Source organism: Mus musculus, chromosome 1 (assembly GCF_000001635.26).
Source record: "Mus musculus strain C57BL/6J chromosome 1, GRCm38.p6 C57BL/6J".
NCBI classification, from domain to species: domain Eukaryota; kingdom Metazoa; phylum Chordata; class Mammalia; order Rodentia; family Muridae; genus Mus; species Mus musculus.
The window spans coordinates 31841840-31986018 of NC_000067.6; positions in this window are offsets into that span (position 1 = coordinate 31841840).

Genomic DNA, 144179 nt, shown 5'->3' on the forward strand with positions numbered 1-144179 from the left:
CTACAATGTAGATATCCCTCTCTTTACAAGTGTGGAAAGAAGTTAGGATTTTAATAGTTTATCGAGGTATATTTGATTAGTAAGTGTTATGACTGATATTCTTTTCTGTAGCGTTAACTTCAAATCCCAGTGCCTTCTGCCCATCTCACAGTGTATTTCCAATTCAATTTCTTTGTATGTGAAATAAGGGGCCTGAGTCAGATAATCCTCCAGCTCCTTCTGCTTTGCAAATCTCACCAAGGGACAATGAGTCTTCTTTAAATCATCTATGTGTGACCTTCACACAGGAAGAAATCAGGACAGTTGGATTTCTACCTGCCCGTGTTAGCATCTCACTTCCTGGAATTCCCAACACCAGTATTTTACCAGAGTGTGATTTTCATCAATTGATTAAAACCACTTTTTCTTGTAAAGTAGTTTAATCAGCCAGAAAAAGGTACAGATTTAATTTCTAATGCTAGAGTAGTGCTGCTGGGTAATTTTTCACTAACCAGAAAATATACCTTCATCTCTCACTAGCCTGGCTCATATTTCTTTTATTAATTCAATATGGAGTTCATAGCACAGTGCCTTTTATGACTATTAATTCACAACTAGTCATCTCAAGTTTCAAGTGGAACTTCCTGTTAAGAGTTCCATGCTAAAAATCTGTAAAATATGACTATGATTTTGTGCCTTGAAAATTCATCAGCAAAATTACAACTCTATAATTCATGATTAACTGTTTGGAACTTCCATGTCTGACAGTGTATATTTCAAGTAAATTTCAATAAAGGCAATGCAAATGTTTCTAAATTAACTTTTGGCTTTGTGTTGTAAACTGCTCCCTGTATGTGATATTTTTATTGCAATCTAATGAATTAGAAGCAAATCATTTATTAATAAGTAAAATCCCATTGAAAAATGATGCAAATTAGGAAAATATAATTTATAGAAGACTCAAGTGTCATTTCCTTATATAATTTTTCAAGACAGTTAAGGAAATTATGTATAAATGCTAATTGGGCTACCCCACACGGCCTTTGTGACATCCTCCTCAAATTCTACTATATGTAAAATTCCTGCAAATAATTTTATTTTTAAAAGCTTCTTTTCTTAATCTGAAGATTATAATGATAGATTTATTTATTCATTTACTTATTCAACCATCTGTTTATATATTAGTTTAAATACATTCCATACATTCTAAATACCTTCTGAGAGGTAATATTTAAAGTCTTTATTATTTTTCTTTTTTTTCCTTTTTTTTCTTTTTAAAAATTATCTTTAACTTTTTTTTTTTTTTTTGGTCCAGTCATTATCCTCATCCTATTCTGCCTTTGACAGTTCCTCTTTCCATTCCTCCTCACCTATCTCTAAGAGGATTTCCCCACACCCCCACACACATACCAACACCCACCCACACTATGCTAGGCTTCCTCATTCCCTGGGACTTCAAGTCTCGCAAGGATTAGGTGCATTTTTCTCTCACTGAGGCCAGACCAGGCAGTCCTCTGCTGTATATGTGTCAGGGCCTTGTATCAGCAAGTTTATGCTGCTTGTTTTTGGCTCAATGTCTTGAGAGATCTCAGGGGTACAGGTTTGATGAGACTGTTGGTCTTCCTATGGGGAGCCCTTCTCCTCAACTTCTTCTAGCCTTTTCCTTAAAATATTTATTAATTTAATCAAGCAGTGCTAACTTAGTAACAACTAGATTCCACGCAGTGATTTGAATAACAGCATAGGGCCATAAAGAAGTTTGTGTTTAAAGTAAGAAGTCACAATGGATGGAACCCCTCTAGAGAGATCTAATTGAGACTAAAATTAATTGTTAAGAAGTTTGTAAAATAGAATTCTAGGTGTAAGAGGATAAATGTGATGATGTTGGAGCAAAAGAAACCCAGGTATGCCTAGACGATGGAAAAATAAGAAGTTTAAAAAAAATTATTATATTGACATGCAGGGAGAAAGTGATTAGGGTTTTGTAATTCCTAGATTTTTGTTTCTAAGTATACATGAGAGCTTTTAAGCAAAGAAATAATTTAGCCCAGTTTGTTTTTCAAAATGATACTTTCTAACAAATGTTCATTGTATGTGGTATTTGCTTTCATAAATGCATTTTTTACAAGTATAACGCATACATTGATCGCGTCCTCCCTCTTTTTTCCCCTTCCTACTATCCCCCCTCATTTTCTGAGCTTAGCATGTAGTTTCAAGCTACACACACATACACACAGATACTACTTAATGTCTCATAATTAAACCTAGGAACTACAAGTGAATACAAACATGAGATGTTTGTCTGAGTTGGGCTCATTTCCCTTAAAGTGATTATTTCCAGTTCCATTAATTTTTGTGTGAATGGTATCATTTCATTCCTTGTGATTTATGCCACTCACTGCTTGATGGACACCTAAGCTGATCGAAAAGCTTTACTACTGTGATTGATGCTGCAATAAAGACAAATATATGAATATACAAGTAACTGTGTGAGAGAAACTGTGGGATCCCACAGTTTGGTCTCTCACATCTGTTATGTTTGTTTATAATCTTTAGCATATGTACCCAAAGTGATATAGATGAGTCACATGATTATTTTATTTTCACTGTTTTGGGGGAATCTCCATGTTGATTTCCATAGTAGCTAAACCAGTTTATGATCTGTCCTGCTAATCCCTCCAGCACTGTTGTTTATGCCCAAGACTGTTTTCATTTTCTGTGGTCATTTGTGGATCTACAAGAATTTTGGAATACTTCTCATATTTCTATGAGGAATGATATTGGAATTTTTACTGTTGTTAACTCAGTTTGGTAAAAGGCTCATTTTCTCTTTTTTTTTTTTTCCAACTGGAAAAAGTCATTTTTTTATTTAAGGGCAATAAAACATTAGTTTATATATATTTTGCTTAAAATATTTAAAAATCTTAGATCAACATTATGAACTAACCAGTACCCCGGAGCTCTTGACTCTAGCTGCATATGTATCAAAAGATGGCCTAGTCGGCCATCACTGGAAAGAGAGGCCCATTGGACACACAAACTTTATATGCCCCAGAACAGGGGAACGCCAGGGCCAAAAAGGGGGAGTGGGCGGGTAGGGGAGTGGGGGTGGGTGGGTATGGGGGACTTTTGGTATAGCATTGGAAATGTAAATGAGCTAAATACCTAATAAAAAATGGAAAGAAAAAAAAAAGAAATACATGGCAATGATTTGAACAATTCAATGTATAAGAATATGTTCAAAAGGCTCATTTTCACAAGGTTAATTATAATAATCCATTGTAGAGGTATCTTCACTTCCTTGGCTAAGCATCTTTTTCCTCAAAGGCTATTTTACTGGTGCTGTGCTTATAATAACCTTCTCTGTGTGCTTGTTATTGGTGTATAGAAAGCTCCTGATCTGTGCAAGAGCATTCCATATCATATTGCTGAAACAGTTTATTATTTTTAGAAGTTCTCTGTTAGAATCTTGGGGATCTGTCATGTATAGTTTCATGCCATCTGAAAGTAGAAATCATTTGATTTCTTTTTCTTTAAATTTTTCTTCTTGATTATTGCTCCATGTAAACCTTTGAGTGCAGTAGGAAAAGAAGTAAGGGTAATGGACAACCTTGTCTCATCCAGCCCTTAGTGGGATTCTTTCTAGTTTTTCCTCCATTCAGGAGGATGCTGGGTCTGTTTATTCTAGTTGTTGTCTTATACATTTATGTCTATTATTTTAAATTTTACAAATATAACAAAATAGGATGTTTGCCTTTCTAAGTCTTGCTGCAGCTTTCTTAATATGTAGCAGCACAATGATTGATATATACCCATCCTTAGTAGGTATTAAAAATGTATAGTGAAGTATTATTCATCTATGAAAAAAGTTAATAACATCATTTGCAGAAAATGGAATGGGAAACCATCATGTTAAGCAAATTATGCTGTCTTTTGGATAATAGCTATTCTCACAAGGTTATATATATGTATATTTTTCGTTTGTGTGTATTACACGTTTCTATACATTCATATTCATTGAATGCTTTGATTACTTTGATGTGTACAATGTGCTTCAATTGACTGTCATGAACATTCGTGTTGCTGGGTATTGTTTATTGCCATGGTGATTTTATATTTGTGTCTCCTAATTTGAGAAATGTTCAGGAGTTAGGCATCTTTACTTTATAATGATTTTTTAGAGTTTATATTTTCAATATTAATTCTGAGTTTATTTTGAATATTAATTCCTTATCAGACTCATACTCATATAAATGACACATGTGTTTTAAATGAGATAGGACACTATGTTTTCAATGGTTTTGTCAAGCATACTGAGTGTTATTTATCATTTCTCCTTCCCTCTCCTTTGGTATAACCTGGTCACTCCACTCCCAGTTAAAGTATACCAACCTTTTGTCCATTTCCCCTTCCATAGCATATGCATCCGACTATCTTCCTTTCTCCAGCCCCATCCCCACACCACCATGATCCTTTCCTGGTATCTTCAATTATTCCTGATTACCATATCACATCCAAACATTCAGAACTAAGATACACTTATTGGACAGAACACTGTGATGTTTGTTTTTCTGGGCTGGAATTAATTTTTCCAGAATAATATTTCCTAGGTCTATCAATTTACCTGTAAATTTTGTTTTTCTTTACAACTCAATAGAATTTCATGATGTATTTACAGCACATTTTATTATCTGTTAATCAGTAGGAGATTTAGGTTGTTTTAATTCTCCAGTTATTGTAAATACAATGCCAAGGAATATGTGTGGAGTAGGCACCACAGTTACACAATGGCAGAACTTTTATGTTGGGCATAACTAATAGAAGTCTAATTGGTCTTAGGAGCTCATAATTCGGAGGGAATTTACACCTGATAATGTAAACCTAGCCAACTACTATGGCTGGTGAGTCATGAACCCTGAAGAGAAACATACACCTGTCACTTTATCAAGCCAGTTTAATTGAAAACTGCTTTCTAAATACAGCCACAGATAAGTGTAGCTCTCACCCACCGTCAAAGAAGCCTCATTTCCTGATACATGGAGACCATTGCAGAAGAAGCAAGTAAAGCAGACAACGACTGAGTATGGATTGCCCAATCCTGATTGATATATTGACATCCCAAACACCTAAGGCTCAAAGAACATTGCAGAAGGAGATTTGAAAAGATTTTAAGAACCAGAGGACCATGATGACTGCTCTGAAATAGTGTATTTTGTACAGGAAATGGAAGTGGCATCCATGAAATAAAACAAAACAAAACAAAACAAAACAAATAGTTTCCTAAATAAGATCTTCATATTAACACCAGTTAATGAGGTGTTGATATGGATTAGAGAAATTCCAACCCTTATGTGCCCAACCATTAGAAGAACTAATAGCCAATCAATGGCTGATGAAAGAGAGAGAAACTATCTTCTGTGCTTAGGGACAAAATCACTGATGAGATGTCCAATACCAAGTGGTCAGTCTTAAACACAGATTTGTATGGATAACACCTAACAGACTTAGTAGATTGCATGTATAACCAAAGTAGTTAAAATTCACATTCATAAATTTGGTAGGGACTGGCACAGGCACAGAAGGGGTAGATGGAAGAAGAATACATAGAAATAGTGTGGATAAAATACATATATAGCTAATACTTAAAATAATTAACCTAGAAATTATAATAAATGAAGAAAAGAAAAATGGTTTCAAAATGTTGCAAGTGTCTCTTTCTTCTGTACCCTCCCTGGGTACTAACAAGTTCAAAACTAGTTAAGGGAAGTGAGATAGTGAAGCAGATAAAGGGGCTGTCCACCAAGGCTGGTGATTAACGTTTAATTCAGTTAATACATGGTAGAAGGAGAGAGCTGACTACCATAAGTTATCTTCTCAGCTCACAGCATGTGCTGTAGCACAGTTATCCCTCAGTCCACACGAAAAAATGCATAGATGTCATTTTAAAAATGACAAAAAGCACAGTACAAAATGACACCTGCCTTTAATAGGAGCATTTGGGAGGCAGAGGCAGGTGGATATCTATCAGTTCAAGGTCAGAATGATCTTTAGTATTTCAGGCAAGCTCTGCTAATTAGTGAGACTTTATGTCAAGAAATAAATACAACCTTGAAAGGGGATTAGAGTTCATGTCTACTGATAATTCTGTAGCTGGTAGGTTTTGAAATTGCCATTTAGCAAGCTAGCTATGCCATTTACTATTATTAACTCTCTATAGATCTTCTTGAAAATGCTTTTTAAAAAATCCCTTATAAGACATTGATTGTTATTGGTAGAATCTTTGCTTTGATGCTGAAAATTATTTTTCTGCAATTTATAAGAAGCTTCACACTATAGTTCTCATTCTCATATCCAAATCGTTGTCTGACAAGTACCTTCATTTAAGGATCCCAACTGAACATACATTGAAATTAGTCTAGCTTCTTTCAAAACAAATCAATCGCTAGAGAACAAATCCTGCTTGTTGTAATTAGAATTGGAAATGTCAACTTGTTTGAGAAGAGTTTTCTAGAACATCACATGGCCATTTCCGAAACATCATAGTGTGTTGCTGTATTGACCAGACATCAACAGACCATCTGAATGTTAATGTCTGCTGGAAGGAAATTGGTATTTCCATGTTCACATAGAGAATCAATTATCCAGATTTCAATATGAATGCCAAAGAGCAAATGTGTACCCCAGGTCCCTCACTCCTTGCCCTATAATTGCTCCAGAAATCATTCTGTGATTGTGAACACAGCAACTAAAACAAATCTTGAGAACTTCTGTGTCTTGGATCCAGACATCCCTGTAATTATAAAGTCTCTGCTTTCTAACCACAGTGGCTATTAGATTTATGAGGCTCATCGAGAAAGAGGTTGCATTTTAGAATGCTGCCATACTCTGTCTGAATCAAAAAATTAATGGCACAAGAAACTGTCCAAAGGACAAGAAGTAATGGCAACACTCCAATTTTCAATAATCGCTCTGGTATTTAGTACTCTACGATAAGAGAGATGGTTTCTCCAATGTATCATTCTGCTAAAATAAAAGAGTGCTTGTGAGGAAAGAAGAACCTGTGGGTGTTCTTAACAAGAAGTTGAAAAAAGATCTTAATATTGTGAAAGGAGATGAAAAAGAAGCTGCCACAGTTAGCCCTTAGTTTTTAAGGCTTAATGGATATATTGAGATATATCATAAAAGCAGGAGCCTTCAGTTATCAGTGTTTGAAAAAGAAAATCGTGCAAGGATGTGTGGGACTCTGAAAATCAAATGTAAGTTACTGTTACGATTCTTAAATTATAAAGGTTCCCAGTCTTTTCAGAATAATGTTGGGAGGCCTTTGTCCTGTGAAGGCTAAACGCCCCAATGTAGGGAAATGCTAGGGTGGTGAGGAGGGAGTGGGTGGGCGCCTCTGAGAGATCCCTCATAGAAGCAGGGGGATGCGGAGGGGAATGGAAGGGTGGATAGGGAGTTTGTGTAGGGGAAACCCGGAGAGGAGATAACATTTGAAATGTAAAAGAATAAAATATCCAATAAAAAGAATAATGTCCAGGGGCTTTTAAAATTAGTAACATGATATCCATGCCTCATTTATGCTTTATGCTGTTCTTCAGTAGAGGTTAATTTGCTGCCCAATGCTCAGAGCTCCATATTGACAAAATAAATGTGTTCCTAAATGTTGACTAGTATAGTGGCTCCTGATCAGAGCACTTGGAAGCTTAAGAAGTTACAAAATACTTTCTTAGTATCACTGATAAAGATATATTTTCCCTGAAAGAGATATCTTAAGGAAGGAACATAAACACTTTGGTCTCTGAGATGCAGAAAGGACAAGACACAGGTAATATTTTCTGTAAGACTGGGAGTAGGCCATAAAGGCTCTTAAAAAGATAATATAAAATTGTTCCATGTCTAAACGTTCTACATTTTATTTTATTTTTTAATTACTGAAACACACATTTAACATCAATAACTTGAAAAATGATATGATTTCATTAGCATAATATAACTTAATTTAGTCCTTAAACCTACATTAATGTTACACTGCAGCAGAGGCAGTGGCTTCAGAGAGACCGTCTACACCTATTGTTTCATTTGCCCAGAATCAGCCACTGTCCACACTTTTTAAATATGTTAATATAATTTTAAAGGAAAACTTTGCAGATAGAGCCTATGAAACAGAAAACACATATTCACATTTATTTATTTATTTATTTATTTATTAAATGTATTATTGTAACTTCTATGTTTTATTCCTTTATGTCAATGTATAGAAATTACAAATTAAGTTTTCTTATAGGTGTATGTACAAAAAATGTTCAAACACACACATATACATGCATACATACATATATATGAAAATGATATAAATAATAGAAATAGAAAATGATAAGAAACTCTTTTTTTTATTTCTTTTTTTTAGTTAGGTATTTTCTTCATTTAAATTTCCAATGTTATCCCAAAAGTCCCCCATATCCTCCCTCACACACCCCTACCCACCCGCTCACACTTCTTGGCCCTGGCATTTCCCTGTACTGAGGCTTATAAAGTTTGCAAGACCAATGGGACTCTTTCCACTGATGGCCGACTAGGCCATATTCTGCTACATATGCAGCTAGAGACACGAGCTCTGGGGGGGTACTGGTTAGTTCATACTGTTGTTCCACATATAGGGTTGCAGACACCTTTAGCTGCTTGGGTACTTTCTCTATCTCCTCCATTGGGTGCTCTGTGGTCCATCCAATAGCTGACTGTGAGCATCCACTTCCGTGTTTGCTAGGCCCCAGCATAGCCTCACAAGAGACAGCTATATCTGGGTCCTTTCAGGAAAATCTTGCTAGAGAATGCAATGGTGTCAGCGTTTGGAGGCTGATTATGCGATGGATCCCCCGGTATGGCAGTCTCTAGATGGTCCATCCTTTCGTCTCAGCTCCAAACTTTGTCTCTGTAACTCCTTTCATTGGTGTTTTGTTCCCAATTCTAAGAAGGGGCAAAGTGTCCACACTTTAGTCTTCATTCTTCTTGAGTTTCATGTGTTTTGCAAATTGTATCTTGTATCTGGGGTATTCTAAGTTTCTGGGCTAATATCCACTTATCAGTGAGTACATATCATGTGAGTTCTTTTGGGATAATCTGAGTGGGTTACCTCATTCAGGATGATGCCCTCCAAGTACATCCATTTACCTAGGAATTTCATAAATTCATTTGTTTTAATAGCTGAGTAGTAATCCATTGTGTAAATGTACCACATTTTCTGTATCCACTCCTCTATTGAGAGACATCTGGGTTCTTTCCAGCTTCTGGCTATTATAAATAAGGCTGCTATGAACATAGTGGAGCATGTGTCCTTCTTACCGGTTGGGACATCTTCTGGATATATGCTCAGGAGAGGTATTGCGGGATCCTCCGGTAGTACTATGTCCAATTTTCTGAGGAACCACCAGACTGATTTCCAGAGTGGTTGTACAAGCCTGCACTCCCACCAACAATGGAGGAGTGTTCCTCTTTCTCCACATCCTCGCCAGCATCTGCTGTCACCTGAATTTTTGATCTTAGCCATTCTGACTGGTGTGAGGTAGAATCTCAGGGTTGTCTTGATTTTCATTTCCCTGATGATTAAGGATGTTGAATATTTTTTCAGGTGCTTCTCAGCCATTCGGTATTCCTCAGGTGAGAATTCTTTGTTTATTTCTGAGCCCCATTTTTTAATGGTGTTATTTGTTTTTCTGGAGTCCACCTTCTTGAGTTCTTTATATATATTGGATATTAATCTCCTATCTGATTTATGATAGGTAAAGATCCCTTTCAAATCTGTTGATGACTTTTTTGTTTTACTGGCAGTGTCTTTTGAATTACAGAAACTTTGAAATTTTATGAGGTCCCATTTCTCGATTCTTGAACTTACAGCACAAGCCATTGCTGTTCTATTCAGGATTTTTTCCCTTGTGCCCATATTTTGAGGCTTTCCCCCACTTTCTCCTCTATAAGTTTCAGTGTCTCTGGTTTTATGTGGAGTGCCTTAATCCACTTAGATTTGACCTTAGTACAAGGAGATAAGAATGGATCAATTCACATTCTTCTACATGATAACTGCCAGTTGTGCCAGCACCATTTGTTGAAAATGCTGTCTCATTTCCACTTGATGGTTTTAGCTCCCTTGTCAAAGGATAAGTGACCATAGGTGTGTGGGTTCATTTCTGGGTCTTCAGTTCTATTCCATTGATCTACTTGTCTGCCACTGTACCAGTACCATGCAGTTTTTATCACAATTATTCTGTAGTACAGCGTTAGGTCAGGCATTGTGATTCCACCAGAGGTTCTTTTATCCTTGAGAAGAGTTTTTGCTATCCTAGGTTTTTTGTTATTCCAGATGAATTTGCAGATTGCCCTTTCTAATTCTTTGAAGAATTGAGTTGGAATTTTGATGGGGATTGCATTGAATCTGTAGATTGCTTTTGGCAAGATAGCCATTTTTACTATATTAATCCTGCCCATCCATGAGCATGGGAGGTCTTTCCATCTTCTGAGATCTTCTTTAACATCTTTCTTCAGAGACTTGAAGTTCTTATCATATAGATCTTTCAATTCCTTAGTTAGAATCATGCCAAGGAATTTTATGTTATTTGTGAGAATTGTGAAGGGTGTTGTTTCCATAATTTCTTTCTCAGCCTGTTTATCCTTTGTGTAGAGAAAGGCCATTGACTTGTTTGAGTTAATTTTATATCCAGCTACTTCACTGAATCCATTTATCTGGTTTTGGAGTTCTCTGGTGGAATTTTTAGGGTCACTTATATATACTATCATATCTTCTGTAAAAAGTGATATTTTGACTTCTTCCTTTCCAATTTGTATCCCCTTGATCTCCTTTTGTTGTCGAATTGCTCTGGCTAGGACTTCAAGTACAATGTTGAATAGGTAGGGTGAGAGTAGACAGCCTTGTCTAGTCCCTGATTTTAGTGGGATTGCTTCCAGCTTCTCGCCATTTACTTTGATGTTGGCTACTGGTTTGCTGTAGATTGCTTTTATCATGTTTACTTATGGGCCTTAAATTCCTGATTTTTCCAAGACTTTTTATCATGAATGGGTGTTGGATTTTGTCAAATTCTTTCTCTGCATCTAACAAGATGATCATGTGGTTTTTGTCTTTGAGTTTGTTTATATAGTGCTTTACGTTGATGGATTTCCACATATAAACCATCACTGCATCCCTGGAATGAAACCTATTAGTCAGGATAGATGATTATTTTGATTTGTTCTTGGATTCAGTTCTCGATAATTTTATTGAGTATTTTTGCATCAATATTCATGAGGGAAATTGGTCTGTGGTTCTCATTCTTTGTTGAGTCTTTGTGTGGTTTTAGGTATCAGAGTAATTGTGGCTTCATAGAATGAATCGGGTAGGTTACCTTCTGCTTCTATCTGTGGAATAGTTTGTGAAGAACTGGAATTGGATGTTCTTTGAAGGTCTGATAAAACTCTGCACTAAACCCATCTGGTCCTGGCTTTTTTTGGTTGGGAGACTATTAATGACTGCTTCTATTTTTTTAGGGGATATAGGACTGTTTAGATTATTAACCTGATCCTGATTTAACTTTGGTACCTGGTGTCAGTCTAGAAATTTGTCCATTTCATCCAGGTTTTCCAGTTTTGTTTAGTATAGCCTTTTGTAGAAGGATATGATGTTGTTTTGGATTTCTTCAGTATCTGTTGTTATGTCTCCATTTTCATTTCTGATTTTGTTAATTAGGATGATGTCCCTGTGCCCTCTAGTGAGTCTGGCTAAGGGTTTATCTATCTTGTTGATTTTCTCAAAGAACCAGCTCCTCATTTGGTTGATTCTTTGAATAGTTCTTCTTGTTCCCACTTGGTTGATTTTGCCCCTGAGTTTGATTATTTCCTGCCGTCCACTCCTGTTGGGTGAATTTGCTTCTTTTTATTCTAGAGCTTTTAGGTGTGTTGTCAAATTGCTAGTGTGTACACTCTCTAGTTTCTTTTGGGGGGCACTCAGGGCTATGAGTTTTCCTCTTAGAAATGCTTTCATTGTGTCCCATAAGTTTGGGTATGTTGTGGCTTCATTTTCATTAAACTCTAAAAAGTCTTTAATTTTTTCTTTATTCCTTCCTAGACCAAGGTATCGTTGAGAAGAGTGTTGTTCAGTTTCCACGTGAATATTGGCTTTCTATTTTTTATGATGTTATTGAAGATCAGCCTCAGTTCATGGTGATCTGATAGGATGCACTGGACAATTTCAATATTTTTGTATCTGTTGAGGCCTGTTTTGTGTCCAATTATATGGTCAATTTTGGAGAAGGTACCATGAGTTGCTGAGAAGGTATATCCTTTTGTTTTAGGATAAAATGTTTTGTAGATATCTGTTAAATCCTCTTGTTTCATAACTTCTGTTAGTTTCACTGTATCCCCATTTAGTTTCTGTTTCCACGATCTGTCCATTGATGATAGTGATATGTTGAGTCTCCCACTATTATTGTGTGAAGTACAATGTGTGCTTTGAGATTTACTAAAGTTTCTTTAATGAATGTGGCTGTCCTTGCATTTGGAGCAAAAATATTCAGAATTGAGAGTTCCTCTTGGAAGATTTTACCTTTGATGAATATGAAGTTTCCCTCCTTGTGTGTTTTAATTACTTTGGGTTGAAAGTCGATTTTATTAGATATTAGAATGGCTACTCCAGCTTGTTTCTTCAGACCACTTGCTTGGAAAATTGTTTTCCAGCCTTTCATTCTGAGGCAGTGTCTGTCTGTTTTCCCTGAGATGGGTTTCCTGTAAGCAGCAAAAGGTTGGGTCTTTTTTGTGTAGTCAGTCTGATACTCTATGTCTTTTTATTGGGGAATTGAGTCCATTGATTTTAAGAAAAAGTAATTATTGCTTCCTATTATTTTTGTTGTTTGAGTTGTCATTCTGTTCTTGTGTCTGTCTCCTTTTAGGTTTCTTGAAGGATTATTTTCTTGATTTTTCTAGGGCGTGGTTTCCGTTCTTGTATTGTTTTTTTATTTTTTTTTTTTCTGTTATTATGCTTTGAAGGGCTGGATTCATGGAAAGATAATTTGTGAATTTGGTTTTGTCATGGAATACTTTGGTTTCTCCATCTATGGTAATTGAAAATTTGGCTGGGTATAGTAGCCTGGACTGGCTTTTGTTTTCTCTTAGTGTTTGTATAAATCTGTCCAGGATCTTCTGACTTTCATAGTCTCTGGTGAAAAGTCTGGTATAATTCTGATAGGCCTGCCTTTATATGTTACTTGACCTATTTCCCTTACTGCTTTTAATATTCTATCTTTATTTAGTGCATTTGTTTTTCTGATTTTTATGTGTCGGGAGGAATTTCTTTTCTGAGCCAGTCTATTTGGAGTTCTGTAGGCTTCTTTTATGTTCATGGGCATCTCTTTCTTTAGGTTTGGGAAGTTTTCTTCTATAATTTTGCTGAAGATATTTGCTGGCCCTTTAAGTTGAAAGTCTTCATTCTCATCTATTCCTACTATCCTTAGGTTTGGTCTTCTCATTGTGTCCTGGATCTCCTGGATGTTTTAAGTTAGGATCTTTTTGCGTTTTGCATTTTCTTTGATTTTTGTGCTGATGTTCTGTATGGATTCTTCTGCACCTGAGATTCTCTCTTCCATCTGTTGTATTCTGTTGCTGATGCTCGCAGCATCAGATTTCTTTCCTAGGGTTTCTATCTCCAGCGTTGCCTCTCTTTGGGTTCTCTTTATTGTGTCTACTTCACTTTTTAGGTCTAGTATGGTTTTCTTCATTTCCATTACCTGTTTGGTTGTGTTTTCCTGTTTTTCTTTAAGGACTTGTACCTTGTTTTCAGTGTTCTCCTGTATTTCTTTAAATTGAGTAATTAAAGTCCTTCTTGATGTCCTTTACCATCATCATGAGATATGCTTTCAAATCCTGGTCTAGCTTTTTGGATGCGTTGGGGTACCCAGGACTGGGTGAGGTGGGAGTGCTGTGTTCTGATGATGGTGAGTGGTCTTGGTTTCTGTTAGTAAGATTCTTATATTTGCCTTTCGCCATCTGGTAATCTCTGAAGTTAGTTGTTATAGTTGTCTCTGATTAGAGCTTGTTCCTTAGGTGATTCTGTTAGCCTCTATCAGCAGACCTGGGAGACTAGCTCTCTTCTGTGTTTCAATGGTCAGAGCCCTCTCTGCAGGCAAGCTCTCCTCTTGCAGGGAAGGTACACAAATATCTGGCTTTCAGACCTGCCTTCTGGCAGAAGATGAAGGCCCAAAACGGGGCCTGTCCCAGAATCTGTGTTTCTTCGGCCTGTCCCAGAAGCTGTTAGCTTCTGTAGTCCACATTCTCACCTGCACAGACTAGTCTCGGAGGGATCTAGGAACCAAGTTGTCTCACCCAGGTGCTCAGGCAAAGCCCTCCTTGGCAGGGCAGACACCTCTCCTCTGGCAGGGAAGGTGCCTGGATGTCTGGAGCTGAAATGGGTCTGCCTCAGAAGCTGTCCTCTAGGGACCTTGGGGGTGTCTGTCGACTCCGTGCTCAAGATGACCAGGTGCTGGCACCGACCGGAAGGTACTTGTGACCCTGGTCAGGCCAGGTTTTCTGCTTCCCTAATGCTGTCTCACATCCTGCACAATTGGAATGGAACAGAAGTTGTGTCCCATTCACCCACCAGTGGTCCTAAGATCGCATGGAGAGTCCTCTAGGGACCTTGGGGCTGTCCACTCACTCCATGCCCAAGGTGACCAGGTGCTGGCACCGACTGGAAGGGATTTGTAGAAACTCTTAATATGAATTTTCAAATGATGAAATTTAAAAGACACTTATGATCATGTAGAATATTTTAATAATTATCTAACTATGTCTTATTGAGACAAAAGCTATTATTTCAGAAAAATTGTGAAGGATAGAAAGAGACTATGATGGGAAATTTCCTTTGAAATTTCTTGCATTATGAATGACCATACTCAAAAATCCAAACATGCAACAAACTGAAGGTTATATTCTAGTAAAATTTTATTAAGTATATACACACATTATTTTATTGAAAAAAAAAATTAAACCAATGTCTACATATACTTCAATAGAATCAATAGAATTTAACTTATTTTGTATTCACCTTGTGAAGGCTACAAGTTTCCAAGACAAGTGCTATAATCTCTTATTTATTATTATTATTATTATTATTATTATTATAGTATTAATTTTATATGTATGAGTGTTTTGCCTAAGTGTATGTTTGTGCAACATGCACATGCCTGTACTTGAGCTAACAATAAGAGGATGAGAGATTTAGAGTAATTGATAACTGTAAATCACTGTGTGGGTGCTGGGAATTGAAGCCAGGTCTGTGAGAAAAGCAGTCCGTGCTCTTAACTACTGATTCCTAACATGCTGCTTTAATTAAATCTTATATTAAATCAAACCACATATAGTAAGGATGAAATAAACTACTTAATTTTATCACACTGAGCTACAAAGGTAAATTCACAACATGCGTTCTGTAATGGGAATTTTATTTTAAAGTAGGGATCTTACATTGAGAAGTTAAGACTTCCAGACTTGTTAGAGATTTTAGATATGCTTGTTTATTCCAAATCCCCAGTCCCATGGGGCACCACATGCAGAATTTCTAGACAAAGAAGTCACAGGCACTTGGCAGTACTTGTCCTGTGCAGACAACCATAGCTGGATAGGCAAACCCAAGCTGACTCTAGTTACTCACTGAAGATAAACTGATTTTTAAAAAGACCATATCAGGCCTATAGTCTCCCTCTCTCTCCATCTCCCTCTCCCCCTCTCTAGCAGACTTGCTAGACAACATTTGCTCTAATCTCAATGAAAACATGTCCAGTCTCTGAGTATGTTAGTGAAGACTAAAAACAACAGCATTCCCAGCTGCAGTCTCTAAGTTCAAAGATTCACATCAAGTTCTGACAGTCTTAGTGGAAAAGGTACAAATGGTAACACCATTCTCAAGTCTACATCTGCAAAGACTTCACAAAACTAACCAGGTCTTCATTTCTAACCTCCAACACACCTGTGTCTAACCTAACTATGGAGGATGGGTTGCTTCCCACCCAATCACCTTTCATAGTGCCAGTAATATGAAAGATACCATGTGTTCTAAATAACTGTTAGCAGCTCACAACCCTGGGTGATGTGACCAGAAACGCAGTGTGAAATTTCAGACTGTGGGCATTCATGTGAGTCCTATACCAGGTAATTCAATACTGTTTTTATTTCTTTTTATGGATTAATACTTTTTAATAAAAACAACATTAATGAGACATAACTGCTATACAAAGAACTGTATGTATCCAATCTGTACTGCTTGATGAGCCAGGACACATGTAAAACTTTCCAACTTTATCACTACCACAAAAATAATATACACAAAATCAAATAATGTTTTCTTGTGTTGCTATTGTAATTCTTTAAAAAATGATAACCCATTGCTTACTGAAGATATCAGTAAAAAGCTGGGTTTGTGAATGCATACCCAATAAGCAGAAGATTGAAGCATAAAGATCAAGAGTCCAGCCTGGGCTACATAATGAATTCTAGGCCAGCAAGGGCTACATAGGAATATACTGTTTTAAGAAAAAGTGGCAATACAGTAAATTATTTATTTAAATAATATTAAAATCATTATCCTACAACACATTATCTTTCCTTTAGGAGGTCAAATAAAATCCTTTCGTTTTAATTGCCTGAAATAAGCATTTCTAGATATAATGCAAAACATGGCAGATTGCCATATTTCTAGTGCTTTGTGGATTTAGATGGATTTAGTCTAAGACATCCATATTACTAAATGCTAATGTTCTGTTTTAACATCAGACAAGGTATTCATTAATTGCTGAGTATAAGTTTGTATCTCTAAAAAAATCAGTAACTAAAATCATTATTTTTGTTTTTAGTTAGTTTTTAATTAGCATGAATACAATGGTTTCATATATGTAATTCATATATACTTTGTTCTTATGGATCTGCCTCTACAAGATCCTGTTCTTCAACCCTACTCTCACAATCCTCTTTTACCTTGCTTTCATTTAATAAGTATTCTATTATTCACCTCACTGAAATGTATTCTTTCTAACCTTCTTATTATCACGACTAATACACACACACACACACACACACACACACACCACATACAAAGTCAAATACCCACAGAAATAAAAATATTGGACTTGTATGTAAAAGAAAATATATTTTAGTCATTTGGATGTAGCTTATTTCACTTATCTTAATGAATTCCACTTCTATCCATTACTGTCCAAAAGGATAATTTTACTTTTTGCTTGGGGCAAATTAAATTTTGCTGAAGTATGTACAACTGTTATTTTCATTATTCATTTTTACTAATTGTTGATTTATTATTGAATATATCTTTATTTTATTTGTTGATGAATATGTAGGCAACATCAGTATCTTGACTATTGAGACGAGTACAACAATAAAAGTGAGCAAATATGGGGCTGGAGAGATGGCTCAGGAGTTAAGAGCACTGGGTGCTCTTCCAGAGGTCCTGAGTTCAATTCCCAGCAACCACATGGTGGCTTACAATCACTTATAATGGGATCTGATGCCTTCTTCTGGCATGCAGATAGAGTACTCATAGTAAAATAAATAAATAAGTCTTTTTTAGTGTGCAGATGTATCTGTAATATAACACAGAGACCTTTGGGATATATCCGGAAGTTCCATATCTGCGATATATTTCAGTTTTAACCTCAGTATTTTAAGAAGCATCTGTGCAGGATTCTACAGTAACTGTAACACTCTACATTGCCACCGGTGGTGTATGAGAATCCCTTTTTCTATAAATCCTAGCCCACAATGGTCGTTGTTGTTTCTACTTTTATTGATTTAATTTGTTTTTATTTTCATAATTTTATGTATATCACCCTGATTATTATTACCAAACATCCTCTTGTTTCCCTCTGAACTCTGTCAATCTCTCCTCCTCCCTTAGGTAATGTCTTAGTTAGGGTTTTATTGCTGTGAATAAACACCATGACCAAGGTAACTCTTAAAAGGACAACATTTGATTGGGGCTGGTTTACAGGTTCAGAGGTTCAGTCTAGTATCATCAAGACAAAAGCAAGGCAGCATTCAGGTAGGTGTGGAGCAGGCAGAGCTGAGAGTTCTACATCTCCATCTGACCCTGGTGCCTCTTGTCTTTAGCAATAAAATCTTACCATCAAGTTCTGGTGGATAGCCAAGTGTATAGACAATAGCCTGCTCCATTATCCCAATTAACCCTTTAGACCTCTGCATTCTCCCTTGTTATCCCTCCATTAAACATTACTAAATTCCCATCTGGTCACTCCAAAGAGAACACACAATTTAAAACTTCCTTCCTCAGATAAACGAAAACATGTTGACATTCAATTGTCTGTGTCTGAGTCACCTCATAAGACCACTTATAGTTTGATCCATTTACCTGCAAATTTCATGATTTTACCATTTCAATATATATATATATATATATATTGTTTTATTAAAACACAATTGAATCATCTCCCATTTCTTTTATGTCTTCGACCTCTTCTATGTACCCCTTTACTCATTTCTTGACAAATTAATGACCTTATTCTCTTTATTATTGGTGTGTGTGTGTGTTTGTGTAGAATCTGATTAATTTATTTAGTATTAGTGTATGCATTTTATTTCAGGGCGCACTATTTAGAATTGGATAACCAATGTGAGGGCTCATCCATAAAGATTATTAAATTCAGAAGAAAATTCCATTGTATAAATGTACCTCACTTTCATCTTCTAGCTATATACTTTATCCATTGCTAAGGATGTTTAACATTTTGATGAATATTTATTGGTTATTTGAGTTTCTTATTTTGAGAACAGCTTATTAAGTTAATTAAACTATTCACTGAGTAGAAGATTTTTCATGTTGGTATTTAATTTTTGCTGTTCCCTATGAATTGATCTATTCTTGTAAGAACTAGAATTCCAAGGAAACGTCATTAGTCACTTCGTAGCATGACTGCTAAGTAAACTTATCACTTTCTACCTATACTATAATTACCTGTATTATAGGTGTTATAGTAATGGCTAAATTGCAAAGTTTTGTAAAAAAACATAAAATATATAACCTGAGATTTAGAAAATACTACAGAAAAATTTGTTAGATATGAAACCCAAAGATGTTTTATCTCCATAAAAATAACAAGTTTGAGTCATAAATTTTATTTCTTTACCTTATGTTTCAAAAAAGCACATATTTTGGATTGAATATGAAAGGTACCTCAGTGGTTCACTTTTGGAATATTTGTTCCTCATTTTTGGTGCTATTTGGGGATGTTGTGGAACCTTTAAAATAAAGAATCTTGCTTGAGAAAGTGTGTTCCTTAGTGCATGCTTTGAGAATTTTCAGCCTAGCCAAAATTTCTCTCATCATCCCATGTGCCAATAGACTGTGATCCAACTCTTCCTTTCCTTGGTGCCTCTCAGAGCTCTATCCCTCTGTAATTCTAAAACAGAATAAAGTCTTTTTTTCCAAAATTGCTTTTGGTCATAGTAGTTTATCATATCAACAAAAAAGTGGCTATTGCAGAAATCACAAAGAGGAATAAATTTTTAACTAATACTATTTCCTGATATTACAAATTTACAAATGGTATTATACAATACTTAAGACATACGTAGAACTGAGCACCACTATTTAATTTCTGATAAATGTCATAATGGGGTTATCAGTATATTTGCTGTCAGAGTAACTTGGACAATGTTTCTTTATTATACTTGACATTTTAAAATGATGAGTAAAGTACACATAAATGTTACAGAGAAACTGAATTTTATAAAACCATATTTCAAGACAATACAATGTTTTGTTTTCATTTAATATACACCATGAAAACATATAGAGTTGAACTGCAGATGCCACCACAGAAAGCCACAACAGAAAGTAGAGAGAAACAGAATTTAAAGACATATCCCCATGCTACATAGAGCCTACCCCTCACACTCAGGGAACATTGCAAAAGAAGATGTTGAAAGATTGTAAGGGCCAGAAGTCCAAGATATTTGATGAAAAGTCCTGGCTTCCATAAAGGACAGGGAAACTACCTCGAATCACCCATGGAAGGAGTTACAGAGACAAAGTTTGGAGCTGAGACAAAAGGATGGACCATTTAGAGACTGCCATATCCAGGGATCCATCCCATAATTAGCTTCCAAACAATGACACCATTGCATACACTAGCAAGCATTTGCTGAAAGGACCCTGATATAGCTGTCTCTTGTGAGACTAGACCGAGTCATAGCAAACACATAAGTGGATGCTCACAGTCAGCTATTGGATGAATCACAGGGCCCCCAATGGAGGAGGTAGAGAAAGTAACTAAGGAGCTAAAGAGATCTGCAACCCTGTAGGTGCAACAACATTATGAACTAACCAGTACCCAGGAGCTCTTGACTCTACCTGCATATGTATCAAAAGATAGCCTAGTAAGCCATCACTGAAAAGAGAGCCCCATTGGACACGCAAACTTTATGTGCCCCAGTACAGGGGAACGCCAGGGTCAAAAAGTGGGAATGGGTGGTAGGGAGTGGGGGGGAGGGTATGGGGGGCTTTTGGGATAGCATTGGAAATGTAATTGAGGAAAATACGTAATTAAAATATATATATATATATATGTGTGTGTATATAAAGTATGGTAGGCTAAACAAGATTTGAACAGTGAAAACACATATGGACAGGCCAACATGGTTTTTAAAAATATCATGAGGCATCACCCCTATGTGAAGAGCTAAATTTTAGGGATGAAATCCCTGATTGGTTATCTAGTACCAAGTCATAAGTCCTAAAAACATATACATATTAACAACATTAAATAGACTCAGTACGTTGTACTTACATATTTATAAGCATATATATATATTATATATAAACAATAATTAAGGGAAAAATTTAAATGGGATATGAAGTTAGAGATATATGATATTAATATCAGAGGGATTTGAGGAAGAAGCGGGGGAGAATACATCAAAATATAATTATGCATATACAAAATTCTCACAAAATGAATGTAAATATTATATTGTTAACAAAATATGTAGGCTGGCAAGATATTTCATTGGATAGAAGTGCTTTCATGGAATATGGATGATGTGAGTTTGATCCCTGGATCCCATGAAGTGGTAAGAAATCATCAACTCCTAAATTTTTTCTTTTTGACCTCCATAACAATGGAAATCTTGGATTTGCACATACAAACACATAAGGCAAATACACACACACACACAGAGACACACACACCCACAAACAGACACACAATTTTAAAAGTATGAAATCTGTGGTCATGTGGCCACAGATTTATTCTTCTTTATTATTCTTCCATGACTAGACATATAAAATGTATTCTTAAATATTTGCCTATAAACACCTCTTGATTAATTCATTGATCCTAGATTCCTTACTTCATCTTTACCTGTACAGCTGTTACTTAATTTTAGTTTACTGGAATCCAATATATGTCGAGTTGAATTCCATCTTTGGCACAGAATGTCTTCCGCATAGCTAGGTGACTTAATAGTCCATGTTAAACTGCTACAGCTTCATCATGATTAAATTAAAGAAACATTCTGATTGTCAACAGCACTAAGGAATATGGACAAGGTGATGTTTTTAAAAGCCCCACAATGATAATGGAAAGATTAATATACCTTAGAGAAACACTAGAGACCTATTAAAAAGCAACAAATCAGTGGGCCTATGATTGTGTAGTATAATTAATATGCATAACAATGAGGAGAGTGAAAATTTAACCGGGAATAAACAGAGGTATATTTAAATTTAATTACATTTGGAGATAAGTCTGATCGTGCCCTGGTGATTGCACATGAGTTGTTTGAGGTTATGAGGTTTTGGTTCTCTTGGTATACACTTAGGTTATGAGGACATCCACACATAGGATGACCTTATTTGACAATAAGTACTCTTAGCAGTATTTCTGTCTTTTTAGTGAGAAATGGACAGCATTTTGGTTTAAGGTGAATGGTATTTCCTCATTTCCTAGTTTTAAGTATTAAAATAGCGCAGGTAATGATGTCTGGAGTGTTCCAGGTGAAAATAGTCCATTGTTATTTTGCTACTTTTAACACTGAACTGGAAAAGGAAGATGAAAATGCATCTGTCACATTAAGTGCTACCTGTATAGAAAACTGGAAACTCCTTATTGTACAGATGGCAAATTTAAAATATGTTAAACTTTAGTGAGTACGAAGAGCTGAAAATAAACTAATATGCTGTCCTTGCTCTTTCATTAAAAATAGAACTTCATATGATTTCGATTCTATTTTGGCCAATATTAGCATTCATGTTACAGAGTCACCGGAGCCTATGCAGCAAGAGTTCTGTTAGACACATGTAGACATGTGGTTTAATTTAGGACTTAATTTCCTTAATTTTATGCCTATTTTTCCTTTTTAAAAAATTTGATATTTTCTTTATTTACATTTCAGATGTTATCCCCTTTCCTAGTCCACCCCGCCCCCCAGAAAATCCCCTATCCTCTCTCCCTCCTCCCCCCTGCTCCCCAACCCACCTACACCTGCTTCCTGGCCCAGGCATTCCCCTATACTGGGGCATATAACCTTCACAGGACCTAGGGCCTCACCTTCCATTGATGACAGACTAGGCCATCCTCTGCTACATATGCAGCTAGAGCCACGATTCCCTCCATGTGTTTTCTTTGATTGTGGTTTAGTCCTAGGGAGCTCTGGGGTTACTGGTTAGTTCATATTGTTGTTCCTCCTAGGGGTCTGCAAACCCCTTCAGCTCCTTGGGTTCTTCTCTAGCTCTTTCATTGGGGACCCTGTGCTCCATCTAATGGATGACTGTGAGCATCCACTTCTGTATTAGTCAGGCACTGGCAGAGACTCTCAGGAGACAGCTATATCAGGCTTCTGTCAGCAAGTTCTTCTTGGCATCTGCAATAGTGTCTGGGTTTAGTGGTTGTTGATGGGATGGATCCCCAGGTGGGGCAGTCTCTGGATGGTCGTTCCTTCAGTCTCTGCTCCAACCTTTGTCTCTGTAACTTCAGAATCACAAGATCACATAGAAAGAATTTTATGCCTATTTAATATTATGATACTAGATTTATCAGTGTGTACATGCACCATAATGATCCGATGTAATAAAGTGATATTTTTATAATTATCTCTACTTTTGTATAAATAAAACCAAACAAAGTCACAATTTTTTTTTTACAGTTCTCCATTATATGTATAGAAATTTCCCTAAGTTCTAAGGACGCAGTTCGGGCTTATTATTCATTTGTCTTAAATGTCTTATTTGTTATAACGCTTTCATTAGCAATATGTAAGGTGCTATTTTCAGACTTGTCATTTCTGATTATAACTTAACATGTCGCTTCTGTGGTAATTTTATTTCAAATTACTTGACTTGTAATATGATTACCATCTTTCATGTCCACTGTCCATTTGTAGTCTGTACTGTCCTGCCCATAGGTATACTGGGTTTTTAAACCTAATCAATTTAAGTAACTAATTTTCTTATCACAAGTTGCTTTTGGTCTTTGATTTTATTGTGTTTACTTTATTTAGAAGGATTTAATTTTATATAATCTAATTTGGAAGACAGAACCTTATTCCTGAAGCACCTTGTTTCCATTAAAAATAAACATATCTCCTTCTTCTATTAATATATTACATTAGGTCAAAATTAAAGAAATCATTCCAAAAGCAAATAACTGCTTACATTTATATTTAAAATTTGCCAATAGCCATAAAGCTGTAAGCTTGATGCAGGCTAAAGTTACAGAAGAGCAGGCCAACTTCCCTCAAATGCTAGAGACCTACAAATTAGTGAGATAATGAACAAGCCTACAAATGTGATTACAAATGCACAAGACCAAATAGCAAAACACACTTGAAAAATGTAGTCGGTAACACGTTTCACAGTGCTTCGGGGTAGACTCCTGAATGTCTTCTAACACATTCAGTGAAGGTAGTTTGGTGTAAGTGATAATGAGGTCTCACTCTGGCTGCCAGCTAATGACTTCCTCCTGAGAAATGGGGAGAGACTCTTGGACAGTCAAGGAGAATTATAGGGTTTGCCAGCTAGAGGGATGACACTTTACAGGTTTTACTTAATGGAGAAGTAGTTTCATCTTTTTAGATCATGGTGCAATTTCACGACTCTCTGCTATTTTAAAAGCCTATGGTGACGACTCGGTGTCACTATAACTGTAGATGAAATATTAATGAATGAAATATGCTGAGTTGTAATGACTAAATCTACCTGTGATTTCACAGAAAATGAACTCAAAAGACAGCATTTGCAACTGCAAAAGCTAAAAGGTTATGTATTAAACACCTATTTGGTTTTTCTATTAAATAAAATTGCATCTCTCTTTCTACCTTTAGGATATAAAAGTACTTGTATAATCTTTAATGTAAGGAGGAATTCATAAATAAAATAATTTCATATACAATATTGACCACAATAAACTTTTATAAAAAATTGAAAAAGTTTCACAGTGGACCCCAGGACAGGCACTGTTTCTTGGGTATTTACAGGATTCTAAAAGCTGAAGTTACAAAGCATTCTGTGAGATGATATCTCCTTCCAAACTTGTGAAAATGAATAATATTTATAGAGGAAATTATGACAGAGGCTCTAGAAAAACAGATTAATCAAGTATGGTGCCAGTAGGTTACATATGAGAATTCTGTTCCCATCTGTCCTGTATACTCCATCATACACACATATCTCTAAAATACATTTAATTTTTAATGAAGAGATGGGATGGTTATAAAATAAATTACAAAGTCTATTACACTTTGCAAATTCAACTGTCTCAGATCCTGTTTTCTTTGATAACATGGTTTCTATTTCACTCCTCCTTGCTTCACTCTTCCTTATGCCACCCCTCCTTAAGTCACCCCTCCGTATATCACTTCTTACTATTTTCCATCTTAGTCACTCTGTCCCCATGCATTCCTTCCCTTTCCCTTCTACTTCAGTTTTTACTTTTTTCAGTAAAAAGCACTGACTAGAAACTTGCTGAAAATCAACAGTTCAAAGCTACATATGCGGCTGGAGCCATAGTCCCACCATGTGTTTTCTTTGGTTGGTGGGATGAGAGGCCCATGGTCCTGTGAGGGTTCTATGCCCCAGTATAGGGGAATGCCAGGTCCAGGAAGCAGGATTGGGTGGGTTGGTGATCAGGGGGAAAGAGGAAGGGGTAGGGGGTTTTTGGATGGGAAACCAGGAAAAGGGATAACTTTTGAAATGTAAATAAAAAATATCTAATTAAAACAAAACAAAACAAAAAAAAAGAGTTCAAAGTGATAAAAATACAGGTGAAATCAAAACCCCTTCCCTTCACTTATAGGATACCACCATCCAAAGAAAGAGTGTTATACTTGCAGAGATGGTCCCCTCTCACAGGGACTCTGGAGAGGTCCTTGCTTTGACTCCTGAACGTGCCCACTAGATGATGGACCATGGTGGTCAGAGCTGTGTTTCATTAGCATTTATAACTCCTGCCACTGTTTCTATCTCTTTCTGTCAAGCCATCTTCACTAGGATGATTCATAACCTCATTCAAACAAACAAACAAAAAAAATCCATGGGAAAGAATTTAAGAAATGGAAGAGAATGGTTTCAAATAAATGAGAATTAATTCAAGCATCAATCTTTTAAGCAAACCTTGAACATAAAAATATATTTCCTGTGGAGAATGTTGTGGCTTGGGATGTTTACTTTAGCATAAGAAGTGTCAATCAAATAAAACTGCAAACTTTGATTCCACACTTACAATTTTACTGTTTTGAATGTTTTATTCGTATGTACAGTGTGTTTTTATTACTCTGTCTCCATCAATCCCCCCTCTAATCCTTCCCCTATTATCTCCAACACTACTCCTTCCCAATTTCATATGTGCTTTTGGGTTTTTTGTTTGTTTGTTTGTTTGTTTTTACACACAGAATAATCTCAGCTTTGCCAGTATGTGTCAGACCATCAACTGGAGCATGGGTAGCTTCCCTTTCAGGCACATCATGCTCAAAGAAAACTAACTCTCCTTCTTCTAGCAAAAAACAATTATCAATAACTCTTTAGCTATGGATGGAATCTTGTGGCCACCTCTTCCCTCCTAGCTGGATTTGTTCTGACTTGATGCTATGCAGCCTTCTTCATGCTGTCAAAACCTTTCCGAATTCATATGTGTAACTTACTTACTGTATCCTGAAATTTTTTGTAGTTATCTACTTCTCTGGCTTTTACAATCTTGCCTATCCTTTGTTCTGTGATCATCTCTGAAATTTAGGAGCATCATGTAATGTAGTCCCATCTAGGACTAAGCATATCTCTTATTCACTTCAGTTTGACTAGATGTGGGTTTCTGTATTGTTATACACCTTTAAAAGGTGTTTCTTTGATGAATGTACTTAATACTGTGGTGACTTAGCAAAAAAATAGTGGCTGGTTCTGTAATCTGGTTGATGAAAAAAATGTAATCTCTCCATCTGATTCCCAATAATAGTGCCAGACATGAGTCTAATCTTTTGGATCAGGCCCTAAAGCCAATAAGAAAATGGATGGTTATTCCCCTAATTCCCATGTCATTCTTGCCACTGTTATACCACATGGAATATCCTGACAGGCTGGTTGTTGTAGTTTGCAGTTTAGTAAGAGCAATGATTAATTTTCCTTTCCAGTAATGTGCACCTTATCATCTAGCATTATGAAAAATAGCTAGTAGGGATGAGGCTTCAGGACAAGGAAAAGCTTGATTTCTCCAATTTCAATGGCTCAAATATGTGCTGATTATATATATATGGTTTCACCATCAAATTCTGAAGAACAATGCCATGTTTGGGATTTTTGGATTTTTGATTTCTGAACAATAATTCAAAAAGAATCAAAATATTTTGACTAGGCTTTTTCTTTGATAATGTATGGTCTCCAAAAGGAGTGTTATCACCACATCCCCATTACAGGATAAATCCTTTTTATCCTCTTAAAATGTGTGTGTGTATGTGTGTATACATTTTAAATAATTTAATATCTATTAAAATGTACATATATTTAGCATATATTGAAATGTGTATATGTGTATACACATATATATGTATATCTAAATATACACATTATATATTCTTTATATATACACACATATACATAAACATACATATACTATATATATATAAATATATACATATATTCAGATAGTGTGTGTGTGTGTGTGTGTGTGTGTGTGTGTGTGTGTTTATGGCAGTAGATTGCCTTGTGACTCTCAAAGGTCTTCAGTGTTGGTTATCCCTACCCACACTCTCTCCTGTATCCTGACATCTCCTTGTCCACTCAACACTTCCTCATCCATTCTTCCCCATCTCACCATTTGCACCATCTGTCCTCCATCTCCCCTTTGTTGAAAGTCTGTCCCCATGGTTATGTACCGACCTTCTTATCTCCTTGTCAATGCTAATTAGATACAAATATCCAAATATTGAAAGCCAGCATCCACACCTAACAGAACATTTGTCTTTCTGTGTTTAGGTTACCTCATTCAGAATGATTACTTCCATTTGCCTACAGATTTCAAATTTTCCTATTTCCTTAAGAGCTGAATAGGCTTTCACTGTGTAAACACAGTACAATTGCATTATTCGTTGATCAGTTGATGGACATCTAAGTTTCTCATGTGTGCTGGATATTGTGAGTAAAACTGCAATTAATTAAGATGAGAAAGTATTTTTAGAGTAAAGGGGAGAGTAATTTGGGCATACTATCAAGAGATATAGCAGGATCATGTGGTAGATCTATTTCCAACCTGTTGAGAAACTTCCACATGTGTTTCCATAGTAGCTGCATCAATTTTTACTACCTTTTTCCTATATATTTTGAAACACTGTCAACAATTGTTTCTCTTTTATTTCACCATTTTTATAATGTTTTACCCTTTGGCACAATTCCTACCAACTCCTCTTTCACTGAAGTTCTGTCTGTCTGTCTGTGTGTGTGTGTGTGTGTGTGTGTGTGTGTGTGTGTTTGTGTCTGTCTGTCTCTCTCTTTCTATGCCATCCTTCCTCTCTTTTTCTCTCTAAGAAGAAATATAAAAATTTAAGCAAATAAGAAAAAAAATAAGAAAAAAATACCAAAACAAAGCAAACAGGAAAATGAGAAACAAAATCCCACAAAATTGAAAAAACAAACAAACAAACAAGGAATCCATTTTATTTTATGGCCACCTACTTCTTGCCATGGGGACTTCCTTGTAATGTGGTTGTTTTACATTATGACAGTTCATAGAGAAAACTTCTTCCCCCTGCCAGAAGTTTCGTGGTTATGGATGGGTAATTTTGTCCACTTCTACTTTCTCAGTGTTAGAATTCTATTTGGTGTGTTCTTGTGTAGCTCTTGTGTATGCTAATAAATCACTGTAAGTTGATATGTGCATCATTCCTGTTGTGTTGAAAATATAGTTTCCTTTGAATTACCCACCACCTCATTTATGTCTCTTACATAAATTCTGCCTCATCTTCCACATAGATGCATGAACTACTACTAGGGGAGATGTTTGACGGAGACTTCTCTCTTATTCAATATTACTCTTCATAAAGTGTCTGTGCCTGGTTGTCTGTGTTAGCGGTTATCTCCTGCAAGAAAGGGCTTCTCTGATGAAGATGAAGTAATGCATTGTCATTGAAGCTGATGTTATATTAGCAGAAAAAAAAAATACTAGTAGATTTTCCTCTAGGCCAATGATTTATGTGGTCAGGTTTTTAGTCATTTTAGGAGTGTCATGTGTGAATTACATCTCATGTAGAAGTTTCCTGAAACATATACATATGTAAAACAAGTCTTAATGGAGCCATCATATAATGGTGGCAACAATGCCCCAACTAGACATTTTATATCATCAAGTGAATAAAAGCTCCAGTTTCAGGAATTGTGTATATCTTGTTGAGCCATTGACCAAAGAAGTAGCATGTACCTACCTCAAAATATCATAGTCTATAGACAAAGCTATCAATTGTTCTTGACAACCTGATAGCAAGGCTCTATTGCTAAAAATAATATGTTTCTATTTCACCTAACAAGGAGAAGTTGAACTGCTGCACAACTAGAAGCTTCATTGTTACCGACTAGCATCCCTGATGCTGTAAAATACTCTGCAGACTACTAGAAGGGCAAAGAAATCATCAGTAATTCCCAGATACAAACTATGCAACCTAAAACAAAGACCTACCTGAAAGATATAGTGGTGTAATAGTGTCACAATTGTTATGTGACTATAGTACTACCTAACTATTATTATTATTATTATTATTATTATTATTATTATTATTACTACTATTATATTTAAGGGTCACTCCATGAAATGGAACCCATACCTAACATTGCTAAAAGAACCAAGAATCTAATACCGCATTGGTCATGTGACTATGGAAGAAGCTATTATTATTCTGCTAAAGAACTTAGCAATAAAACGATTCCTAATGACATATTGTTAGAACAGACCCTTCCCCCAACCCTCATCAGAAAAGCTTCCTCTTGCAGTAAATAGGGATTAATGTGGAGATCTACAACTGAACAATATGCATTGAGAGACTTCAGAATCCTCAGTCTTAAATACAATATCTTTTTCATGTCAAGGCTTGGGGATCTATAGTGGGAAAGGAAATGTTAAAACTGTAAGAGCCAGTTGTGATGGGTGACTCCAAACAGTGTATTCCAGTCCCAATAGAACTGATGTACAAATGAACTCACAGGGGCTTTGGCAGTATGCACAAGACATGCATGGGTCCTAGCCAAATGAGGTCCCAGCACTGAGAGAAGAAATGGATGTGGCAGTCTGCCACTACCCAAGAAATTATTGCAATTGATGACTAGTGGGGAAGGGGAAATCACTTTTCCCTAGTAAAATGTCACTGAATTTATCCAACTACACTCCATGCCCAGGAGTAATTGTGCAACATGAAACAAATTCTATGTTGTTTGTCTGTCTGTCTGTTTGTTTGTTTGTTTGTGGGCTTTCTGTTTCATTTGTTTTTAACAATTTTCTATCTTATTGAATCTTCATTTGTTTTGATCTTCAATTTTGTGTTTCCCTCCCTTGGAGAAAGAGAGAAAAAAGAGAGGTTCATGAAAGAGAAGTACATGATCAAAATATATTTTGTGAATAACATTTTAAAAGAAAAGTAATTATGCATCTTTATATCAGAGTTGTGTCTATTTTGAAGATTCCCTTCCCCCAGGTACTTTACTGAGATTTTTATAAGACAGGGAGTTGATCTTATAGGCAATACCACCTCAATCCACTATATAATCATAATTCAAATTACAACTGAGTTTTATAAACTAAACACAGTTATCAATAGAGAGTTTATGGGACAAAACACAACAACTTGCTGTGCTTTTTATATTTCAGGGAAGAAAGAACGAGACCAGGAATGTACATATATTCTAGTATTTATCTAAAGAGACAACACATATAATTCACATATAGGAAAATACAGGTCAGCCGAAGTGTTAGAAACACTTAGACTAAAATAATATAGAAATGAACTCAAATTAAGTTATTTTGAAAATACAATTGCCATTACAATGATTTAACAACTATTTTAAGAAAGTTAATGTGCATTTTCAGCTGTGTCTTTTTAATCAGCAGCCATACATTCATGTTTGCTTATGTAATAAAACTATGCATTCCAGTTTACATGTGTGTAGAATATGGACATCTGTATGTCAGTGTGAATATCATACATCAATATTTATACAATATCACTAATTTCAAGCTGTTCAGACTAAGCATATCAACATTTTGCCAACTTTTGACTATATTCTGAGAGACAGAAGCCTAATTTGACTTTAAAGAAGAATATTTGATAACCCTGAGATGATATTTTCCAGCTGACTAAATGTGCAAATATCATGCCTTAGTTTATTTAACTACAATGAAATATTTAGGCATTGTTTATAATACTCCAACACTCAACTACTCCTTGAAATATCTCTACTGCTTTCAGGAAAGAATAGCCCCGAAGTAAGGAGTTGACTCCTACAGGAGTTCATCAAACCTGTTCGTAATTAACCCCGTGGGGAGGTCGATTTGCTCACCTGCCATGTTAGCACCAAGCATTTGTTGTCTACAACTCTTATTTTCTTATTGATTTTTACTTTTTCTTTCACTTAGAATTATCATTTACTACTCCAGTTCTCGTCTCCTTACTTATGCTTCACACTCATTTAAGATAGTCAGAGGGAGTTCTGTTACCATTTTTTATTATTATTAAATTATTTTATTTATTTATATTCCAAAATTTGGCCCTTCCAGGTCCCCCTCTCTGAGCTCTTCACCTCCCACCCTCCACCCACCTCTTGGAGGATGCTCCCTGCCTGCCCACACATCCCTACCTTACCCATACCAGCATCCCTCTTCCCTAGGGTATCACATTTCCACAGAGTTAAATGTATCTTCTCCCACTGAGGCCAGACAAGGCAATCCTGTGCTACACATGCACCTGGGGCCATGCACCAGCCTATGTATGTTATCAATTTTAAATGTGTCATTAGTGTTCCTTGAGGTGTTTCAAATGTCAGAGTCTGGATTGTGCTTATTAAAATACATCCATTACTAAGAGTAAATCAGGACATTAAAGGCAGTGTTTTCCTAAAAGTTCTAGTGTCTGGTTTTATAATCAGCACAAAGCCATGTACTTCTCAGAGGCAAACAAATAAACCTGAAACCAGCAGTCATATGTAATGACAGCAGCACCACGGAATGACTACTAACTCTGCAACCTACAGTAGTGAACTTCCTAGAAGGTATACATGCACAATAGTAGCACAAATGTTGTGGCAATGACAAACCACCTTTTGATTGTATTTAAGGTCAACTAAATGAAAAGGAACCTGTAATGTCATACTGTTGAGTGGCAAAAATCTGAGATTACATAAGTCAAGGTACAAGGACAAAATGGAGTGGCCTCCACAGATGACACCTGACACCCATTTTATTATGCATCTTTCTATACCTCTTCATTACGAATTAAATTTACCTTAAGATAAATATGTTAAATATATATATATAAAGTGGGGTGGTTCTATATTTCAATCTGTGTGTAGTGTAATATTTGAGTAGTGTTAAACATTTCTTGTTTTCAGCCCTAATCAGTTCTTTTTGGTAACAACATTTAGAATCTTTTTTTTTCTCCAGGCTGTGGAAGTGCATAGTCCTTGCTGTTATCTGTCTTTCTGCTACTTTGCAGTAGCAGGTTAGAGCTCCTTGTTCCTACACAATTATAACTAAGTCGCCATTACTGAACTTTCCGAGTCTTCCCTCACTATTTGTCAAGGGCTTAGGCATCAAGGAGCTCAGTTTCTGTGAGGTCAGCGTTTGAGATTCCACCTATGAGTGAGACCATGCTGCATCCCCTCATCCTGCCTGGCTCATGTCTTTTAACATAATAACATCAAATCCCAAGCGTGTGTCACATGATGCCCCTTCCCCTTTTAAATATGGCGTAATGCCGCTCAGCTTTGGATTCTAACCCATTATCTTTATCTGTTCATCTATGTTTGGGCTCAGTTTGTTTTCCTTCCTGGCTTCTGTGAGCAGTGTTGAGGTGTGCATGAGAGCAAGGAGGGCTCTTTGAGATGGTTATGCCATTCTCAGGGGCAAATAAACAATAATAAAATTTCCAGGTCATAGGGTGCTTCTATTTCTGGGTCTTTGAGGAGCCTCTATGACGTTATTCATCATGGCTACAGTCATTCCCATCCCCATCCTTAGGATGAAAGGCTCTCCTTTCCCCTGATCCCACCCATCTTGGCTACTTTAATTGCTTTGCTGCTGGCCAGCTTTACTGGCATAATGTGATCCGCATTTCTTCAGTGGTCACTGATACCGAGGATGCTTTCATTTACCTGTTGGTCATTTGTGTCATCCATTTAGGAGGGTTAGGTCTAAAGACCATTGTAATGGATTATTACTACTAACCTGCTTTCAGTGTTTGGAGTTCCTTACCCATTCTGAAGAGCAGCATCCTGTTAAGTATATGTATTGCAAACATTCTTTTCTATGCTCTGGGCTGTTTATGAATGACGATAGTTCCTTTTGCTGAGCAAATGCTTTTTTTGGTTTGATGTAATCTCAGTCGTCTGTTTTAGCTTGGGTTTTCTGACTCTGAAGTGTGCAGTGTCTTTACAATCCTGACTGAACCTAACGTTCTGGCAGGCAGCCAAGAGTGATGGCAATAGCTATATTATTTTGAGAGGCTCCTGGAGTCCACACCTCCTACAACAACTGAAAGGGAGTTGCCTGATACTCAGCTCCTTTGAATGACACTCAGCTTTATGTCAGTGTGACTGCAGAGAAAAGTATCATCCTTCCACATAAAACTTCATATTATATATTTTAAAATTTTTAATAAAAATCAAAATTCCCCTATTTAGCAACTGGTAGAAGATGTGGTCTAATTTCATTTCTCTAATATGGGTATACTTTTTCAAATGCTACTTATTTAGAAAAGTATACTTTCTCCATTGTTTGTTCCTGGCACATCGGAGGATAAGCAGTTACCTTTAAATACGTTTATTTCATTATGTTCTATTAGTCTGGTCTGGAAGTCTAGAGAGTAATATTCTAATAAACATGCATTTGTAATATATTATGAAGTCTACTACTATAATGTTTATTTGTTCCTTTTGACAAGATGATTTTAGCTATTCAGGTTTTGCTGTTATTTTATGGAAATTTAAACAGAGGTTTTCCCAATTTGCTAAAGTTTCCAGTGTAACAGCAGAACAGAATGTTTAAACACACTCGCTTCTTGCTTCTTTCATCCTACGAGGGATAATGTCCTTTAGAAAAATGAAAAAGAACATATATAGTGATTTTATATATAAGACTTTATATAACATATGATATAAACATATATTTAAGATTCTATATATATTCACTAATCACAAATTGTTTGCCTTGCATTTTTTTCATAACTGTATCTGACATCTATATTTTTCTCATTGGCTTTTAGCTACATTTAAACACTTATACAAAAACAGTTCAATGTGGCCACTTTTTATTTTCCTTTGTCTGATTTATAGGAGTTTTTTCCTGACTTTAGACTGTGTTGTAGCTTTTCTAGAATGCTACCTCCATCAGTTCAATTACTCTCATTACAATATTTTCTATGTATTAGTAAGGACACAAATCTGCTGTTGCAGGACAATAGATAAACAGAGCTCTAAAGTCAGCTCTCTCTCTGTCTCTCTCTCTGTTTCTCTGTCTGTCTCTCTCTATGAAAATGGAATCTGTAATCACACAATTTTTCTACAGAATCTTCATAGTGTTTTACTCTCCTCTCAAATGGCTCTGATATGCCCCTCTGTGGTACGTGGGCACTCTGTCTACTTTTGAGTTACTAGACAAGGGATAAGGAAAGACATGATGCATACATTCTGTTACATTCTCAATACATCAACCCTGACATTATCCCATGTAACTGCAATGAGAGAACTGTAGTCTGAATGAGAACAAACTCCATGAGCTTTATATATTTGAATGCTTGGTGTCCAGTTAGTAGGAGTGTTCAGGAAGGGTTAGGGAACAGAACATTTTTGGAGGAAGTACATCATTGGCTTTGAGGTTTCAAAGGATTTATTTGGTTCCCAATATTTTCTTCCTCTGTCTCTTATTTGTGAATCAAGAAATAGGCTTGCAGCTGTTTCAGCTGCCATCCCTATGTTCTGCCACCACAGAGTCTAACCCTCTGTGTATCAACCTAAATTAGACACTTTCCATAAGAGTTGTATTGTCTATGATGTCTTATTTCAGCAGCAGCAGCAGCAACAACAACAACAAAAAGAACTGAGACACGTGGAAGCATTGCTCTTTGTTTTCTTGATACATAAGCAATGCTTGGAAGTCTGGATTTCCAAACAGAACCCAGAAACTGAGGAATGTGTAGCAAGTTTTTATTCTTGTCCTTCTTATAGTAAAGCTGCTAAGGTCAGTGATCATGGCTGTCAATCTCTATTTAACACGATCTTTATCCTGCTCTTACAGAATGTCTAGGTAATAACTGTACATTCATTATCTTTTTGAAATGTTCTATTCGCTTGACTTCATACCCCAGGAGTCACATTATTTGCTCTGATTTCTCTGTAAGATCTTTGAAAATTCATTTTCTTCTACCAGTGAAGTGCTAGAGTTCAGCATATGTAACACCAGAGTTGGCTTTATCTTTATGTATTGTTCTGTGTCCATTAAAAATTGTTCTGTCATTGACTTCAAACAGCACATGTAAGGAATATTTTCCCAAAATATTTTCTCCTTTCTCCCCAAATTTATATTACCAGATGAATATTTTAAAGGGCTTCCTATTGCATTCATGAAGCTGAGGTGTTTCTGTTTTGAGTGATGCTGTAGTGTACCTGACATAAATTTTGGTGGAGTTCAGAATTTGAACCATTAAAGTAGCATTGGTGTTGTATAAAAGAAAAGGAAAGACACTGATTTCAATGATTGACAGTATGAGTTTAAAGTACTGGAAATCTAGGTGAATTCTTCAATTGCTAAAAGTTACTCAGAAAGGTGATTCTACATGCACCTCATAGTGATCACTAAAACATGGTATGGGCTAGAATTTGCGACAGAGGGAAAGATATTAAGATAGGAAAGACATATAAAACTTAACAACTAACTGTATTATATCACCATTGTAGGCTATTCAATGTGCTTTTACCATATTTCCTAAAGACCATTTATTTTTTAGGTCACACTGATAATGCTACTTTAGCATGTTCTGGTGTTCCAACCATGAACCTCACTCATACCTGTTATGGAGTACGCTGTGAGAGGATAAAATTGATTTGATAGTCACATTCATAAAGCAAATTACAAATAAAAGAAAGAACACAATAATCCAAGACAAGAGATCATTACTGATACATCTGAGGTTCATGCATAAAGGATGATGAACAACCTGTAGACAATTGATGGCCCAGTGGATATCAACTCACTGGGACTGGGAACATATAGAATGATCAGCATAAGAATGACAGACAAAGAAAATTAAGGGCCTTTTCATTTCTTTTTAATTTTATTATTACTTTATTTATAACTTTATTACTTTATTACTTTATTTGTTTATTTGTTTAGTCAAAGACAGTCATCTGTTGGGACTGAGTGCTACTTTAATGGCTCCAGTCATAACTTGTTCTTCTGATGAATTTGAAGTTGGGTTTGAAGATGGAATTGAATGTCTCTTTTAAGGCAATTAGATTATGCTATTTGGACAATAAATCAACCTTGAAAAAAAAGGCAAGAAAGAAAGGAAAGAAAAATGAAGGGAGGGAGGAAGGGAGGGAGGGAAGGGGGAGAGAAAGAGAGACAGAGACAGAGACAGAGACAGAGAGAAGAAATGAAAAGCAAAGCAAAGAAAAACAAAGAAAAGCAAAGTAAAGCAAAGCAGAGGAAAGCAAAGAAAAATGAAAAGAAAAGACCAAAGCCTTCTGAGATTCTTCTTTGGGGTGTGCTCACCTTGTTGCACTGCCTGGCTGAAGCCACATAGTCCACTCTCTCAGTAAATGGCCATTGATGGAAAACTCCTAGTGCAGACCTTGATGACCTTACACATTTCTCGGGAGCATAACTTTCAGAATATTCACTGTCTTCCTCCTTGTATATTAGGAAAAGTACTTCTCTGTAGTGTGACATTATTCTCTGTACATGGTCAGCTGTTAAAGAAATTTTATTTATTTATTTATTTATTTATTTATTTATTTATACATACATATTCGCCTTACATCCCAGCAAAAATAAAATAGAAGAGGAGAGGAGAGGAGAGGAGAGGAGAGGAGAGGAGAGGAGAGGAGAGGAGGAAAAGAAAGGAAAGCAAAGGAAAGGGAAGGAAGAGAAGGGAAGGGAAGGGAAGGGAAGGGAAGGGAAGGGAAGGGAAGGGAAGGGAAAGGGAAAGGGAAAGGAAAAGGAAAAAGGAAAACGGAAAACGGAAAAAGGAAAAAGGAAAAAGGAAAAAGGAAAAAGGAAAAAGGAAAAAGGAAAAAGGAAAGGAAAGGAAATCGGAAAGGAAAGGAAAGGAAAGGAAAAAGGAAAGGGAAGGAAAGGAAAGGAAAGGAAAGGAAAGGAAAGGAAAGGAAAGGAAAGGAAAGGAAAGGAAAGGAAAGGAAAGGAAAGGAAAGGAAAGGAAGAAATTTGAATTTCATGATTCACTTGATATTTTTTACTGAATATTCAGGATAAAAACCAGATTACAGTTACATATAGTTCCCTCACCTGACTGTACTTGTTACACTCACACATTCTTTCTTTCTTTCCATATTTAGATATGAAATTGTTTCTAAGTATCACTTTATTTTGGCAATTCTGAAGATATATGAGGCTATTTAAAACAAACAAAAAAGTTCATGGAGTCCTTATCAATGAGCATCACTGTTAGAAGAGATGAAGCCAGTGGGTGGTCATCCTAATTTCTCAGCAGGATTCTAACGTATCAGAACTCTAATGTCTCAGAACATGATTTGCTCACTTAGCTTCAACAGTCGTTCATCCATTACCTCAAACTCAGGAGGCACTCAACATTAAGACCTAAGTTTTTGTCTGAAATCAAGGAAGCCAATGTATATTGAGACCAAATTTCCACTAAAACAAAAATACAAAGTACCTCTTATACATTTCTTATAACGTTCATTATATAACTGAACTATCACTTAAAGCTCAGTAAATTATTGCAAGAACTTTTAAAGGACATTGAGTAAAAAGTTTCTGTTATTAGCATTTACAGAATGAAATCCCTGTTCTGGTTTTTGGATAGTTTGTTTGATTTGTTTCAGAAACTGGAAATGCAAAAGTAAAAGGAAAGAACAGATCCCCCTTCTAACAGTATAAAGCTTAGTGGAGTGTTTTACTTTTCAAGAGTGTCACACAGTTTACCATGGTTATGATAGCAACTATGTCTGTGTTTAGGGAAGTCCAAATCAGGACAGGGTTTTAGGTTACTTCAACATGATTCTGCAGCCAGTGCATCACTGTGTGGTACAGTGCCATGCTGAAATAAACCACCCTGGACAAAGTATGAAAAATTATAACTTCTGATCCTGGCAAGATTCATGGCCATGTAACACTAACTGTTTTCCATTCTCTGGCTTTTAAAGCAATTATACTGTAGGCTACAGGGTTCATTGTTAGATGCATTTTTTTCTATCTTTAAATCTTTCTTTCTATTAAAGTCATTTTCAGCATAGAAAGTCTCATAACGTTTATGAAATGTAGCATGAAACACACAATTTCTAGAAGTACCTTTAAGGTATAGGTGTAGAGATAAAACAAGATACCCTATTAATTTGAAAGTCATTTGTGAAAAATTAACATTAGGTTTTATATGTATATATGTATGTATGTATGTATGTATGTATTCCTCTAAAGAGAAATAATAAATGTATTTCAGTGTATATTCCTAATGTTCTTATTTAAAATTGTTATATAAAGACAAATATATAATGGATATTAATAGAATACCTAGTTGAGTGTTCATCTATGTTGTTTGCATTCTTTGACTACTGTGAATATCTTGAAATGAACATAGCTTCCTTGATAAATCCTTGACATAGTGTTTTAATTTGCTCTGGATACAAGCTTAGTTTAGTTATATGATAGTTTTTTAAATTTATTATTTGTTTTATTAAATTTGTATTTAATGTACAAAATAATGACATCTTTATTCAAGATATCATTTGAGCTTCTCATAGTCATATCCATTATCCTTGCTTCCACACTCTCATTATTCCTTGTCTTTTGCCCAAATATCTCCCCTTCTATTTCAAGTCGCACACACACACACACACACACACACACACACACACACACTATAAACCTGGATATCACATACAAGAGAAAATGTATGATTTATATTTCTGAAATTGGTTGATTTCACTTACTATAAATGGCATAACTACTTTCTTCATTATGACTAAACAAAATATAATTTAATTAAAATGGCAAATAGTTGTATGAAAATCTTCAGTATTTATGAAAACAAAGAAATATTGATGAAATTTACATTGAGTTTTCATCTTATTCTGTCATAATGCCTATCAGTGAGAAAAAAAAAACAAGCAATAACTTCTTGGTAAGTAGATTTGCAAGAAAGTATAACCTCATATCCTGCTATAGATATATAGATTGGTATAGCCACTATGAAAATAAATATGGAAGTTCTTCAAAAACATAAATTAAGATATACCATACAGACACACACACACACACACACACACACACACACACACACGATGTGTGTGTGTATATATATATGTATACACACACACACACACACACACACACACACATATATATATATATATATATATATATATATATATATATCAATTACCCTACTATAAAAAGAATCCTGACCACCCATGTTCACTGTGACACTATTTTTGAAAAATAACCATATTGTTTTGGTTAAGGACATGTTTTAGTACAGCTTATAACTTTTGCTTTTGATGCTAAGTTTGATGTCAATGTAGCCCAGGCTGACCTTGAACTTATTATCTTCCTTCCTTACTCTCCAGAGAACTGATGCTACAAGAATTCACTATCCTACATTACTGTCTTATATTTTTAATTAAAATTGGAGATCTTTAGTAAATCAGTGTAATTCATGGAGAATATCCATAAATTGCTTAAGAATTTATAGAATCCTCAATACTACTACAACAAATGATTTTTTTCCATAAACTATAGTAAAAGTAACTGTGGATTACCATTAAATCATTAGTGGTTCTGTTCATAAAATTAATATGACCATATTTGAGTACATTTCCCAGGTAATATTTTTATATAATGGTGCCTACTTTGTGCTATGTTTATGAAGTGGCCAAAAATTGATGAAAATTAATTTTTTTGTGCTGATGAGCCAAACAAACAACAATATTTCACTGTGTTATAAATGGTAGCAATACTCTAGACTACAGCATGAAAGTTTTAAAAACAAGAAATAAAGCAACTTTACCCTATCTTCTTCATGTTTCTCAAACATGATTTGACAATAGTCAAAGGTAAATGCATGCTATGAGTGTTTATGTCTTTTGAAATGAAAAAAAAAAAACAAAAAACAAAAACAAACTTTTTTCCCCAGAAGAAAGCTTAAATTTAGTAAGGTGATCAATTTTGAGTGAAGATTTGGGTCCTTTTTTAGCCTTTGTTCTCTAGTGCTTGGTTCATTTTCCTTCTCTTACATGCTTTCTTTTATTTCTTTCATGCTACCTACAGCTTTGTATCCTTTTGTAGGTATTACAGTATTATGCAAGGCCTCTCAAACTACCCAAAACTGCAAGCATTCCATACTGTGTTAGTAAAAGCATGGAAAAAGGAGACACCAAGAGCATGTAAGTAAGATTCTAAACTCAATACTTTGTTCTCTGAATGAAAATAGAAGACAGCTTTTTTTTAGGAATATACTCTATGTTGCAGAATGACTGTATTGTGCATTCCATCTATCTGACAGATATCTTCAGATGTTCCTCTTAGTAGTCTGAAGTAACTATTTTCACCCACCCATCTCAAAATTTATAACCCAAACTTGTTCCTATCAAAAGAAAAGAAAGGGACACAAAATGGAACAGAGACGGAAGGAAAGGCTATCCAGAGACCAAACCACATCTAGGGAATCCATCCCATTTGCAGACACCAAAGCCCCACATTATTGCTGATGTCAAGATGCACTTGATGACAGGACCCTGGTATAGCTGATTCCCGAGAGGCTCTGCCAACACTTGACTAATACAGATGCAGATGCTCACAGGTAACCATTGCACTGAGCCTGATGACTAGGGGAAAGACTGAAGAAGCTGAAGGGATTGCAACCCCATAGGAAGAAAAACTATCAACTGACCTGACCACACAGAGCTCCCAGGGACTAAAGCACCAACCAAAGAGTATACATGGAGGACTCTATGGTTCCAGCTATATATGTAGCAAAGGATGGCCTTATCTGACATCAATGGGAGGGAAGGACCTTGTTCGTGTGGAGGTTTGATGCTCCAGTGAAGGGGGATGCTAGAGCAGTGAGGAAGGAGTGGGACAGTGGGGTAGAGGAGCACCCTCACAGAGACAAAGGAGAGGGAAAGAGGGGGGATGGGTTAGGGGGGTTGTGGAGGGGTAACTGGGAAGAAGGATATCATTTGAAATGTAAACAAAATTATTAATAAGAAAAGAAGATAGACACTTTCATCTAAACAACAACAACAACTCAAAACAACAGAACAAACAAACAAAACATACATTCTCCAAGTGTTAAAATAAGGTTGTTCACTTTCAGACTGTATAAGTAGACCTTAATTTTGCCACACTAACTTGCTCTGTTATTCAGTAGGAAAACTATATATATGGAGCACAAAGATACATCCTATCAAGCTTACCAAACAGGATCCATGTAATTATTGTCTCCAGTAAGTGGGAAATGGAATGCAAGACAAAAGGAGATAAGTAATAAGCAAGTGTCACGTATCTAATATCTGATAAAATACACTTCAAAAATAAAAAAGCCAGGGATGGAGAGAAGGCTGAGTAGGTAAGAGCACTGGCTGTTCTTCCACAGGGCCTGAGTTCAGTTCTTAGCAACCATATAGTATCTCACAACCATCTATAATGGGATCTGATGTCCTCTTCTGGCATGCAGGTATATATGAAGATAGAGCACTCATACATAAAATAAATAAATTTTTCAAAAAGCCAAGACACATAATAACCCAACATAAAAATTTTAGGATTTCAGGTTACTTAATGCTCATTAATAGACAAGTCATCTCAACAACAACAAATATAGATAGATAGATAGATAGATAGATAGATAGATAGATAGATAGATAGGAGAATATGAGAGAGAGAGAGACATCACAGTTAAATGGCATTGTAGATCAAATGAGCCTAACATTCAACAATAAATAAATAAAGTGCAGAAATATTTTTAAAAAGATTATTTCATCTAATTGTGTTTGATTGTTTTGTTTTGTGTTTTGTGTTTTGTGTTTTGTTTGTCAATTATCAAGCTTTTATAAATAAATTACAAAATAGAGCACATAGAAAACCGTAACAAATGGGGTAAAATTGTAATGATTTCTGGCATTCTAGCTCACCACAAAGGGATATGTTAAGAAGTAATCCTCCATAATGCTTTCTGAACTGTGCAAGCTAGTCAATATGAAGAGTCCTTGCAGGTTAAGTGTGATTTATCTGTTTCCTGTAACCAAAGTATTAAGTGTCTTGCATGATATGGTTTTATCCTCTAGTTCTGCATATAACCAATAGGAGACGCAAATAGTCTATATGTTCTGAGTACTTCAAGGGCAACCCTAGCCAACACATCATAGACTCCTAACCAAAACCAAGCATTTGGATTTTTCACTTAACAGCCTGTGGCATCTTTGGTTACTTTCTTCACCTTTACAGTGTATGCTTTTCAATTTGTTTAACTGCTTTTAAATACACACCTCTTCTTTCAAATAAATCTCTGTGTATTTAGGCAAGTGGAAGAATCATTGGACAAATTTGTTCCCAGCCCTATCCTGGGAAGTCAATATTTGTGAGATGAGTGTCTCTAGTACTGCCAATTCCCTGGGAATGTCCATATATCATGCTGAAAGAATAAGGCCCTACTTGCTTGTAAGTTGCTTAAGGATTACTTATTGCTCAGTTGCATAAAACTGCTTGCAAGAAGATTTTGGGAGCTGGGTGTGGTGGCACATACTTTTAATCCCTACAACAAGGCGGGGGGAGATTAGTGGATCTCTGATAGAATGAGGACAGCCTGGTCTACATAGTGAGCTTTAAGTAAACTTGAGATATGGAGTAAGGCCCTTTATCATTTTTTTACAGGCCTAGAGTGATCTCTGCACAGGTCCAGAGAACATAATATCCCTCATTGACAGGCACAATATTTGTAATGGACTTGCTAACCTTATAAGGACAAAGTTAGTATTTTTATTTTCTTTTTTTTTAATATTTTTTATTACGTATTTTCTTCAATTACATTTCCAATGCTATCCCAAAAGTCCCCCATACCCTCCCCCCCACACTTCCCTACCCACCTATTACCAATTTTTGGCCCTGGCGTTCCCCTGTACTGAGGGCATATGAAGTTTGTGTGTCCAGTGGGCCTCTCTTTCCAGTGATGGCCGACTAGGCCATCTTTTGATACATATGCAGCTAGAGTCAAGAGCTCTGGGGTACTGGTTAGTTCATAATGTTGTTCAACCTATAGGGTTGCAGATCCCTTTAGCTCCTTGGGTACTTTCTCTAGCTCCTCCATTGGGAGCCCTGTGATCCATCCAATAGCTGACTGTGAGCATCCACTTCTGTGTTTGCTAGGTCCCGGCATAGTCTCACATGAGACAGCTATATCTGGGTCCTTTCAGCAAAATCTTGCTAGTGTATGCAATGGTGTCAGCGTTTGGAAGCTAATTATGGGGTGGATCCCTGGATATGGCAGTCTCTAGATGGTCCATCCTTTTGTCACAACTCCAAACTTGGTCTCTATAACACCTTCCATGGGTGTTTTGTTGATAACATCAATCTGTTGTGACATAATTGAGAAGAGTCATCGTATGTTTGGACAGCAGAAATATTAGGATATTTCACAACTCTGAGAGTACTGTTAGCTATTTTCTTTTTCTGTTTTTTTTTTTTTCTTTTTTCATTTTTCTCTTTTTGTTTTCTGAGACAGGATTTCTCTGTGTAACGCTAGCTATCCTGGAACTCACTCTGTAGACCAGGCTGGCCTCGAACTCAGAAATCCACCTGCCTCCCAAGTGTCGTGATTAAAGGCATGTGCCACTACTGCCTGGCATTTGTTGTTGTTGTTGTTGTTGTTAGCTATTTTCTGTCCTATGTTCACTCCTCTGATGTCAGACTTTATGTGAAAGCAATAAGCAGGACCCATAGGGATTTGAGGGCATATGCAATCAATTTTAGTAAAAAAAAAAATTGCTTCTTAATTATTCAGCATGACTCACTGGACTATGAGCTGCCACATGGAAAATTACTAGGATCTCCGACTCCTGTTGAAAATAGTATATATTTCTATCCATATCTCTTTTTCTCACAGTGGTTGACAAGGTACCTACCAGTTCCATGTTTCCATGGACAGAGCCCTCAACTGTCAGTAGGGAAATCAGCCAAATCCTGTTAGTTTATACCATTCAGAGTGCTCTTAATCAGATCACTGGATACTTTCTCTCTTTTTGTCTCTCTGGCAACATGGTGTTTATGTTAATTTGTGTTCCTATGGCCACTTGTTCTTGTGCCCTTATACTTGTATACTAGCACCTATAGTAGTGGACAGCAAGCAGCCTCTCCAATCTGTTGCCTGGGTTAATTATTGATTCGATTCCTGTAGGATGCTCAGTTCCTGGTAAGGACACTGGCTTCTGCACAGCCTACTTGGTGGTACTAACAGGGCTTTTGTAGAGTCTAATGTTATGCCACTATCATGAAGAGGTTTGTCCAAAAGGCCTTCAGTATAACCCTTATTTGGAGAAGTAACTTTGATTGTTACTGAAATGGAGGAGAAGATGTGTTGAACATGTTGCAGTGTATTATGGGCAGCTAGTAATTATTGTTCTAAGAACTTGGCAGTGAACTTCCAACTGCTTTATTATTGGGTCGAAACCCCTATCAAGACAGGGACCATTGCTCAGTTGTTTTGTACCAGATCTTCCCACTGCAGTCCCCTAAGCTTCTTGTTAACTACCAATAAAAAGGGCACTGCACTATTGTAGTGTGTTGCTGGTTTTCTTGTTTGACAAGAACCTTAGCGTGTTCAAGTCTTTTGATAAAGTTGTACAAAGGACAGAAACCTTGGGTAAAATGGGATGAATGTGCAGTAAATAAAAAGACACCAACACACACACACAGAGACACACACACAGATACACATACACAAAAACAAACAAACAAACAAACAAAACCCAAACCTGTAGGTGTCCTACATTTACCCCCAGAGGCTGTTGTGGAATTTTCTCAATAATCTCTTCAGGAATCCCAGCTCTTACTTATACAAATACTTGCAAGAATTTTACAATTATACCATTTTTGAACTTGTATGGGTCATCCTTATATCACTCATTTGAGGGAGCTTATTCATTGTTCAATTCTTTTTTTAGACCTTTAAGACCTTCAGAGATTAGCATCATATAAAGAAATCTTTGCACAAGGACTGTGCAGAGTCTCTGAAGGCACACCACTGCTCACTGCAAATGCCACTTGATCTTGGGATTAAGCAGTCAAGAGAACACTAGGCCAAAAAGAAAATATGACTAGGTTCAAACCATCAGAAAAAGATGCCTTCACTGATCCTATGTCCCCAAACAGTAATATTTTGGTAGGGGCATGGAAAGGAGGCACTATTCTATGTAGCTCTCTGTAATCTCATAAGCACTCTCCATAAGCCTTCCAGCTCCTTCTTTTGTGTCACTGCTGTGGGGCTACTGCATCCCTCCTGTTGCCTGAACAACAGGCCTACTGGTATACTGTGAGAAACTGTCTTCTAATGGCCAGCAAGCCAGGGAACTAGAGCCACAAGATCATAAAGGTGAACAACTGATATGCCATAGAGCACTCTGTTGCTCTACTATTACACCACTTTTTGGACATCCAGTGCATTTGCAAATTAATTGCATTGAAATGCCTCAGGCTAGATGAAAGTATCTAATCCTGAGTGAGAATGTACTGGATCCACTATGGAGGTGATAGGCGGTAAAAACCAATGTCTAGGGCATGGTTAATCTTTTCTACCTTCTTCCATCTCATCTACCTATTGATACCCTTTGCTCCTGATTCCATTAGGGGTGGTAATGAATTAAGCTATCTAGTTCTAGAGTCCACTATAGCCAAACTATTTTTCACAATACTGGGTACCAATATATTCTCAGTGCAACACAGCACCTTTCTTGGAAATAACCTTGGCCATGCTAGCTCCCTAGAGGAGGCTATTTGTACCCCCAGAAGATTTCTTTCCATCATATTGTGGGTGCATGGTGAGCCTCTATAAGTGTCTATTTCTCACTCCTTAAAAGTATTTGGTAAACTGTTATGTTCTAAAGCCAAACCCTCAATTTGACTCCGTGTCAGCCATCCTCTATTAACTCTATTTTGACACAAATTTCACCACATTTGCTTGCTTTTTGTGATTTACATATGCTCCATTATCTACTTTCCCCATTCCAAATCCCTTTAGAGTGCTTCAGAACTTTATAAATTCACATTTTATATGAGCCCAAATAATTCAAATAAGCCAGAGCCTCCAATATCTTACAAAGATCACGACTCACCATAGGTCTCACTAAAGTCACAAATTCACCATAGCATCCCTGAGATCCTTGCTGAACTAATTTCTGTTTCAAGTCCCCTGTGATCATAGTCCTATTTTGTGTCCAGTGAAATGAAGATTACTGCATCTCTCATAAGGTATTCTTCAGAAATGCCTGACTCTCTGCTATTATCTGCCAGTCCTTGAAATTTACAGGGATCGTAGCATTTGAAAATCAAGTACCCCTGGTGATTTTTATGAACCATGCATTAGAGATTGGCCTCTTCTGAATCAGAATTATTCAGCCTTTGTCTCAGAGAAAGGCAAAAGTTATATCATCGGATGTATATCAGTTTCTGTAAAAGAACAGGCTAAAGTTAGTTATTTTTGCTCTGTTACAGCCTCTCTCCATCACATGTGATACGGAAAGTTCCAGAGGCATTCTGTAATACTCCCTTCTCATTTTGTCTATAAACATGTTTTGGGTACAAAATTAGTGTGTAATCAGGAAAAAAAAGGAGAACAGTCTTGAAGGAAAATTTCGAGGAGAAGGATAAAATAATCTCTAGCTTTTCAAAGGACTTACAGGAAAGCAAAGAATCTCCCATATGTGGGAATTTCCCACCTGTTGCCCAGTAGAAATCCTAAACCTATTTCTCCTCTGTAAGTTGTCAAATGTATTTTTGTGAGATGCATGCTATCTATGCAACTCTCAGCAGCCCATACAGGAATAATATTCTTCCCTACCAACTTCTGTCTCCAGTGTTAGACAGAGGCAGAAATGAGACCCATAGGCCTGAATAACACTGCTGATATAGGGAAGGGTAGGGACAATGCAATCCTGAATGAATAGTTTATCTCTCATGGTAGGGCAAAACTCAGCACCTTCCATCTATGATGAATCTGTGGTCATACACCTGGAGTAAAAGGAGAATTTGAAAAGAGCTAGCTTTAGTCACTTTTCATCCCACAAAAACAGAAAAGACCAGATTTTTCTTGATGCAACTTGAAAGAAAAAACTCTCTTTACTATCTCATGTATATGTATAAGGGGGCATACACACAATTAAAATAATTCTGTAAATGTGAAAGTCATACAAAGTTATGTAGCAACTCAACTGTCACCTCCCTTCATTTAATAATATCATAAAAGAAGATCAAGAAAAAAACAAGCAAACAAACAAATTCTCCAGAATTATGGGCTCTCGAAGCCTATTTCCTTAATATGCTTTCTTTCCATTAAAAAAAATATTTTGCTGTTAGCTATTACTGTGTAGGGCTTTCTTTTATTCTATTTGTTTAGTAACATTTGCAAGAAACAGAAATCATGACAGACTGTGGAGACCTCATGGCAAGACTTTCATGATATAATGTGCCACAACCCACAGGATTTGTTTTGGAACCCTGACTTGCAGCAGGGCAGGAGAGTGAAGAAGGAACAGCACATGTAGAGAAAAGATGGTTCATATGGCGTATGCACACTCTGATGGAGTGGTACCTAGTACCACTAGAACCTAGTGTTTATTGTGTATACAGCCCGGGAGGAAGAACTATCTAGTCTCTGAAGGAGGTTCCTGCATGCCTCAGGCTGCAGTCATCCAGGAGAGTTACAGTTGCTAATTTTTCTACACACTGATTAGTCATGTGTTTGATCACTCATACCATACGTGCACCACAGCAAGAAGGCTTTGCTTATTTTAAGCATGGCCCATATGGAGACTGGTTTAGCCAATTTCCTGTGGGTCTGAGGCCTGTTTTAGTCATTGTCATGGTTGTGTTGATGGCAACAATGAACTTCACAAAGGGTGTCACTCATTCGTGATTTTTGTTCTTCCACACAACTATCTATATTTCTGTTCCATAGCTTTGCATTACTGGGCCAATCAATGCTATTTACCTGGAACTAAGTAATTAATAGTGATTCAGAAGCAACCAGTATCACTGAGGTGAAATCTTCTGAGAAGGATTCTGTAAATTGAATCTGTGTTTCAGAGGCAGCCAGGGGATTGTGCCTCACACTAGCAGCCAAACATGGTGCTGTAAGAGACAGCCATGTGATACTAGTTTTGAAGATATAAAGAGAGTATGGGGAGCATCTGAGGCTTGACACTGTGTGGTAGGACTGGGATCCCTGAAGAGAACCCGGGAAAGGCTTTTGGTGAAAGTCCAGTTCAGTTGCAGCAAGAGATACCAGCATTTTGGGGAGGCTAGTACCAGGGGATGTCCACCAAGATCGGTGGCCATGGAATGGAATCAGTCACAATGTCAAAGACAAGCTGTGCATGCTGCAGGGTTTGAAAAAAAAGAGTACTGACCTAAATCCTGTGGAAGATCCCAGAAGGTTGTGCGTAGATAGCAGGCACTGGGAGTTGAGTTGTTATATAGCTAGCGTTTAGTTTTGCTTTGATTTGATTTCAATTGTGCCCTGTTTCCTCTCTCCTGAAATAAAAAAATAATAATAATTTATTTTTAATTCTATAGAAGTCCATAAATGAGAGATATTAGATTTTTAAAAACTTTAGATTTTGTTGAAGACTATATATTTTGGAGACTGAATTTTTAAGCCATTTGAATTTTTAAATACTGTGGGTTTTTTTAAGTTTGTCAAACTTTTTTTATACTGTGATGTCTTTATTAATGTAGGACCTTGGAAATGAAAGGGAATGTTGTGCTTTAACAGTGGTATGTTTGTGTGTCGAGTTGACAAGGGGTCATTTGTTTGGAATAGTTTCATGTCAACTTGAAACAGGCTATAGTCACTGAGGAGGAAGCCTCAGTTAAGAAAGTTCCTCCATGTTTATCAGCATTTTTAGTTTTGAAGGGCTGGGGAGATGATTGAGTGGTAGAGTGCTTGTCTCGTACACACATAGCCCTGGACTCAGTCCCCTGCGCTGAGAAATGATAAAGGCTTGTAATCCCAGCACTCTGAATGTGAAGGCAGGGGGATGAGAAGTGTTAGGTCATCCTCAGTCACAGAGAGAGTGGGAGGCCAGCCTGTGCACATAACATTTTGTCTCAAAAATTTTTAATGTTCAATTTTACTTTATTATATTTTGCTAAAAATGTGCTCAATTTCCATTATTGAATCAATGTATCTTCAAAAACCACCCTCCAAAGATTACAAATTTATATTGCATAGTTAAAATACAAATAATGTTGAATATCAACATTTCAAAGTAAACTTATTCAGACAAAAGTTTTTTTTAGAATAAAGCCTTGCAAATATTTTTTTTTAAAGTTCCTCCATAAGATTAAACTGTAGGGAATTTTCTTAATTAGTGTTCAGTGTGGGAGAGTACAGCTCATATGAGCAGAGTCACCCTTATGTGAGTGGTCCTGGTTTCTATAGGAAATCAGACAGAGCAAACCATGTAGAAGAGTACAGTGGCCAGTACCCTGCCATGGCCTTTTCCATGTTTGATTTCCTGTCCTGACTTTCTCCAGTGATAGATTATAATGTGGAAGTGTAAGCCAAATAAGCTCTATTCCCCTCAAGTTATGTTTGTTTGGTTTCTTTGTTTGTTTGTTTGTTGTTATGGTGCCTCATCAGTGTTAATAACCCTAACCAAGACATATGGTGATAGTAGAAGTCTTTAGGAGTCATTTTCTTGGTGCATAGCAAAGCAGTAGTATATGGTTTCCCCTGGGTCCCTGGCCTATCTCCTCTCAGGTTCTTGGCCACCCAAGTAGCTTCAGGCATAGACTCCATTTCATGGGGTGGGTTGGGAATGAAATAAGTTGGTTACCCCCAGATCTTTCTTTCAAATTATTGAAAATAAAGTACCTTCTTCTCTTATACACTACATCCTGACTGCAGTCTATGCCTTCCTCCTCCTCCCATCTCTCCATCACTGCCTTGCTCCCCCAGATCCACCTTTCCTCTATTTCCCATCATAAAAAAAAAGCAGGCCTCTAAGATACATCAACAAAGGTCTAGTTTTAATTGAGGCCCATGCCACCAGAGGGAGCCCATGCCCTACAATGCCTGGATGGTCAAGAACCAGAGACTAGATAGCCCTAGGGTAGAACAATGCATTACAAAACACAGTAAAATGATTCCTAATGATATTCTGCATTATTCACATAGATCAGTGTCTCATTCAGCAGTCATCAGAGTGGCTTCCTCCAGTAGCAGATGGGAGTAGGTACAGAGATCCACAGCCAGACATTATGTAGAAAGACAATCTACATTGGAGGTTTCCGCCAGGTTCCTCCCCGTGGAGCTTAAGGAACTCCATGGAAAGGGTGTGGTTGGAAAGATGATAGGAGTCAGAAGGGAGGAAGGACACCAGGGGAACATGGTACACTGAATCAACCAACTAAGCCAGGATCAGTTGGTCTCCCAGAGACTGAAGTTCCAAGCATGGAATCTGCATGGGTCTGCACCAGGTCCTTTTCGTATATGTTATGGCTATGGCAGGTAGCTTGCTCTTTATGTGTGAGTCCTGAGAATAGGAGCAGGTGTGTTACTGATTCTTTTGACAGAACTTATGTTTTTAAACTATTATTGCCCCAAGGTATCTTGCAGCCAGGTCACCATTGTAGGTGAAAGGGTTTGTAGCGGTTTTATTATCTTGCAGCTTGCAAAGTTCCTTTCTGTTGCAACATCTGATATTTTCAAGCATAGAATTTCCACAATGAGAGATAGCAGTCTCTTTTGTTATTGGGTAACCTCACTCAGGATGATATTTTCTAGTTCCATCCATTTGCCTAAGAATGAGTGAGGTAACCTAATCACAAAAAAGCACACACATGGTATATACTCACTGATCAGTGGATATTAACCCAGAAGTTAGGAATACCCAAGATACAATTCACAGACCGCATGAAGCTCAAGAAGAAGGAAGACCAAAGTGTGGATATTTCAGTCCTTCTTAGAAGATGGATCAAAATACCCATGGGAGGAGATACAGAGACAAGTATGGAGCAGAAACTGAAGGAAAGGCCACCCAGAGACTATCCTACCTGGGGATCCATCCCATATACAGTTACCAAACCCAGACTATATTGTGGATGCTAACAAGTGCTTGCTGACAGGAGCCTGATATAGCTGTCTCCTGAGAGGCTCTGCCAGTGCCTGACAAATACAGAAGTGAAGGCTCACAACCATCCATTAGACTGAGCATAGGATCTCCAATGGAGGAGGTAGAGAAAGGACCCAAAAAGCTAAAGGGGTTTTCAGCCCCATAGGAGGAACAACAATATGAACCAACCAGTACCCCCAGAGCTCCCAGGGACTAAACCACCAACCAAAGAGTACACATGGTGGGACCCCATGGCTCTAGCTTCATATGTAGCAGACAATGGCCTTGTGAGACATCAATGGGAGGAAAGACCCTTGGTCCTGTGAAGGCTCGATGCCCCAGTGTATGGAAATGCCAGGACAGGGAAGGAGGGGGGTTAGTGAGCAGGGGGAGGGAGGATCGGATGGACGATTTTGGAGGGGAAACAAATAAAGGGGCTAACATTTGAAATGTAAATAATGAAAATATCTAATAAAAAAGAAACTGGCTATGAAATTTAAGAGAGAGAGAGAGAGAGAGCAGTCTCAGTTTTAGCTCATATAACCCATATTAGGAGTAGTGCAAAAGCAGCTAAATAGAGTAGGCATACCATACACACACCACCACTAACACCACCAACCACCACACATATCTCTCCCACCCACACACTTCTTTACCACACATCACTATACACACATACACCATATCTCACACACACACACACACACACACACACACACACACACACTCACACACAAACACACCACCACCACACACCATGTACATACACCACCACCATCACCACCACAGTTCATGTACAAACATCACACAAAACCCAACACATATACCACACACACACACAAACTACATGCACATACACACACATACACACCACACATACACCACAGACACCCACACTCCTATCATCATATACACAACACATACCACCATTCCACCACACCACCATACCATATAAACTACACACCACACACACTGACACACAGACACACAAAGACACACACACACACACACACACACACACACACACACCTCACACTACCACCATGACACATAAATATGTCAAAATAAAACCAAGGAAAGAGAAGACCTCTATAAAGAAAATGTTAAGACACTGAAGAGAAAATTTGAGGAAAACAGCAGATATTGAACAGAGCACCCATGCTCATCAATTTTCAGAATCATTGTAAAAATGATCTTTCTACCAAAAGCAATCTATAGATACAATTAAATTAAATTAAACTAAGTTAAATTAAATTTCCAAGATTTTTCTTCACAGATATAAACAAAAACCAACAAAACAAACAACCAAATAAACAAAACCTATCCAAATTTGTATGTCTGCATAAAAACCCAGGAGGGCCACATCAGTCCAGAACAAAGAGTATTGCAGGGGTTATCAGAGTAACTAATTTCAAGTCATACTACAGAATATTGTCATTTTTATAGCCTATCTTTCCCAATTACTATTCATACCTCCATGCATTTGATTAATGCACATACATTGAAGGGAAAATAACATTTCAAATGCTTACTGTTCAAGCTCACCTGCCGGGAACATTTTTACATTCCCCTATGTTCCCATGAATTCCATTTTTCATCATATGTGATTACTCTAAGCAATTCAAAGCATGCCAGAGATTATGACAATGAGTATCACAGACTTAGAATAAAAATAGTTTATTGTAATTCAGTTCTCCTGAAAATCTAAACTATTGCCTTGATTTATCTGTTCCATAAATCTTCAGAGGAGATGTTTTTGTAAATATATTTTTCATAATCAACATTTAAAGACTTATTGAAAATTTGCACACTATTTTATGACATCTACCTTCAGACATATAACTCTTTTCTCCCTGAACCATGGGCTAGAATTCAGCTACTCTTTAACACTGAGCACTGCTTATTGCTTTGAATTTTAAACTGTTGACTTTAGTCAACACAGAATTTCTATAGTCACTGATTCTTGTGTGGCTTTTCTAGAACATACCATGGTGCCACAATTATCTCTGTTATGGTTTTGAAGTCATTTCTTGGAGAATCTGGAAGGTAGAAATATACTTAAAACATCATACTCCTCTGAAAATTACATGGCTGAGATAGCATTTTCACTTGTTATATCCAGTATTTCCCCATTTTGTCAAATGACCTATAAAAAAGTACAGAGGCAGATATTACTTGCTTTCCACTTAATCACTTTGTATGGCACTGGGCTCCTTGAGACTTGCGAAACAGCCCTGGAGTCATAAAAGCGAGGTGTGTTATATGACTGGGAACCAAAGGCCAAATGCTTATAATATCCGTTATGTACAAGTGTGGAATAATAGCAAGCCTCCAGGTAAGGCTTTTTTGCTGATTCTGAAGAATAGAGTTTTGGAAACAAAATAAACACTGAAAAGGAAACCTGTAAATCCATTTCATTGCCAATGGCCTGACGGTGAAGGTTATAGCAGGATGTTACTGCACCTGCTGCATCATAATTTCATGTCTTCAACTCTCTTCTGACTTTTGCTTTACTTTTCACAATACCTAATATCAAAAAATATAAAAAAATAGCTTTAAAGAATTTAATATAATGATTGTCTTGCCTTAAAAGTACTTGGCTATGTTACTATGTATGCCTCTAAACATAGTAAGGAGTGTAAATAGAAATTTTATTATTTTAAATCTTACATAAGATTAATACCTTATTTTAGATATTTTTGCTTCATTAAACTTAATATTATAATGTAGTACTTGGTTTGAAGCATATCTCTGATGTAACTTTTTAGTGAGTTACAGGGCCTGGGATTAATGGATATGACTTATCTCTAGGGTATTTTGCTAGTATTAATTTATATGTTCTTAATTGATAGTTGGTGGAAATACACACTACTAAACAGTGAAAGATACTTTTCCCCAGACAGTTTACACTATATTTTGTTTAAGAAATTTGATGTCCTTGTGTGAAGATATGTATGTATCGATCTTGAGACAGCCTTATTTATAATAAACCACACTGAGAATTTGTGAGTATATTTTTAGAGTTTTTTGATGATGTTTTGCATTTGTAAAGGGTATCAATATTATGCACAAAGTTTATGGATGTGATACATGATACCCTGGGTGTATATACTACCACCCACGCATACTACATAACATACATAAATAAAACACTGCCCTGTTTTTTATTAACAGGGAAAATGAATTTAACTAAGAAAATAGGTTTTTTTGGATAGCCAGAGGCTAGACATAATGATAAACAATAATTGTCAACTTTCAGGCTATAGTACCAAAATGATTCAAACACTAACCAGTTGGTACTACGAGTTTATAGTATAAATAGAATTGCTATCTACAGAGTCAACATTACAGGATTTCCCTTATCATTTGTGGAGTCCTGTTCTAAACAGTTGGGAATGCTTAAAGAAGAAATTTGACGTGAAAAACTTAGCACTAGATGTAATCCAGGGTGGTTGTTGAGTTGTTGCTTACATTTGAATCAGGCTATAGAATGTGTTATATCAACTCCACAGTAGCCTTCATTTTAGGAACTTTTATATGGTTCTCCAGTCTTTTGATCAATGCTATACTAATTTTATCTATTTTCCCATTTCTCTCAGACCAGATTCCACTAAATATCCATTCTTCTTTATGTACTTTAGATAGTGGATTTGACAAAGAAGATGTTGCTCTGTTTCAATCTACATTCTCCTAGACTACACATTTATAACTGGTTTCAATTGTGCTTATTTGATAATAATCTCCATATATCATCTGTAAAAAAATTGACTTCATACATTTCTAAATTCTATGAGAATAAGTGTGTTAAAAAGCTTTCAACCTAGGGATTTGGTCAAATTTTTTGACATGCCACTTTAGTTATAAGCTGTATATTATAATCCTGGTTGTTATATATATATATATATATATATATATATATATATAGAGAGAGAGAGAGAGAGAGAGAGAGAGAGAGAGAGATTGGGTCACAGGAATAAATCACATTATTTCAGTTTTCTATATCCTGAGATTTTTCTAAATTTTTGAGACTCAGTCATTAAAACTGACCAATATTATTTAAGAAAAAAAGAAGAGAAAAGGAAAAGGGAAGGGAAAGGGAAAGGGAAAGGGAAAAAGGGAAAGGGAAAAGGAAAAGGGGGAAAGGGAAAGAGGGAAAGGGAAAGGGAAAAAGGTAAACGGAAAAAGGGAAAGGGGAATGGAAAGGAAAAAAGGGAAAGGGAAAACGAAAAGGAAAAGGAAAAGGAAAAGGAAAAGGAAAAGGAAAAGGAAAAGGAAAAGGAAAAGGAAAAGGAAAGGACATTTAACCTTATGTACCATGGTCTTCTATGGGCATGTTACATGTCCCTCATTTTTCAGGAGCCCTGAATTCTCAAATCTAATGCACAGTTTTCAATTATACTTTCTTTTAAGTATCACTAAATAACAGTTAGCCAGAAGATTTTAATCATCTTTGGCAATTATTCCTCAACATAATTTTATTTTATGCTGAGCTACTTCTTTCTAAAAAGAGTATGCACTGGTATCCTAAAACGTAATTGTAATTTCATGTATAACTATACACAATACACGTGGTAAGGCATATCTAAATAATGGACACTTCAAATATCATTTTTCTTAATTTTTATAACATTTTAAGAAATAGATAATATTGCCTCTACTTTGTAGCTAAGCCAACACAGTCACAGGAGATAATGTATTTTCTTTATAGCTCTGGGCTGTGCAAAACCCAGATTCACATGTAAATCAGTCTGAAGTCAGTCTCATTCCAACTTGATAAATCTAGTGCCCTAAGTTTGCTTTCCTAGCATGTGGTATCAGTTTGCATGAAACAAAATAACGGAGCAGTTAGTAATTTAAACAATTAAATCAAGAACTTAGTGCATTCCAACATATTGTAACTTCATGCATCTTCTCATATAAAATGGCATGGAAATATGGATTATTTTTTTCAAAATACTATATTCTTTATGGAACCTCTCTCAGGAGACCGCACATCTCCGATGTATGTGTTTAAGGTCTCATGTTTTATGTCTGTTTACCTGTTGTTATTCTCTATTCTTACACCCACAATCAATCCTTATGTTTCGCTTTACTATTTTAGATAAGATTGTAAATTATCTCACATGAAAATATTGTAATCTGACTAAGAACCACTACTTCTATATCACAACCTAACAAAGCATCTCATAGAATAGAAATGAATCTAGCATTTTGCTTTCTGCATCACAGTTTAATAAAGTATCTCATAGAAAAGAAATAAATGTAGCACTTTCCTCTTCTGTACCCAATTGAAAGGAAAAGCAGTTGATATGATTCTCTAACAAAAAGAAAACTTTGCCTCACACATTTTACAAATTATAAACACCTCACTCTGAAAATAAAATAAAATCTTTCATCTCTTTTAGTATAGGATAGGCCATTTATAAGGAGAAAGATTTGAATACTTCCAGTTTTGAAAATATGAGATTTCTCTAGTCAATAAAATGTTTTAGATACAAAACTCATTCATGTAGTATTTACAAAACTAGACTGGTTACAGATTGTATATCTATACATAAATACATATACCGTAGAGTTTCGACACTCAGTTGTTAACTAGCCCTGGCTTATTTTGACTTTATAAAAGCTTTAGTATATGCATCCCCGCTATGAACTTCATCTCCTGGAGTTGCCATTAACTATACTTTTATTGGTGTCATAATATGACATATATTTTATTCTTCAAAAATATTTTGATATAAAATAAAACCTAATTAAATGGCTTATTATAAATGAAGGTAGTCAAACATACCCAGATACATATATAATAATTCTTGTGAAGATGTTTATAAAATTTTAGTTGAAGTTTTACAGGTCACAATTTTCTGACTACTTTTTTTAAGCTACTAGAATTTCAGGAAGAAATAGTTAAGAAAGGAGGAGATGTGGTAGATGGAGAATAGGCTTATCAGTTAAAAGCACTGACTACTCTTCCAGAAGACCTGGAGTTTATTTCTGTCACCTCCAATGTGGCTCACAACCATCTGTATCTCAACGGACCTGACTCCTTTTTACGGTCTCTGTAGAAAGCAGGCATGCACATGATCGATAAACACATGTGTACATAAAGAATTCATACATTCAAGACAAAAATATAATTAAATTTACTTTGCTGAAAGAATCCATAATATGCCTACTAAACCAGATTATTAAAAATTACTTAAATTATATTTAAGGTAGATAATAATGAATGTATGGTAAATATTAAGATTATACATAAAATTAAACTATGTAATGAAAGTCTAAATATTTTTGAACTTCACTTTTACAGTAATTCTATTGTTTTATTTTACTTAGATACACTAAATAGCTACACAGCTAGAATTACCCTCAAATGCATTCTACTGCCTGTTTATGAGTGTTAGGATCATATGCATTCACTTATAGAACCAGCCTCTTTTGTCTATAGTATTCTAAAGTATTTGACTTAAAATGTCCACAGGTTGTAGTAAGTATTGAAAAGTTTCGTTTCCTGTATGTATGTATGGATATATATATATATATGTATGTATATGTATATGTATGTGTATGTGTATGTGTATGTGTATGTGTATGTGTATGTGTATGTGTATGTGTATGTGTATATGTATATGTATATGTATATGTATATGTATATAATGTATATATATATATGTATTACACACGCATATATATACACATATAGACATATACACATACATACATGTACATATACAAATATATCATATACATACAGATATATCATATACATATATACATACACACACATATACACATACATGCGTAATGTTGTGCCAGAAAATGTTCATAAATGCCAAAAGACCTCCAAGAAGCCAATTTCAATGAAATCACATTAGGGTCTCTTTATTCAAGCTCGAGGTTGGGCTCCCACCAACCCTGATACAGCAGGAAGATGGAGCCCTAAGCCTAGTTAGCAAACATGTATACAGGAAAGAAGTGGGTATCTTGCTACACATCTGAGCCATTATAGCATTTAACATAATGACTGGTGTTGGGAGACAAACCACAAACTTCTGCATGTTTCTTGATTGGTGGTTGTTAGGAAGTGAAGCATCAGGAGTGAACTTGTAACATGAAGGCTCAGATTTGTCAGGGAATAACTTCGAAACTGGTGGTAGACGCAGTTCTTATTGCTGGGTAGCCTAGAAGGTGTTACTAGGCATTGGCCTGTTAGTTAATTTGAGTTCAGCCTTAGGTCAGGCTTTCTAAGATGGAGTCTGAATCCAAAGGATCTGATCTCTCAATATCTTTTTTATATTAAAGCAGAGAAAAGTTTTCACAAGCTTACTTGGTTTAGAACTCTCTCTAGAAAGCAACATTGCTAGCATGCTACACCATCTACCCCTGTGGGGGGAAATCTATTTGTCTGACATACAGAATAGCAAGTGCTGAAAGCTAAGCCAGTGTTCAGTTTTTAGAATACCTCAACTATAGAATGGTTCCCTACATAATTCTAGGAAGAAAAGGGTTAGCTTGTGTTAATTTGTTCAGTATCTCTTTGTAATGTTTCAGAATGATTTGTCCCTTTATAGCTGTGAGCAAATTTACTCAATTATCCATTTTGGTTTCTGGTTCAAACATCCAGACCACAATCTGACTGAGCATGTTGAAGTTCTTTTGTGAGAACTTAGGTATGAAGTCCTTTGCATCCAGTACCTACTGCTTACATTCTGAAAAACAGCAAAGTTGCTGAGGTCCTCCAGGGAAGAGATATTTTAATGACTGTCAAATGCTGCCTTGTTTTTAAATGCATATTTACAGGTTTTACATTTGCCTGAAGATCGTAACCACTTAAAAAATGCTTATCTAGTAATCAAAATAAAATAAATTTTTCCTAATAATTGCCTCAGTTACTTTTAGAGTCAAAGATGAACAGATGCATGCTGGGACTAAATAAACTTTTCCCTCAGCTATCTATTAAAATTGTTGCCTAAATTAACTACTTTTGAGTAATTAATATTTTCATAGTGAAGTTAATTTGTGCCATATTTTATTGTGTAAAGCACAGTTTTTCTTTTCTTTCAAGATTTATGACTAGATTATAGGAGGACACTGATCGCTCACAAGGAATTTGTGGCAAATTATTACTCAAAATGTTTACATCTTGGTAAGAAAAGATGGATGATGAACCCTTCTTAAAGATGACCTGAGCAGACTCATAGATGAAAGACCATCTTTAAAGAGGTAAAAGGCTAAATTTTAGGATGGTTCAAGAGAAAGTAATATTAATAATGTGAGAGAACAAACACACTCCTCAGGGGATCTCTTTAATAATCAACTCATCGTGTAGATATTCTCTAGTCTTCAGCCTTATTTAACAGCCCAAGATGATATACCTTCTTTGAAAGAGGACTAGCTGAACCAAGGCTTGGTAAAGTGCATGTGCACACATGTGCACACACACACACACACACACACACACACACACACACACGATACTACTTGGGATCAAGTAGAAAAATATATGAAGCAATATATTGGTATTAGGAGAAAACTGGGAAAGAACAAGGTAAGTGTGTAGAGCGAGCAGTAAAGCAGGCGTTCTGCCTCCATTTTCCTCTGAAAGCGTTGGAAATGGCTGTATTTTAAGAACATACTGAAGAGGAAGGTTTAAACTACTGATGAATAAACAGGACTATCGAGCAACACCAAACCCATCATAGATTCTTTGAGAAATTACATACTGAGTCTCTGACAATGTATCTGTTAAGTGTATCACTTCAGAATACATCAAAATTCAAATTTAACTGTTAGAAAGTCAGTGTTTCCCAGGGAGAAAGAGCAAACTCTGGAACTGTTGAATGTTCTTCACAGCAATATAGACAGGAAACTGTAAAAGAATCAATATAAGAGAGAGAAATCTCCTCTATATCCCTATTACAGTGTCTGACACGTCCAGGCAGGCTTACCCTATGTCCTAAGCAAACATAGAATTAAACATCTCAATAAAGTTTTGGTGGTTTTTTTGTAGACACAATGGGAATTTTAAAATATTGTTCTTTTCTGGAGATTACCACAAATCACAGATGGAGCTGATTAACTCTGCTTTATAAAGTAGAAAGTTAATATATATAGATTGCTTTCTCTAATTGATGAGTTTCTAGAAATTAAATATATATTTTATGGTGGCAAGTTAGTATTTGTTTAAAAAGTAAGAATAAATCAAGCAAATTCATAATTTTGCAGAACAAAATCTGCATTCTCTCCAGAAAGAATAGAAAAATTAAAAAAAAAACTTTAATTTCAGAAAACTTATACTTTGTAAAACCATCATCTCTCTAATATATGAATAAGCTTAGATGGTAGTGAAATTTCTCCCTATTATCTTTTGATATTCATTTAAAATATTTCTGTATAGCCAATACCTATTAGACATTAAACTTAAAGGGATGATCTATAAGATAATGAAAATTCATATACTATGTTTAAATCGATAGTATTTTACCAATGTTGATTTTCTACTTTGATAGGGTGTTGTGGTCATCTTAACTGATATATTCATGAGAAGCTGCATAAACACATTCTATTGATATGTACACCTGCTTGTGAGCAATATTGTTAAGAGTATTATAAACACAATAAGGCAGGCATGGTGGCAAAATACTCAAAATGAGCTAACATTCAAATAATCATGAAATTGCATGGAACCAGTTCTATTTGATATCAGTTCTTTTTTATTAGATATTTTCTTTATTAGATATTTCTTTTATTACATTTCAAATGTTATCCCCTTTCCTGGTTTTCCCTCCAAAAACTCCCTATCCCAACCCTCCCCCTTCTCACCAACACACCCACACCTGCTTCCCTGTCCTGGCATTCCCCTACACTGGGGCAATGAGCCTTCTTGGGCCCAAGGGCCTCTCCTCCCATTGATGTTCAACAAGGCTGTCTTCCACTACATATGCAGCTGGAGACATGCATCCCTCCATGTGTGCTCTTTGGTTGGTGGTTTAGTTCCTAGGAGCTCTCAGGGTACTGCTTAGCTCATATTGTTGTTCTTCCTATGGTGCTGCAAACCCCTTCAGCTTCTTAGGTCCTTTCTCCAGCTCCTCCATTGGGCATCAATTCTTTGAAACACAGAACTGAATATCAAAATCCTTATGGAAGCTTGTACCTGCCGGATATCTATGGTACTTACCATATAAAAACCAGAATGTTAATTGTAACTTAACACTGAGTGGAGAAGAGAAGGCAACAGTAGGAATGTGGAATAGAATAGCTGTGGTGTAGAGATACAGCTAATACAGGAGACTTAAAGAAGTTGGTAATCAGAATAAAAAGCATTCTTCCTTAGAATAGGGAACAAAACACCCACGGAAGGAGTTACAGAGACAGAGTTTGGAGCTAAGACAAAAGGATGGACCATTCAGAGACTACCCAACCCGGTGATCCAACCCATAATCAGCCACCAAACCCAGACACTATTGCATATGCCAGAAAGATTTTGCTGAAAGGACCCTGATACAGCTGTCTCAAGTGAGGCTATGCCAGTGCCTGGCAAATACAGAAGTGGATGCTCACAGTCATCTATAGGATGGAACGCAGGGCCCCCAATGGAGGAGCTAGAGAAAGTAGCCAAGGGTAGATGCCCCTCAACAGAGGAATGGATACAGAAAATGTGGTACATCTACACAATGGAGTACTACTCAGCTATTAAAAAGAATGAATTTATGAAATTCCTAGGCAAATGGATGGACCTGGAGGGCATCATCCTGACTGAGGTAACACATTCACAAAGGAACTCACACAATATGTACTCACTGATAAGTGGATATTAGCCCCAAACATAGGATACCCAAGATATAAGATACAATTTGCTAAACACATGAAACTCAAGAAGAATGAAGACTGAAGTGTGGACACTATGCCCCTCCTTAGATTTGGGAACAAAACACCCATGGAAGGAGTTACAAAGACAAAGTTTGGAGCTGAGATGAAAGGATGGACCATGTAGAGACTGCCATATCCAGGGATCCACCCCATAATCAGCATCCAAACGCTGACACCATTGCATATACTAGCAAGATTTTATCGAAAGGATCCAGATGTAGCTGTCTCTTGTGAGACTATGCCGGGGCCTAGCAAACACAGAAATGGATGCTCACAGTCAGCTAATGGATGGATCACAGGGCTCCCAATGGAGGAGCTAGAGAAAGTACCCAAGGAGCTAAAGGGATCTGCAACCCTATAGGTGGAACAACATTATGAACTAACCAGTACCCCGGAGCTCTTGACTCTAGCTGCATATGTATCAAAAGATGGCCTAGTCGGCCATCACTGGAAAGAGAGGCCCATTGGACATGCAAACTTTATATGCCCCAGTACAGGGGAACGCCAGGGCCAAAAAGGGGGAGTGGGTGGGTAGGGGAGTGGGGGTGGGTGGGTATGGGGGACTTTTAGTATAGCATTGGAAATGTAAATGAGCTAAATACCTAATAAAAATGGAAAAAAAAGAAAAAAAAAAGAAAGTAGCCAAGGAGCTGAAGGGGTCTGCAACCCTATAGGTGGAACAACAATATGAACTAACCAGTACCCCCAGAGCTCACGTCTCTAGCTGCATATGTATCAGAAGATGGCCTAGTCCATTGGGAAGAGAGGCCCCTTAGTCTTGCAAACTTTATATGCCCCAGTAGAGGGGAATGCCAGGGCCAAGAAGTGGGAGTGGGTAGGTAAGAGAGCAGGGCAGGAGGAGGGTATAGGGGACTTTCGGGATAGTATTTGAAATGTAAATAAAGAAAATATCTTTAAAAAAAAAAAGGATGCAAGGCTGGCTGGGCCTGCAGATAGTGACTGATTTGTAAGATGTGATCAAGGTTTTAATGATCAAAAATAATAAGGAGATGCCATTGAAAGCCTCTGAGATTAAACAAAATATAGGTTATATGATAGTGGGTCAACTTTTAAGATATGATATGTGTGTGTGTGTGTGTGTGTGTGTGTGTGTGTGTTTGTGGTATTCTTGCACTGCTTAAGGTAAATAAGGTTTATGGCACATAATTTTGACATCTTTCCAAAACCAACAGAATTAATTTCTTCCATACTTTATAAGGAAGCAAAGTACCACACACCCCTGGTTCTCCCATCCCCAATCTGTTCTTACCCCCAGCCAGCAAGTGATCACCTTCTTAGGATCTTCCTATTTCACTGTAAATGAAAGGAATTAATGTATTCTTTCATTCACATCAGGATCTCTTATAGAGTATTATGTTTTTTATTCATCCACATTATTGGGTACCATTTGTTCATTTCCATTATTTTTATTCACTGTATATGTGGAATATGTATTGATTCATTATTTCACTTCATATTAGAGGTCTGTTATTTCCATCCATCTGATTTAAAGCACAGAGTATGATGATTAATATCTCAAATTTTATGTGATGTATTCTTTTTATTTTTAGCAATTTAAGACACAACACATAAATAAATGGAATTACTGGAATGCATATTTTACAAAAGAATCATAATGATGTAAGGATATTAGAGAAAAATTAAACAAATTCTTATTAATAAAAAAGTTTGAAATAATAATGTAAACAGAACTTATAGCTCATAAAATAATATATAAATTAGCAGTATGAGAATAAAAATTAATATTTTGATATGATAATGGTATTTTATTTCTTAAAGAATTAAAAAGTAAAAATGAATTATAGAACTCAATATAATCTTTCTAAAGGGATGATGACTTAATATCAAAGAAAAATATATTTATATATTTTAGATAATATATTCATTTCTATTATATTTTAATATATAAATTAATACATTTATTTTATTTATAAACATAATTTTATGAGTAAATGCATAAGTATATAAAATGATAGATTTTGAGATATATCTACATGCTTTCTTAAATATTTTACAGAAACTTGAGAATTTGTCAACCTGAACCATATCTGTGCTTTACCACCATAGTCAGTGTTGCAGAAATGTTGTATTTCAGTTCCTTTGATAAGCAGCTGTCAAAATTCTGTAGGTGTACATGAAACACTATAAGGAGCATCTTTGAAGGACAAGGGGCAGTAAGCTGAGAAAGAGGGAAGGAGGCATCAGAACAGAGTGCCTATTGATGCCTGTGAAGAGATGATGTAGCAGGAAGAGTTTGTAAGTTTGCAGGCATGTGTCTGCTTTAACATCACTGCCATGGACAGGGAGCACAGAAGTGATGACATAGGAGAACAATGCTGAATTCTCAAATATACTCTTATATTAGGAAATGTGTAGGGTGCTCTTTTGTGAATGCTTTGGTCCAGCACTAGAACTAAGCATATCAGAGTGGTACATCCTTCGAGTGAATGAATTTACAGTCCCAACCATTGACTATGTATCTTCAAATTCTCTTCTATTCATAATGGTACATTGTAAGAACTTGATTTTCTTCCATATTAAATCACAATTCTCTTAGCAAGATTACACTAATATTAAAAAGTATATCTGTGGTCCAGGAGAAAGTATAGAGATATATATTAGATTGTAAGTCAGAGCTCCAGGGGCAGGGAGATAATTTTACAAACTCAGGGTTAAGGAGATCTTTGGTAAGCATACCCAAGGACGTTCATCTCAAGGTGACTTATTGTCCCTGGGTTTCCTTTTCCTTCCCTTCCCTTCCCTTCCCTTCCCTTCCCTTCCCTTCCCTTCCCTTCCCTTCCCCTTCTTCCCCTTCTTCCCCTTCTTCCCCTTCTTCCCCTTCTTCCCCTTCTTCCCCTTCTTCCCCTTCTTCCCCTTCTTCCCCTTCTTCACCTTCTTCACCTTCTTCACCTTCTTCTTCACCTTCTTCTTCTTCTTCCCCTTCTTCCCCCTTCCCCCTCCCTCTTCCCCTTCTGCCTGCCCTTCCCCTTCCACTTCACCTTCCCCCTTCCCCCTTCCCCCTTCCCCCTTCCCCCTTCCCTTCCCTTCCCTTCCCTTCCCTTCCCTTCCCTTCCCTTCCCTTCCCTTCCCTTTCCTTTCCTTTCCTTTTTTTTCCTTTCCTTTTTCTTCCTTCGTTTCATTCATTCCTCTTTCTTTTTTAATTATTTACTTTTTTGTGTACATGTGTGTTTGTCTGCAAGTGTGTCTGGGTACTTTGTCCATTCCTGGTATCCTCAGAGGAATTGAAATGAATGTCGGATACCCTGGAATTAGGATTTCTGCAGTTTACAGATGGTTGTGAGCTGTCATGTGGTCAAGTAGGTACCAGGTATCAAATCTGGTCTTCAGCTTTTAACAGGTGAGCACATTCTCCAGCATTGTCTCTCATTTTTCTTTTCTTCTTCTTCTTCTTCTTCTTCTTCTTCTTCTTCTTCTTCTTCTTCTTCTTCTTCTTCTTCTTCTTCTTCTTCTTCTTCTTCTTTTTTAAATCATTCCAGGCCTTCATTGATTGGTTGACTGATTGATTGCTTGATTGGTTTATGGTTAATATACTTATTTATGAGAAACCAAGAGCAAACCTAAAGGACTTGACTTGCTGAGAGACAAAAATATTTCCTTCAAGTAGCATAAAGACACTGAAAGGACTCAGAGCCAGTAGGAGTCAGCATGTCTCATGTGGACTCTTTGCAGCATAAATGGTACCTGAAGTGTTACTGATGTCTTGTCAAAGCCTCAGATAGGTCCAGATATAATATGCATGTATAAATAACATGTATTATAATAATATGCTGTTTATCCTCCTATAAGTGCATGTAGTGAAAGAAACTCAACACATTCTCTTCTGGTGCAGACCCATGAAGGCCCTGCTTGTGCTGCTTCAGTCTCTGTAAGTTTGTAAGAGTTTGAATATGTTGATTTACAAGACCTGATTTTCTTGTTGTCTTCCCTCTTCTCTGGTTCATATGCACTTTCCTTTTATGCTTGCACAGGGATACCTAGCCCTAAGGAGTACAATTTGATAGAAACATCCTTTTTGTGGCTGAGTGTTCCAAGGTCTCTTAATCTCCACATACTGTCTAGCTGTGGGTCTCTGTAATTTGTTCCCATCTGCTGTAAATGGCCAATTCTCTGATGATGGCTGAATAAGTGAGGTACCATATTTGTCTTTAGAGTCTGAGATACCTTATTCATGATTACTTTTGCTTAGTTCCATCTACTTATCTGTAAATTTTGTGAAGTCATTTTTAATAGCTAAATAACACTCCATTGAATAAATCTATCTTGTTATCTATTCAGGGGTTGAGGGATATCCAGGTTGTTTCCAGTTCCTAGCTATTAGGAATAAAACTTCAGTGGACATGGTTGAGCATGTTTCCTTGTGGTAGGATGGAGCATCCTTATATACCCAAGAGTGGTAAAGCTTGGTCGTGAAGTAGATCAATTCTCAATTTTCAGAGGAACAGCCATATTGACTTGCACAGTGGCTGTAAAACTTTGTACTCCCACCAGTAACACAAGTGCTTCACTGCTTGCCAGCATGAGCTGTCACTTATGTTATTGATCGGAGTCATTCTAACAGGTGTAAGATGAGATCTCAACATCATTTTGATTTGCAGCTCCCTGATGGTAAAGGATGTTGAAAGTTTCTGTGTACTTCTCAGCCATTTGACTTTCCTCTTTTGAGAATAGTCTGTTTAGGTCTGTAGCTCAGGTTTTGAATATCTAGTTGCTTGAGTTCTTACATACTTTTGATACTAGCTCTTTATTGGATAGGGAGTTGGTAAAATCTTTTTCCATTGTGTAGGCAGGTACCATGTCAAAATAATGCTGCCTTTTGCCATGCAGAAGCTTTTTGACTTATCTGCTTTTATGTTGACTTGTCATTATCCATTTGGAGTTGATTCTGTGAAGGGTGATAGTGTGGATTATGTAGATTTTTCTACATGCAACTAACTAAGCTGAGAAGCACTACTTATTGAAGATTCTGTCTCTTTTGTAGTGATCATTTCTGACTTCTTTATCAATAAAATTCAGGGGTCCACAGGCATTTGGATTTTTATTTGGGTCTTTCATCATGTTTCATTGACTATGGTATCTATTTTTTATTATTATGCATATTATTCTCTTTTTCTTTTTCTTTTAATTGGGTATTTTCTTTATTTACAATTCAAATGTCATCCCCTTTCCAGGTCTCTTTTCTGGAAATCCCCTCTCCCATCACTCTTCTACCTGCCTCTCTGAGGGTGCTCCCCCACCTATCCTACCACTCCCACATTTCAGCCCTGGCATTCCCCTGCACTGGGGCATTGCATCCCTTCAGGCCCAAGGGCCACTTCTCTCACTGATGTCCAACAAGGTCTTTCCCCTCCGCATAAGCAGCTGGAGGCATGGTTCCGTCCATGTTTACTATTTGGTTGGTGGTCCAGTCCCCTGGAGCTCCAGGGAGTCTGGTCCATTGAAGCTGTTGTTCCCCACCATCGGACTGCAAATCTCTTCATCTCCTTCAGTCCATTGTCCAACTCCTTCATTGGGTGAACCCTCACTCATTCCAATGTTTGACTGCAAGCATCTGCCTCTGTATTTTTCAGACTCAAGCAGAGCCTTTCAGGAGACAGCCATATCAAGCTCCAGTCAGTAAACACTTCCCAGCATCCACAATGGCATCCAGGTTTGGTGACTGTATGTGGGATGGATCATCCTTAGTCATTAGGGGAATGCAAATCAAAAAGACCCTGAGATTCCACTTCATGCCAGTCAAAATGGCTAAGATCAAAAACTCAGGTGACAGCAGATGCTGGCAAGGTTGTAGAGAAAGAGGAACACTCCTCCATTGCTGGTAGGACTGCAAGCTGGTACAACCACTCTGGAAATTAGTGTGGTCATTCCTCAGAAAATTGGACATAGTACTACCTGAGGAACCAGTTATACCACTCCTGAGCATATACCCAGAAGATGTTCCAACACATAATAAGGACACATGATCCATTATGTTCATAGAAGCCTTATTTATAATAGGCAGAAAAACAACCCAGATGTTCCTCAACAGAAGAATGGGTACAGAAAATGTGGAACATTTATTCAATGGAAAAATGGAAATCCCCTCTCCTATCACTATTCTACCTGCCTCTCTGAGGGTGCTCCCCCACCTATCCTACCACTCCCACATTTCAGCCCTGGCATTCCCCTACACTGGGGCATTGCATCGCCTCAGGCCCAAGGGCCACTTAGCTCACTGATGTCCAATAAGCTCTTTCCCTTCCACATAAGCAGCTGGAGGCATGGGTCCCTCCATGTGTACTATTTGGTTGGTGGTCCAGTCCCTCGTTGCTCCAGGACCATTGACACTGTTGTTCCTCACCATCAGACTGCAAATCTCTTCATCTCCTTCAGTCCATTCTCCAACTCCTTCAGCTATTAAGAACAAGAACATCCTGAGTTTTTCAGGCAAATAGATGGAACTAGAAAATATCAACCAGAGTGACGTAACCCAGTCACAAAAGAACACACGTGGTATGCGCTCACTGATAAGTGGATATTAGCCCAGAAATTCAGAATACCCAAGATAAAATTCACAGACTATGTGAATCTCAAGAAGAAGGAAGACCAAAATGTGGATGCTTCAGTGCTTCTTAGAAGGGAGAACAAAATACTGGTAGGAGGAAATATGGAAACAAAGTGTGAATCAGAGACTGAAGGAAAGGCCATAGTATCTGTTTTTATATAAATACCATGCTGTTTTATTACCGGAGATTTGTAGTACAAATTTAAATCTAGGATAGTGACATTTCTAGAAGTTCATTAGTTATTCAAGATTGTTGTAGGTATCCTGGGTTTTGTGTTACCATATTATCATAGCATTACCATTGCATTAAATGTCAATGCTTACTTACTGAAGTGATTGGGTCAGTAGGAATAAAAACCAAGCCAAGTTGATGAGGTCTAAGTAAGACTGAGACTGAGACAAGTTTTTTATGTAGGGTGCATTTTACTTTTTCTTGATTTTGCAGTTGGATTTTTTTTTTCAATCAGACTTTTTATGTACTTATCAGAAACAGAATACAATGGAGATTGCTGGGATGAATACAATAATGGTTGCTGGGATACAATACAATGGTAGTTGCAAACTAGACAGAGCATATAAGATTAATGTATAAGACTAATTGTCCTACCTAATTTCTCTATGCTTTGTTCACTTAAGGACACAGAGAAACATCAGTGGTCTGAATGCATCACTGCCTGAGGAAGTGCCTCAATCTCTCAGGAACTGAAAGACTTGCAGAACCGTAGGAGCCATGGACTCTAATCTGAAAGACCTATGATTCATGCCTCTCAAGGCTACTAGACCAGAACAGCTACACAATTCCCTGGATCATATGAAGCTGAAAATTGTTCTTTCAATATCTGCAAAGAATTATGCTGCAATATTGATTGGGATTGCATTGAATCTTTAAATTGATTTTGGTTGCATGGCCATTTTTAACATATTAGTCCTACTGATCTATGAGAATGAAACATCTTTCCTTATCTTCTGAAATCTTCTTCAATTTCTTTTCTTCAATGCCATAAACTATTTATCATACAAGTGTTTCATTTGCTTTGCTAGAGTTGTCCCAAGTTTTGCTATACTATTTGAAGCTATTGTAAAAATTCTTATTTCCTTAATTTATTTATCAGTCCCTTTGTTGGTTTTACATAGAATAGCTACATTTTCTTTATGTTAAAGCTTGTATCTAAAAAAAAAAAAAGCTTGTATCTAGCTACATTGTTGAAAGAGTGTTGTATCACTTATTAGAATTGTGTTTATCAGCTGTGGTAGTTTCCAGGAGGAGTTTTGTAGGTTAGCTTTTATATAGTATATATTTGCAAATAAAGACATTTTGGCTTCGTTTTTCCAATTTCTATCCCCTTGATCTCCGTCCTTAAGATGTCTTATTGCTCTAGCTAAGATTTCGTGTGCTATATTGAGTAATATGTCTTGTTCTTGATTTTAGTGATATTACTTTGAGTTTCTTTCCATATAAATTGATGTTGGCTATGGGATTGCTGTAAACTCAATCATTATGTTGAGGTATGCTCCTTGTATTTCTAATATCTCCAGGACTTTTATACTGAAAGAATGTTGTATTTTGTCAAAGACCTCTTCTGAAACTAATGAGATGATCCTGTTTTTTTTTTTTTTTCTGTCCTTCTACTTTTTATATTGTAGATTACACTTATTGATCGTTACATGTTGAGCAATCTGTGAATCTCTATGAAAAAGCCTGATTAATTATGGTTGGTTATCTTTTTGATATGTTCTTGGATTCTGTTTGAAAGTAATTTTGCATGTGTGTTCATAAGGGAATGTTGTCTATGGTACTTTTTCTTTGTAGGATTTTTATGTGTTTTGGGTATCAGGGTAACTATGGCCTCATAAAACACATTGTTCAAAGGTCCTTCTGTTTTTATTCTGTGGAATAATTTTAGTAGTATTGGCCCACCAGACAGAAAAGAACTGGTAAGGTAGTAGCGAGGTTCAGAGCCCCAGTAATAATCATAATTGAGAACGGCAGGAGTTCAAACCAGCTCCTGACTAGATTCCTGCCCTGGAGCATATGACCACGATACCTCACTAAGAGAACCATGACAACCAGTCACATAGAATAGAGCCTAGAGTTCTCCATACCAATCAGGTATCTAGGAACCTCAAGTTTTTAGCCAGTGAGCATCCTTCCCTGCAAAAGGTATTCAATCTCTACTCCATCCTCAGTAAGTCATATACATCCTTATTTGCCATGAATAAAGCAGTTGGTACAAGCAAGTATTGTCTCCCTCAACAAGGACTGCCATGTGGGGAGGTCTTCATCATACAGAGCTTCACCTACGTCTCTGGTAGAGGACTTTGCTTCCAGACCCTTTTCACTCCTGTCACTCACTCAGAGCTAAGACAGATTCCAAAAATAGTTGGAGTTACCATTTGATTCTCATGATTTGAGACAAGATCAAGAAAAATGAAACTTTTCATTCATTAAGGAGAGTTTCTAGCTTTCTAGTGGTTAGGATGTACTCTTTAAAACCCTGTGTAGATCTTTCTTTTCCCCAAGGATGCCCAGTACACACCTTACTCCAGAGTAAGCTGATGGGTGGTCCCATAACTGATTATATCAAGCTTTCCTGTTTGAAATCCTTAGCGTGGAGAATTGCTTATAAGGAGATCATAGGAATCTTAGATTGCCATTGGCTCTCTGAAGTACACTTGAGCCTTTGTAAATTTTTTTATAATATGGTTTGAGGGTTGAAGAAAGGCTGCTGTCTTGATATTCTCTGAAGTGGATGCCAAAGAACAAGAACCAGCAACACAGTTCTTATTAGCTTCCAAACACTGACACCACTGCATACACTAGCAAGATTTTGCTGAAAGGACCCAGATATGGCTGACTCTTGTGAGACTATGCCGGGGTCTGGCAAACACAGAAGTGGATGCTCACAGTCAGCTATTGGTTGTATCACAGGACCCCCAATGGAGGAGCTAGAGAAAGTACCCAAGGAGCTGAAGGAATCTGCAATCCTATAGGTGGAACAACAATATGAACTAACCAATACCGCCTGGAGCTCGTGTCTCTAGCTGCATATGAATCAGAAGATGGCCTAGTCGGCCATCAGTGGAAAGAGAGGCCCATCGGTTGTGCAAACTTTATATGCCTCAGTACAGTGGAACGCCAGGGCTAAGAAGTGGGAGTGGGTGGGTAAGGTAGTGGGTGGGGGAGTATGTGGGGGACTTTTTGGGATAGCATTGGAAATGTAAATGAAGTAAATACACAATTTTAAAAAAGTCACAATTTGGGTTGTTGTGGTATCTCAGTAGAAAACACTTTCTGTGAAAGTTTGACACACTAAATGTGATCCTAAGTACCCACCCAAATTGCAGCATGGTGGTCAATAGTTGTAATCCTAGCACTCCAGTATTGAAATAGGAGATGTCATTACTTGGAATTTTGTAGACCAGATAGCCTAAAATATACAGATCAGCACAAACATTTCATTAAATAAGAAGCTAACCACCCAGACTTTTCCTCTGACCTCCAGATATGCAGCGGAGTAGGCACAAACATGGACTCATACATGCATAATTATAATAATTTTAAAATCATAATATAATCAATATAAATATTTTAATATAATTACATATCATAATATAATATAAATAATTAAAATTATATACAATTTTAAAAGAAAGGATTGGTTTATATAACTTCATACATATCAAATATGGTTCTGTAAAACAATACTGTAGAAAAAATATTAATTTCCACCAAGCTCAGTTTTTCTATCCATGTCCCTCTTATATTAAAAGAACTCTTCAACACAGATGATGCTGACTATCTAAAATGCAGACACTGAGAGTGCTTCCGAGGGAGACTGGTCAGAATAACTGAGGAAGGAGACTGTCTAGTCAGAATATCAGTGGAGTCCAAGGATGCAGATGAATATATTCCTTACAGCTCACTCTAAATGGCAAGCATGAATCTCTGTGGTAGGTAAATGTGTAGATATATAGTCTATTTAAAAATGCATTAACAATTTTAAATGCACCATTGAATATTTTATTACTTTTACATATCAGCCAGAATGTTCAATATATAGGAAGAAAAACATCCAAATTAATATAAATTTCTATGCATAACATATGTGTATTGATTTAGTTTTCAACCAATTAATAAACTTTTTAAATGCTAAGATCAGCAATATAGAATTGAAATTGTGAGCCTTCAAGTATAAATACTATATAACTATAACAAAAAACCGTGTTCATAGAAGGCAATAACTTGCTCTCTGTTAACTCACATTTTTGTGGATTTTAATATGTTATTTAAAGCATATGTTATAGATAAAAAGATAACCCTAAACTTGATAATACTTTTAATAAATTAAATAAATAATTTAAATAAAATTAGGTCATATTATCAGAAAATAATAAAATGAAGTTTTTGAAAAGCATTTAAAAAGATACTTTAAAAAAACGGAATTTTATGTTATTTGCACTAAGCCTATCATCTGTGGCAAATACAAACAACATCAACACTTATAAACATGAGAAAAGGAATAGAACAGATGAGATATTCAGGTAACAGAAGAAGCTGTGGAACTTTCAGAAATTCTTGCCAGGATGGTCATTGTTGTGTTTCACAGGAATTAGAGTCAGAGAGGACTGGAGAATGCTTCTCTCCTTTAGCAGCTGGCATAGCTCCTTCTCTTACCATAAAAGCTTGACCCATTCTTCATTTGAGGGACATTTAGGTTGTTTCCAGTTTCTGGCTATTACTAATGAAAGTGCTATGAATATAGTTGAGCAAGTGTTTCTCCTGCTCAATCCATAAATTATTTGCATATATATGATTTTTATGCTGACATTTTGATATTGTGTAAAGTCTTGATGCATTCACCCATAGGGAAGACTTTTTCCTGTTCTTATCATTCCTTAGTTGCCTGTAATTATTTGACTAGGTTTGAAGTCTCCTGAGCTTTTCCTTTTCCTTGTTAGCATACCTACTGGTGTCTTCCCAAACTGAGACTCTTAAAAGAGGAACTGACTGTAAATATTCATTAATAGGATAAGAAAAGACAATCAACTCAAATGCAAAGGGATCCTAGAACACATGGAAACCAGATATCTGACTATATTCTGGAATCATTCCTGGTGCTGCCCAGAAATTACTGTGATAATACACATCCCAAGGGTCCCATGAGAAATGGACCCACAAAGAGCTACAAGTTAATGGTAGAGAAACACAAAGATAAGAGTGTAGAGAGATAAAGAGGGGGAGTAAGAAGGATCTGACTTCTCTCAAGGTCTTACTAGTGCTATTCATGGACTTAGTGATTGTGGTGGTTTTAATAGGAATGGTCCCTATAGACTCCTGTGTTTGAATGCTTGACCTACATGGATTCACATTATTAGGAGGTATGGCCTTGTTGGAATAAGTATAGCCTTGTTGGAAGAAGTGTGTCACTGTGGTGGTGGGAGCTATGAGATGTCCTATGCTCAATCTACACGCAGTGTGGCACACAGCCCCTGCTGCTTTCTGTACTGGGTCTGCCTGCATGCTGCCATCCTTCCTGCTCTGATGATAATGTCCTAAACCTCTGAACAGGTAAGTCAGCCCCAATTAAGTGTTTTCCCTCATAAAAGATGCTATGGTCAAAGTTTTTCTTTACAGCAGTAAAATCCACACTATGTCAGTTAGTGTCATTTGAAATTGAGGACAGGAAGATATGTTGGATGGCCTGAAAATGTATGACAGAACCTCTGCTGAGGAAATACAACCAAAAGACTTCTGATGCTTTGTTGCTGGATCTATCTTGTATTCGCAGCACACTTTTGGAGAATGGAAGCATTAATACAGCCCCATTGCTCCATGGCATGTTTCTATTTAGCAAGTAATTGCACCCTGAAGCCCTCTCTGCCAACTTAGTCAATGTTGTCCAATGCTACACTGTACTTTGACACACTTTCTTCTCAACTCCTCATTTTTCCTCCTTCTGTTTCAAAGGAGGCATATAGCACTGCTCCCTGAAATCTCCCCTGTTGCTTGTTCCTGCAATTTTTCTTCACAGGGTTGCTTCGAGACATCTATTTTATTTGACTTTAGAAGCACACAGAAAGCTCTTGTAGTGGGCTGGATGATTCAGCTGAGGAGGACTGAGGTTCTGATAGACAATCACAGAGCTCCAGTGGCATTAAAACATTCAGTCAAGGAAGGTATCTCGTGCTGTGGTCAGGCTCCTGTTTAAGGCCAGACTACAAGGAGAGAGAATATAAAAATGAACAAAATCAGAAATGAAAGAGGGGACTTAACATCAGATATTCAGGAAATCCAGAGAATCATAAGGATGTACTTTAAAAACCTATACCTTTCAAAATTGGAAAAAATCTAAAAGAAATGGATAATTTTTCAACACATACCATTTAACACAATTAAATCAAAATCAGATAAACAAATTAAATGGATTTAAAATCTCTAGTGAAATAGAAGCAGTCATTAAATCTACCAACTAAACCAACCTAGTGTCAGGTGGGTTTAGCACAGAATTCTACCAGACTTTCCAAAAAGACTTAGTGCAGTTTTGCATTTTTTACTGCTGTGGTGTCAGACTTCTGCTGGGGAGGCAAAACTTAGGGGTTTTAAGCTGAGTTTCTTCCTCAGTGGCAGTGAACATACACTCAGGGGAGGCGAAAGGCACGCTAAGATAGGGGACCTACCCCTTGTTTCTCCAGGTGAGAAACAGTGTGGGCTGGGGCAGAGGCTATGGTTCTCAAACTCCTGAGCACCCAGATGCAGTTGGGCACCTCAAAGAGTTGTGAACAAAAGCCTGCAATAAGTCTGGGATGGGTGGAATCTGGCTTAGCTCTGAGTGAGTGACAGGAGTGTGAAGGGTCTGGAAGAGAAGTCTTCTAACAGAGACTTAGGTGAAGTTCTGTATGACAAAGACCTCCTTGTATGGTGGTCTTTAATGAAGGAGACAGTACTTGCTTGTACCAACTGCTTTATTCATGGCAAATAGGGATGTATACAACTTACTCAGGATGAACCCAATACTGAGTAAAACATCTACAGCACAATCTTTACATCTGAGGCTCAAGGAATATTGAGAAAGTAAGATTGTAAAAGCTAGAGATCTGAAAATCTTCTGTGAGACCATGTCTTCTAAATATAATGGGGAAGCTGAACTCATGATACATCAATAATGTGGTTGCCTAAAGAAGACATACACAAGGGACAATACTAATTGAGTTGCAAAATGTATGGAGGAAATCTCAAAAGACCATATATCTATATGAAGTGCTACAAATAATTACTGACTACTGAGGGAGGAAGAATTAGTTCTCTCAAGTGTGAGTGCCCTGGTTGGTATGTGTGTGTGTGTGTGTGTGTGTGTATTGGCCTTATCTCCAACACTCCCTATCAAATTCATCACATCTACTTTCTATACACACACACATGGATATGTGGTATATATGTATTTTATATATGTCATATATTAAAAAAAGAAGAAAAACATCTGGTTCTTATCATGAAAATACTTTCTTATTTTGATGTTTGGTGTAATTTTTTTATTGTGTGCTATCTATGTTGTTATTGATCCATTGACTTTTTTCATCTTTTATCTTACCTTGAGATTTCGAGGCTGTTTCCTACATTTCAGTCTTTGGTTTATACTAAGGACAAATGTTACTTAGATGTCAGAATATAAGCTGCTTCTGTTGCAAATAACCATGCACTCCTCTGGATATTACCTATATACAATATATAATTCATGAAGCACAGCCTCACTACAATACTGCAGCAATATTTCAGAAAACCATATTTCTAATTTTATTTACTACCTTTGTCCCTGAGAATTATAGAAGATTAGCACTCACACGTTGAGGGAAAAAAAATGGTTCTACATTTGGGCATTAATTTATTTGGGCATTATTATTTAATAAATTCTATTAATTTATTCAATAGAATGGAAATTAAAATCACACCAAATATTAAAACTCAAGGCAGTTGGCTGTGAAAATAAAGGAATGTTTAAATGCTACCAAAGCCTGGAGACATGGCTTCCTGTTCATGCAATGTACTGTGGAAACAAGAACTCTAAAGTTTGGATCTCCAGAATCCACATAAATACTTGGTTGGAGAGATAAGAACCTGAAATTCTAGCCTATAAAGAGGATGACTGGGTATTCCTGAAACAAGATGAACACCACAATGTTCATCTTGTCTCAAATAAAGTGTGGTTGAAATTCAGAAATCTTTCTGGGAACTACAAACACACATACAAACACATACACACACACACACACACACATACACACACACACACCCAAACACTTGTACATTCACCTGTTCATGTATGTATATCCTCATACATGTTAACACTGAAAATACCTACATACCAATAACAAACACAAAAATTGAAGATAATAGAGGGCCAGACTGAATGAAAATAGGATCGGAGTGAATGTATTTGGAGAGCTTGACAATGTAAAGAGATTTCTTTAACATTTGACATAGAGGTTTTTACAGAGATGTTATAGATTTATCTTTACACATTTGAGATAATCCCAAGTTAACCAATAACTGGTCACATTTATGTTTGCGATGCCAAGTTCAAGAATAATTTGCTCATTTTAATGCTCTGTTTTTACTAGGTAAAAAATGTAATTGGAGAATTTTTAGTTTTTAGTCTGCTCAGAAAACAACTACATGAGTCTTGTAAGAGTTTCATTTTTATTTGTGAACTTAATTTTTTTAATTTTTTATTTTATTTTAATTAGGTATTTTCTTCATTTACATTTCCAATGCTATCCCAAGGTCCCCCATCCCCTCCCCCCCCCATCCCCTACCCACCCACTCCCACTTTTGGGCCCTGGCGTTCCCCTGTACTGGGGCATATAAAGTTTGCAAGTCCAATGGGCCTCTCTTTCCATCGATGGCCGACTAGGCCATCTTTTGATACATATGCAGCTAGAGTCAGGAGCTCTGGGGTACTGGTTAGTTCATATTGTTTTTCCACCTATAGGGTTGGAGACCCCTTTAGCTCCTTGGGTACTTTCTCTAGCTCCTCCATTGGGAGCCCTGTGATGCATTCAATATCTGACTGTGAGCATCCACTTCTGTGTTTCCTAGGCACCAGCACAGCCCCACAAGAGACATCTATATCAGGGTCCTTTCAGCAAAATCTTGCTACTGTGTGCAATGGCATCAGCTTTTGGAGGCTTATTATGGGATTGATCCCTGGGTATGGAAGTCTCTAGATGGTCCATACTTTTGTCTCAGCACCAAACTTTGTCTCTGTAACTCCTTTCATGGGTGTTTTTTCCCCAATTCTAAGAAGGGGCAAAGTGTCCACACTTTGTTCTTCATTCTTCTTGAGTTTCTTGTGTTTTGCAAATTGTATCCTATATCATGGGTATTCTAAGTTTCTGGGCTAATATCTACTTATCAGTGAGTACATATCATGGGAGTTCTTTTGTAACTGGGTTACCTCACTCAGGATGATGCCCTCCAGGTCCATCCATTTGACTAGGAATTTCATAAATTCATTCTTTTTAATAGCTGAGTAGTACTCCATTGTGAAAATGTACCACATTTTCTGTACCCATTCCTCTGCTGAGGGGAATCTGGGTTCATTCCACCTTCTGGATATTACAAATAAGGCTGCTATGAACATAGTTGAGCATGTGTCCTTTTACCAGTTGGAACATATTTAGGTGTTTTCTCAAGCTGCTAGTGTACACTCTCTCTAGTTTCTTTTTAGAGGCACTCAGAGCTATGAATTTTTGCCTTAGAAATGCTTTCATTGTGTCCCATAAGTTTGGGTATGTTGTGGGTTCATTTTCATTAAACACTAAAAAGTCTTTAATTTCTTTCTTTATTCCTTCCTTGACCAAGGTATCATTGAGAAGAGTGTTGCCCAGTTTCCACGTGATTGTTGGCTTTCTATTATTTATTTTGTTATTGAAGATCAGCCTTAGTCCATATTGATCTGATAGGATGCATGGGACAACTTCAATATTTTTGTATCTGTTGAGGCCTGTTTTATGACCAATTATATGGTCAATTTTGGAGAAGGTACCATGAGGTTCTGAAAAGAAGGTATATCCTTTTGTTTTAGGATAAAATGTTTTGTAGATATCTGTTGAATTCATTTGTTTCATAACTTCTGTTGGTTTCACTGTGCCCCAGTTTAGTTTCTGTTTCCATGATCTGTCCATTGATGAAAGTGATATGTTGAAGTCTCCCACTATTATTGTGTGGGGTTCAATGTGTGCTTTGAGCTTTACTAAAGTTTCTTTAATGAATGTAGCTGCCCTTGCATTTGGAGCATAAATATTCAGAATTGAAAGTTCTTCTTGGAAGATTTTGCTTGTGATGTGTATAAAGTATCCCTCCTTTTTTTTTTTTTTTGATAACTTTGTGTTGGAAGTCGATTTTCTTAGATATTAGAATGACTACTCCAGTTAGTTTCTTCAGACCATTTACTTGGAAAATTGTTTTCTAGCCTTTCATTCTGAGGTAGTGTCTGTCTTTTTTCATGAGACGGGTTTCCTGTAAGCAGCAAAATGTTGAGTACTGTTTGTGTAGCCAGTCTGTTAGTCTATGTCTTTTTATTGGGGAATTGAGTCCATTGATATTAAGAGATATTAAGGAAAAGTAATTGTTGCTTCCTATTATTTTTGTTTTTAGAGTTGGCATTCTGTTCTTGTGGCTGTCTTCTTTTTGGTTTGTTGAAGGATTTGTTTCTTACTTTTTCTACGACGTGGTTTCAGTCCTTGTATTGGTTTTTTTTTTTTCTGTTATTATCCTTTGGAGGCCTGGATTCGTGGAAAGATAATGTGTGAATTTGGTTTTGTCGTGGAATTCTTTGGTTTCTCCATCTAAGGTAATTGAAAGTTTTGCTGGGTATTATAGCCTATGCTGGCATTTGTGTTCTCTTAGTGTCTGAATAACATCTGTCAAGGATCTTCTGGCTTTCATAGTCTCTGGTGAAAAGTCTGGTGTAATTCTGATAGGCCTACCTTTATATTTTACTTGACCTTTTTCACTTACTGCTTTTAATATTCTATCTTTATTTAGTGCATTTGTTGTTGTGATTATTATGTGTTGGGAGGAATTTCTTTTCTGGTCTAGTCTATTTGGAGTTCTGTATGCTTCTTGCATGCTCATGGGCACCTCTTTTTCTTTAGTTTTGGGAAGTTTTCTTCTATAATTTTGTTGAAGATATTTGCTGGCCCTTTAAATTGAAAATCTTCATTCTCATCTATTCCTATTATCCATAGGTTTGGTCATCTCATTGTGTCCTGAATTTCCTGAATGTTTTGAGTTAGGATCTTTTTGCATTTTGTATTTTCTTTGATTGTTGTGCTGATGTTCTGTATGGAATCTTCTGCACCTGATATTCTCTCTTCCATCTCTTGTATTCTGTTGCTGATGCTTGCATCTATGGTTCCAGATTTCTTTCCTAGGGTTTCTATCTCCAGCGCTGCCTCACTTTGAGTTTTCTTTATTGTGTCTACCTGTCTTTTAAGTCTAGTATGGTTTTGTTCATTTCCATCACCTGTTTGGATGTGTTTTCCTGTTTTTCTTTAAGGACTTCTACCTGTTTTGTTGTGTTTTCCTGCTTTTCTTTAAGGACTTGTACCTGGTTAGCAGTGTTCTCCTCTATTTCTTTAAGTGAATTATTAAAGTCCTTCTTGATGTCCTCTACCATCATCATGAGATATGCTTTAAATACGGGTCTAGCTTTTTGGGTGCGTTGGGGTGTCCAGGACTGGCTGAGGTGGGAGACCTGGGTTCTGATGATGGTGAGTGGTTTTGGTTTCTGTTAGTAAGATTCTTTTTTTTTGCCTTTCGCCATCTGGTAGTCTCTGGAGTTAGTTGTTATAGTTGTCTCTGGTTAGAACTTGTTCCTCTTGTTATTCCGTTTGCCTCTATCAGCAGACCTGAAAGACCAGCTCCTGAGTTTCAGTGGTTAGAACACTCTCTGCAGACAAGCTCTCCTCTTGCAGGGAAGGTGGACAAATATCTGGCATTCGTACCTGCCTCCTGGCAGAAGATGAAGGCCTGACAGAGGGCGTGTCCCAGAATCTGTGTAGCTTCTGTAGTCCACACTCTCACCTGTGCAGCCTAGTCTTGGCAGAATCCGGGAACCAAGATGCTCCCCCAGGTGCTGTGGCAAAGCCCTCAGGGCAGGGCAGACACCTCTCCTCTGGCAGGGAAGGTGCCCGGATGTCTGGAACCTGAAACATGATCTGCCTCAGAAGCTCTGTGGCTTCCACCTGTCCCAGAAGCTGTTAGCCTCTGCAGTCCATACTCTCACCTGCGCAGACTAGTCTCAGAGGAATCCAGGAACCAAGATGGCTCCCCCAGATGCTGTGGCAAAGCCTTCCTGGGTGGGGCAGACACCTCATGAACTTATTTTTAATCCACACAATATAGCCACATACTTTGGGATCACAGATTTCGATAATCTTATTATGTGTTCAACCAACACAAAAGTGATCAGCCACACTGAGCTTCAGCCACCTGTTTAGCAAATGTCAGACGGGCCAGGAATTCAGGCTCCTGTTTCATGCCACACTATCACAAGTCAGCAATTTTTTGCCATTTAGATTTAATAATATCCAGCAGTGTATAAACTCATCAAAAGATAAATAATCCCATTAGCTATATATAAGTTCCATGACATTTAGATGTGAGATTCCATTTTACAGAACCCCTTTGGATAGGAATTTTGATAGATGAGACAAGTTTATACTGAAGTATTATTTAGGAGATGGAAAGATTGGTTTCAAGGTTTGCTTTTTGAATTCTTCATTTGTTTTAGGGTAAAATTGTTAAATCTATGCTAACTGTTTTTTTTTTTAATCAATTGTGTTTCAATTGTGCAAATAAACAGGTAATAAATGCTGATGCTTTCAGTACAGTCTTTGAAGAATGATCAGGGACATTTTGTCATTAGAGTATTACTCCTGGCTATACACAGCTTGGTGATCATAAACATCTTGTAAGAGATGAGGTGGAATGTCAACCATTAGCCATTCCAACCTTCTGCCTTCTCTACCTGACATTCTAAAATGCAAAAGGTGTAAAAATGAAAACAAATAGACAAAGCAAAACCTACTTTTCCAACATCCACAGAAACAAAATTACAATGCAAATTAGGGTCAGCCCATTCAAAGCACTCCAAAGAGATTTGGAGACCTAAGTGGAGCAGCTTCTGCTATTGCTGCTGGCTAACTTGCCATCATGTCACAGAGTGCTCCTGACATGCTCTAGTCCCTAGCATTAGAGCTATGGAGAAGCACTGACCTTTACAGCTGCACCACAGCCACTGTCTTATGGCCACCATAGTGTTTAATGGAGCCTGCAGAATAAAAGCAGACCCACACCTTTTATTCTCATTATGATACAGGTAGCTGCTGCTCTTCAGGGAGGCTAAGCAAGCAGCATTATTAATTTCTAAATTTTACTCTACAGTCTTTACAAGAGCTAGTGTTTGACTGTTACTCATGGTTGATAACAAGCCTTGCTAGTTACAGGCACTTATTTTTCTGCTTTATTTTCCTGCATTCTCAGCCGCTTCGTTTGTGGATAGGTGATATAGTCATTTTGTTAGCCTTATTCCCCAAAATCCTTTCACAAAGTGGGTAATATATGAATAGTATTTCTAAAACTCTTTGGGGGGCACATAATGGCTTATAATGAGAGTTCTATTACCTTCTGATATAAAAAGATAGAGACACATTCTTTTTTGCTTACCAAGTTGCCATAACTCTACTCTACTAAAGGATATATATATATATCCTTCCCTAGGATGGTACACAACATCATACCTAAGATGTAGACTTCTTATTTTTTGATTGCTGTATAAAATGCCACGGACACAAGCATCTTAGGTAGGAAAGGATTTCTTCAGCTTACAGCACAGGTCACTCCTCATTGCTGAAAGAAGTCAAGGAAAGAAAGGAACCTGGACTTACAAACTAATGCAGAAGCCATGGATCAGGGGCACATTTATTCTTTGTCTTCAATAGAGAGGATGATTTTGCAACCCATTCAGATGTGATACACAATCACTGCTTTATGCAAAATATTGTTCAAATGTTGTATAAAATTGCCATCAAGACAGGCAAACAAGGTATGTACAATAACATCTTATTATATTTCAGGGACTAAATATCTGATAAAAGTTATCTCATGTAGGTTTATTTGGGTTCATAATGCAAAGGCACAGTGTAGCTTGTTCAGGAAGTCATGACCGTTGGAAGAGAAGGCAGCTGGTCACATAGTATCCTCTGTCAGGAAGCTCAGAGACATGAACATTAGTACTCAGCTTGCTTTTTCCTTTCTACACAATCCAGGATCCCAAGTCATCGTCTTGTGCACTCAAAATTAAAATGAGTCTTCCTAATGAATTAACCTAAGTGAGAAATTTCTTCACAGGTATGCTCAGAGCATCATTTCCAATGTGATTCTTAATTCTATCAATTGATGGTGAAGATTAACCACTAAAATATATATGGGACATACATGAATTTTATCTTTAAATTCAAGTGCAATCAACAAGGTATCTTGATATATATATATATATATATATATATATATATATATACATATACATATAAAACAACTTTGAAAAATACATTTAGATTAGAGTATTTTTGTTAAGGCACATCTATTCTATAACAATAACTACATCAAGATAAGCCACATACATCACCTGTTCTTCCTGCTAAAATTCTAACCCACAAAAATTTACTTCTCTGAAATACAATAAAATATGTCATCACTTATCTATACAATAATTATGCCATAGTTTCCATGTTTTAAAAGGCTGCCTAATTTTAAAACACACCTTCCCACAGACTCACTAGCTGATGTCAAAGTAAATATAATATAAGTATTAAATTTTTAATAATATGTTAACTTTGTTCTTATATTGATTTTATTTATAGGCTGACTAAAACTATAATCATGATAGTACTACATCATATTTTGACTTCCCAAATTGCTGATCATTTAGTTTGTCTGCTTAATATGCTTACTACATATGGCCTTACATTTAATGTTTCAACTGTATAAATATTCTAGCTTTCTTCATATTACTATGATACATATCATGGCCCAAAACAACTTAGGGGATGAGATGTTTATTTGGCTTACAGTTTCAGGCCCTGTGGGCTTCAGAAGAGTAAGTCAAGCAGGAGTCAAAACCATAGAAGAGTGCTGGCTGCTTACTAGCTTGCTAATGGCTTGTACTTAGCCTGCCTTCTTAAATGCCCAGGATCACAAACCTAGGGATGGTGCAGCCTACAGAGATCTGTACTCTCAAACATCAATCACTGATAATGACAATCCCTCATGGATATGTTCACAGAACAATATGACTTGAACAATCCCTCAGCTGAGATATCCCAGCTAACTGCTGTTTCTGTCAATGAACTATGAATTTTGCAACCTTCAGCAAAAAAAGATTCTATTTTCAGTAGTTGGTGACTAACACGGAGACCCACAAATAGCCGGGGAGCAGGGAATAATAGACTTTAGAGATTTCAGTCCTAAGCATCACATCAATATCACACCTCCTCCTCCAAAGGCTATTAAGGAGTCATTCCTGAATATAGGATATAAAGTGTGTACGAGCCATAGCTGGTGGATAAATACAGGTAACTGGGATCTTCCTGATATAGCAGGGCAGATGCATGTATCAAATTCACAATAATTTGGATGTCATATACAAGACCTGTGGGAGGTCAAGACCAACAAAATACTAATAATAGGGAATAGGGGGATGTGGACAGCATCAGCTGTCCTAGCCACAGCTAATGAGTTATTGGCAATTGATAGCTGTTAAGAAATGGAAACCCAGTTTTCTTTAAGAATATACCACATTCTAGGGAAGCCAAATATTTAGGCATATAAGGCAGCCAAGCTGGACATAATGTGTTTCATCTAAATTAATTTTAAAAAACAAGTAATATTGGGCAGGCAGAGAAGGGGGTGATATAAATATGGAAGGTCAATATGATTAAAACACAATGTATTAAATGTTCAAATATCCATTCAAAATGTGAGCTGTGGAGTGACATAAAATATTAGACCAGAAACCCAGCACATCTCCAGTATATTCATACTGGTAAAGTAAGGGTGATTATAAAGTATGCATTACTATTTTCACTCAGTGTCATAGTCTGTAGGGAAGCCTGCATGAGTCAAATTTATTCTTTCTGTGACAATCTGTGAAAACCAGATTAAAAGAAGATTATTTTATTTGGGCAATTAGTTTCTGAAATTTTAGTACAGGCTTATAGAATAGACACAGGGAAAAAAATGAACAGTTAACTTCATGCAAGCCAGAATACAGAAGGATGTCTGCATTGAGCTTGCTGGCTCTTCCTTCTACACCCAGCATCCAGTCTTTCCATTTGAAACTGTATCCCATATGATAGAAAGACCCATATTCTGGCCAGATCTTCAACTTCTACTTAATCTTCTCTAAAAGTGTTCCCTTAGATACTTCCTGGTGTATTTTTTACAAACCTAACCAAATTGACAATCGAAATTAAGCAATACAAACATCATACTCAGCTTGACATCTAAGGCCAACTCATTAAATTATCACATTTCACCCATTGCCTGCAGAAATTCATATCCACCTCTTAATATAAAAGCCATCAATCTATCTATAAGAGTACTCAAGCTCTTAAATGTTACAGTAGCATTCAATAGTTCAAGTTCAATGTTTTTTGAAACCCAAGACAATCTCTGTCTGACCTGTGAATTCATATATATATATATATATAATTTCCAAGGTACAATGATAGAAAGTGTATGTTCTGACTCCAAAAGCAATGCAATGTGTGTAAGGACCAAAACAAGAGTAAAGCTCAGCAGAGGGAACATTGGATCATGTACAATTGCACCTTGTACCTGAGGCATTTGGTATCGCAATAAAAAGGCTTGGGAAGCTCCAGCTTTCAGTCTCTAGCCAACCCCGCATTAATTATATTTCTTACTCTAGCTCTACTTAAAGCCTGCAGATTTTCTCATCTGGTCTCCCCGTTCTGGCATCTCTTACTTCCTGGAGTCTCCTTAGCTTCACTTGTAGTTTTATAGATATCAGCAGAGAACCTGGCCTGTCACCTGTTTCCTGGTCTTCTAGGCCTTTCCTGGATATATGGATTTGCAACTAATTATAACAATACCAGGCTTTCTTGGCTGTAGCTTCAGTGGCCTCTTAGTGGCTGAAAACCATTCCTGTGGCAGGGCGTGGTGGCGCATATCTCCAGCACTAAAGTACATGAAGAAAAATCTGAGGTAAATGAAATCTTCAACTAATTCTGAAATAACATGGAAGGAACGTATAACAAAACTTTTATTCACTTCACCCCCATTAGAGCTCATTCTTAGGACCTTTCTAAATATAACATCACTTTGGGAATGGAGTCTAGCCAGGTGTTCAGAATTCAGAGTAATCAATTTTCTTGAACAGCCAGCAGTCTCCATCACAAGGGTAAAATGAATAGATCTTGACAACTAATTAGATATGAAGTATGACAGGGAAGGTATTCAGGGTAACAACCAAATCTCACTTGAACAATTTAGTCTGTACTCCATCCATTTAATTGGACTAGGAAATACAAAAGAAAATATTACCCACATTTTATAATGTTTGGATGATCTTAACAGCAACCATGAAACTTTTCAACATATCTCTATTCTTTCTTTTTTATCTTTTTCAGAAGAACCATCAGAACCTGAGTGGCTATTTATGTTTTGTTTTGGTTTTGTTTAGTTTTGTTTTGGCCTATGTATGTTCTCTCTGCCATGCAACTACTAATGACAGGTCAGGAATCTACAGTGTGCAATTTCAGAATGTTCATCTTTACCTATAATCACAGTATTCACATTAAAACATTCAGAAAAATGGCTATTCATAGTCATATAAATCTCAAAATCCTGGCTACAATTCTCTGTGCCATGAGATCATAGACCATATGTATTAAGAAGCCAAAGTTTATCTGAGAAGCTATATCATTTATTTTTCAATCCTAGACAGCAAGTTCTACAGTAACCACTTAAAAGAGTGGTTGGGACATGCACAGAAAAGAAGTGCAGGCTCACTCTAATTTATGGAGACATCATAATATAATTTTTCCTAAACTATTGGGATCATGTGACTTAAAAGATTGCCATTCCCCAGGAATGTAGCTTGCTAATCTAAAATCTGGAGAATAAATTATATGTGCTATTGGAGAACCATGATAATTAAAACAAACAAACAAACACCAAAAAACAACCAACTAACAACAACCTTAATAAAACCAAGCATCTCTACCCTGCTCCTTTCCTTCTTGTCTGCCTGAGAACTTTCATTTGCTCATACATCTGTCAGCATTTTTCCTCACACCCGCTATACTACCTGCTGGTGATGTTTGCCTTGTAGACTCCTTCAACTTCTTATATACTGTATATAATATAGTGCTTTCTGTCTATGAAGCCGGTATTTAATACTTCCTGAGCTCCAAATGAAATTGTCTTTCCCATTTGATGAGTCTGAACATGGGAGTTAATGCTATCAAATGCCATGTGAACAGGCATGTAGCACATAAACATGCCATGTAACTTTTTCCTTGGAAGCACTATCTATAGATCAGCTGTATATAGATGTATGCCAAAGTAATAAAGATGTCAGAAACTCAGTGTAAAATGCATTCAGACAACAAGCTAAGTAAGAAAACTTCTCTTAGCAATAAAATAATGAAGTATTAGGTACTCTAAATGTTACGTCAGATAGTGCATCGGAGTGGAAAGAAACTGCCTGTGGGATGATTGTGAAGATAGGGAATTAAAAAAAATTATTAGATAATTTTTAAATTTACATTTCAAATGTTATTGCCATTCCTCATTTCCCCTCCGAGAAAACTTCCCTATTCCACCCCCCCCCCCCGTGCCCACTAACCCACCCACTTCCACTTCCTTTTCCTGGCATTCCCCTACACTGTGGCATCTAGCCTCCACAAGACCAAGAGCCTCTCCTCTCACTAATGTCACACAAAGCCATTCTCTGCTACATATGCAGCTGGAGACATGGGTCCCTCCATGTGTACTCTTTGGTTGGTAATTTATTCCAAGGGAGCTCTGTGGGTATTGGTTGGATCATATTGCCGTTCCTCCTATGGAGCTGCAAACCCCTTCAGCTCCTTGAGTTCATTCTCTCGATTATCCACTGGCAACTCTGTGCTCAGTCAATGGATAGATATGAGCATCCACTTCTATATTTGTCAGGCACTGGCAGAGCCTCTCAGGAGACAGCTATAATCAGGTTCCTGTCAGAAAATACTTGTTGGCATCCACAAAAGTGTCTGGATTTGGTAACTTTATATGGGATGGATCCTCAGGTGGGACAGTTACTGGATGGCCATTTCTTCAGTTTCTGCTCAACACTTTGTCTCTCTATCTCCTCCCATCAGTATTTTGATTCTCCTTCTAAGAAGGACCAAAGTATCCACACATTGCTCTACCTTCTTCTTGAGATTCATGTGGCCTGTGGATTGTATCTTGGGTATTGTGAACTTCTGGGCTAATATCCACTTATAAGTGAGTGAATACTATGTGTATTCTTTTGTGATTGGTTTGCCTCACTCAGGATGATATTTTCTAGTTCCATTAATTTGCCTAAGCATTTCATGAAATCATTGTTTTTAATAGGGGGTAGTAAATATACTACGTTTTCTGTATCCATTCCTCTGTTGAGGGACATCTGGGTCCTTTCTAGCTTCTGACTAATCTAAATAAGGATTCTATGAACATCGTGTAGCATGTGTCTGAAAGACCCACAATGTGAGGACTCCCCCACCTTCTGACTCAGGAGAGGTGACACCCCAAAATCACCAACGAGAAACAGTCTTGCTGCAAATTGCAAGAGGATTTTTATTCAAGAGCGCTCTCAGGCCCACGGTCATACACCACGCAGGGGTAGAGGACTGTGGCGCCCCGAGTAGCTGAGTAAGGGGGTATTTAAAGGAAGGAACCACAACTCAAGGAGGTGGGAAGGGCGTTGTTGGAAAATACCAAAAATACCAGTTAAGAGTCACAAGGAAGTACAAAGTCACAGGTGTCACAAGGAATACCTGGTAATTGTTAACTCTCAAGACAGTTTCTAAGAGCCCCTAACGATAGCATATTTGCATTGCAGGTTCCAGCAATGGTCAGGGTGGGCCAGGGTGACTTTCTTTGAATGAACACTCCTTGAACCCAGGAAGCAGGTGGGTGGAGGAATGTCACTATCTGTTTTATGACTAGCATACATTGGAGCACTGAGTTTACTACTCTTTCATGTCCTTATTGCATGTTGGAGCATCTTCTGGATATATGCCCAGGAGTGGTATAGCTAGATTCTCCAGTAGTACTATATCCAGATTTCTGAGAAACTGCCAGACTGATTTCCAGAGTGGTTGTACCAGCTTGCAATTCCAGCAGCAATGGAGAACTGTTTCTCTTTCTCCACATCCTTATCAGCATCTGCTGTCACCTGAATTTTGATATTAGCTACTCTGACTGGTGTGAGATGGAATCTCAAGGTTGTTTTAATTTGCATTTTCCTGGAAACCAAGGATGTTGAACATTTCTTTAGGTGCTCATCAGCCATTTGGTATTCCTCAGTTGAGAATTCTTTGTTTAGCTCTGTTCCCCATTTTTAAATAGGGTTATTTTGTTCTCTGGAATCTAACTTCTTTATTTCTTTGTATATATTGTATATTGTCTCTCCATCAGTTGTAGGGATGGTAAAGTGTTGCGAGCCATCCAGCGGCTCACATGGATGGGGTACACCTGAGTGGCAGGCCAGCGCTGAAAGAATTTGAGAGAAATGGAGCCAAGACAGTGTTCTGATCAAGGCCCAAATGTTTAATGGCAAATGCACTTATAAAAGGGGGGAAGGGCATTACTGCCAATTCATCTTTGGAGCCTGGAACAAGCTGCAGATGATGACGTGCAGGATAGGGCATAGTCTCCAGAATAGCTCTGGGGCCTCTCAGCAGGTAGCAGTATCTTGAAGAGGAACAGAGACAGTGGCTGAACAATAGAGTGGTCTAGGGAGGAAGGCTCCACCCTAGGTAATCTCCTCAGTGGTAGCAAGGTCAAGTTCTGGCTTAGCCAGCTTCAGGCTGAGGGAAGGTTACAATTTCCTCCCTGTTATTAATATTAAAATAGTAAGCTGGACTGAGGAACAACATTTATTTATGTGCCATAGTCCTGCCTGTGAATTATGGTGGCTGGCGGCCGTGCCTGTCTTAGGAAATCTTATATCTTCCCAAACCATCCAATTCTGTCTTGGAGGCTACGTGCAGCTAGTTTGTGTTATATTTCACACAAACATGGCTCTGTAGTGTGTTATCAACAGCCACGGCCTTTTGGCATGTACCTCTGTCTTAGATTGGTATGGTTCCGAGATCTGGGTGCCTGTCATTGACTGTCTGGCCCTCATTAGCACACCTTATTCCCAAATTCAGACCAAAGCCCAGTATGTACTTGGAATATTTCTTGATGAAGATTAATAACTGCCACCTGCGCTGTTGAAAGTGGGGCTGTACACCTGCTGCAGGCAGGCTGAAATGTGTGGCTGACCTGCTTGAGAAACAAGGGTGGGATAGTGAAAAGCAACAGTATAAAAGCTTCTTTGTAGAAGCCCAGGTATTCCATTTAGTTGCAAATTAGCAATGATCAAGCTTAGACTTAGAGCTCCCGGTGTGGGGGAGGTGGCATTGAGAATTGCAGAAAGGCTACATCTTCCTTGGGAGTGGAGGCTGTGCTCAAATTTAACTTTTCAGCTAAAGAGGATTTTTTTTAGCCATGATAAAGGTTAGAGTCATACTTACTACAAGATTCAGGATCTGTGTCCAGTTGACGAACTAATTTCTCAGGTAGCCATCGTGCTCCATCTTCTTTTTGTGAAAAAACACAGACCTAGCCCCTTCCCCAGATTAGGACAGGGTCTGGACCCTTCCATTTATTAATTAATGGGTCCTGCCACTTTACCATGGCATAACTGGATGCCAGTGGTGATCCGCTGCAGACTGACCTTTAACATCAGTTTGCAAAAAATTTAGAACAAATAAAGCAAAAGCAAGATGTGCCTTTGGTGACCTTGGGGGATATAACTGCCCTTGTTTTGTTTTTAAAAGTCAATTTTTTAAAGTGCGATGAGCACGTTCAGCTATTCCTTGTCCTATGGGGTTATAAGGAATTCCAGTTTTATGTTTGTTGCCAAATTCTTTACAAAATGAAGTAAAATTTTTGCTAGAATAGGATAGCGTGTTATCTGTCTTAATAAGTTTGGGCAATCCCATGTCATTAAAGGCTTGTAGGCAGTGATCAATTACATTTTTGGAGGCTTCTCCAGTATGCAGAGAAGCAAAAAGAAATCCTGAACAAGTGTCAATACAAACATGTATATATTTTAACTTTCCAAATTCTGCATAATGAGTTACATCCATTTGCCAAATATGATTAGGCATAAAACCTCGTGGATTAACTCCTAAATGTGGCACTGGAGATAATGTAATTTATTTAGGACATTGTTTTACAATCATTCTTGCCTACTCCTTAGTGATCTTATGTCGGAGCCTTAAGGTATGGCTAGAGAGATGAAATTTTTCATGATCACGTTTGGCCAAAGCAACGGGATCTGAAATTAAGGCTTCTCCTATTAGAGCTCTGTTGATGCAATCATTGCCTTCAGCTAAAGGTCCAGGAAGACCAGAATGAGATCTTATGTGGCCAATATAGAATGGGTATTTTGGGGCAAGAATGATGTTTTGTAATTGTGAAAACAGGGATCCTGCTGGCGTATTAAAGTTAAACATACCACAGGTCTCCAATAAGGGTACCGATTGTGCAACATATAAACTATCAGTAAAAATATTAAAAGCCTCATCCACAGACTGAAAGACATTCAGTACTGCTGTTAATTCTGCTAATTGAGCTGAGAGGCCAGGAGTCTTTATCATTACCTGTTTATTATTTATAGGAAATCCAGCTCGCCCTTTAGAGGAGCCATCAGTAAACACCAGAACAGCATTGTGTAAGGGTTGTAAAGAGGTCATATTAGGAAATATCACCTCATGTACATTCAAAAATTTTATCAACCTATCTTGAGGGTAGTGGCTGTCTATAGTTTGTTAAACCCTATTTGAGCAAGCAACCAATACTGTGCTGTTTCACCCAAGTGTCTTGACCCATAAGGCTGAACGATAATATATGGCTCTTTGCCAAAAATAAGTTAGTGCCTGCTTCCTTCCAAGGATAATTATCTGAGCTACTGCTTCATAAAATGGCAAGATTTTATGTTTAGGAGAAATTCTTGAATGTATACACATTAGAGGAGACTTTTGCTATAACAATCCTGTAGGCTCATGAATCGTAAAAATTAACAGACGTAAAGGCAAAGAGTAATCTATATAAGTGACAAATTGCTCTTCAATAGCTTTTTCGACTCATTGTAAGGCCAGAAATCCTTCTGAGGTTAGAGATCTAGTGGAGGTAGGATCAGAACTCCCTTAAGAATATCAAATAAAGGTTTCAACTCCCCTGTTGTAAGCTTTAAATAGGGGCAAAGCCAATTAATATCACCTAACAATTTTTGAAAATCATTCAAAGACCTTATGTTGTCTCTGAGAATAACTATCTTCTAGGGAGAAACAGCTTGATTAGTAAGTCTCAAGCCAAAATAATTATAAGGATCCTGACTTTCTATCTTTTTAGGAGCTATCTGTAATCCTTTCTCAGCTAAAGCTTTTTGTAAATCTCTATAACACAAAAGCAAATCCTGGAGGTCTTTTCCCGCCATCAAACATCATCTGTGAGATTAATGATGTAAATCATAGGCCATTGTTGTCTCACAGGGTGAATGTCTTGTACCACAAACTTTTGGCATAAGGTAGGACTATTAGCCATGCCCTGTGGGAGAACTGTCCATTGATATGTCTTCATAGGTTCCTTAAAATTTATAGAAGGAACACTAAAAGCAAATCTTTCACAATCCTTTGGATGCAAAGGAATAGTAAAGAAACAATCCTTCAGATCTACCACAATTTTATAATATCCTTTAGGAATGGCTACTGGGGATGGAAGCCCAGGTTGTAAAGTTCCCATACATACCATGGTCTCATTAACTTTTCTTAAATCTTGTAACAATCTCCATTTACCAGATTTTTTTCTTGATAGTGAAAAGTGGTGTATTCCAAGGGGACTGAGATTCTACTAAATGCCCTGCCTCTAGTTGCTCCTGCACTAGCGAAGAAGTGGCTTCTATTTTTTCTTTAGGTAAAGACCACTGATCCACCCACACCAGAATATCTTTAAGCCATTGAATTTTATTGGCCTGGGATGCAGGCAAAATAGTGGCCATTACCAAAAATACTCCAAACCTCTTGTGTTAGAGTGAGGTTTAGGATCTTCAAAGGTCTTCAAAAGTCTTAATTCCTTGTCCCTTGTTTTTTAGCCCATGACCAGGCAAAATTCCCTACCTGAGAGTCTGCTTAGTCACCATCTCATTAGGATTATACGATATAACGCCCATCTGTGACAAGAGATCTCTTCTCCATAGAGTTACAGGCAAATTTGACATAACATATGGCTGATTTTGTCCTGATTTGCCTACCCCATCTCTCCAGGTTAGCAATTTGGAGCTTCATTTTGGGTTACTAGGGTAACCAATTCCTTGAAAGTGAGTAACTGTATCAGTCAAAGGCCAAGTTGAGGGCCAGTTCTGTCCTCTAATAATTGTTACATCAGCTCCATTATCTATCAATCCTTCAAAGCTTATTCCATTAAATGTCAATTTAAGGTTAGGTCTCTGATTAGTAATAGATTGAACCCAATTCACACCAGAGGAGTCAAAACCACCTTGTCCTCTCTCATTCTTAACAAATCTGGATGGTGGTGGATGTAGAGGAATTAAAACAAGTTGAACAATTTTTTGATTAGCGGGTACAGTTATAACACCATGAGGGAAAGCAGCTATGATTTTAATTTCTCCCTCATAATCATTATTTATAACACCTGGATAAATCTGCAGGCCTTTTGCAATAGAACTGCTTCGTCCTAAAAGAAATCCACAAGTTTCTACAGGTAGAGGTCCAAAGACTCCGGTAGGCAGAGTTTGGACTCCTATTTCTAGGGTTAATACTGCGTGGGTGGTGGAACAGAGGTCCAATCCTGCACCTCCTGGTTTTGTCCTGACAAGTTCAAAAACTGATCTCTTTGGCTGGGCAGCAGGTTTATAGCCCCATAAGCTGTTTTCTGTGAGTAAGTCGGGGCCTGGGGCTGGCCCCTTCTCTCGTTTCCTGGCAACGGACAGCCCAAAGTACCTGGCTTCGATTTTGCACACCTTAGCCCAATGGTTGCCCTTCCTGCACCGGAGACAAATTCCTGGGGCACAGCCTTCTTGCCCACTCTCAGCCCCTTTGTTCTTAGAACAATCATTTTTAAAATGACCCAAACTTCCACACTTAAAACATGCATTATTCCCTCATTTCCATGAGAACATTGCTTGTATGGTGGTCCCTTGCAAAGTGGCACCGAAAGCCAAACCCTGATTATATGCCGGCCTGATTTCTGCACAAAGACAGACATATCCCGCTAAAACTGTCCTTTGTGCGGCTGGATAGCGGTGCGACACATTGCGTTAGTGTTCTCATAAGCCAACTGCATAATGAAAGGACTTCCCCAGATTTTCCAAGGATTCTATTAGCTGCTATTAATAACCTATCCACAAAGTTCTGGTAAGTCTCATCAGGACTCTGCCGAAGCTGGCTAAACTCCCACCAACATCCCCTCTAACCCGTAACTGTCCCCAAGCGTGGCGGGCAGCTGCCGCAATCTGCTCCTACACTCCAATGGGAAAACCAATCTTATTACCCTGGCCCTCATACGGACTTTCTCCCAGAAGCATGTTGCTATCCCATTCTGGATTACCGGTCTGAGCATTTAAAGTGGCAGCTTTTTTACTGGCTTCTCGCCATTCAGAATCCCAAAGTAAGAAATCTTCTCTTGACAGGGTAGCCTTACATAGAGTCTTCCAATCTAGGGGGGTTAAGTGTGACTCCATGACCGAATCCAGTAATGCTTGTGTGAAAGCGGCTGAAGGACCGTATTGTACAACAGCTGTTTTTAACTCCTTTATCAACTTGAAATCCAAAGTCTGGTAATGTCTAACTCTAGTATCTTGCTGGTCAATTACTTCGACAACAGGAAAGGCTAGCACATCAGATGTATTCTGTCCTCTCCCATGAGCCTGACTCACAGCTCTCCCTAGGGGCGCTTGGTACATTTCAGAAGAGTTACTCCTTCCTGTATCTGACATCCTTTTTAGCTCTCAAAGCTCATTAGTCAATTTCTGCAGCCTAACTTCAAACTCTAATTTGCTTAGTTGTGTGTCCCTATGAGTAGCATCTCCCGCCATGGAGGCTATAGGTGGGGCAAGAGACTTGCAAGGAGGCCAATCCTCAGAATATTTGGCAGCTACTCTTTCTGAGTGATCTGCTTTGTCTAAACTTAGCTCATCATCAGAGTCTCTATATCTATCAAATTTAGAGTTGAGAGGACCCTTTTCTGAGAAGACCCTCTCTGAAAGGCATTCTTTCTGAGATTCATCAAGCTCCACCTGGGTACTATCTAACCTCTGTGAGACCACCTTTTCAATAGCATCTTTTTACGAGTGCCAATTTTCTCCCAGATTCTGATATCTAAAGTTCCTTCTTCCTTGAACCATGGGCAACAAGAATCTATCCTATCTAAAAGATTTTCTAACAATTGTACTTCGAGCCCTACTCCTCTTGCTCGAAACAACTCTTCAAAACTGAGGAAAATCGCCTGATTCATTTCTTTTTTAAAACCCTTTTCCTTTCACCTGAGGCAGCTTTTAAAAGCTGCAGACAACCGCCTGATCAGTTCCTAGTTCTGATAATTCCGCTGCAGACCCAAGTGGATCCAGCGCTGGGTTAGTGCTGAATCCAAACTTAGCCCGTATCTTTCCACACCTATAGCAACCCTTTAAAAAATGAAGGTTTTAACTAGTGCTAGAATGTGTAACTGTTGCTTCAGTGTCCGATACACTCCTTTTCTTTTTCTTCCCATGGAGCTCCACAAAAAACAGCATTCCTTCAGTGTCTTCCTGAACTTCTTTAGGTCCGAATCCGGGTGCCAAATTGTTGCAAGCCGTTCATGGGCTCACATGAACGGGGTACACCTGAGTGGCAGGCCAGCGCTGAAAGAAAGGGAAACTAGGAGAACAAGAGAGAAATGGAGCCAAGACAGTGTTCTAATCAAGGCTCAAAGGTTTAACGGTGAATGCACTTATAAAAAGTGGGGTGGGGGGACGGAGGCCTATTCCCACCAATTCATCCTTGGAGCCTGGAACCAGCTGCAGGTGATGACGTGCAGGATAGGGCATAGTCTCCAGAATAGCTCCGGGGCCTCTCAGCAGGTAGCAGTATCTTGAAGAGGAACAGAGACAGTGGCTGAACAATAGAGTGGTCTAGGGAGGAAGGCTCCACCCTAGATAATCTACTTAGTGGCACCAAGGTCAAGTTCTGGCTCAGCCAGCTTCAGGTTGAGGGAAGGTTACAGTAAAGATCTTTTCCCAATCTGTTGGTTACTGTTTTCTCCTATTGACAGTGTCCTATGCCTTAAAGAAGCTTTACAAGTTTATGATGTCCCATTTGTCAATTCTTAATCTTAGAGCATAAGCTATTGGTGTTCTGTTCAGAAAAATTTCCCCTGTGCCCATGTGCCAGAGGCTTTTCCCCACTTTCTTTTCTATCAGTTTTTTGTATCTGGTTTTATGTGGAGTTCCTTGATCCACTTGGACTTGAGCTTTGTACAAGGAGATAAGAATGGATCCATTTGCATTCTTCAGCATGTTAACAGCCACTTGAACCAGCACCATTTGTTGAAAATGTTGTCTTTTTTTTCCACTGGAATGTTTTCTCACCTTTCTCAAAAATCAAGTAACCATAGGTGTATGGGTTCATTTCTGGGTCTTCAGTCCTATTCCATTGTTCTACCTGCCTGTCACTGTACCAATAACATGCAGTTTTTATCCTGATTGATCTGTAGTACAGCTTGAGGTCGCGGATGGTGCTTCCCCCAGAAGTTCTTTTATTGTTGAGAATATTTGTTGCTATCCCGTGTTTTTGCTATTCCAGATGAATTTGGAAATTGCTCTTTCTAACTCTATGAAGAACTGAGTTGGAATTTTGATGGGAATTCCATTGAATCTGTAGATTGCTTCTGGCAAGGTGACCATTTTTACTATATTAATCCTACCCATCCATGAGCATGGGAGATCTTTCCATCTTCTGGGATCTTCTTAAATTTCTTTCTTTAGCGCCTTGAAGTTCTTGTCATACAGATGTTTCACTTGCTTGGTTAGAGTCACAGCAAGATATTTTTTATTATTAGTGACTATTGTGAAAGGTGTTGTTTCCCTAATTTCTTTCTCAGCCTGTATAATCTTTTGAGTAAAGGAAGGCAGCTGATTTGTTTGAGTTAATTTTATATTCAGTCACTTTGCTAAAGTTGTTTATCATACTTAGGAGTTCTCTGGTGGAATTTATTGGGTCACTTAAGTGTACTATCATATCATCTGCAAATAGTGATATTTCGACTTCTTCCTTTCCAATTTGTATCCCTTTGATCTCCTTTTGTCTAATTGCAATGGCTAGGACTTCAAGTGTTATATTGAATAGGCAGGGAGAGAGTAGGCAACCTTGTCTAGTCTCTGATTTTAGTGGAATTGCTTCAAGTTTCTCTCCATTTAGTTTGATGTTGGCTACTGGTTTGCTGTATATTACTCTTACTATGTTTAGGTATGGGCCTTGAATACCTGATCTTTCCAAGACTTATATCATGAATGGATGTTGGATTTTGTCAAGTGCTTTCTCAGCATTTAATGAGATGATCATATAGGGTTTTTTTTTTTTGAGTTTGCTTATATAGTGGATTATGTTAATGGATTTCTATATATTGAACTATTCCTGCAACCCTTGGATGAAGCCTACTTGATCATGATGGATGATCATTTTAATGTGTTTTTGGATATGGTATGCAAGAATTTTATTGAATATTTTTGCATCCATATCCATAAGGGAAATTGGTCTGAAGTTATCTTTCTTTGTTGTGTCTTTGTGTGGTTTAGGTATCAGAGTAATTGTGGTTTCATAGAACAAATTGGGTAAAGTACCTTCTGTTTCTATCTTGTGGAATAGTTTGAAGAGTATAGGTATTAGGTCTTCTTTGAAGGTCTGATAGAACTCTGCACTAAAACCTCTGGTCCTGGGATTTATTTATTTATTTATTTATTTATTTATTTATTTATTGGTTGGGAGTCTATTAATGATTGCTTCTATTTCTTCAGGGGTTATGGGACTGTTTAGATTGTTTATCTAATCCTGATTATCTCTTAAGTGGTATCTGTCTAGAAAATTGTCCATTTCATTCAGGTTTTCCAGTTTTCTTGAGTATAGGCTTTTGTAGTATGATCTTATGATTTTTGGATTTCCTCAGTTTCTGTTGTTATGTTTTCCTTTTCATTTCTGATTTTGTTGATATCTGTCTCTGTGTCACAGACAGGGCTCAGGTGACCCCACTCAATCCGTGGGAAAACTTTCAGGGTGCAGACAGGTGGGCATGGAGTTGGCAAGTATTGACAAATGGACACAGGCACAAGGGAGTGCTGAATCTGAATGTAATTTTTCACAAAACGAACACCAGTCTTATATAATACAGAAAACAAAGGAGTAGGGTGACACAGCAGGCAAAGTACATTGAAGTAGCTGACACAAAACAGAGGAATGACTTCAAAGGATGGACAGGAACCAGGTAATGTTTACAGTAAAGATAAAACAGACCTGTTTAAAGTCAGCAAATGACAGGTAAGTATTTCACACCATAGTCACAATTTGTGCTACTCCTTTGAACCTTGTGAAAGCTAGCACCAGGGGGTTCTGCTCTAGCCAACCTTATCATGAATAATGCAATACCACAACCCCCCTTTTTCCTAGGCCTTGGTAAATTCTGGCATATGAGAGTAACTTGGCTGTTCTTTTAAGTATTTGTAGGGAATCTCCACTTCTCAAAAGAATTTACCAACTTTCATCTAATATGTAATGTAGTTTGCTATACCTGGCTGTAATGAAGACTTTGCTAAGCTTGCCCTGAGATTTCTAACTCTTATCCAGTAAAATACTGTAAGAAAGCATGCAAGACCCTCCACAATATCACAGGGACAAATCCTGGGCATTCTAGCTATGGGAATGCCAAGGTTCCAGGAGTCTAGGTTTCCTTGAAACTCTTTGGCTCGTGACTGCTTCCAGGCTTTTAGGCCTGCCAAGTGAGTCACTACTGGAGTGGATATGGCATCTCTGTGCCCTCGGATTAGATTGGCTAATCATTTTTCTACCTTGCTTATTTTCTCACCCAACCAGTTTCTGCTTTTGTTAATTCTTTGTATAACTCTTTTAGTTTCTACTTTGTTGACTTCAGCCCTGAGTTTGATTATGTCCTGCCTTCTACTCCTCTTGGGCATATTTGCTTCTTTTTCTTCTAGAGCTTTCAGTTGTGCTGTCAGGCTGCTAGTGTATGGTGTCTCCAGTTTCTTTTTGGAGGCATCCAGAGCTATGAGTTTTCCTCTGAGCACTGCTTTCATTGTGTCCCATAAGTTTGGGTATGTTGTGGCTTCATTTCCATTATATTCTCAAGTCTTTATTTATTTATTTATTTATTCCTTAACCAAGTTATCATTGAGTAGAGTGTTTTTCAGCTTCCAAGTGTATGTGGGCTTTCTATTATTTATGTTGTTATTGAAGACTAGCTCTATTGTGTGATGATCTCATAGGAAGTGTGGGATTATGTCAATTTTCTTATATCTGTTGAGGTCTGTTTTGTGACCAGTTATGTGGTTAATTTTGGAGAAATACTGTGAGGTGCAGAGAAGACGGTATATTCTTTTGTTTTAAGACACAGTATGTTATATATATATATATCTATTAAGTAAATTTGGTTCATAACTTCTGTTAGTTTCACTGTGTCTCTGTTCATTTTCTGTTTCCATGATCTGTCCATTGCTAAGGGTAGGGTGTTGAAGTCTCCCATTATTATTGTGTGCTTTGAGCTTTAGCAAAGTTTCTTGTATGAATGTGAGTGACATTGCATTTGGAGCATAGATGTTCAGAATTGACAGTTCATCTTGATAGATTTTACCTTGATGAGTATGAAGTGTCCCTCCTCATCTTTTTTGATAACTTTAGATTGAAAGTCAATGTTATTTGATATTAGAATGACTAATCCAGCTTGTTTCTTGGGACCATTTGCTTGGAAAATTGTTTTCCAGCCTTTCACTCTGAGGTAGTGTCTTTGTCACTGAGATGGGTTTCCTCTATGCAGCGAAATGTTGGGTCCTATTTATGTGTCCAGTCTGTTAGTCTATGTCTTTTTTTTCTTTTTTAATTGGGGAACTGAGTCCGTTGATATTAAGAGATCGTAAGGAAAAGTTGTTGTTGCTTCCTGTTATTTTTGTTGTTATAGGTGAAATTATGTTTATAACTATCTTCTTTTTGGTTTGCTAAACAAGGTATTTTCTTTATATTTCCAGAATGTAGTATTCCTCCTTGTGTTGGAGTTTTCCACTTATTATCCATGAAAGGGCTGGATTTGTGGAAATATATTGTGTAAATTTGTTTTTGTCATGGAACACCTTGGTTTCTCCATCTATGTTAATTGAGAGTTTTGCTGGGTAGAGTAGCCTGGGCTGGCATTTGTGTTCTCTGACCATCTGTATGACATCTTTCCAGGATCTTCTGGCTTTCATAGTCTCTGGGGAGAAGTCTGGTGAAATTCTGATAGGTCTGCCTTTATATGTTACTTGACTTTTTCACTTACTGCTTTATATATTTTTTCTTTGTTTTGTGCATTTGGAGTTTTGATTATTATGTGACAGGAGGAGTTTCTTTTCAGGTCCACTCTATTTGGAGTTCTGTAGGCTTCTTGTATACTCATGGCTATCTCTTTCTTATGGTTAGGGAAGTTTTCTTCTATAATTTCGTTGAAGATATTTACTGGACCTTTAAGTTGGTAATCTTCATTCTCATCTATAACTACTTTCCTTAGGTTTGGTCTTCTCATTGTGTCCTGGATTTCCTGGAAGTTTTGGGTTAGGAGCTTTTTGCATTTTGCATTTTCTTGGACTATTGTGTCATTGATTTCTATGGTATTTTCTGCCCCTGAGATTCTCTCTTTTATCTATTGTATTCTGTTCATGATGCTTACATCTATAGCTCCTGATCTCTTTCCTAGGTTTTCTATCTCTAGTCTTGTCTTCCTTTGTGATTTCTTTATGGTTTCTATTTCTATTTTTATATCCTGCATAGTTTTGTTCAATTTCTTCACCTGCTTGCTTGTGTTTTCCTATAATTATTAAAGGGATTTTTGTGTTTTCATTTTAAAAGCTTCTACCTATTTACCTGTATTCTCCTGTATTTCTTTAAGGGAGTTATTTATGTCTTTCTTAAAATCCTGTATCAGTTTCATGAGATGTGATTTTAAATCCAAATGTTGCTTTTCCAGTATGTTGGGGTATCCAGGACTTGCTGTTGTGGGAGAACTGGTTTCTAATGATGCCATATAGCCTTGATTTCTGTTGTTAATTTTCTTGGGGTTGCCTTTTGCTATCTTGTTATCTCTGGTGTTAGTTGGTCTTGCTCTCTTGCTTGAGATTGTCCCTCATGTGGGCCTGTAAGCCTGTGTTCGAAATCCTGAGAGACCAGCTCTCCCTTGGCAGGATCTATGCACAGAGGGTTACAGAACAGCCCCATCTCCTAGGTGCAGTTGGAGGCTGGAAGGGACCTGTCTAAGCTGTTCCACTGCTCCTGTGCACTGTGCACTCCTGGTTTGTCCTGCCTTAGACAGTCACTGGAGAGAAAATGGAGACCTCACCTCAGAGCCTGAGAATCAGAGCACTCCCTGGGGACCAGCTCTCACTTTGCAGGACCTGTGCACAGAGGGTTGTGGATTAGCCCCTGCTCCTGGATGCAGATGGAGGTTGGAAGGACCCTGTCCTAACTGCTCCACAGCTCCTTTGTCCTGTGTGCTCCTGGCTAGTTCTACCTTAGATATTCAGGCAAGACTCATTCACAGAGGGCCGAGGAATCATCCCCACTTCCAATAAGGGGTATTTTTATTAATTTTTTCACTCATTTTATTTTGATGATGTTTTTACCACACACACCCCAACTCTTCCATGATTGTCTTTACCTCTTTACCAAAACTTATGTGCACTTGCTCTCTCTAGCTCAACAAAAACAAAAATGAAACAATGAAATAAAAGCAAGAATACCCCACTACAAAAATAAAACCCAAAACAAATAGCCAAACCATCAATAAGACAAAAATGTGTTCAAACAAATGAAAAACGTAACAAAAAGTCTATAATAATTTCAGATAGAAAACTATCCCATGATCATGGATCACTAGGATTAGTAGTAGGAAAACAATCATCTTACCAAAAAAAATCTGCAAATTAACTGCAATGTTGATAAAATTTTCAACAAAATTCTTCCCAGAAATTGACAAAATATTCTTCAAGTTCATGTGAAAAAAGTACAGCCTCAGGAAAAGCTACAACAGTTCTGAATAATGAATAACTGCAGAGCTATCATCATTCCAGATTTCAGATTGTATTACAATAGTCTAGTAATAAGAATACCACGGTACTGGCACAGAAAAAGATTATCAAATTGAAAAAAAAAATGTGGTGGTAGTAGTAGTAGTCAAATTGGGTGGCTACCATAGAAAAATGAAATATATACAAACTTAACTCTAAATGACTCACAGACACCAACAAAACCCAGATATTCTAAATCTTACAGAAGAGAAAATGGGGTTAAGCTTGAACTTGTTGGCCCAGAAAAGACCTGCTCACCTGGGCAACAATGCCATGGGCACTATGACCAAGAATTAATACATGGTACTTCACAGATAGGCATCTTCTCTCCCTCCCTCAATGACACAGATATAGGCCAGATTAGGTCAAATTAAAAGCAGATAAAGGCAGGTTTATTGTGTGGCAGCTCTCAGTGTCTTCACCAATATCACAGGTGCAGGTTAGTGATATCACACATCCAGGATTAAGTAAGGGGATTTTATGTGTCTAGGCAAAAAATGGATGATGTGTCAGTTAGGAGCTGGGACTGTGCCTATACATCGTGAAAAACTGAGCCCCCAGGCAGGCACTCTTGGAAGGGTTGCCAGAAACTAAGTGACATGTTCCCAGGGAGTTTTCTCCAACAAGCAGGAGAGGTTTTTTTCTGTGTGAGAGGGGTTAGGGTGAGGAGGGCAGATGGGAATTTCTAGCTTGTGTCATGTATGGAGGAAGGCCTGAGTAGGCATTCCAGCCTAACTCTCATGAAAATGAAAAGGTTCTACACAGTTAAAGCCACTAGAATTTAGACGAATTAGAAGCCTACAGAGTTGGAAAATATCTTTAAGATTCCATCTAATAGACAATATTTTTCTAGAATATATAAAGAACTAAAATGAACAGAACATAAAAAAAAAAATAACCCCCACAAAAACCAAAATAACAACAACAACAACAAAACGAGAAGCTGCCACTTGTCACCTGTAGCCAGGTAGGAACCCACTAGAGGATAAAGGACACCAACTCATCCACAAAACTTTCCACCCAACATTTGTCTTCTCTAAAAGGAATTCAGGGATAAAGATGGAGCAGAGACTGAAGGAATGGCCGAACAATAACTGGCCCAACTTGAAAACAACCCCATAGGTAAGCACAAATCCCTGACACTATTAATGATACTCTGTTTTGCTTGAAGACAGGAGCCTATCATAACATAACATAACATAACTTAACATAACATAAGCAGTTCTGCCTAGCAGCTGACTAAAACAGATGCAGTTACCCAATTCCAAACAATGGCAGGGACACTTGAAGAAGAGTTGAGGGAAGACCAACAGAGTCAACTACCCTAGACTCCTGGGAATTCTTAGAGACTTAGCCACCAAACAAAAAACACACACTAGTTGGCATTAGCCAAACCCCTCCCATCACCTCTCCCCAACCCCCACCGCCATACCTATGTAGCAAATGTGCCTCTCAGTCTCCTGTGGGTCCCCAAACAACTGGAGAAGAGACTCTTCCTAAAGCTGTAGCCTGACTATGGTATTCATTACCCAACAGAACTGCCTTGTCTGGCTTCGTTGAAGGAGGATGCATCTAATCTGACAGAGAACTGATGCACTGGGCTGATGGGGAGAGGGGGAATACCCTGGAGGGGGGGGCATCATCTCAGAGAGGAAAGGGAGAAAGAACAGAGAATGGACTCTGTGGGGGGGGGGGAAAGGGGCAAATAAATAAATAATTTAAATTGATTAAAAACCAGTGTACAGAACTAGGCAAAGAACTCTCAACCTGAAACACAAATGGAATTCTAAATAATAAAACATTCAAACTCTTTAGCCATCAGGAATATGCAAATCAAAACTTCATTAAGATTTTCTGTTATGCTAGTCTGAATGGCCAAGATCAGCAGAACAAATGACTATTCCTGCTTGTGAGGATGTGGTAGAAGAAAAACATTCATTGCTGGGAGGAGAGCAAATTTGTGCAGGCAGCATGATAACTGTTGAGAAAAGTTGTCATAAATCTACCTCCAAGATACAGGAATAACACTAGGGATTTGAATAAGAATGACCCTCCTTGGCTCTTACATTTGAATGTTTGGTGGTACTGTTGTAAGGAGGATGAGGAGATGTAGCCTTGATATGGGAGGTGTGTATCTGGAACTGTGATTTCAGGAAGTGGGTTTTACCCATAAGATATAAGCTCAAAGAAGCTCTGAGACACTGTTCTGCTCTCTCGGCATGCCTGCCTGAATGCTGCACCCTTGCTTCCTGACATGATAGCCATGGATTCAACTCTGAAACTAAGTAAACACCAATTAAATGCCATCTCTTCTACAAATTGCCTAGGTCATGATGTCTTTTCTCAGCTCTAGAAAAGTAACTAAGAGATTACTTTTGAGCATATATTCAAAGTGCTTTACATTTTACTAAAGACATACTTGTTTATACATGTTTATTGTGCCTCTGTTCATAATAACCAGCTACTGTGAACAGGCTAGGTGTCCATGAAATGATGAATTGATAAGGAAATTGCTATATTTATATAATGAAATATTATTTAACTGTTAAGAAAAATGAAATTATTAAATTTATCCTGAGTGAGGTAACAGGTAAAAAATAAAAATCTTTTCTATTATGTGCATATGCTAGGTAGAGTTCAATATGTATGCTTTAATTAAAGGATTTTAAAAGATCTATCTGTTCATTTTTACATGTATGAATGTTTTGTCTGAATGTATGTAGACACACTCAGTGAGTAGTACATTGCTTTCAGAGTCCAGAGATAGGCATCACACTTCCTGGACTAAGTTACAGGTGGTTGTGATCCACCCTGTGAGAAAAATCTAGATATTCTGCAAATGCAACCTCTACTTTCAACTTAAGCCACCTCTTAAGCCCCTGGATGGATTTTAATAAGGTTGAGCATGTTGCAGTGTGTGACTTGTTCATTTAAGGCACATATTATAGTTGCATATATATTTTCTCTAGTTATCTTTAATTCAACTGCAAAAAAAATTCGTAGGAAGCATTTATGTATAGAGCATAATACAACAAAACTATTGATGAGAAGAAGGGATATGTAATATAAGGAAAATTAAAGAGCATATTGCAAAATCCAAGATGGAACAAGAGTTAAAAATTAAGTGCTTTTGTTTTTTGTTGAAGGATAGACACTATTGCATATGCCAGAAAGATTTTGCTGAAAGGACCCTGTTATAGCAGTCTCGTATGAGGCTATGACAGTGCCTGGCAAATACAGAAGTGGATGCTCACAGTCATCTATAAGATGGAACACAGGGCCCCAGTGGAGAAGCTAGAGAAAGCACCAAAGGAGCTGAAGGGGTCTGCAACCCTATAGGTGGAACAACAATATGAACTAACCAGTAACCCCCAGATCTCGTGTCTCTAGCTGCATATGTAGCAGAAGATGACCTAGATGGCCATCACTGGGAAGAGAGGCCCCTTGGTATTGTAAACTTTATATGCCCCAGTAGAGGGGAATGCCAGGGCCAAGAAGTGGGAGTGAGTGGGAAGGGGAGCAGGACAGGGGGGGGGTATAGGGAACTTTTGGGATAGCATTTGAAATGTATATAAAGAAAATATCTAATAAAAAATGCCTTTAAAATACACACAAAAGTTAAGTGTTCTCCACAGAAAGAAGTGTAAAATCTGTGCCTTATTTACTAAGCCATCACTTGATTTTGCCAGATAAGTCCATGAAAGTCAATGAATCAATGTTAGAAAATATTTTTGTAGGATGTAGAAAATGCCAGGAGTGTAAAGGCTAGAGAGAATAGAAATAAGGACAGAGGTCTTTCCTGCATCTTTCATTTTGCAGGCTTGGTTCGAAGTGAGTGACTGTGGTACCACCTAAACAAATCATGAAGTTCAAGGTTAGAAAGCAAAGGACATTAGAAAAGATATGAATTCACCTAAGTCCAGGCAACTAAGACATACTGCAGAAGGAACAAATGTCATAAGGTGAAGTCACAGATAAAACACCTGCCTTTACAGGGCTTTGTATACAAGGATAAGACCTGCAATTTGTGACAAGAATGTATACCTACTGATAAGGCACAAACAATCTTTTATAAAGTGCTATCTTTCTCCACATTTAGGCTTCCTCAGAATAATAGACATTTTTAAAAGTATCTTATTTTGTATCATTTCCTAATAAGAAAGTTCAAATTATCTATTTTTGGCAAGCATTAAAGAGTTTGGAGACCATGTGCTAAGACTACATATGAGCCACATTGCGTCACTGGTGGTAAGCATTTCAATGCTTGTTAAGAATGGTAGGTTAATCAAGGTCATATTAGATAATTAAAAATAGATAATAATCTGATAGAGGGTTTATTATGAAATATTAACTATAAAGTTAGTGTGTAGTAACTGGAATTGCTATGGAGAAACACCAAGTGTAAAAAAAAATACAGAAATGGAAGAGATAAGAAGCAGCCACTATGGTAGATCTTCCACCCATAACTTTAGCTGTAACTTCAGTGATCACAGTCAATAATAAACTAACAACATTAAATGGAAATTCCCAGAAATAGATAATTCATGCATTATAATTTCACCCTGTTCTAAGTATCATGATATATTTCTGCCACCATCTCATGTCGTCTTGGGCAGTAAATCATCTCTCTGTCCTGCCCATCAACACACCGTATCCAGGCTCTGTGGTCCAGCATTACCTGAAGTAAACAATTGTCTTTCATCAGAATGTCAACTGCAGCCTTAAGCAAAACCATCATCAATGCTGCATCATCAACTTTTCTCCTCACCTGAAGCACCAAAATTCATCATCACAGAAGGATGGATGCCATGCTCAAAAGCTTATGAGAGACCACATCCACATGTTGCTTTTGTACTATTTATTTGTAATTGGTATTCTTGGTACTGTTAATATCTTTTCTTACCTAGTTTGTAAAAGTAAGGTCTAGCATTGATAATATTTATATAGGCATATATACACATAAACATACACACACACACACACACACACACACACACACACACACACACACACATATCCTGGCACAATCCTATAGACTTAGGAATCAACCAAAGGCCTTCTCACACATCCCTAGTGGAAAATATGCTCTTTCTTTCTTTCTTTCTTTCTTTCTTTCTTTCTTTCTTTCTTTCTTTCTTTCTTTCGCTCTTTCGCTCTTTCACTCTTTCGCTCTTTCTTTCTTTTGCTCTTTCTTTCTTTCTTTCTTTCTTTCTTTCTTTCTTTCTTTCTTTCTTTCTATTGGTTATTTCATTTATTTACAATTCAAATGTTATCCCCCTCCCCAGTTTCCCCTCTGCAACACCTATCCCACCCCTCCCCTGCTTCTATGAGGGTACTTCCCCACCCTCCTCACCCTGGCATTGCCCTACACTGGGGCATCAAGCCTCCACAGGACTAGGGAGCTCCCCTCCCACTGATGATAGACAAGGCCCTCTGCTACACATCTAGATGCAGCCATGAGTCCCTCCCTTGTGTACTCTTTGGTTGGTGGTTTAGTCCTTGGAAGCTTTGGGGTGTCTAGTTTGTTGATATTGTTGTTCTTCCTATGGGGTTGCAAACCCCTTCAGCTCCTTCAGTCCTTGCCCTAACTTCTCCATTGGGGTGCTCACACTCAGTTCGATGTTTGGCTGCCTGCATATGCATCTATATTGGTCAGACTCTGGCAGCACCTCTCAGGAGAACAATCAGAAAAGGAAGGAATCTGGAAATGACCTGCTCCATGGCTAAACCTCCGGTCAGCTCTCTCTGTTCATGACTTACTAACACTGCATTGAGGAAGTTTGCTGAGTGCTGTGTTGGTGGCACTCTCTGGGAAACATATTCTGCAATTCCAAGGATGCATGGAGTTGACATGAGGTGAAGATTGCTGCAAAGTCACTTGAGAAGGTTTTTAGAACTCTGCCTGTGGTAGGACTTCAGACAGGAACAAATGCAGAGAAATCACTTGGAAGAAAAAACTGCTCATCTCTGCAAAATACAAGAGTACATGTTGGAGTATGCACACCTCATCAACCCAGAAGCCAACAGGCTGCTAGTGAAGTTAAATAAACTTAAGGGGTGTGTGTGTGTGTGTGTGTGTGTGTGTGTGTGTGTGTGTGTGTGTGTGTGTATTGGAAACTTGCCACAATGAAAAGAACAAGCCAGAGATCCCAGGGCAGGCAGTGATGAGATTTACAATTCAGATCTCATAAGAAAATAGCCAGGAGAGGATTTGTGTTCTTCCTTGATTAATGTAGTTCTTATTTCTCTCTTTTCTGTCAATACATATCTCCTGAAGAGATATAGTTAGATTATCCAAAGCTGTGCATATGAAGTTTAAAGTCTGTTTATCTTTCTTGCCCGAAAATAGTTATTACTGTGCTATTTCTCAAAAATGTTAATATAATGCAACCATAATATTTGTTTGTTAATTAGAATTGTATCATTAGTAACAGCTTCTAAATTATTAATTATTTTTATGAAAATGAATTCAAGAACAATATCTCCATTATATGGAATGCATTACTATTGCTATTTATCTTATTGCACAAGCTTACTCTCATCTTACTACTAAAAATATATACACAATACAATATGTAGTCAACTCTTCTACAGGGATTTGTCCCTGTCCACATCCACAGTTACCTCTTCTGCCTTCAAGGACCATCTCTCCTCCTAAATTCCATATTAGAGAAGTGACACTTTTATTTGTGAAAATTACTTTATTCACATGTGGTCACCAATTCCATTGACTTTCATGCTAACAACACAATTTTTTTTCTTTGTAGCTAATACAAATTCCATTGTGAAAATACATTGCATTTGACTTATGCTACTAGTGATTATTTTGTATAACCTGTCTGCCAATTTATATAGTAGATGAATTGATACAAATTCCCACTAATATTCCAGTATTACTTAACTGAATTTCTTAATTTCTTGAGTGCTTGGAGAACAATGTATATTGTGAACAAGAGTATATTGTGGTTAATAGGACCTTCATATGGGTACTGGCTAGTTTTGTGTCAACTTGACACAGCTGGAGTTATCACAGAGAAAGGAGCTTCAGTTGAGGAAATGCCTCCATGAGATCTAACTGTAAGGCATTTTCTTAATTAGTGATCAAGGGGGAAAGGCCCCTTGTGGGTGGAACCATCTCTGGGCTGGTAGTCTTGGTTCTATAAGAGAGCAGGCTGAGCAAGCCAGGGGAAACAAACCAGTAAGGAACATCCCTCCATGGCTTCTGCATCAGTTCCTGCTTTCTGACCTGCTTGAGTTCCAGTCCTGCATCCTTTGGCGATTAACAGCAATGTGGAAAATGTAAGCTGAATAAACCCTTTTCTCCCCAACTTGCTTCTTGGTCATGATGTGTGTGCAGGGATAGAAACCCTGACTAAGACAATATGTTTTTTGAGTATGTTATAATGAAGCATAGCTTTGTATAACTATTACAGGATTGCAAAAGGAGGTGTTTGATGTGTGCAGTGCATGTCTGCAAATAGACCAATTCCTGCTCAGTGTCATGTCTTCCTTATCCATGCTATCTTTCTAATTATCCTTCTCGATAACTAATTAGTGTCTAACCTTATTATTTCTGGATTATATCTTTGGGTCAGTCTTTACCCACAGATGTGTGTATTTTCTTCTATCCTCCTTTTACCTTTCATTTAAGACTATTTTGCTTCACTGATTTCAGATGCTACCTCGATTGTTCATTTTCCATTTGCTGCAGATTTACTTTTGAGCCTTCTCTTTTATTTCTCTATTTTATTATTTACATTGTAACAAATAATTACAACGAAGAATTTTAACATAATCCTGAAAGTCTGAAAGCACTCCTGCCCTCTGGTGACTTTTTTCTTTTTCATTTTTTTCTGATTTCACTTGAGGACTTGGTTTTGTTGTGCGGAATTCTGTCTCAGCCTGTCTGACTATATTTGAGAGCTTCCTGATTTCTTTTATTCAGATTACCTGGTTTTATAGATTATCCCAGGAGAGTTGACAAGCTATGGCTTTGGGCCATACTGTTCAGGAGCTGATGACATCTCACATCTAAAAGCACTCTGTAACTTTCAGAAACACTTAAGTTTCTTCTCATAAAGCTTTTGGTTATTGCTTTTAATTTTTTAGTGTTTGATTTTCTTGCTCTTGCAAATGAGATTTTCTCTGTTTTGCTCTCTAGCTGGTTATTGCCTGTGTAAAGGAAGTTATTGATTTTTGTGTGTTAATTTTATAGCCTTTACTGAATTGTTTCATTGTTTTTCATTATTATGTTATTAGCATTTAATTGCTAGTTTAATGGATGATGCTCTTAGAATTCGAAACTTTTCTATCATGTCATCTGCAAACAGGTATTTCAATTATTTACTAAATATTTTTCCTAATTGGCCTTTTTAAAGTTCCATAGGGGACACACACACACACACACACACACACACACAGAGAGAGAGAAAGAGAGAGAGACAGACAGACAGACAGACAGACAGAGACAGACAGAGACAGAGAGACAGAGAGACAGAGACAGACAGAGACAGAGACAGAGACAGAGACAGAGACAGAGAGACAGACAAGCAGGCATACAGAGAGACTGAGTTACTATTTGGCTCTAATATAAGGCCATTTGGAGTACTCTGGATTAAATCTGTAACATCAAGGTTTATTCAACACAGGTGCTGTGTTTATGAGGTATTTCCATACTCCCCACAGACACATATATAGTAGCAGTATAATGAATGCTATGGAATATATGGAAAAGTAAATGGAAGCAAAGACAGTATGGGACGTAGTGAGAATGATAATGGCCCTATATGCTAATAGGAACAGGCACTATTAGGAAGTGTGTTCTTGTTGGAGAAATTGTACCCTTGTTGAAGTATGTCACTTCCTGAGGTTCAAATGCTCCATCCAGGGCCAGTGTCTTAGGGTTTTACTGCTATGAACAGACACCATGACCAAGACAACTCTTATAAGGACATTTAATTGGGGCTGGCTTACAGGTTCAGAGGTTCAGTCCATTATCATAAAGGTGGGAACTTGGCAGCATCCAGGAAGAAATGGTGCAGGAGGGGCTGAGAGTTCTATATCTTCATCTGAAGGCTTCTAGCAGAATATGTTTTTCCAGGCAGCTGAGAGTCTTAAGCCCTTGCCCACAGTGAACCATCTACTCCAACAAGGCTACACCTCTTAATACTTCCACTCCCTGGGTCAATCATGTACAAACCATCACACCCAGTGTCACTCTATTCCTGCTGCCTACAGACCCAAATGTGGAATTCTCAGCTACCTCTCCAACATCTTGTCAATCCGTGTGTCACCATGCTTCCCAAGACAAAAACTCTGAACTATAAGCCAGCCAGAGTTAAATGTTTTCCTTTATATGAGTTTCTGTAGACATGATGTCTCTTCTTAGTGATTGAAACCATAACTATGATACTAGGTATTTTTTCTTATTCTCAATTTATTAAGATAATTATTTTTCATTTTATAAAATAAATATATTAGTTTTAAAAATTCTGCATGTTCTTAAGTTTCTTTAACCAGAATTGTTGAATTTAGAAGACTTAGCTTTAATAGTATATTCACATTTCTTTTTCATTCTGAATATATGTCATAATTTGATAATTTATATTATTAGTGCCTTCTATCTAATCTTATTCAAGGCCTCATCATATTGGGCAAATATTCTGCTATAAAGTACATCTGAACCTCTTGTTCTCTAAATCATTTTCTTGATATTCTGTTGGACTTGGCTTTCTAGTAATTTTCCTACTATTTTTAACTTAATAATATAAATACATACATATATATTTTTCAAATTCAATTCTCAATCTTATATTTTCTATGTAAAATCATTAGGTAGTCCAAATCACTAATAATTCATAAGAACTATTTATAAAACTTTATATCTGTCTGATCTTTAAATCTTTGACAGAATTATATTATCAAATATTGGTCCAACATTGAGTATAAAGGACAAATCTCTCACTGGTGATTCATGAAAGCTTTGGCTATACAATGGAATCAACTTTGTTATATAAGTATTTATTTGAAATTGTGTTGTTTAATTTTTGGATTCTTACTTTTTCAGTCAGTTTGAACATGACAAGAATGGCTCTATAAAGTGAATATCTGTACTTTGAATTGTCATACCAAATATAGGAAAAAGATAATTTGCTGAGTATTTTATTTCTCCTAATCCTAGTGAATGAATGATACATCAGAATCTACATACTGAAACATTCACTGGATTGGGGTATTATTTCTATAGGAAGTCCTACTTCCTTTATGTCTTCAAACAAAGTTACACAGAACTGACCGCAATTAGTCACATAATTTGTTAAAAATCTTCACTTTATTTGGTGACATATCTCCTTTCATTCTAAGCTGACTCCTTAATTTTCTTGGTGACTATCCCTAAATTACCAATGAAGTTTGGGATTTCATGTACATTTTATAATTTATTTTTCTGTCATATTTTTCCTTCTTTTTTAATCTCCTATGTGGTTTTGTTGGTCTTTTGTTTTTGTTCTATGTTGATTTTGGCACTGTAAAAAAATAGATGAGAATAATAAAGTGGAAAAAATGTTTGATCTTGGCTCATAGGTTTAGGCTTATCAGCCCATAATCAGATCCATTGGTTTAGGCTTATCAGCCCATGATTTGATCATTGGTTTAGGCTTGACAGCCTGTGATTTGAACATTGGTTTAGGTTTGCCAGTCCATGATCGGATCCATTGGTTTAGACTTATCAGCCTGTGATCTGATCCATTGGTTTAGTCTTGTCAGCCCATGATCTAATCCACTGGTTTTGGGGACCATTGCAAGGCAGAGATAATGAAGAAGGAGCATAGTAGAGAAAAGGAACTCAACCCTTGACAGCTTTAGTTAGAGATCAAACAAAAGGATCCATGCGCCAGAGGTGAGATCCATCTCTCCAAGGCAGGCTCCTCAGGACCTCTTTCCTCCCTATAATTACGTCCCAATGATGTCATCATGAAGTGGTCCACTGTGAATACTGTTTTCATCAAAAAAGGGAAATTTCAATATATGAGTCTTTTGAAGGAGTATTCTTGACTATATCTCAGCAGCAATGGATTTGTTTTTATAAGTATACCCATATTCATTACATTATATAAGTCATAGAGTAATGTGTGTAAGTAATATATAATATATACATACTGTATTACAAAAAATAAAATTCTATCATGCCTCTGAACAATAGAGGGAACTATAAAGCATCATGCCTGGCGAGACAAGCCCAGACATAGATACACATATATTACATGTTTTCTTCCATATATGGAGTCTTCAATGAAAGAAAGAAAATAAGACAAACATGACTTGAGAGAAAAGAGATCTTTGGAGACTGAGAAGAAGCCAGAGAGGTGTTAGAGGAAGGGAGAGTGACAGAGTAGAAGAAGACAACAACACATAAGCAGCACAGAACATATTTCTGTGTGGAAATGTCACAGAGAACACTACCAATGTGGGCAATCAGCATGTTATTAGAAAGAAAAGGAGGAAAAATCATGTCTGTCACTCAGTCCTAGCAATTCAATTCACAGCATTGCACATCATTTTCAAGTAACTCTTTCTCACAAAGAGATGGCTATCTAGCTTTAAAAAAACATCAAACAATAAAATGTCTCATGAGGTTACACTGGCTTCAGCCATCAAGCTGAGTGAAGTTCATGACTTACTAAGTGCTCATATGCATTTTCCAAACTATACTAAGAACATTCTCTAGTAAACTGTCCTTCAAATGTGTCAGCTTTGGGATGTGTTTGTAAGTTATTATTGTCTAATGCCACATTTCACATCATTGCGCTATCTACTGAATATAATGTTTACATTAGAAAACTAGTGAACAAATATCTAAAATACTTAAGTTATTGTTTGTATGCATGTATTTTTATCTTCTGAATAAAAAAGCAACTCAAAAGGAGAAAGGCTTCATTTTGTCTTACAGTTCTAGAGGGGTTCTTTCCACCATCATGGAAATATTGCAGAAGACAAGAAAAGCATGGTAGTATATGAGCAAGAGGCATCTGGTCACACTGCATCTACACTCTAGGAAACAGGAAAGAGGCAGAAGGTAAAGCCTGTGAATAATACCTGAAGTTAGGCTTCTAGGGTTCCATTTTCTCAAGCAAAACCCCACCTCCTCTAGGCTTAAAAATGTTCCTAATTGTGCCACCAATTGAAGACCAAGTGTTTTAACACATGAACTTGTGGATATTACACAGTTGTCTTAGGTTGGGTTTCCATTTTTGTGAAGAGACACCATGGCCAACACAACTCTAATAAAGTCAAACATTTAATTGGGACTGGCTTACAGTTTCAAAGGTTTAGTCCATTATCATCACAGCAGAAAGCAGGGAAATATGCAGGCAGACATGATGCCTGAAAGGGAGCTGAGAGTTCTGCATCTTAACCAGAAGACTATCAGAAGAAACTGTCTTCCAGGAATCTAGGAGAGGATCTCAAAGCCTACACCCATAGAGACATACTTCCTCTAACAAGGCCACATCTACTCAAAAAATACTATGCCTACTAATAGTGCCACTCCTTGTGCCAAACATATTTATATCACAACTGTCAAACCGCAGCTATTGTATGAGATATAGGCAGAAAAAATAGACGAAGAAGGATGGGGAAGGGGAAAGAGGGAGACAATGTGCTGGGTGGTAATACATGAAGTCTATGTATGCTGGGTAAGATCTCTTGCATAGAATTTCTTGCAAATTTCCCAGCACTAACCATTTTAGATTTTAAGAAAGTCTTTCAGCTAACCACTTTTACCACTTATTGCTAGTTTGTATTTGTTCCTCATCTCCTCTAGAAATTACCACTGGAATCACTTTCGTTAAACTCTTAGTGGTAAGAATATCTTTGCCTTAAAACAATAAGGCTAAAACCAAAGGCTATAAAATGATATAGCTCTCATTAAATTTCCAAGTTTCTTTTTTTGTCTACTTTTTTATTAGATATTTTCTTTATTTGCATTTCAAATGTTATCTCTTTGTCTTAGACAGGGTTTCTATTCCTGCACAAACATTATGACCAAGAAGCAAGTTGGGGAGGAAAGGGTTTATTTGGCTTACACTGTCATACTGCTGTTCATCACCAAAGAAGTCCCCTTCATGCCTTCAAAACCAGTACCACCTGGGTGACCCTTACATATTAGCAAATGCCACTGCAGCAGGAGTACAACCTTGGCCATCTCTGGAACACAGCCTCTTTGTGCTTTCAGAAAAGACTTCCCAGAAGATGTCACCTCAATGATGCTGGTCTCTTCTCAATCACCACTAATTTCTTAGCTCCAGCAAACCAGCATCAATAGTCCCAGTAATGCAAAGTTTTTGCTTTGGTAGTTCTGGTATCTTGTTAATCACAGCTGATTTTTTCAGCCCCAGCTAACCAGACCTACAGAATCTTTACAATCAAAACAGCAAGGGCCCTGAAGAGTCTTTAATTTCCCCTCTGAAATTTCACAAACCAGACCTCAATCTTCTGCAGTGTTCTCAACATTATCTTCCAAGCTCCTACACAACATCCGACAGAGCTCTTAACAATGGATGGATCTTCAAGCCCAAAGTTCCAAAGTCCTTCCACAGTCCTCCCCAAAACATGGCCAGGTTGTCACAGGAATACCCCACTTCTGGTACCAATTTGTCTTAGTCAGGGTTTCTATTCCTGCACAAACATTATAACCAAGAAGCAAGTTGGGGAGGAAAGAGTTTATTTGGCTTACACTTTCATACTGCTGTTCATCACCAAAGAAGTCAGGACTGGATCTCACGCAGATCAGGAAGCAGCAGCTGATGCAGAGGCCATGGAGGGATGTTCTTTATTGGCTTGCCTCTTCTGGCTTGCTCAGACTGCTCTCTTATAGAACCCAAGACTACCAGCCCAGGGATGGCACTACCCACAAGGGGCCTTTCCCCCTTGATCACTAATTGAGAAAATGCCTTACAGTTGGATCTCATGGAGGCATTTCCTCAACTGAACCTCCTTTCTCTGTGATAACTCCAGCTGTGTCAAGTTGACACAAAACTAGCCAGTACAATTGACCCCTTGTCAACTTGACACACAAACACATCACTAGTAAGCCTCAACCCTTACATTCTTATTCATCCCCAAGATCTAAATAACTTTAAAAGTCCCACAGGCTTTACATATTCTTAAAAATTCAATCTCTTTAAAATATCCATCTCTTTTAAAATCCAAAGTCTTTTTATAATTAAAAGTCTCTTAACTGTGGGCTCCACTAAAACAGTTTCTTCCTTCAAGAGGGAAAATATCAGGGCACAGTCACAATCCAGCAAAAAGCAATCTCCAACCGTCCAATGTCTGGGATCCAACTCACGATCTTCTGGGCTCCTCCAAGGGCTTGGGTCACTTCTCCAGCCATGCCCCTTATAGCACACATGTAGTCCTCTAGGCTCCAGATGCCTGTACTCCACTGCTGCTGCTGATCTTAGTGGTCATCTCATGGTACTGGCATCTCCAAAACACTGCATGACCCCTTCAGTCCTGGGCCTTCAATTACAACTGAGGCCGCACCTTCTTCACCAATGGCCTTCCATGGTCTCTCACAGTGCCGAGCCTCAGCTGCTTTGTGTGACCCCTTCATGCCTTCAAAACCAGTACCACCTGGGTGACCCTTACATATTAGCAAATGCCGCTGCAGCAGGAGTACAACCTTGGCCATCTCTGGAACACAGCCTCTTTGTGCTTTCAGAAAAGACTTCCCAGAAGATGTCACCTCAATGATGCTGGTCTCTTCTCAATCACCACTAATTTCTTAGCTCCAGCAAACCAGCATCAATAGTCCCAGTAATGCAAAGTTTTTGCTTTGGTAGTTCTGGTATCTTGTTAATCACAGCTGATTTTTTCAGCCCCAGCTAACCAGACCTACAGAATCTTTACAATCAAAACAGCAAGGGCCCTGAAGAGTCTTTAATTTCCCCTCTGAAATTTCACAAACCAGACCTCAATCTTCTGCAGTGTTCTCAACATTATCTTCCAAGCTCCTACACAACATCTGACAGAGCTCTTAACAATGGATGGATCTTCAAGCCCAAAGTTCCAAAGTCCTTCCACAGTCCTCCCCAAAACATGGCCAGGTTGTCACAGGAATACCCCACTTCTGGTACCAATTTGTCTTAGTCAGGGTTTCTATTCCTGCACAAACATTATAACCAAGAAGCAAGTTGGGGAGGAAAGAGTTTATTTGGCTTACACTTTCATACTGCTGTTCATCACCAAAGAAGTCAGGACTGGATCTCACGCAGATCAGGAAGCAGCAGCTGATACAGAGGCCATGGAGGGATGTTCTTTATTGGCTTGCCTCTTCTGGCTTGCTCAGCCTGCTCTCTTATAGAACCCAAGACTACCAGCCCAGGGATGGCACTACCCACAAGGGGCCTTTCCCCCTTGATCACTAATTGAGAAAATGCCTTACAGTTGGATCTCATGGAGGCATTTCCTCAACTGAACCTCCTTTCTCTGTGATAACTCCAGCTGTGTCAAGTTGACACAAAACTAGCCAGTACAATTGACCCCTTGTCAACTTGACACACAAACACATCACTAGTAAGCCTCAACCCTTACATTCTTATTCATCCCCAAGATCTAAATAACTTTAAAAGTCCCACAGGCTTTACATATTCTTAAAAATTCAATCTCTTTAAAATATCCATCTCTTTTAAAATCCAAAGTCTTTTTATAATTAAAAGTCTCTTAACTGTGGGCTCCACTAAAACAGTTTCTTCCTTCAAGAGGGAAAATATCAGGGCACAGTCACAATCCAGCAAAAAGCAATCTCCAACCGTCCAATGTCTGGGATCCAACTCACGATCTTCTGGGCTCCTCCAAGGGCTTGGGTCACTTCTCCAGCCATGCCCCTTATAGCACACATGTAGTCCTCTAGGCTCCAGATGCCTGTACTCCACTGCTGCTGCTGATCTTAGTGGTCATCTCATGGTACTGGCATCTCCAAAACACTGCATGACCCCTTCAGTCCTGGGCCTTCAATTACAACTGAGGCCGCACCTTCTTCACCAATGGCCTTCCATGGTCTCTCACAGTGCCGAGCCTCAGCTGCTTTGTGTGACCCCTTCATGCCTTCAAAACCAGTACCACCTGGGTGACCCTTACATATTAGCAAATGCCGCTGCAGCAGGAGTACAACCTTGGCCATCTCTGGAACACAGCCTCTTTGTGCTTTCAGAAAAGACTTCCCAGAAGATGTCACCTCAATGATGCTGGTCTCTTCTCAATCACCACTAATTTCTTAGCTCCAGCAAACCAGCATCAATAGTCCCAGTAATGCAAAGTTTTTGCTTTGGTAGTTCTGGTATCTTGTTAATCACAGCTGATTTTTTCAGCCCCAGCTAACCAGACCTACAGAATCTTTACAATCAAAACAGCAAGGGCCCTGAAGAGTCTTTAATTTCCCCTCTGAAATTTCACAAACCAGACCTCAATCTTCTGCAGTGTTCTCAACATTATCTTCCAAGCTCCTACACAACATCTGACAGAGCTCTTAACAATGGATGGATCTTCAAGCCCAAAGTTCCAAAGTCCTTCCACAGTCCTCCCCAAAACATGGCCAGGTTGTCACAGGAATACCCCACTTCTGGTACCAATTTGTCTTAGTCAGGGTTTCTATTCCTGCACAAACATTATAACCAAGAAGCAAGTTGGGGAGGAAAGAGTTTATTTGGCTTACACTTTCATACTGCTGTTCATCACCAAAGAAGTCAGGACTGGATCTCACGCAGATCAGGAAGCAGCAGCTGATGCAGAGGCCATGGAGGGATGTTCTTTATTGGCTTGCCTCTTCTGGCTTGCTCAGCCTGCTCTCTTATAGAACCCAAGACTACCAGCCCAGAGAATGCACCACCCACAAGGGGCCTTTCCCCCTTGATCACTAATTGAGAAAATGCCTTACAGTTGGATCTCATGGAGGCATTTCCTCAACTGAAGCTCCTTTCTCTGTGATAACTCCAGCTGTGTCAAGTTGACACAAAACTAGCCAGTACAATTGACCCCTTGTCAACTTGACACACAAACACATCACTAGTAAGCCTCAACCCTTACATTCTTATTCATCCCCAAGATCTAAATAACTTTAAAAGTCCCACAGTCTTTACATATTCTTAAAATTTCAATCTCTTTAAAATATCCATCTCTTTTAAAATCCAAAGTCTTTTTATAATTAAAAGTCTCTTAACTGTGGGCTCCACTAAAACAGTTTCTTCCTTCAAGAGGGAAAATATCAGGGCACAGTCACAATCCAGCAAAAAACAATCTCCAACCGTCCAATGTCTGGGATCCAACTCACGATCTTCTGGGCTCCTCCAAGGGCTTGGGTCACTTCTCCAGCCATGCACCTTATAGCACACATGTAGTCCTCTAGGCTCCAGATGCCTGTACTCCACTGCTGCTGCTGATCTTAGTGGTCATCTCATGGTACTGGCATCTCCAAAACACTGCATGACCCCTTCAGTCCTGGGCCTTCAATTACAACTGAGGCCGCACCTTCTTCACCAATGGCCTTCCATGGTCTCTCACAGTGCCGAGCCTCAGCTGCTTTGTGTGACCCCTTCATGCCTTCAAAACCAGTACCACCTGGGTGACCCTTACATATTAGCAAATGCCGCTGCAGCAGGAGTACAACCTTGGCCATCTCTGGAACACAGCCTCTTTGTGCTTTCAGAAAAGACTTCCCAGAAGATGTCACCTCAATGATGCTGGTCTCTTCTCAATCACCACTAATTTCTTAGCTCCAGCAAACCAGCATCAATAGTCCCAGTAATGCAAAGTTTTTGCTTTGGTAGTTCTGGTATCTTGTTAATCACAGCTGATTTTTTCAGCCCCAGCTAACCAGACCTACAGAATCTTTACAATCAAAACAGCAAGGGCCCTGAAGAGTCTTTAATTTCCCCTCTGAAATTTCACAAACCAGACCTCAATCTTCTGCAGTGTTCTCAACATTATCTTCCAAGCTCCTACACAACATCTGACAGAGCTCTTAACAATGGATGGATCTTCAAGCCCAAAGTTCCAAAGTCCTTCCACAGTCCTCCCCAAAACATGGCCAGGTTGTCACAGGAATACCCCACTTCTGGTACCAATTTGTCTTAGTCAGGGTTTCTATTCCTGCACAAACATTATAACCAAGAAGCAAGTTGGGGAGGAAAGAGTTTATTTGGCTTACACTTTCATACTGCTGTTCATCACCAAAGAAGTCAGGACTGGATCTCACGCAGATCAGGAAGCAGCAGCTGATGCAGAGGCCATGGAGGGATGTTCTTTATTGGCTTGCCTCTTCTGGCTTGCTCAGCCTGCTCTCTTATAGAACCCAAGACTACCAGCCCAGAGAATGCACCACCCACAAGGGGCCTTTCCCCCTTGATCACTAATTGAGAAAATGCCTTACAGTTGGATCTCATGGAGGCATTTCCTCAACTGAAGCTCCTTTCTCTGTGATAACTCCAGCTGTGTCAAGTTGACACAAAACTAGCCAGTACAATTGACCCCTTGTCAACTTGACACACAAACACATCACTAGTAAGCCTCAACCCTTACATTCTTATTCATCCCCAAGATCTAAATAACTTTAAAAGTCCCACAGTCTTTACATATTCTTAAAATTTCAATCTCTTTAAAATATCCATCTCTTTTAAAATCCAAAGTCTTTTTATAATTAAAAGTCTCTTAACTGTGGGCTCCACTAAAACAGTTTCTTCCTTCAAGAGGGAAAATATCAGGGCACAGTCACAATCAAGCAAAGAACAATCTCCAACCGTCCAATGTCTGGGATCCAACTCACGATCTTCTGGGCTCCTCCAAGGGCTTGGGTCACTTCTCCAGCCATGCACCTTATAGCACACATGTAGTCCTCTAGGCTCCAGATGCCTGTACTCCACTGCTGCTGCTGATCTTAGTGGTCATCTCATGGTACTGGCATCTCCAAAACACTGCATGACCCCTTCAGTCCTGGGCCTTCAATTACAACTGAGGCCGCACCTTCTTCACCAATGGCCTTCCATGGTCTCTCACAGTGCCGAGCTCAGCTGCTTTGTGTGACCCCTTCATGCCTTCAAAACCAGTACCACCTGGGTGACCCTTACATATTAGCAAATGCCGCTGCAGCAGGAGTACAACCTTGGCCATCTCTGGAACACAGCCTCTTTGTGCTTTCAGAAAAGACTTCCCAGAAGATGTCACCTCAATGATGCTGGTCTCTTCTCAATCACCACTAATTTCTTAGCTCCAGCTAACCAGCATCAATAGTCCCAGTAATGCAAAGTTGTTGCTTTGGTAGTTCTGGTATCTTGTTAATCACAGCTGATTTTTTCAGCCCCAGCTAACCAGACCTACAGAATCTTTACAATCAAAACAGCAAGGGCCCTGAAGAGTCTTTAATTTCCCCTCTGAATATTCACAAACCAGACCTCAATCTTCTGCAGTGTTCTCAACATTATCTTCCAAGCTCCTACACAACATCCGACAGAGCTCTTAACAATGGATGGATCTTCAAGCCCAAAGTTCCAAAGTCCTTCCACAGTCCTCCCCAAAACATGGCCAGGTTGTCACAGGAATACCCCACTTCTGGTACCAATTTGTCTTAGTCAGGGTTTCTATTCCTGCACAAACATTATAACCAAGAAGCAAGTTGGGGAGGAAAGAGTTTATTTGGCTTACACTTTCATACTGCTGTTCATCACCAAAGAAGTCAGGACTGGATCTCACGCAGATCAGGAAGCAGCAGCTGATGCAGAGGCCATGGAGGGATGTTCTTTATTGGCTTGCCTCTTCTGGCTTGCTCAGCCTGCTCTCTTATAGAACCCAAGACTACCAGCCCAGGGATGGCACTACCCACAAGGGGCCTTTCCCCCTTGATCACTAATTGAGAAAATGCCTTACAGTTGGATCTCATGGAGGCATTTCCTCAACTGAAGCTCCTTTCTCTGTGATAACTCCAGCTGTGTCAAGTTGACACAAAACTAGCCAGTACAATTGACCCCTTGTCAACTTGACACACAAACACATCACTAGTAAGCCTCAACCCTTACATTCTTATTCATCCCCAAGATCTAAATAACTTTAAAAGTCCCACAGTCTTTACATATTCTTAAAATTTCAATCTCTTTAAAATATCCATCTCTTTTAAAATCCAAAGTCTTTTTATAATTAAAAGTCTCTTAACTGTGGGCTCCACTAAAACAGTTTCTTCCTTCAAGAGGGAAAATATCAGGGCACAGTCACAATCAAGCAAAAAACAATCTCCAATCGTCCAATGTCTGGGATCCAACTCATGATCTTCTGGGCTCCTCCAAGGGCTTGGGTCACTTCTCCAGCCATGCCCCTTATAGCACACATGTAGTCCTCTAGGCTCCAGATGCCTGTACTCCACTGCTGCTGCTGATCTTAGTGGTCATCTCATGGTACTGGCATCTCAAAAACACTGCATGACCCCTTCAGTCCTGGGCCTTCAATTGCAACTGAGGCCGCACCTTCTTCACCAATGGCCTTCCATGGTCTCTCACAGTGCCGAGCCTCAGCTGCTTTGTGTGACCCCTTCGTGCCTTCAAAACCAGTACCACCTGGGTGACCCTTACATATTAGCAAATCCCGCTGCAGCAGGAGTACAACCTTGGCCATCTCTGGAACACAGCCTCTTTGTGCTTTCAGAAAAACTTCCCAGAAGATGTCACCTCAATGATGCTGGTCTCTTCTCAATCACCACTAATTTCTTAGCTCCAGCTAACCAGCATCAATAGTCCCAGTAATGCAAAGTTTTTGCTTTGGTAGTTCTGGTATCTTGTTAATCACAGCTGATTTTTTCAGCCCCAGCTAACCAGACCTACAGAATCTTTACAATCAAAACAGCAAGGGCCCTGAAGAGTCTTTAATTTCCCCTCTGAAATTTCACAAACCAGACCTCAATCTTCTGCAGTGTTCTCAACATTATCTTCCAAGCTCCTACACAACATCCGACAGAGCTCTTAACAATGGATGGATCTTCAAGCCCAAAGTTCCAAAGTCCTTCCACAGTCCTCCCCAAAACATGGCCAGGTTGTCACAGGAATACCCCACTTCTGGTACCAATTTGTCTTAGTCAGGGTTTCTATTCCTGCACAAACATTATAACCAAGAAGCAAGTTGGGGAGGAAAGAGTTTATTTGGCTTACACTTTCATACTGCTGTTCATCACCAAAGAAGTCAGGACTGGATCTCACGCAGATCAGGAAGCAGCAGCTGATGCAGAGGCCATGGAGGGATGTTCTTTATTGGCTTGCCTCTTCTGGCTTGCTCAGCCTGCTCTCTTATAGAACCCAAGACTACCAGCCCAGGGATGGCACTACCCACAAGGGGCCTTTCCCCCTTAATCACTAATTGAGAAAAATGCCTTACAGTTGGATCTCATGGAGGCATTTCCTCAACTGAAGCTCCTTTCTCTATGATAACTCCAGCCGTGTCAAGTTGACACAAAACTAGCCAGTACACCCCTTTCCTAGTTTCCCCTCCGAAAATCCCCTATCCTCTTCCCCCTCCCCTCTGCTTCCCAAGCCACCCACTCTGATTTCTTGGCCCAGGCATTCCCCTATACTGGAACATGGAACCTTCACAGCACCAAGAGCCTCTCCTCCCATTGATGACTGACTAGGCCATTCTCTGCTACAAATGCAGCTAGAGCCATGAGTCCATCCATGTGTTTTCTTTGATTGGTGGTTTAGTCCCAGGAAGCTCTGGGGTTACTGTTCCTCCTCCTCAGAATACCCAAGATACAATTTACAAACACATGAAACTCAAAAAGAAGGAAGACCAAAGTGTGGATAGTTTGATCCTTCTTAGAAGGGGGAACAAAATATCCATGGAAGGAGTTACAGAGAAAAAGTTCAGAGAAAAGACTGAAGGAAAGACCATCCAGAAAGTGTTCCACCTGGGGATCAATTCCATATACAATTCCCAAACCCAGACACTGTGGCCGATTCCAACAAGTTTCTCCTAACAGGAGCCTGATATAGCTGTCTCCTGAAAGGCTCTGCCAGTTCCTGACATATACAGAAGTGGATGCTCACAGTCATCCATTAGACGGAGCACAGGGTCCCCAATGAAGGAGCTAGAGAAACTACCCAAGGAAATTCCGCATTTCTTAAATCTCCCCAAGTTGTTTCTTCCAGGCCTATAGTCACTATAGTCTCTATTTGCAGACCCTCACATGCTTCTAAATGCTTCTTCTCTTGCTGCAGCTGTGCTTATCCCAGCTTCTCTTCTCTTCTTGGTATTCTTTACTCTTCCACTATTCTTTAAGTTCTTTCTCTACCCTCAACTTTTCTCCCTTTCTATTTTTTGCTTTGTCTCTCTTTTACCATCCACTTTTTCTGTGTTTGCTTTTTGGCATGGAAACTTTAGTCCCTGTGCCCGGTGGAAATTGTAAGCAGTACTTAGTTTTCTGCTTGATTCTCACTACCATCCTTCATGACAACTTTCTTCCTTCTTGGTTAGTGAAAACTCTTTCAAACTTAGTTTTTCTATGCTGTACCGGCATCTTATTTGATCCAAATAAAGGAAGCTTTTCACATTGGCAAGACTACCAGCACCAAGGACAGCACTTTGACCTGCCAGATCTCCAGTAGTCTACAGAGGATCCCCACCATCATAGACCTGGTCCTTATATGACCTCACCATCTCATAGACCAGGGTCTGCCAGGACCTCAGCATCTCACAAACCAGACCTGCCCTGCATTTATGCTGCCTGGTAACAATGGTTTGTTCCTTATTTTATCAACCATTAATTTCCTATTTTCCAGTAGCTATGTTATCATATTTATTTGAGTTTAGGTATTTCTCTCTTTTCTCACTTGCAGTTTTGTTTCAGGAATCTTAAAAGCACTGACTGTATTGGACATAACATTCTACGTTTAATCATAGCAGTGAATCAAGTATGCTGATGAGGTAGACATGAGGAGACAGAAAGAAAGAGTGGGAGAGTGGCTTTAAAATGCTGATAATGATCTGTTTTTTATTTCTGATGGGGAACAATACTTAGGGAACCAATCCCATAGGGAACAGCTGGGATTAAAACATTCAGGTATTGCCAGTGAATTTTGAAATGGTTAATATAAACATGTGATTATTTTCGTCATACTTAAACTCTGGAACAATGACAAACATGGAGTTTCCTTGTGATACAGTATTCATTGTTGGTGTTTGAGTGTCCTATACTAGCTCAGTGCTGACTTCCCCTTATTACTTTTGCTTTTTATTTTTCTTCTTAGAGGAGTAGCTTCTTGCAAAAGCTGTTGTGCCCCTTCTGGAATCTTATTCTTGTTAAACCTTAGCAATTCTATTCAGGTTGAGGTGATTTCAGCAAGAATCACATATTCCTTTAAAAACCTGCTTCAATTCTTTTTACCTGCACTGTGCTAGGCACACTGCAACCAGAGGAATAGTGCAGTCATCATGAGGAGATGTGTAGATTCTGTTGGCTCTGCCAATTTGCCAAGAACACCAGCAGGCTCTGTTCCTCTCATTTTGTGTTTTTAGCTATTCACTAGTTTTTCTGTGGCAGTTATGTCTACTTCCTCACTCTCCCATTTTATGCCACTTCTTTTCTCATCCTGGTTTTTTTTTTTTTTTAAATCAGGAATCTTAACTATTAACCTTAGTTATTTATGAATTCAAACTATGAAACTTCATTTAATCAGGGTAGAGATTTCAGTGTTAGGTCACAGGCATATTAATACAACATTACTCTAGAATTTCCCAGTTAATTTTTGATGACCACATTTTAAGGAGTATAGCAAAAAGTTAGAATTCTTGAGAGTAATGACTTTTAAGGTGAAACTATCTTTCTGTGGTCACTCACTGAAAGAGGAGGATATTGTATACAGCTGTAACTTAGTATTTATATATCAAAACATTAAACGAATAGTTTATAATAAAGTAGCCACAATTTAACATTGAGTGTCTAAACAATGCATCACTAACAATATAGAGACAAGAGTATATGTAACTCCTTTTTCTGAAAAATAATTATGAAAATACAAGAGAGAAGTTACCACTAAGTTCAGTGGCAAATTAAAATCATGTTTTGTTTGTTTTAGCAATGCAAATATAATATACATACTGCACGTTTGTAGACAAAAGATAATTGTTAACACAGCTGCAAAAGTTACTTATATTGTGGCCATTGATTTTTCACCTTTCCAAATGAATGTCACTGATAGTTAAGTGTCCTCCGTGACCCGATGCACAGGTGTCTACAGAGAGATGATACCGCACAAGGGTGTTTTATTGTTACTATGAACTTGTGCTCTTCCCATCGATTTTCACCTACTTGGCTGTTTTGAGAAAGCATATAGACATAAAACATATGTAATTTCACTAACAATGCATAGAGACCAAACCTGGTTATGCATAATAGATAAAAAGAATGTAGATTTCAAAGCACGTATGGAAAGAAAAATTAAAAAAAAGGAAAGAACAAGTCATGAGGACCAAGCCATAGCCCCTGCATCAACTCCTGCCTCCAGGTTGAGTGGGGTTTGAGTTTCTTCTCTGACTTTCCTCAGTAATGGACTGACTATGTTGTGGAAGTATAAGGTGAAATAAACCCTTTACTCACCATGTCGCTCTTGGTCACAGTGTTTTATCAGAGCCATAGAAACCAAACTGAAAAAAGATATTAGTACCAAGGCATGGGATACTGCTGTGAAAGACAGTCTGGGGAAGGATGTGCTAGAAAAGCCCCTGCACCCACATAAGAATGGATACAGTAGCATTCATCTGTAATCTCAGTGCTACTACAGCGAGATGGAGAGATGAGGGGCCAAAGATACTCTTAACCCAGGGATCCTGGCATAAGCAGCAGTGGCCATCAATGGAGACCCTACCTCAGGCAAGGTATATTTTTATGAGCAAAACTTACTGGAGATTTCAGTTTCCCATTTTGTAACAGCCATGATGGTAGTTTACTGGGTTAAATGTTTCTGGAAACATTAGTCTTTATTGTTAATCTGTAATGGTCCAATAGAAGCATAGGGCTTAGAAAATAGTAACAAATACTACTCACTGTTTAGTATAAAGAAGGCAAATGGAAAAGTGTGTGAGTCAGCTGATTGTGCTCTCTCAAATTACTCTTTGACCCACAGAGCTAATGAAGACAGTAGGTTTACCAGACTCCTCTTTGTGAAGGTCTAATGTCAAGTTGAGATATTTTCTTCTGAACTTTGACAAATTGCTCTGAACTCTTGAGTTCATTCACAATACTTGTTTCTAGAAAACATTATCTCTCTTGCTTCTAAATAATTTACCCTAGAAAATAATGATGGTCCAACTAATAATTGGGTGAAACAAATGTTGCATCTATATAACTAAAGGATTTAAGAAGAAAAGAATACATACAAGAACACAAGGTCTAGTTTTAAGAACTGGTGGGAATGTTGAGACTAAATTTTAAGGTACAGTAAAATTCTAATTAAGACTCTTTTGTGATAGGGTATAAAGTGAATAAATTACAATACAGTAATTAATGAAAAAAGAGTATGTTTTCCTTACATAATTACAAAGACCATTGAAAGTAACATAAACAATGAATTGATAGTTGACATATAATGCTAGGAAACATTATTATAAGACTTGCCTATGATATAAGTTATTCATGTCCTGGATAATAGCAACCAAGTCCAATTATATTCATAAATCAATATTGACAGAAAAAAAGGAACTTGCAAAAAACCAAGTGCATGAAGAAGGATTGAGTGCTAATCATTTGCGAGACCATGTTGTTATCATGGCAGATGTACATAAGTGTGTGTTCTGGTGAAGATTAGAATTCTTGCTTAAAATGGTTGGACCTGGAGGGCATCATCCTGAGTGAGGTAACACAATCACAAAAGAACTCAAATGATATGAACTCACTGATAAGTGGATATTAGCATAGAAACTTAGTATAACCGAGATATAAGATACAATTTGCAAAACACATGAAACTGAAGAAGAACGAAGACCAAAGTGTAGACACTTTGCCCCTTCTTAGAATTGGAAACAATCACCCATGGAAGGAGTTACAGAGACAATGTTTGGAGCTGAGACAAAAGGATGGAAGATCTAGAGACTGCCATATCCAGGGATCCATCCCATAATTAGTCTCCAAACGATGACACCATTGCATACACTAGCAAGAGTTTGCTGAAAGAACCCTGATATAGCTGTCTCTCGTGAGACTAGGCCGGGGCCTGGCAAACACAGAAGTGGATGCTCACAGTCAGCTATTGGGTGGATCACAGGGCCCCCAATGGAGGAGCTAGAGAAAGTATCCAAGGAGCTAAAGAGATCTGCAACTGTGTAGGTGCAACGACATTATAAACTAACCAGTGCCCCAGAGCTCTTGACTCTAGCTGCATATGTATCAAAAGATGGCCTAGTCAGCCATCACTGGAAAAAGTGGCCCATTGGACACAAAAACTTTATATGCCCCAGTACAGGGGAATGCCAGGGCCAAAAAATGGGAATGCGTGGGTAGGGAAGTGTGGGGGAGGGTATGGGGGACTTTTGGGATAGCATTGGAAATGTAATTGAGGAAAATACGTAATAAAAAATATTAAAAAAAGAATTCTTGCTTAAAACAATTAATAATTCATAGTGAAAATATTCATACTTAAATGAAATTCTTTGTTCTCATATGTTATTTTTTTAACGTAAAATTGGGTCTATTTATCTAGCTTTGTTATTAGGCTCTACAGAAGAAAATACACAAAAAAATTTTTTACCACTAGTAACAGTGTCTAAAACTAGCAATAGCATCTATAATGCAAAAGCACCTACTTTGAATGCTTATGTAATAAACGTCTGAGGATAAAAAAGGTATTTGCTATATTTCAGGTGCTTTGAAAAATCTACTTAAGCAAGAAAGAAATGTTTATCTTGATGTATGTTTCCAGATAGAAGCAGTGTGATTCTAATCAGGGAGAAGGTATGGAAACATGAATATGAAGTCAGCATGACAATGAGGATGAATAGAGACCACGTTCTATCCACACATGGGAAGGAGAAAAAGAGAAAGGGAAGACTACCTGGACTATAACCAACCAAAGCCCACCCTCAATGGTAAACTTCTAGCAAGGCTCAGCCTTCCCAGGGCTTCATAAGCTCCCCAAACAGCAACAGGAACAGGGGACCACCTGTTCAAACACAGGAGTCTGGAAGACCCTGGGGAATTAAATTTGAAGGAAGAAATAAAGATTGAGTATTTACATTAATAATAAGTAACAAAAATAACCGGGACAATTAGATCAAGCTTTATTTAACCTGAGAGCTCCAGCTACAATGTGATCATAGTCCAGGTCCCAGCACACAGTGCCTAGAGTTTCCATAGATGGCAGACCACATGCATTAATCTGGGTGTTTGTAGATAAAAAAAATAAAAGTGGAGAGGGATTTCACTGAAGGCAGAGTGGGGTGTTATCTGCTTCACTAAACAAGCTGATTTTGAAACTGCAGAGTCTGTTGTCTCCCATGCAATCTCCAGGTGCCTGGGCTCAGGATAGGCTCCTTTCCCCCTACAATTTTCCATGTGGTTGGCTTCCTAAAACACTGAGCTCAGTTGGAATCTTAGTGCTCTAGCTCTAGCTCTCCCTGTCCCTCTCCCTCTCCCTCTCCCCCTCTCCCTCTCCCTCTCCCTCTCCCTCTCCCTCTCCCCCTCCCTCTCCCTCTCCCCCTCCCCCTCTCCCTCCCCCTCTCCCCCTCCCCCTCTCCCTCCCCCTCCCCCTCTCCCTCTCCCTCCCTCTCCCTCTCTCCCTCTCTCCCTCTCCCTCTCTCTCTCTGTACTTTTACCTCCTTTCTCACTCAAACCATCACATGAAAAGAACAAAGTCATTAAAATTATATCTCAAAGCACCAATTTTGTTCATTTTTAAATTTTCTTTGTAATTTTTGTCTTTGCTTGCTTTTAGTTTGTCTGCATTGCTTTTTTATTTTGTTGTTCTTTTTCTTCTCCTTTTTTGGAGCGAGAAAGAAAAGGAACATGAAGTTGGTTGGGTAGGGAGATGGAAATGATATGACATAAGGTGCTGGAGGAGAAAGAATATGATTGAATGGAGTACTACTCAGCTATTAAAAAGAATGAATTTATGAAATTCCTAGGCAAATGGATGGACCTGGAGGGCATCATCCTGAGTGAGGTAACCCAATCATAAAGGAACTCACACAATATGTACTCACTGATAAATGGATATTAGCCCAGAAACTTAGGATACCCAAGATATAAGATACACTTTGATAAACGCATGAAACTCAAGAAGAATGAAGACCAAAGTGTGGACACTTTGCCCCTTCTTAGAATTGGTAACAAAACACCCATGGAAGGAGTTACAGAGATAAATTTTGGAGCTGTGACGAAAGGATGGACCATCTAGAGACTGCCATATCCAGGGATCCATCCCATATTAAGCTTCCAAACGCTGACACTAGCAAGATTTTGCTGAAAGGACCCAAATAGAGCTGTCTCTTGTGAGAGTATTCCTGGGCCTGGCAAACACAGAAGTGGATGCTCATAGTCAGCTATTGGATGGACCACAGGGCCCCCAATGGAAGAGCTAGAGAAAGTACTCAAGGAGCTAAAGGGATCTGCAATCCTATAGGTGAACAACAATATGAACTAACCAGTACACCCCTGGAGCTAGTGTCTCTAGCTGCATATGAATCAGAAAATGGCCTAGTCAGCCATCAGTGAAAAGAGAGGCCCATTAGTCTTACAAACTTTATATGCCTCAGTACAGGGGAATGACAGGGCCAATAAGTGGGAGTGGGTGGGTTGGGGAGTGAATGGGGGAGCATGTGGGGGAGTTTTGGGATAGCATTGGAAATGTAAATGAAATAAATACCCAATTAAAAAAAGAATATGATTGAATTTATTGAATGAAAAAAAAAACCTTCAAATAAAAATTTAAAAATAAATAAGTGTTTCTTTGTCCGTAGCAGACTTCTCTGCAAAGATAAAGATCTCTCCATGCACAATGGCTTCAAAACATGTATTCTGTCAGATAGGAATATAATGGCCACTTTCAAGTAGAAGAGTCTCAAGAAATCCTAGAACATAAAACTCTATATCTATCTCCAAGGAATGAAGATGGATCTGGAAAGGAAACAGAATGTTTTCTGAAAGAGAGACAAGAAGGGACCATCTAAGACATATGGAGGTTTTTCTCTTATATCCCATTGGTATAAGAGAGTAGGGAAAGTTTAATTTGTTGTCTCTTAATTTTTGTTTTAGAATTGAGATAATCAAAACATGTGTAAACAGGTACACAAACATATTTTTTAAATATCCATAGAGATTAAAATAATCTCTAAGGAAGAGACAATTGAAAGGAAAAAAATACAACACACACACACATGTAGATGGATAAAAATAAAGATAAAAACAAAAAATGAGAATAAACCTACATCTGTAGCAATTAATTTATTTTAAATGAGTGTGTCAGTACATTTTCTTCAGTATGTCCAACAAATATATTATTCACCCCTTATCTGTGGGGTGTGTCAGAAGACTCCACAGGTAATTCCCTGAGTCATTAATAATACTGGGCTGTGTTTAGATGTTCCTGAGTATCTGATTGGGTTCCATTCTGAGAAAGCAATCCCAAACAAAATACTGTAAGTGAAAACTCCCCCAACATATCTGTCATAAAATTAAAAATAACAATAAAAAACTCAAAACATAAAACATTGCGTGTAGGAGACCATCTCTGTATGCTATATTTTTTCTTATTTATATATACTTTCAATGAAGTTTAATTTATTAATAAATTAATCATAATTCCTTATAATAAAACACCACCTATAAATAGCCTCTCAAAATGTCTGACCCTATTGGAGTCTCTCAACTTCTTAGGATTTGAGATGATATAGAGCTTATGTTAGGAAATGATGGGACCCAAATTGAGACCCATCCCATGGGCAAGCACCAGTTCCTAACAGTATTAATAATGCTCTGTTATGCTTGCAGACAGAAACATGCTGTTTTCTGAGAGGCTCCACCCAGCAGCTGATTCATACAGATTCAGACACACATAGCCAGACAGTGTATGGAGCCTAGGGACTCTTATAGAAGAATAGCAAGAATTGCAGGCCCCAAAGGGGATAAGAATTTCACAAGAAGAACAGCAGAATCAACTAACCTGGATCCTTGGGGCTCTCAGAGTCTAAACCACCAACCAAAGAACACACACATGTTGTACCTAGGCCTTCCTGCACATATGTAGCAGGTGTGCAGCTTGGTCTTCATGTGGGTCCTGAACAATTGGAACAGGGGCTATCCCAAAAGTTGTTGCCTGCACATGGGATATGTTCTTCTAGACAGGCTGTCTTGTCTGGCCTCAGTGGGCAAGGAAGAGGCTTGATGTGCCACAGTGAGAGATACATTGGGGGAGGGGGGGCACCTGCTCAGAAGAGAAGGGAGAATTGGGAAAGGATTGTAGGAGGGGATGATCAGGAGAAGGCAGTGGGTGGGGCATAAAGTGAATAAGTAAAGAAATAAAATTTAATAATAATAATAATAATAATAATAATAATAATAATAATAATATATGCAATAACATATTCTGGAAACTTAAAGAAAAAAAGAAAATGACGAGAGATAAACACTGTGGTCACTGTGGTCACAGCTTCATTTGATAAAAGCAGGAGGACACCAAAAGCTCTATTTGCCAACAAAAGTGCCCACTAGATGACTAAGTGGCCTGCATTGAGTCCTGGAAGCATGGTTTATTCTGCTGGTACTTGGAACAGTACAATATAACATTTCTGTCACATTCCCCAAAATACTCTCAATCTTAAACTGGTATTTATGGAACCATAAATATATAAAAATCACAAGTCAAGAAACTATTGTTAAGGGCAAGGTTATTTTGTTACACGTAAAAGAAATAAAGAAGAGTCCAAAATAAAGCCAGGACCTTTGCCTCCAAGTTCATGCAATTCGTGATTTGAAGCAGACAGGTATGGTGTTGCATTTGTCCTGACAGCTGTGAAGCACACCACAGATGCTGTTTAGGAAGAGGACTTCAGGAATCAGACGTTTTCAGTTGCACTACACCTTCTCTTAAAGTTGCAGTAACATACACAGGAAAAATGATATAGATATAGTTTGGAACTAATAAGGAAAACTATGTGTGCACACCTTTAAAATAATAAATGGTAAGCAATTTGTTCCTAAGATAGTTTGTACTAGAATGGAGAATTAGTAATGATACTATGAAAACATCTGTTTTGAATATTTATTTTTTTTAAAGATTATTGGTAGATTCAACTGGAGAAATATCAGTTTCTAAATGGTTATTTTAACAAACATTATGCTCTTTGATTGAAAGCATCTCCTTGCCATTATTTTGTTATGCAGTCCTAAGCACAGCCAACAATAAGCTATGTGCTTTACCCACAACATAAATACACAAAGTAATGTTGACTCTCCATGTCTTTCACCCTGAAAACAGGATCCAGTGCCCTTTGCCTTGACAACCTTGGCTCCATGGCCTTCTGTATTGCAAGTATCAGTTCATTGCTCTGAGCATAAAGATAGAATAGTGTGTAGATTTGTCAATAGCAACAGGGTACTTCATCCCTGCATCAGACAAACATCAATTTGTCTGGTACAAAATACTTCCTCTTTTCTCTCCACCTGAACATTCCAAGGGGCAAGGGTCATTGCTCTGCTCTTTGCCACCTGTTAAATTTCCTCATTAGTTCTGATGATGGACTGCAATAATAATGTATCACTCTCTTAATTGGAATCCAAGGGCTATCATCAATTGCAAATTTCTGCATGAAGAGACAGCCATTCCAAATGAAAGCCAAGCATTTGCATAATTTGGATCAATAAACAGAAGCCATTTTACGCTTATATTTTAAATTTTCTGTAATGACACGCAATCCAGGTACTTTCCTGCAGCTATCCCAATGGACAACTACCTACTAAATTACCTACCTACATATCTATCTACCTAAACAAACAAGCAAACAAACAAACAAACTTAATCTCTACAGCTCCTGGTTCACAGCTGTGGAACTCCTCACAGCTCTCTCTCCCTCTCTCCTCTCTTCTCTGCTCCTTTATATAATATATAGACATGTTTATACATGTATATACATGTGTATGCAGTGGTGTGTGTTTGTGTGTGTGTGTGTGTGTGTGTGTGTGTGTGTGTGTGTGTACCTCACTTTAGAGATCAGAGGTTGACTGTGTATTTTTCTCATTCTTTACTTTATATATTGACTCAAGGTCCCTCACCGAATTAGGAGCACACCGATTCAGCTAGACTGAAAATTTAGAAGTTCTCAGCAATTCTTCTGAGATTTCCCTGTGATGTTAATATAAGTGCACATTGTATACACAGATTGTTATGTAGATGCTGGGTATCCAGACTCAGATCTCTGTTTGTGCAGCAAGCTATTTAGTGGTGGAGTCATCTCACAGACCTTGAAGGACATTCTTATAGGGACAAAAGAGTCTGTCCTTTTATTATTAGAGCTCAGATTCATAAGATGCCTTCAATAACCAACTACCTTAAAAGACACTGGATTTAATCCACACTGCTATTGTTTGGAACAAAGCACTCTGTAGATTTTTGCTATAGAGGTTCATTTGAAATGGAAGCATTGTTTGCTTTCTTGTGCACAGGAAAAATTAGGGACAAAAGATACCCCTCTTCTACAATTTCACATGAGTCAGGAGATGGTGGTAACATTCTGAGTATGACATAAATGACCACAATTTTCATAAATGCAGCTATGCTTAATTTAATTCTTAATGATATCTCAAGCCTTGTGATGCCTGGTGAAGGAATAGAATTGAAGTAGATCTCAGCTGCGTTGAAATAGATGGCAGCTGCTGACGGTAGCATGGGCACCAGACTCAGAGGTGGAGCACAGGTCCTGTGACACATCCAGGAAGGCCAGCTGCAGCTCTCAGTCTACTGGCTAGCCTAATCCTTCATTCTATGTTTCAGAAATCTTTAAACTAATACATTATAAACAGCTCAAACATTAATGTTAGGATCTTGATTAAAGCAACATGATCTAACCTGCAGTGGGCTTGTGTTTAACTGTTTATCTTATGCAGTAAGATGAGGTGTACTAAAATCATATAGTACATGGTTTTAGTTGAAACTATTATTTATTTAATAATTAGAATGTAAACTTGTCTTAGGTAGAGTTTCCATTGCTGTGAAGAGACACCATGACCAAGACAACTCTTATAAAGAAGAACATTTTATTGGGGCTGGCTTACAGGTGCAGACATTCGGTCAATTATCAGCATGACTGGAAGCATGGCAGCATCCAGACAGGCACAGCACTGGAGGAGTTCTGAAGGTGAAAAGGAGAAAACTATCTTGTAGGTAGTGAGGAGGAAGGTTTCAAAGCCCATATATAGAGTGACACACCTACTCTAATAAGACCACACCTACTCCAACAAGGCCACACTTCCTAAAAGTGCTACTCCCTGGGACAAACATACTCAAACCACCACACTTCATTCCCTGACCCCCATAGGCTTGCGAAACACAGGAATCTATTGGGGAGGGGGGTTCATACCTAGCCATAGCATATATAAAAGACATTTAACCCAACTTCAAAAGTCTATAACAGTCTCAACAGTTTTAAAAGTTCAAAGTTCAAAGTCTCTTCTGAGATTCTTCCATTAATTTAACTATTCTCAAATATAAAATCAAAATCAAAAAGCAGATCACCTATCTCCAATATCACAGGATACAGATTACCATTCAAAAATGTCATAACAAGGAAACACTGGACCAAAGCAAGACCAAAAACTACCTAGTCAAGCTCCAAATTGGATACTTTCATGTCTGATGTCACAGCGCTCTTCAGATCTCTAACCCCTTCCATCCCTGTTGACTGCTGCTGGCAGATCTGTCATTCAGCAGCAGCTCACCTCACTCTCTTGGGCTGGTCCCACTCACTGTTCATTTTTTTACATTTTCATTGTTGCTATTTGTTCCTTTGTTTTGGTTTTTGTGAACAGCAAAATTATATTTGTTCTAATGTAATTTAGTTTGTCTTTTGTTTTTTCATAGTTCAATGCTAGCATTGGAAGTGATACTTTGAAAACTGACAGAATAGTATCTTGAAAATGTATAAATATTAATATATTAAACATATAATAAAATATATTTTAAATATATATAAATATATAAAAAGCAAGCTCTTATTTTCTCTTTATTAAAATCATTTTTATTATATAATATATCCTGTTGATGGTTTTCCCTCCCTCCACTCCTCCCAGTTTCTCTTCACCTCCTTTTCAATCTGGATCCACCCCCTTTCTGCATCTCATTAGAAAACAAACAGACTTATAAAGAATAATAACAAAATAAAATAAGATATCATAAGATAAAATAAAGGCTAACATAATGTAACAGGACAGACTAAACAAACAGAAGGAAAAGAGCCCAACAAAATGTGCAGTAGGCTATGGAACCATAGTTATGCCATGTCATCAAAATATTCCTAAGAATATATTAAGAGCTAAAACTATCTTTGGTAAAACTGGTCTCTGGTTATGGGTCTTTCTTTTCCTCATGGGTCATTGGCCATCAGCTTGCAAGGACAAAGGCAGCAGAAGCTGCAGTCAGGGTTCAGAAAGCCATGAGTATGCTAGAAAGAACTGGGAGTCAGCTTCAGACAGATAGTCATTTTATTCTTGGAGGGGTGGGTAAGTCATAGAGGAGCTCTTAGCGTTGTGGGAAGGAAAAGCTGATTGGTTATAGCCCTAATTTTCATGGAGGCAGGAAGAAAGAGCAGAATTTGCAGGGAGAATTATGCAGGGTTATCTTTTAAATAAAGTCAACATCTATACTTAGAAACATACTCCAGTGGATGTCAGGTGAAGAAAGAGAATCCGGACAAAGAAAGGAAGTCCTCCATTTTACCCCGAGCTCAGAGAGCTCTGCAAACACGATGGATGTGACATTAGTAGTAGGGCCTTCCAACATCAGGTCACTTAGAACAGCCATAAATTTCTAAAAAAAAAAAAAAAAAAAAAAAAAAAAAAAAAAAAAGACCTGCCGACCTGCCCTAAATTCTTATACAATGTAACCCTGAACTAAAGTTTAACTGCCTAACAATTTAACTATCTTTGCTTCTTTAATCAACACCACCTTATTTTAGGTTTCCAGAGCTGGCTTTCTGTATACATCACCATTACATTTTTTCGCCATTAAAAACTTGAACCAACTATAAGTCAAGGCTGCATCCCACTAATCTACTCCATTCAACTTATTTATGCTTTTTGGGAGTTTTTCCTCTTCGGGTACCCCATAACAAAGGCACAAGAAATAGATATTTGTACACTTAGAATTAACTCTTATGTTTTGGGGAAACTAAGGTATTAGTTCTCTACCCAGAGGAAGAAATAGAATTTATATTCTTTGTTCTTACAGGAAGGAATGGTTATGCTCCACTGGGCCTACATGTACTAAATGAGGCTCTACTGCTTCAGAATGGAAATTCACTCAAATGCATAGAGTTTAGTTTGGGAAGAGACAACTGTGTGATGTTTGTACCTGTGAATAAATAAGGATAAATCAATTTTATTCTTTTAAAAATAATTCAGTTATGTCCAGGCATCTTTTAAAGCTAATATCCAAAGATAATATATAATATTAGGTCTAAAAAAGAAACCCTAACACCATTTATGAGATAGGCTGAAACTATAGCATATATAAAATCACTTCCTCTATAAAAATTCAGTTATCCATTTTTGTAGTTATTCACCAGAAAGAATTAGTGTTTAGACTGGAGTTTCAGTCACATTTTCTAGTAGAATGTCCAGGCAGAAGTTAGGAGAACTGATTAGAGAAACCAGAGCAGTCTAATGGCATATTTTGCTTCAGAAATAATGACCCATTCTGTTTATGGTCTAGGAAATAAAGGTACTGTTCACTCTCAAGTCTCTTGCACCTAAACAACCTAGCTATTCTCTATCTCCTTTATTCATCAACAACAATAAAGGTGTGTGTGAGAATAATGTAATTAGTTCATGTTATAAAATCTACAAGGGAAATAACAGAGTCATAGTGATATACTACCTAGGGTTATAGTAGTAATCTTTGGATATAGGGTATAAGAAATTGAGTTTGTCTGTCTATCTATCTATCTATATCATATATATATATATATATATATATATATATATATATATATATATATATGCATGCCTATGTCTGTCTATGTCTATGTCCGTGTCTGTGTCCGCGTCCATGTCTGTGTCTGTGTCTATGTCTGTCTATGTCTATGTCTATGCCTATGTCTATGTCTATTTCTATGTATGTTTCTATCTATCTATCTATCTATCTATCTATCTATCTATCTATCTATCTATATGTCTCTGCCTATGTTTATGTCTATGCCTATAGAGATAGAGACAGAGGTAGATAAATATATAGTTAAATAGATATATAGATATATATCAAATATCAACCAATATCATATCTAATTCCTACTTCTCGACTCCAACTCCTCATAAGCCACCAAAATACATCTCCCTTCCTTCTTCCTTCCCAATACACACACACACACACACACACTCACACAGAGAGGGACATGAACACACATACTCATAATTTAAAGTAATTAAATGTATTTTAAAAATACTTTTCACTTCTCAAATAGAAAATGACTTATCAACTGTAATAAATGCAAAGAAAGTTTATTAATGCTAACAATGTTTTTAATATACTTAGTAGTGAAAAAAGATATTTCAGGTAGACTTTTTGGAATGTGATAATTAATGAATAAGTAATATGAGCAATCTTATGTAGGCTTAGATTTTTCAAAGCATACTTTATTTAGCATTCTTTAATGCTTCGACCTCCCTTCTAGCCTACAAACCAATGTCATGGGAGAAAGATGTTTAATAGTGTAAAGTGGGTTGTGTACATGTTTAGAAAGTAGTTCTTTGGGGTGATTCCAATCTTCCTTATCAGGAGTTCAGTCCAATAACAAACACCAAGGATGAATCAATATCTGCAGAAAACTGGAGGCTCTGTCACATCAGCACAAGACAGAAGAGGTAGCAAGAAGCAGTGGGAATACCACCAGAAGTTCTTTGGCATGATTCTCTCTAAGAAGTCACAACAAGCAAAGATCAGGATAGACCAGAAAAGCATTACAAGCCATAGCAATGCAAGAGCATCCTCTCACTGTCAGTGGGGTTATATTTATATTCTTTCTAAACATCACATGTCCACTCAAGTGTTTACTCCAGTAAAGTGGCATATGCCTTCTCACGTGTCTGCTTCAGCAAAGCAACCTCTCATGTGCCTGGTCTAGTAAAACATCCTCTCATCCGAGAGCTTCCAGAAAAACATCACATGGCACAACTGAGTTTCCAAAGAAACCAGAAATTTCCACTTCAATCTTATTCAAGTTTAGTCTTATAGTTCACTGTGGACAAGTGGAAACATAGCTACATGACAAGGACCCTTGCAGCATCAGTGGTAGTCCTTGTGCCATTGTGCAGCTACTACACAGCTGCTAAGAGCTACTTCATTGCTAGTTGTTGTTCATTCTGGAAGAGTTGCCCTGTGTGCTTCTCTCACTACTGCTTCTGCTTCTATCCATGTTCTCATGTCTTCATCCTTTTCTTCTTTCTTTCTTTCTTTCTTTCTTTCTTTCTTTCTTTCTTTCTTTCTTTCTTTCTTTCTTTCTTCCTTCCTTCCTTCCTTCCTTCCTTCCTTCCTTCCTTTCTTTCTTTCTTTCTTTCTTTCTTTCTTTCTTTCTTTCTTCCCTCCCTCCCTCCCTCCCTCCCTCCCTCCCTCCCTCCCTCTCTCTCTCTCTCTCTTTCTTTCTTTCTTCATCTGTGCTTATACCCATTTCTCTTTCCTTTGATAGATTGTTTTAGATAGTGTCATATTGTTGCAATAGAATACCTTGGCCAAAAATGATTATTAGGGAGGAAATGATTTATTTCATTTTACAGTTCTGCAGCACAGTCCAGCATAGAAGGAAGTCAGGGCAGAAACTCAAGGCAGGAATCCAAAGCCAGGAAATGAAGCAGGTGCTATAGGGTAGCGTTGCTTGCTGGCTAATTCCCCATAGCTTGCTATACCTACTTTATTACACAACTCAGGACAATCTGTCCAGGTTTTGCAAGGGGCTATCCTCTTCTATATCAGTCACCTATTAAGAAAATACCCCCACAGACTCACCTACAAGTCAATGATATATAGGGTTTTTATTTCAATTGTGGTTCCTTTCAGATACCTCTATCTATGACACGTTGATAAAAAACAAAACAAACTAACAAGAAACAAAATACAAGAAACAAGGCTAAAGGCTTATTACATTTGACATATGTATAGTTACTAGAAACCACTATGAAAATGATGTCCAACAATCTAGCATCCTCTGAATTCTCATCTTGATACATTTTAGTCAGATCCACTTCATAATTATAATTCCAGTACCCCATAAACTGGCTTTCAATACATAAAATTTCTCTTTTCTGTAATCCCATCAGTGTTCTGGAAATATATATTTATTGACATAGATTAATTGTGCAATGGATTGGATTTCCTAAGGGCATGCATCTTCATGAAAGTATGTAATACACTTTGACCATATTCTGCCATTACTATAGTAATGTTTTATTTCAAATTATGGAGAAATGTGTGTCTGAAGAATTACTTGTCTAAGAAATTTTTTTTACTGAAAAGTAATTCATAAATTCAAAATTATTTATTCACAGAACATGATTTTTAACATTTCCAAATATGTTTCTCATTGCTTTACAAGAATGTGTCTCAATCTTTGCCTCTGCCATTGGTACCCAAAGCTGTTCTCCACATAGATACTTTATCGTTGGCTAAACCTATGATAGAGAAAATGATGTTATTTACTCAATATTTTTCAGTTCCTATTTGTTGAACCTTTTAATAAGCACATTAGTTGTATGGTCCACTAAAATAAAAATCATTGTTTTGTTTCTGCTTATGTGTAATTAATGTATGTACAGGGACACCTTTCCACAGTGTGTTTGTGAAAGTCAAAAGACAATTTTGTAAAGTTAGTTTTCTCTTTCTGCCTTCATGTAGTTTCTGGAGACTAATAATTATTTTTTTAACCTTTTAATTGAAGAACCCATATGTACTTCAACAGAGGAATGGATACAGAAAATGTGGTATATTTGCACAATGGAGTGCTACTCAGCTATTAAAAACGATAAATTCATGAAGTCCTTAAGCAAATGGATGGAAGTAGAAAATAATCATCCTGAGTAAGGGAACCCAATCACAAAAGAACACACATGGTATGTACTCACTGATAAGTGGATATTAGCCCAGAAACTTAGAATACCCAAGATACAATTTGCAAAACACATGAAGCTCAAGAAAAAAAGAAGATAAAAATGTGGATACTTCAGTCTTTCTTAGAATGCAGATGAAAATACCCATATGAGGAGATACAGAGGCAAAGTTTGGAGCAGAAACTAAAGGAAAGATCATCCAGCGACTGTCCCACCTGGGGATCCATCCCATATATAGTTACCAAACCCAAAAACCATTCTGAATGCCAACAAGTGCTTGCTGACAGGAGCCTGAGATAGCTGTCTCTTGAGAGGCTCTGCCAGTGTCTAACAAATACAAAAGTGGAGGCTCACAGTCATTCATTAGACTGAGCACAGGGTCCCCAATGAAGGAGCTAGAGAAAGGACCCAAGGAGCAGAAGGGGTTTGCAGCCCTTTAGGAGGAACAACAATATGAACCAACCAGTACCCCTAAAGCTCCCAGGAATTAACTACCAACCAAAGAGTACATAAAAAGGGACTCAGGGCTTCAGCTGTACATGCAACAGAGGATGGCCTTTTGGGACATCAGTGAGAGGAGAGGGCCTTGACCATGTGAAGGCTCGGTGCCCCAGTGTAGGGGACAGGACAGGGAAGTGGGAGTGGGTGGGTTAGTGAGCAGGGGGAGGGTGGATGGGATGGGGGGTTCAGAAGGGAAATGAGGAAAGGGTATAAAATTTGAAATGTAAAAAAAGAAAATATCTAATAAAAATGAAAAAATCCTATAAAATATGATTAAACATATATACCTGTTTCATTACAAAATATCTTTCAGATTGTCTTTCTTTGCTGAGTTTTTAAAAATCAGTTGAGTTGGGAAATTAAAAGTTGATTATCTGGCTGGCAGAATCTCACAGCAGGTAAAAGTGCTCTTGCTATCAACCCTGGCAAAGTGAGTTTGGTCTGTGGGTCCTACATGATTAAACAATTGTTCTTGGATCCTCACACATGCTCTGAAGTTCACACACACACACACACACATGCACACACACACACACATACACGCATACACACTCAATACACATACAGACACACACATATTCATATACACTTACACACAATCACACAGGACAAAGATCCTAAAAACAAAAGGTTAATGAGCTCATCCTTTTCCTTAGGTTGAGTTCAGTACTGTTTGTAGATGTATATTTTGGTTTTATGTTCAGGATAAGTTCCCAAACTGTAGCTCAGGCTTGTTCAAACTAATGAACTCTGTTCTCAGCCAGTGCTCAGATTGTAGCAGCAGGTACTATGTCTGGCTGGTAAAGGCATTTTTGGCAGCAATTTGAAGTGCATGGTGCTCATAACCCCATTTCCTAGACCCAGTAAGTACAGACTCACAGCTTCTGACAGCTGTTGTTAGTAACCTTCTGTTTCGTGCTTATACTTTTTTTTCTTGCAAAACCTTCCTTGTTTCTGTTGACATCTGTTCTCACACAGAGAGATAGATCACGATAGATCATGATAGATCATGATTGGCTCAACATGTCAAAAGCAGCTATGTAACCCGTTTGGGTTACTAGGCTTAGTCCAGGACATACAGTCAATTCCAAATGTTGAATGAATCATGAATAATTTTCACATCTCAAATATTGTACTACTTATAATTAGATGGTAATTCATAGTTTATATAAAATTCTAACCTCATTGGGTGGATTTTGCTTATGTTTTCAAAATTGGATGCAAGCCTAGACATAATTCATATTGGTGAAGTACAGTAGTTGTTGACTTTTCAGCTGACCTGTGCAAATCTCTGCTAGACCTGTAATCTAAGGACCTAAGAAAATGAGTCGAACTATAGTCTCCTGCTGCAGGCTGGTTTACTTGTGTCTCCGTGTACTTTTGTATGCAAATGTAATTAAGAAAACAATGATTTAAGAAAAGTTGTTTGAGTTCAGAACATGTAAATAAACACCAGTAAGCACATACTAAATATAAATAGCCCTTTCTCAGAACCTCATCAGGTAGACCATTTTAAACACAATTGCCTGGCATGTACTATATATAGATTATATCTGAGAAAGCACAAAAGCAAGTCAGAAAGCCATATCCAGATTCAGGGTACCCTGACCAGATTGGATTCTATAGTTATGTTCTGACCTCCATTAAGAATAACACTTCTTGTAAATTGAGTGCAAATGTTTGTCACAGGAGGTACGGAATCATACCCAAGAATAATCCAGGGAATAAAATGCACCTGAAATAAAAGACCCTCTACCTTTTTTCTGGAGTCTCTCTCACGATTTTGAAGCCATTGTTCACCATTTGTCATTCTTTTGACCATGTTACAACAGTAGTAAGTCTGATGTGAAGATTTTTCTACCAGAAGGATTATATAAAATTAGTCATGTAATGGATGGTTCAAAAACCATATAGCAA